Consider the following 144,179-nt stretch of genomic DNA (forward strand, 5'->3'; position numbering starts at 1 on the left):
AAAAATATTAGCTGTTTCTTCCCACCCTCCATCCTTCATCATTTATTTCATTATGATGCTTTGCTCCTCTATGTCATTTCAAAAATTACACTGCTCCAGGCTCATTGCTTCAGGGGGAGATCAGAATATCAGAAAACCTAGGGGTTAGGGTAAGAGAGGTGGAAAATGCTCTCTTCTGATTTCAAAAGTATAGGTCATTTTAGGAAAGGAATAAATTATTGGCATGCATAAAACATTTGGGAGAAAATGTAAATTAGAGGAATGGGTCCTCTTCTCTAACTGGAGAGAAGAAGGTGACTCCAAAGAAGTAATGTGGAAAAACACCTAAGTCCTGTTTGGCTGGACTAAATGTGAGAGGTTTGGGGATCTGAGAAGAGATGAAGTTGATATGTCCCTCTCTGAGAAGAGTTGTAGGGGGGCAACCAGAACCCAGAGAGTGGAAATAACTCTGTGGTGTCTTAGACAGTGAGGGTACAACATAGCCATTTCAGAGATTTTCATGTTCCCAAGAGCCACTGAACCAGAGAGATGGATGTGGGCAGGTACATGGGGGAGCTCTCAAACAACTAAGGACCCAGGAACAGTGGACCTCTGTGTATGTGTTAACACAGACAAATGACAGACATAAAGTGCCAGAGGCCCCACTTGACTCCAGACCCTTGGTAAGGTCCACACCGACCCTGAACTTGGATTTGATTCTGAGAAAAGGGGAAGATTTAACCATCGTGGTGACATGGAGACTTCAACTAGAACTTGTTAGCATCAGTAAAGTTACATTTCATGTACACTGTAGTTTGTGGATTGTGGAGATGACAGGCCTGACATAATGCAAAGTTTGGTACAGAAAAACGAGTAATAGCAGAAGTGGTTTGTACTTTATGGGGTATGAGACATGTAGAACCCTAGAGATTTCTTTTAACCTTAATTTAAGCAAGCAACAAAGAGCAATTTGAAAGAGAGAGATAGGAAACAGGAACCAAATTTATCACTACTATACTATATAGGTGACTTATATCTATATAATTGTCAGTTACCCTCTCACTCCTGAATGTGGGCCCCCTGAGGGCAGGGATTATGTCTATCTTGTTCACTATCGGATTCTCAGCACCTAGAAAACTGCCTAGCACAAAATAAGTCTTCAATAAATATTTGTACAATGAATGAATAAATCAGTAGGTCAGAGTTCTTAGCTGCAGAGAGTGGCATTCACTCCAACCATCTTGAAAGTGGCACAGAACCAAGCCTGAATGTTAGCGTGCTGGCAGCAGTGTGTTCTGGGACAACACAGTCAGAAAAACATGCCTCCTCCACCTACTGCTCTGACTCTGTAGGGCAATGAGATTTCAGCAACTTCCTCAGCTGCCTAATACTCTCCCTTCAAAGAGCTTATTAGGAAAACTAATTCACCTCCAGATGACTCGATTCACCTCCACCTCCAGGTGCCCTGTAGGGTGTCTCTGATTGACAGAAGCCAGGTCACACATCTGTACCCTGGCTTTAAGAAATTCTAGGACATGGAGTTTTAAGAAAAATATGTTTTACATTTTCCAGTTCCTACAGTTAGAGGGTTTGGAATGCATTTTGCCACATCCATGTCCTCATCCTGAGGTTTGTGGGTTGGTAAATCACTACCACCTGAGAGGTCCAAAGGTAAGTAGCATCCTAAACAGAGCTGAGTTGGCCAGGTGAGGGACAGTTCCAGAGAGCACACTGGAAGTGATTGAGAGGTGAAGGAGTAGTAGAAAATTGGGTTAAGAGTACTCAAAGAACACTAAGTAGTGATGGTGTGGTAGAGAATAGAAGTCTGAGAGCTGGGAGGTTGAACTTGAATGTTGATTTCCAAAATAAGAAAGACAGGCCTGGTGTGTTAAGTCTGAATCCCTGCTCTGTGTGTGTGTGTGTGTGTGTGTGTGTGTGCACACGCGCACGTGCATTACACACGCACGTGTGTAGGGGGCAGAGTATTAGTTCCTGCAAGCTTCAGGTACAGCACCTGTAGTGTGAGAGGGTGGGTGTTCTCGCATTTGCAACACCTTAATTTTTTGTCCTTAGTGGTTGTTCTGGTCTGAAAATTTCAGAGCATTGTTGCCTTTGTTTGTCATCCTACAAAGTTTCATATTGTTGCAATGTTTACATGCCTGTCATACTTCCCTACCAAGCCCGAAGCTCCCAGAGGCCAAGAGTTCTGTTCTGTCCACTTTTGTGGCCCACTCACATGCCCTCTACATGTGAGGGCTCAGGCCCCCCACAGAATAGAAAGATGGTCAGGGAATGTTCACCAATTTGGGTGATCAAGAGGAAAAGCTGGTAAGTGACAAGGAAGGTGGTCAGGGAGATGGGACACCAGGTATCCTAATTTGGCTTTGCTCCTGAAGTCCTCATGATCTCATGTAAGTAACTTAGATTCTTTGAGTATAATAGCCAAAATGGTAATGCATCTGCCTCACACCCAAGAGAGGAAGATAACAAAATAGGAGAGCTAATGGGTGTGAAAGGGCTTTGACAAATTGTAAAGTAACTCGAAGTCACTGTTCCCTGACGAGACATTTGTTGCTTAGTAGAAAATCCTTTCCCCAAATATCTTGAAAATGGACTTGGACGCCATCTGTTACTGATAATATTTATTGTATCTTGTCTTGAAGCAGAGATAAAGACTGACAGACACCACATATCTTTTGGAGGCTCTTCCACTTTAAGAATCTATCACAGGAAGAGCGGTGAAGGAAGTTATTATCTGTCCACTAAGCTATGCTTGCCCACTTTTGTGATGATAAACCATGCTCAGATTGTCCAGCCTCTGGGTAGTCAAGGCAGCACACAAACTAATCTAATAGATTTGGGTTCTTTTGAAAGGTCATGAACTTTCTGGAAGCCAAATTTCTCTTCATATCCCAAGATTATTTCATTTTCTCCAGCAACAAAATCCTCAAATCCTGAGTATATGAATTATCAACTCTTGTTTTGGGCAGTCCAAATAGTTTCTTAACACAGGCATGACTAGTTGTTATTATTTGTTGCATTATGAAGCAATGACAAGTATCTTACATATTGTGTAAGTTAAGATATATGGGTTGAGCTGCTCTAATGAAGAATTTGAATGATATTTCCCTAAAGAAGGAGGAAGTTCATTTTTCTTTTATGCATAATTATAGGGAATGGAGAAGAAATGGGGCAGTGTGAGAGTTAGGCTGCAATAATTATAAACTTCAACATTTCATGGCTTAACATAAAAGAAGTGTATCTCTTGCTTATGCAACAACCCGAGGCAAGTATTCCAATCATCAAGGTAGCTTTCCTCTTTTTAGATGTTCAGGGACTTGGCTTATGGAGGCTCTGCCAAGATCCTTAGGGTGTTGATCTCTTGGTCAGCCAGAAAGGAGAAGATGTAGAAAAGAGTACATAGGAGGTTTGTGGGTCAGGCCTGAAGAGGCAAATTTCACACCTGCTTGCACTGGGAAGAACTAGGTCACATGGTAACACCTAGCTGCAAGGAAGGTTAGGAAATGGAGTCTAGCTCTGTGTCCAAGAAGGGAAAAAGGGTTTTAGTGGACAGATAACCATCTCTGTCACAGATCAATTGGAAGCAGAGACACTGAGTGCGGACCAGCACTTACGAAAGTTAGACATTATTTCCTTAAGGTGTTTGAAAAATGAAATTCTAAGTGAGAACGATTAGGGAAATACTGTGCTCCATACTCCTTTTTGGAAAATCAGAAACATTCTGATGAATCCTTCAGTAAAGATACAAAGCATTTACTAAACATTCTTGACTTTGGGACCTCTAGATCTATGATGTGAATATAGGTTTAGGTATGATGTATACTAAGGCCTTGTGGAAGACACCTGGGAAACACTGACTGGGTGAAAGGGGACCCCAAGGTAAATTAATAATAAGTTAAGATAGAAGCTTTAAGTCTGTATAAAGGCATAAACCAAGACTTTGGAAAAAAGGAGATTCCAAATATGAGAGGGGAGAGCAAATAGTGGGATCTAGGCTGGACAGGAAGGAACAGAAGCCAAAGTGGAGGGAGCAGAAACACCAGCACTGTTTACTGGGGTGCACAGAAATCTACTCTTTTCCTATAATGAAGTGTGATATTGAAAGAAATAAAGGGGTTTGTGATGACTGAGGTGGTGAGATACAATTGGAGGTCTGAGAAGAACCTATCTAGAATGAAGTTGTGGAGAATCTCGTAAAGGACTGAACGTCTCCACTCCTCCAAAGAATAGGAAATAAATGGAAATTTCCTAAATATGTTTTAGAAATTAGCACACAATGAGATTTGTAAATGAGTAAATTCCTTTCTCTTGAACAGGTAAAGACAGTTGTAGAAGAAAGGACAGACTGCTCTGGCTCATGAATGTCAATGCTGTCTCTATCCCACCTGCTGGGAGCTCACACTGCTGGAGGGCTGATTAAGTCTCCTCCTGAGTCTCAGGATGGCAAATGGTAAATAGCAGGGTGGCACAATGAGCATGGTAGGGAGCTGGCCATTGAACCCCTCCCCTCTAGATCCATATCTGTTATACTAGCTGCATCATCATTCTACTGATTATTTTCTCTTTGCATCTTTAGATAGTCCCCAAAGATATTAAATGAGTCTTCTATTGCCTTTTCTCAATAGAATTTAACAGAATAAGGCTTTGTGATGTTCTACTAGAGTTCTGCCCCCACTTCTGCTGTTATGAAAATTCATATGCTGGACTCCTAACTCCCAATAACTCGGAATGTGATCTTTATTTGAAATAGGGTCTGTACAGAGATAATCAAGTTAAAATGAAGTCATTAGGGTGGGTCCTAATCCAATATGACTGGTGTCCTTAAAAAAGCCGGCGCAGTGGGGGGACTTAAAGACGGAAATGCACACAGGGAGAATGCATACAGGGAGAACATGAAGATGGCCATCTGCAAGCCAAGGAGAGATGCCTCAAACAGGTCCTTCCCTCACAGTCCTCAGAAAAAACTTGCCAACACCTTAATTTCCAACTTCTAGCTCCCGGACTTGTGAGATAATAAATTTCTGTTACTTAAGCCACCAGTCTGGGGTACTTTGTTACCCTTGAAAACTAATACCTGCCCACCACCATTCTGCCCCATCCCCCACCCAAAGCAGATTCAATCAACTTTCGAAGTGGTGTTCAGTTTGCTGTAAAAATGCCCGCAAGTGATGTATTGACATTATATCCATGGAGATGTTACTTAGTCAAAAACATTGCCAAAATCAGGATACAGTGCGCTGATGATTATTTCTTTAATTTATTTTAGAAAAGAAAATGAGGTTAATATGATCTAATTTGCATATATTTGTTTATTTTTGTGGGGGAGTTAATAGTGACCCCTAGAAATTCTCACAATCTTCTAAGTACTCTTGAAAGTACATTCCAGAAATATTCTAAGGATCAATTTGAAGTTTATCAGTCTACAATTGTCACAACCCACTTTTCATAAATTGCAACATTTGTATATCAGGAAATTGTGTTATCAGATCTAAATTCCTTTAGCATGGCTGGATGCTGTCATCCTATTGACTCTCCATTTATTTTTAAAGAATTTCAAACATACAAAATAGTTGCTAGAACATTACAATAAACTCTCCTATGTCTTCACCTCTTCACCTAGGTTCACCAATTATTAACTTTTCATTAGGAATATTTACTTTCTTTCTTTCTCTTGATATATATGTATATATTTATGTGTATGTATATATATTATATGTATATGTATATATATCCTAATGGATATAAAGATGTGTTATACATATATACAATTATTTTATTTTAATTTCATATATATTTTTTTCCGAATATTTTAGAATAAACTTTATTTATTATGATCCTTTACCACTAAACCTTCACTCATGTAATCCTAAGAACAAGAGTATTATTTTACGTATCCATCGTGTAATTATAAAAATCATGAACTTTAACATCAATAACAAAACTATTATCATACCTATAATCCATATTAAAACTTTGCTTAAGTCCTACTATTGTCCTTTATACAGTTTTCCCCAATCCGGTGTGGGCCTAATCAAGCATTGATCTCCTTTAATCTGGGACATTTTCCCAGCTTTCCTTTACCTTTCATGACCTTGATATTTTTGAAAATTTCAGGCCAATTATTTTGTAGAGTCGTTTAATTTGGGTCTGTCTCAAAGTATTCAGGTTATACACTTTGCCATACATAAGTTTAATTTTCAGACCATTCTCATTCCTGAGGAAGATTTAAAGAAAAGTTGTTGCATGTAGTGATTCTGCCTTCTGTTATGTCAGTTTGTACTACCTTTTCCTTACAATAGAATTTTCCTTCTTTGTTCCTCTTGCCAACATAGTTTTAAAAGTCTTTTTTGATGTCTTTTGCAATTTTTTCCTAGCCAATCCAAACAAGATCTTAATCTTGGTGACCTAATGCTGGAGGTAGAAAGTGGTTTGTAATAAGGTATCCCTGTCTGAATTTGAATCCTGGTTATGTTATACCCACTGTCTCTTCTTGGACAAGCTTTCCTAACATAACAGAACTCAGTTTCCAGGCATATAAAAATGGTGAAATTAAGCACTCACCTTGTAAGAGTATTGAGTAAGATAATATGCACAGTGACAAACACATAGTATGTATAAAGTGACATTTCTGATTCCCTTTTCCTTCCTTTTTCTGGCTTGAGGCCATGGCTTTGTGTCTATGCCTGGTGTAGTGGATGCCATGGGACACCACCTAAATCCCCCCTTCAGTATGGATATACATTCCACCAACTATTCCACCAACTGAGTGCCAGCTGTTGAGGTTCCATAACTCAGTTCTCTCCTGGAATTGCTCTGGGCCCAAAGAAGTTGACTTGCCCAAAGTTTCACCCTTCTCTGGAGACAGTTTGCATGCAATGACCAGTCATTGGGGGAGTACAAAGGCCCTCAATTTCTGATAATTCTGAAGGTTTATCCTAGACCCAGAGCCTCCCATGGTTACATGTTTTTCATCAGGTAATCTCTGACCTTAGATTTTATTTATATCACTCATTTTGGGAAAAAAGCTATATTGGAAAATATGTCCATGATAAAATTTCATTCAATACAGAAAAGTTCAAGGAAATGAGTAGAATTCACCCAAACTCCCAATATTTTTGTAAGCATCCTCCCATCCATCAAGTTGTATGTATGTGTATGAGTGTGAGCAGTATAATTTATACAAATGAGATTATGCACTACACACCATGCTGTAATTATGGCAAAGACTGCTGGTTCTTCAATATCCATCCTTTCCTCCCAAAGTAATATTATTTATGCACATGACTTCCTAGAATAAAGACAACTTCTTCCAGCCTTCCTTGCAGCTGGGTATAGTCATGTGACTTAGTCCTGGCCAATGGCATGTGAGAGGAAGTGGTGTGGGCAATCTCTGGGTTGGGTCCTCAGGAAAAAAGAGACATGTCTTCCTCTTGCCCATTTTCCCCTTCCCACTGATGACAGTACTGAAGTGCTTTCAGCAGAAAATTGCAGATCTTGTTAATTCTTGATTTATCAATATTAAAAGTTATATATTGACTTCATTTTGTTTTGGTTGTTCATTTGTTTTGGTAGTTGAGGTTTAGATCTCTCACACACTCTGTGAGTGTGGGCATCAAGAAGTTGCATTATGCTCAGGATAAATTTGAGATGTTTATGAGACCCCTAGGTGGAGGTTGCAAGGATGCCATTGCATATGTAAGCTTGATCCCACAGCGGAAAGGGCATTCTTTCCTTCTCTCATTTTAAGCTTAGAAAGCCCTACTCCGATCTTTGATTTCAAAAAATTTTATGAATAATTTTATTTTATTCTAAAATGTTTTGGTTTTAAATTTTTTAAAGTTTTTTGTTTATTTATTAACGTATTATACTAAAGGACAAAAATTAAGGAAAGACAAAACATTGTGAAGAAGGAAATAAAGATCATCCAGATATAATTATGGTTAAAGTTTTGATATCTTTCTAGGCAGCCTTAGTTACATTGATAATAAATACCGTATTTTTTTTGTGTGAGATTTGTATTTTCATTTTGTTTATTGTACTTTTTCATATAGAATATATAATTTGTTATATGACTAATTTTGTCAATCTTTCCTTTTGCAAGCCTCTGGGATTCACAAACTTAGAAAATATTTATAGAAGAAAATATTTACAAATATTTTATAAATGTATTATAAAATTATATGTATTACAGAAATATAAAAATGTTACAAAGATAATAAAAAAATTCTCCTGTTGTGCTTTCTAATGCTCTTTTGTCTTTACTTTTTACACTTAAAATTTAATCCAATTGGAATCATTATGGTAAAAAGAGAGTATCCATCTTTTTCCTAGAGGGTGCAGTAGTTTTTCTACCACCATTTATTAATAATTCATCTTTTTCCTACTCACTTGAAATGTCATGTATTCATAAACTAAACTCCCATGTTTAATTGGATCACTTTCTCGACCCCTTATTCACTCTCTTCATTTCAAATTTCTGCCAACATATGTATCATTACTACTCTATTCTCATGGTTATAGCTTCAGATTATGCATTGCTACCAGCAAGGGCAAATGCCTTTTATTACATTTTTAAAAATCCTCAGCTTTTCTTGACCATTTGTTCTCTACATTTTTCTTTTTTGAAAACATTATTTATTGAAAATTTTATGGAAGAGTAGTAAAGTATTCAAATTATACCAAAAATAACAACAGCAACAACAACAACAAAACTCTTATTGTTCTAGAAAACCATGTCATGTATTCATTTAGATAAATGATCACACTATTTCCTAAAAGGAATCATGCTTCTTTTTCTGTAACTCCCTTTAATGCTTTGACTATGTATAGTCAGTTTTTCATGTCAATAAACATAGATTATACCTTGTGATGCCTGCACATATAGAACACAGAGTGCACTAGAATTTGCTTAACCATATTTTACTAATGAACATTTCAGTCTTTTTTGATCTTTTTTTTGTAATTGTAAGTACTGTGATGAATATCTTTGTGTTTACAGCTTTTTGAACTTTTAATTTTCTTTTCTTCTGATAGAGTCTTAGAAATGAGATTTCTTGGGCAAAAGGTATGCATTCTTTATACTCAGAAGATTTTCCAGCACTATCTATGTCTTAGTGGGCACCAGCCTTGGCTGTCTTCTTCATTTGCATGATTATGTTAGGCAAGAATATTATACTGTTTTTATTTTAATATTTTATTGTTAATAAAGTTGAACTTCTTTTCACGTAATAATTGTCTCTATGTATTCTTTTATAATTTTTCTTGTACAGCTTGTTTACCCTTTTCCTTTTATAGTTTTTCTTTATTATTGGTTTCTTTGAGGTTTGAGATATAAATGATACTAAACATTAACTTTTTATTCCTGTAATACATTACAAACATTCCCTCTCATTCTCACCCTTTGTCTTTCAACTATTTGGAATCTTGTCGTTGTCTTTGTTTGGGTTTTGCAATATGGTCAGAAATGTCTTTCCCATCCAAGATTATTTAAAAATGCAACAATTTTTCTTCCAATATGCTTACAACTTTTTCTGTTTAAATCTTTAAATTTTAAACTGTTCAGAATTTATTTTGGTGTAAAGAGTGATCCAGCTGTATTTTGTTTTGTTTGTTTGTTTATTTGTTTGTTTTTGGGTTTTTTTTTTTTTTGGTTTTTTAGAGCCAGCTGTTTCAATCCCATTTATTGAACACTGGAGTATGCTGATCCGAATTTCTAACTTTCTCCTATACTAAATTTCCTCATTTAGTTCTGTTCATTTCTGCACTCTCTTTATTTTCCCTACTGGCTGTTTGTTTATCCTGTCTCAGAACATTCTACTTTAATTCCTATAGTTTTATGATATTGTTTAACTCATGCTAGAAGGTTTCTCTCCTTTTTCAAAATTTTCTTGACTAACGTGGAACATTCTCAAGAATTGACCACATACTGGGACACAGAAATAGCCTCAACAAATATAAGAGGGTTGAATCATACCAATCATATTCTCTGATCATAATGCTTTGAAACTAGAAATCAACTGCAAAAAGAGATCAGGAAGAACCAAAAATACATGGAGATTGAACAACATGCTACTAAACAATAACTGGGTCAGAGAATAGATAAAAGAAGCGATCAAGAGATACATAGAAACGAATTATAATGATAATATAACATATCAAAACATTTGGGACATGGAAAAAGTAGTCATAAGAGGAAAGTTCTTATCTTTACAGGCCTATCTCCAAAGACTTGAAAACCCATGTTCGAAAAAGATATTCACATACCAATGTTCATAGCAGCATTATTCACAGTGGCCAGGACATAGAAGCAACTGAAGTGTCCTATGATAGATGATTGGCTAAAGAAGCTGTGGCACATATATACAGTGGAATATTACTCAAACATAAGAAGAGATGAAATACTGCCGTTTGCAACAATATGGATGGACCCCGAGGTAATCATGCTAAGTGACATAAGCCAGACATAAAAAGTTGAAAATCACATGATATCACTTATATATGGAATATAAACCTACAAGCAAGTAATGAACAGGACAAACGAACAGAGACTCATGGACTGGGGGAATAGACTAGCGGTTACCAGAGGGTTGGGGTGCAGGAGGAGGGGGGAGGTAGACAGGGTAAAGGGGGTCAAATGTAGAGGGTAAGGGGAGGGGAAGTGAGTAAAGGGGATAAAATATATGGTAGTTGAAAGAAACTGGACTTTGGGTTGTAATCACACAATAGAATATATAGACGTCAAATTATAATGTACACCTGAAAATTATATAATTGTATTAATCAATGTAATCCCAATAAACTTAAAAACAATTTTTAAATATACTTGAAGAGAAATTTTCTACTCAAATGGCCAACCTTGTAATCAATTCTTTGTCCTCTTCTGTAGACATGCTTGCCACATAGGCTGAGGGGCAGGGTGACCTCGAGATCAACTGAAGACTCACCCTCTCCTATGCTTGTTCTGTCTAGATAACAGATGTATCCCCTTTGCTATTTCTGTCTAGATAACAGATAAATTACCTTTTCTTGTAAAGCTCTATAAAAGTAAGGTTACCACTGAGCTTGGGGTAATCTTCAGAGAGCTAGCTCTTCTGGGGCCACTGGTGTAATAAACCTGAGTTCTCCAATGCTACAAGTGGTGCTTGGTTTCTCGCTGGTCTGATTTTTCTGCAACATTTCTGGAGGCCTCAGCAAGATTCCAATCACACTGGCCCTTTGAGTCACCAGATCAGTGGCTCTAAGATGAACATGGTGCGTGCCACCTGATGGTATTCCAGGTTCTCCTTTGGACTGGCGCTCCAACTCTCCAGACAGCTGACTGGACTCAAAGGAAGGACTGACCAACTCAGCAGGAATGGCCACAGGATAAAGTAATGCCTTGGGGCTCAGCACCACAGTCAGGTCTCATCTTTGGATGGAAGAGGACATCGATCACCTCCTAAAGTCTTCAGTTAGAAGACACAGATCAGGGTCTTCCCAACAGGGGAAGACATCAGGGTCTTCCCAAAGGAGGGGAGGGGGGAAAAAAGTTAGGGCCTTCTAAAAGTGGGGAGGAAATATTTTAACCTCTGCTGTGTGAATTCGTGAGTGAACGAGAGGCCTGACGGGTTTGACTCGGTCAGGTACAAATTTGTGGCTCCACAGCCGGGCACCATAAGGTCCCCTAAAGGCTACTAAGTCTGAGTGGGCTCATCTGAGATTCTGTGGTGAGCAGCATTGGAGTAGTGTCTGGTTGTAAGTCACAAAATTGAGGCTGCTACGTCCAAGTGTCACTTAAGATCCTTCAGAACATGGCTAGATGAGCACCTGAGTGGTCTCCTATTTGGAGGAGGCACTTATCTTTGTTTATCTTTACACCACCAACACAGGGTGGGATACACAGAGAGGATAGACAATTGATTACTGATTGGGCTTAAGAATTGTCTATCTGAAACGGCCCTTTTGACATACAGGCTCTCTGTCAAATTATTTTCTTGAAATTTTCTTAATTTTTAAATTAATTTTATTGGGGTAACATTGGCTAATACAATTATATAATTTTCAGGTGTACATTGTAATTTGACATCTATATATTCTATTGTGTGATTACAGCCCAAAGTTCAGTTTCCTTCAACTACCATATATTTGATCCCCTTTACCCTGTCTACCTATCTCCTTCTTCTGCACCCCCTATACTCTGATAACCACTAGTCCATTGTCCATGTCCTTGAGTCTCTGGTTGTCCTATTCATTTGTTGCTTTTAGGTTTATATTCCACATATAAGTGATATCATGTGATTTTCAACTTTTTCTGTCTGGCTTATTTCACTTAGCATGATTATCTCGAGGTCCATCCATATTGTCGCAAATGGCAGTCTTTCATCTCTTCTTATGGCTGAGTAATATTCCATTGTATATATGTACCACAGCTTCTTTAGCTAATCATCTATCATAGGACACTTCGGTTGCTTCCATGTCCTGGCCGCTGTGAATAATGCCGCTATGAACGTCGGTGTGCAAATATCTTTTTCAGATATGGGTTTTCAAGACTTTGGGGGTAAATACTCAGTAGAGGGATTGCTGGATCATATGGTAGATCAATTCTTAGTTTTTGAGGAACCTCCATACTGTTTTCCATAGTGGCTGTACCAATTTGCAGTCCCACCAGCAGTGCAGGAGGGTTCCTTTTTCTCTGCATCCTAGAACAAATGTAATAACATTTGTTATTACTTGTCCTGTTGATTATGCTATTCTAACAGGTGTGAGATGGTATCTCTTTGTGGTTTTGATTTGCATTTCCCTAATAGCTAGCAATGTTGAGCATCTTCTCATACGTCTGTAGGCCATTGTTTGTCCTCTAGGGAGAAGTGTCTGTTCAGGTCCTCTGTCATTTTTCGATTGGATTGTTTGTGTTTTTGTTGTTGTTATTGAGTAGTATGAGTTCTTATCAGAGGGGTTGCTTGCAAATATATTTTCCCATGTGGATGGTTGTCTCTTTACCTTGCTGACAATTTTTTTTTGCTGAGCAGAAGCTTTATAGTTTGATGTAGTCCCATTGATTTATTTTAGCTTTTACTTCCCTTGCCTTTGAGGTCAAATTCATAAAATCCTCTTAAGTCCAAGGTTCTTGAGTTTCATTACTGTGTTTTCTTCTACGCATTTTATTGCTTCAAGTCTTATATTCAGGTCCTTAATGCATTTTGAGTTAATTTTGGTGTGTAGTGAGAGACAACAGTCTAGTTTCATTTACCTGCAAAGGTGGCCTTCCAGTTTCCCCAGCACCATTTATTGAAGAGGCTTTCCTTTCTCCACTGTATGTTTTTGGCCTTTTTGTCGAAAATTATTTGCCCACATAAATATGTGTTTACTTCTGGATGCTCAATTCTGTTCCACTGGTCAGTGTATCTGAGTGTGTCTGTTTTGCTGCCAGTCCATGCCGTTTTGATTATTGTCGCTTTGTAGTTTAATTTGAAGTCAGGGAGCATGATGCCTCTGGCCTCATTCACTTTTCTCAGGATGGCTTTGGCAATTTGTGGTCTTTTGTGCTTCCATACAAATCTGATGATTTTTTGTTCTATTTCTTTAAAAAGTGCGATGGGATTTGATGAGGATTGTATTAAATCTGCATAATGCTTTAGGTAATAAGGTCGTTTTAACTATGTTGATCCAATCCAAGAACATGGAATATCTTTCCATTCTTTGTATCTTCTTTGATTTCTTTTAATCTTGTAGTTTTCATTATATAGGTCCTTCACATGTTTTGTTAAATTTATTCCTAGGTATTTTATTCTTCTTGTTGCAATTGCAAAAGGATTTATTTTTCCACTTCTTTTTCTGACATTTCGTTATTAGAATTTTTGAACATTGATTTTGTATCTAGAAACTTTACTGTATTTGTTTATTGTTTCTAGCAGTGTTCTGTGGAGTCTTTAGGGTTTTCTATATAGGGAATCATGTCATCCGCAAATAGTGATAGTTTGACTTCTTCATTTTCTATTTGGATGCCTTTTATATCTTTCTCTTGTCTGATTGCACTCACTAGGACCTCCAATGTCATATTGAATAAGAGTGGCGATAGTGGACAGCCTTGCCTTGTTCCTGATCTTAGAGGGAAGGTTGTTAGTTTTTTTCCATTAAGTGTAATGTTGGCTGAGAGTTTGTCATATATGGCCTTTATTATGGTACTTTCCTTCTATACCGATTTTGTTAAGTGTTTTCGTCATAAACGGATGCTGTACTTTGTCAAAGACTTTTTCTGCATCTATTGATATGATCATATGATTCTCATTTTTTGATTTGTTTATATGGTGTATCACATTAATCAATTTGCATATTTGAACCATCCCTATGCCTCTGGGATGAAGCCCACTTGATCGTGGTGAGAATCTTTTTAATATGTTGCTGTATTTGGTTCACTAGTATCTTATTTAGGATTTTTGCCTCTGTTTTCATAAGAGATCTTGGCCTGTAGTTTTTTTGTGTGTGTTATCTTACCAGGTTTTGGTATCAGAGTAATATTGACCTCATAAACTGAGTTAGGAAGTTTTGACTCTTCTTTGTTTTTTTGGAAGAGTTTGAGGAGAAGAGGTATTAAATCTTCTTTGAATAATGGTAGAATTCACTGGTGAAGCTACCTGGTCCTGGACTTTTACTTTTGGGTAGGTTTTTGATGATTGTTTAAATTTCCATACTGTTAAATGGTCTATTTAGATTTTCCAGTTCTTCTTGATTTAGTCTAAGAAGGTTAAATTTTTCTAAGTACTGGTCCATTTCTTCTAGGTAATTAAATTTGGTGTTGTATAATCTTTCATAGTATTCTTGTGTGATCCTTTGTATTTCTGCAATGTCAGTCGTAATTTCCCCCTTTTCATTCCTGATTTTGTTTATTTGTGTCCTTTCTCTTTTTCTTTAGTGAGTTTAGCCAGGGAATTGTCAATTTTAGGGACACCATGATTTTAGACCAGCAAGATCCATTTTGGACTTTTGACCTCCAGAACTATAAGAGGTAAATTAGTGTAAGATTAAAAAAAAAAAAATGTGTTACCATCACCAAACACAAATTTCTCTTTGTTTTAAACTAGCTGACCTAATATTGCTACCTTATCTACATAGTACCTGAAGATTAATAAATAGAACTTCATTTAACTTAAAGTTGAAAAGACCTGTAGGCGGAGTTCTCATTCCCTACCACTCATTCTCAATTACTCCAAATAGGGAGATAGTACTTTCCACCTTCAACAGGAAGATGTTTTTCTGCTCTACTACTCGGGTAGGAAGGAAGAATGAGATCTTCTTTTCACCCAGCAACCACTCAGCCAATGAGAGACTGTTACGACTCAGCCAATGAGAAGCTACTGCATTTCCAACTCCCAATTTCCTCCAATGGACTCTGTTTACAACAGCCTCTCTGAACTCCCCCTGTCCTCTATTAAAGAATGGTCCTCTCCTTTGGACTTGTGAATGGTTTGGCATTAGACCATATGTCCTGAATTGCAAGTTGTCCCCAGAGTAAACCCATTTTGCTTGAAAAATAGCTATCTATCTATTTATTTAAGGCTAACAGTACACACTTTGTGACCAGAGGAAAATCTTCCCTCAAGAAAGTCATCTTTTTCCTTCCCTGCACCACCCCAAACATGAGTATAGCTAACCAGTCTTTTCTCAGGATTCCAGGAAACCTCCTACTTGAGGGCAAAGTCATGGAGCCTTTGGATCCCGAATAGAGTTGCCAGATGTAGCAAATGAAAATACAGAACCCAAAACAAACAAAAGACGTACAACCAGTTAAATGTGAATTGACCATATAATATCTAGAACATATACTAAAAAACTATTGGTTGTTTATCTGAAATTAACGTTTAACTGGGCATCGGTATTTTACCTGGCAACCCTATTTCTGGGCCAGATTCAATGATACTACATACAGGTTTTTGGTTGTTTTGTATTTTTTCAAGATTAAAAGATAGATTTGTCATTTTAAAAAGTCCAATTTCCGGATTATTTTTCTAAATGTGTTTTCGCTTTATCTGGCTGACTTTCAATCGTCCTGAAGACTCCGCAGGCACAGAACGGACTTCAAAGCTGGAGAGTCTCCATCTGTAACCAGAGCAGGAACGCTGCGTGCAGGCCCAGAGCGGTTCGCTGAGCCTCGGCGGCGCCGTGGTCCCCCACTGCCATATGCGCCAAGGACGAGCACCTGTCACCTCCCAGGAGCTGCCAGCGCTCTCCCTCCCCCATCCTCAGGGCGCGGCCCTGATCCCCTGCTCTCCCTGACCCATCTATTTATACCGCTGGGCTGCACAGGCCCATATTAGGCAGTGCTGATCAGTCAGACCCACCGCAGCCCTCCCGCGCTGCGCTCTCCCGACTCGAGAGCGTCCGGAGGGCCACTAGGCCGGGTCGCTGCGCCATTGAGGGCAGCCCCTGCACAGGGAGCCGGACCGTGCCTCAAGACTCCGTAAGTAACCGAGTGACAGGGGAAACGTGGGCGTCGAAAGCCTTGTCTTAGACCTAGGGCCAGGCCAAGGGAGAAGGGTCGCAGCTCGGAGTTGGAGGCAACCTCATCGTTTGCAAGTCCCTCTGAGCTTTCCTTGGTCCCCCTAGGGCTAGCTCCTGCTAGCGGAGCTCAGCTCCAGCAGTTGCCTTCTCCTAGAGACCATCTCTGCCCAGGCAGCACCCCCCACCCTGCTGTTTTCTGTCGCATTATTCAGTTTCGTAGACTTCACGGTGTTGACATTATCTGAACTAAATATTTGATCATTCGCCTCCCTCACTAGATTGTGAGCTCTAGAAAGGTAGGAACACTCCTTTTTCTGTTCCTGGTTGTCTTTCTAGAACCCTGAATAGTGCTCTGGCACTTTAAAAAGCTTCAATAAACATTGAGTGTATCCCTGGGCAACACTCTTAATTTTAAAGCCAGGAATATAATTGTCCTGCTTCCCACCCCCACCCCCTACGGCCACACACACAAACAGTTCTTAAGCAGAACTAATGAGCTATAATGCATATTAAAAATTCTTTGAAAAATATAAAACATGGTGAAATGCAAAACATTGTGAACTCAAAAGAAAGAAAAAAGAAGCCTGTCTTATTTAGCTTTATCATCCATATGCCTGACCGTTATTAAACACCTAGTGTGGGAATGATTATTACTAATAAATGAATCAGGCATTTGTCCATACTAGTGGGAGACTCAGAATGCATTTAGGATGATGTCGGTGTTCTGAGTCTTTTTCTACCACTGTCTGCACAAGATAGTGATGCTGAAACAAATTAGGGTATGGGGATATTATGGCAAAAACCAGGGTTCACAAACTTAAATGGCTGCAGGATAGCTAAAGGGGCAGAGGTGAGAAAAGCAACAGCATAAGAAGAATTATAAATGATAACTGATACTCAAGTCTCAAAAGGGAATAATGTGCACTATGGAATGGGAGGGTAGATATGCCATTTGAGAAGTGGCAACTGGGTACTCAGATTCTGCACACTGTTGTTGCTATGGGAATTAAGGGCCCACTGTTGCTATATCTTCCATTATTTTCAATAGATGCTGGAATGTTTCAATTTTGCTTGTTGAATTTACAAAAAATAAATAAAGTAAGAAAGAAGAAATAAATAAGTAAAGAAAGAAAGAAAGAAAGAAAGAAAGAAAGAAAGAAAGAAAGAAAGAAAAAAGAAAAGTCTGTGAGCAGCTAATTTGTTATCTCTGACTTCAGTTGTTCTCTAAGCATGGGAGCCAATTTCCTGAGAGCACGTGGAGTGAGAAATGAGTGTCACAAAGCATTAAGCTATGGGCAAGGAAATCAAGTTAATGATTCTGGGTGATTTATTTAACTGGGACAAAAGGATAGCAACTTGAAGAATCAAGCGCAACTTTTACATATATAAAAAATCTTCAAGATACTGGTTTATTAACATGTTTAAAAGGTTATCATGAACTTGTAATTTAAGACTAAGCAAAGCATTTATATAATTGCAGAAACCACATCGAGCAACTCTAATGTGCCAGGCATCATCACAGACAGATGTTAAGAATACAGAAGCGATTAAGATGTGAGCCCCCTACCTTCAATGTGCTCATCATTGAAAAGGGAAGCAGGCGTACACATAAATTGCAGCAACCACAGTGCAGCCACTTTGTCTAATGTACAAGCAAGAAGAATAGAGAGGGCTTCACTGAGGAAGTGATGTCTGAGCTGAATTTTGAAAAGCCAGTTACATTTTTTCAGGTGTAAAAGCATGTATGTATTGTTAGTGGTTCGATACTACCAAACTATTGAAAAATGGAAAGAAAGAAAGTCAGGAAATGGGACAGGAAAGGTTAGGAGGTGCCAGATTGTGAAGGGCCTCATAATGCCTGAATGAGGAATATTGTTGGTGAAAATAGTCTCAGGATAATTTTTTTAAATATGGGGTAGTGATTTTATATACATGATAGTCACAACTTACAGAGGGTTTTGTTTTAAAAATTGGTAATGGGACATGATTTTCCAATATCATGTTTACATTCTTTGTCTTGCCAACTGAAGTCTGTTGAAGGAGGTTTTAGACAGACCGGAATTTAGAACCCTGTCCAAGTCATTTCTCAGGTCTTCAGTTTTTTTCATCATGAAAATTGAAGGCTTTGCTGTTGATCAACTAACTCTATAATTTTATATTATAACCTACTCACCATGCTAAATATTTCTATGAGGGACAAATGCACACCAAATCAGGAAATCGTTAACCTCTTTTCCTACCAAAGCAGGGGTAAGAAAGAGTTGTTTTCACCCTTCCCACAAATTTTTGCTCATTCAGACTGAATAAGTAAATTGTAAGCTTTTGTATTTTCTAATCACATAAATTGGACTGCCTATACCTTGACAACTTTTATATAAATATTTTATATATATAAAATATATGTTATATATATTATATACATAAATAATATATATTATATATATAAATATATATTATATATGCATAGATATAATTTACAAAGTGTGTTAGATTTTCAAAAGGTATGTTACTCTAATGTTAATATAACTGTTTATTTTAAACTTAGTTTTTGCCATATTTAAGACATACAAAAAGGCATAAAGAATAATTATGTATTGGGTACCCATCGTACAGCTGGTGAAGTAAAACAATGAGTAAGCAGTTGAAACTTGTCACCCTTCTCCAATTGTCTTCCTCCTTCTCACCTCCTGAAGGCAACCATTATCCTGAATTTGGTATTTATAATTACCCATAATTTCTTTATATTCTACTACAGTTTTTTGTATCTTTAAAGAATATGTAATTTTTTAACTTTTTATTTCAATTTCAAATTCACAAAAAAAAGTATTCTAAGAATAGCACGAAAAACTCTCATATGCCCTTAACCAGATTCACCAATTGTTTATATTTACTTTGTCAGGATATATCATCTATAGTTACTCTATTAGAATATATACTATTGTTTTGCATAGTTGAAACAAGACATCAATAGTATGTGGCATCTAGTTTTCTACAACCTTTTTTTATACATTATTATGTTTGTGAAATTCACCCATGTTTATACATGTAGCTGTAGTTCATTGTGTTTTTATGCTGTGCACTATTATCTTGAGTGAATATATTACAGCCTTTTCTGTTAATGTAGGTTATTCCAATTTTTTGCTTTTCAAACAATGCTGCTATGAATTTAAACTACTTTTAACTTTGACAAAACATGGAGGCATAGCTATATGTCAATTGTTATTTAGAAAAAGAAGCAACTTTAAAGATAATGTAAAGATTATAAAATTAAACATTGTGAAAGCAAAACAGTGGCAGTTTAAGTAAATTAACATTTTTATGCCACATTAAAATTTAGAGCAGTCCATTTCTCAAAACTAAATATACTGGACATGAGTATAACTGCATTTTGGATTTGCAATGTAATTAGGCTTTATTCTTGTGATTTATATTTATCTTTGCTACTCATTTATTCTCCATTATTATGGGTACTATTAATATGAATGCACCAGTTCGGTCTTCTATAAATTGGAGCAGAGAATAACTTCCCATTGATATCATTGAGAACATTGATACAATTTTGTCTCTCTGATGAAAGGAGAATGCCTTCTATGCCCTCATTAAAGAAAAAGTTGCTGTCAGCTCTCTTTTATGAGCTGTGTTGGTACCCACAGCAGTTTGTATATGGACCCAAATATTGTTATTATTTGAAAATTATTTGTATAGATATCCTGCCTTAGCTTTACCAGGCAAATTTTACCAAGCAAATACATATTGCACATGCATGGCGTTATTTAATTTGCCCAACTATTCTTAAATAATTAAAACTAATCTTAATTGAGAAAAATGAAAGAGGCTAAGAAACGTGCTCATGTTGCTAGGTAGCAAAGTAAGGATTCACACCCAGGCCTCTTACCTCTGAGCTACACTGCACTATACCACTGTAAACTAACAAAAATTTTTGTTGGATGCTCAGTCTAACTACTTTATTTATATACATTATCTCCATTTTACAGATGAAGAAATCAAGGTTTAGAGAAAGGTTAAGTAATTTTGGGATTACAGCAATTAAGTGGCTAAACTGAGATTCAAACCTAGGACTAACTCACATCCAAGCCCCTACTTGCACTGCCAATCTTTTCTATGTACTTTATATGTACAAAAAACAATGCAAAGAGTGTTTTTAAAATGTGGTGGCTAATTTAATTGCTCAGATATTTTTCAGGATTTCCATAAGTATATACATTTGGTCTGTAAATCCATAGCAATTAGGGTAGCTTTCAGAAGTTGTATAAAAGGCAAGTGGAGGGAAGAATTACTTAAGATATATATATATATATATATATATATATATATACACATCTAAAAAAATCATAAATGTTTCCTCAGAATGTTTGAAACAGTTATTTCTTTTTTTAAAGTATCTTTTGTTGTTTTGGAGCCAGCATTTGGGACAGAGAAGCTGCATCCAAATAAAGTATTTATTCAAGAATTTTATTTATATTTGAGAAACTTGGAGATGATGGGATGATCTTTTAAAACAGGAATCTGACCATTCCCCTTCTGAAAATTCTTTAGCTGAATTTAAGCAGAGAAGTGGAGATTAGACACTCAGACAGGATATTGTCATACTCATAATCTAGAAAATGGATTTATTTATGAGTAGAGCAGGAGTTTTGACCTGCCTCCTTTTTTTTTTGTATATAGCCCATGAGCTAAGAATGAATTTTATAATTTTAAATAGCTTTTTTAAATGAAAAGAAGAAGAATATTTCATGACATGTGAAAATATATGACATTCAAGTTTCAATATCCATAAAACATTTTATTGGCATACAGCCATACTGTATTGTCTATGGCTGCTTTTGCATTACAGCAGCAGAGTTGGGTTGTTAGTACAGAGACCTTATGGCCTACGAAACCCTAGTTTGCTGACACTTGCACTAGAGGGAGTAGTTAAGTTTACAAACTTTAAAGTCAGATGAAACTGGATTCAAGACAGTTTTTGCACCTGTAAAATGATGTGGCCATTTAATGAGAAGTGGTAAATTTAGAAGAGTGACTTAGTGATTGTTGCTTTCTATCAAGAAGAAATCAAGATAGGTTAGAAGTTTCTATTTTTTTTTACTTGACAGTATAATAATAGAAAAATAAGAATACAACAGAAGTGAAATTTTATTTAAAAAATATAGTTTCAATCACCTTAGGTAACCTTTTCTAAATATTTTTGCATATGCCACATATAGTGGTAAGGACTCTTGAGTGCCAGCAAAAGCAATCTCAAGGTTTTATGCTTTTCAACTTAAAGTAACAACTGTCATCTATAGTTGATGTGTTTATATGTAAGGTAGCCTACATAATATGATTTGGACAAGTCATAATGTGTTGTAGGAGAGTTCAGAAATATAATGAAATGATCTCTTAGCTCATAATTGGATTCTCTTTGTAAAAATCTAAAACGAATGAGAGCTAAAAGCAAAGGTCCATTTTTAATCTGCAAACCCTTGCAAAGAAAGTCTTAAGCTTTTATTGAAATAAAACTGAGTTATTAATACCAGAAAATCTGGCAAGGAAGGTTTTATTCCTATTTCAAATATACAGATTCTCAGATTGGCTAGTTGGTGTTCCTTTTTATAGGTCTTAGAGTTGCCATTATATAATTATACATTCTTATCATGCTTAACACTTGTATTCTGAAAAGAACTTTAATTCAGCACTAAAAAAACTGTCATGTCTCACTAAGTAAGACACATGAGATTTCTAACTCTTTTTAAGATCAGAGATTTAGAAAATCTATAAACTTTATAACTTTTTTTTTGCTTTAACATTGTTGAAATTATTACCTTCCTTTCTATCTTAACTCCTAGTACTGACTTTTCTCCCATCAATGTGTATTCTTGTTGCATACAACTTACAGCCAAGTAAGAACTAGAAAGGGTGACAAAGACTTGAAGTCCACTCCTTACATTAAAGTTTCTGACTCTAGGAATGTTCTTCGTTAAATCAAAACAGCTAATTAACTTCCTCGAAACAGCCTGTTTTCATTCTAGGGAAGGTGAAGCTGAGACGTCTACCTTAAAGAGACTTTTAATCAGACTAGTGCTTTTTTAAAACAAGAAGTGATACAGTCTCTGCCACTGTGATATAGGGAACAAAGAAAAACTGAGTAAGGAAGGAGAAGAGAGAAATGGGATGATTTTTGTGCATTTTCTAAATTTAGAATGATTTAGTTGTAAGTTTCAAGATTTGTGAATTCTCAGATCAACAGACATTGGTCGTGTTTTCCAAAGCATCTGTTTTGAATTATTTGTCCCATAGCAAAGTTTTAGAAGAATTTTAGTGGACTTTTTTCCCCCAGCCATCCTACATGGCCCCTGTTGTGATTTTGTGAATTGGCCATTTTAACATTTGGGTACATTTTAGGAGGAGGTGAACATAATAACCCTCTAGGTGAGGTTGCATCTCCTCAGAACATTACCTAATGCTTCTGTATTCTCTACTTGCAGGGCAGCTGTATTTGTTAACTGGAAATGGAATTGCAGAATGTGCCCATCTTATCATTTCTCTCTCTATTTACCACTGGAGAGAGGACTTTCCAGCCCTTCTAGAAAAATCTCTTTCATTGATTAGGAAAATATTGTTAGTGGTTAAAATTTTACTCTTTATACAATTAACTTTCTTTTTAGATATAAAAAAGTAGTTATTTTAAACTACTCTGTTTAGAATGAGTAATATCTATTTATAAATACTTCTTAGAACTAATGTTGCATTTTAAATTTTAGAGAATTTTTTCTTAGAAGAAAACTGTTTCTTTTCTTTCTCTCAGGAAAATTCTAAGACATCTTTGTTGCTTTGTGAGTAATCAGACGTGCAAATAGCCCCTTGAGAATCAAGTTAAATCTAAAGAAGACTTATTTAGTCACATTGGAGAGTATATCATGGAATGCAAAGTTGAGGGAAAAGAAAAATACCAACACAGCTTGAATTTACTAAATAAAGTTAAGAACATGAAAGAATTAGCAGAAATGATTGATGTAGTACTCATAGCGGAAGGAGAGAAATTTCCTTGCCACAGACTGGTCCTGGCTGCTTTTAGCCCTTATTTCAAAGCTATGTTTACCTGCGGACTACTTGAATGTACTCAGAGGGAAATCATACTTTATGACATCACAGCAGAAAGTGTGTCAGTTATATTAAATTTCATGTACAATGCAGCTTTGGAGATCAATAATGCCAATGTACAGACTGTAGCTATGGCTGCCTATTTTATGCAGATAGAAGAAGTCTTTAGTGTGTGTCAGAAATATATGATGGACCATATGGATGCCTCCAACTGTGTAGGTATCTATTATTTTGCAAAGCAGATTGGAGCTGAAGATTTATCTGATCAGTCGAAGAAATATTTATATCAGCACTTTGCTGAAGCAAGCTTACATGAAGAAATACTAGAAATTGAAGTGCATCAATTTCTGACGCTTATTAAATCAGATGACCTTAACATATCCAGAGAGGAGAGTATTCTGGACTTAGTTCTGAGATGGGTAAATCGTGACCAAGAATTACGCAAAGAACATCTTGTTGAGCTTTTGAAACAAGTCAGACTGGAACTTATAAACCCTTCTTTTTTAAGACAAGCCCTAAAAAGGAACACAATGCTTCTATGTGATGCAAATTGCATTGACATAATTCAAAACACATTCAAAGCCTTCAAGACACCCCAACAACACCCTCTAAATCTTCGTTATGGCATGGAGACTACTAGTCTTTTGCTTTGTATTGGCAACAATTCTTCAGGAATTAGGTCAAGACGTAGGAACTATGGAGATGCCAGTTTTTGTTATGATCCTGCATCACAGAAGACCTACTTTATCTCGTCTCCCAAGTATGGAGAAGGTTTAGGAACTGTGTGTACTGGTGTTGTCATGGAAAACAATGCTGTAATTGTGGCTGGAGAAGCAAGTGCCTCCAAACTCTCTAGACAAGACAATAAGAATGTTGAAATCTATAGGTTTGTATCTAGCACTATATTTATAAATTTATTTTAATTATCTTGCTTTGACATTAGCAACAGTAAAAAAAAGTACTGCTGAGTGATGACATTTTAAATTGCACGTAGTCAAAATTATCCTGTAATTACACATTTTACATATATGTAAAATTCATAATGAAATCAACTACATTTTAGAATTATTTTTTATCTCACTTTAAGAACATGTAGTTGAATTTGCATAAGTTAAATGCATGTTGTGATTCCATTGTATATTTTCAGTTTTTCCTTATTTATCAGTTTGATAGGAGGTAATACCTAACTTTGTTTTTGAAGAGCTTGATATAGCTTTAACCAGAACAAACGTTTATTACCACTGACTCCTGTAAACAGAGTTTTTTGTTCCTACTTCAGAGTAATAAGTAATATTTTTCTCAAACAAAATTATTAATAATTACGTCAGTTTTCATTATCCTTAATTTGTGAATTTTTCCTAAGTCTTCAGTAGTATAAAATGTCTGTGACCTAAGTAAGAATGCTTCAATCTTAGAGAATAGTATATCATCTAGGTCTTGTATGTGCGGACACATACATTTGTTTACTATCTATTCAGCAAGTATTCAGTGAGTAATCAACTCTTAAATGTAACTGGGTAAGTAATAAATATATACACAAAATAGATACTGGATAATAAATCTCCCCTTAATAGCTTTTTCCTCTCAGTTCCCTCTTACCAGGGTTTGATAAGACTTTTCAGACAGAAAGTAATTCTTGACAGTGAAGTTGGGACGAAGAAAAAATTAAGAGGTCTACTATTTTTCTGTCAACTCATAGTGTTCCACTATCTGTTTCAAACTCTAAGCCTGTCCGTTTTTCACATTCATACTTTGGAGACATGTCTCATCTCCCCTAGTAGTGAGAGAGGAGGGAATGCAAAACCCTGGCTGAGTGACCTGGACCTATGCACATTGTGGCAGAGCATGCCACTGAGCAGCAGGAGTTGCTTTCTTCAGCATTATCAGGTATAGTGTACAGAGCCGGAATATCAATCCTTATAGGAAGAGGAGGCTTTGGCTTTCCCAGCATGAGTCTTATAGGTCCATGCTACTTGTTTTCTTTGCTCTTGGTTAGATGCCCTTCTTTCCATCTAAAAGCTTCTTGTTAGAAGTGCCTCAGGTTCTTTAAATAGTTCTTTTTCTTCCTCATCAAGATAGGCCACACAACTGCCATCGGAATTTATTTTTAATAAATGTCTAATCCTGTCAAAGTGTCTTTCTGTTTTGACCCTCAAACATCTTTCCTTTAGCTTCTTTTTAAGCCTGCTTCCCTTTCTTACAGCATATGTCTGACTATATACATTCTTATCTATCTTGAACTCAACCAGGTTCTCACCACCAATCAGCTCTTGTGGTTAGAATTAGGGTAAAAGTATCAGTTGCCCTCCTTGTTTCTTCTAATAATGAAATTGTCAACAAAGCAAATAATGAAATTATCAGAAGCATTGTTGTGGGCTTAAATGAGACTTCCAGCAGATGTCTGGATAGTTAAAATCTTATAGCATTACTAAAGGTCACTTTAGTGCCTGTTTTGTGATATGTGTGAGAAATCATCATCTTGCAGTATGTTTCTCCCATAGGATTTGTATCTTATCCCTTTTATTTTTTCCCAGATGCTCTTCAACTTGCCCCTACTCTAGTTCATAGATTTTTATGCAGATATATTTTTATGACTTAAAAGGGGAAATAAACTAGTACTCTAGTTGGTCATTTCTTTTCCAAAAGATATACATTTCTATCTCCTTTACTTATCTCCCGTACTTTGATATACAAACAGCTGAGGATATAAGTCTTTTTTTAAACTATCAGCCTCTGAGAACATTGAATGGTTTGTCACTATTATTTTCTTTTTTATGTCATGCCCATTTTTCTTAACAATAAATTTTATAGTTTTATCTGGACATCTTCTCTCCCCATTTTCGGTTCAAAATGTTAAAACAAAAGTTATATTATCAAGTTGCCCAGAAAACATGTATATCCCAACCTTCATGGGATATATTTCATTCTTGGCCTCTTTTCTTAAATCACATCTCAGAAAACCAAAACCCATTTTTTAGTTCTATGTGTATACTCATTAATTGGTTTTACTTCAATAGCCCACACCTATGGACCCCTAATCCTCCTTTCACTTCTAAAATCCAGTGATTAAAAATAGTAGTGAAAGTATCACCTGTGAGTCCAGAGACTCTGGTTTCCTACCCAGAATTACTTAGAAGACAGCTATCATGAGGTTTAATAAATTTTTGCATTCAGTTTGTGACAAGCCAGGCATGCCCTCTAGGAAAGTAGCATAATCTTCTAACTTTCCTGTCAAGCTTAAAGTAGAGAGTTATTCTCTGGAGAAGAATGTAAGAGTTGACCTAGAACAACTGGGAAAAACTCCTATAAATGTGATTAAGGGTCAAGTGTTTGATGCAAAAAAAGTAGTCTATACTTTAAAATTGTACTCACCATAGAACACATGCATATAATTTCTTCATTTCTTTCCAAACATAACAACTTTTTCCCCATATTTTCCTATTTTTTTTGTTTTGTTTTGTTTTTAGTTTTGAATTCCAGGTATATTTTCTGGATTTTTTTTTAAGGACATATCTAATATCACATATTTTATCTCACTGTCCCCACAATTCCTTTTGTCCTTAGACCGTATGTCTGAAGTCATGACTGGAAAAAATAGGCTTAACTACTATCAAGAGAAAAGACAAAGGATAGCCACAAACTCATACGCTTAGTGGCAATAAAATGCCATACACACACACAAATGTGCGCGCACGCGCACGTTTGCGTACACACACACACACACACACACACACACAAATAATCAGTTAATGTACTCCCAGAGGTACTGAAAGACCATAAATCCAGTGTCCCTGCCTCCCAAGATTCTTCTCAGTCCTATATAATTATTTATGGAAGAAATTACTGAAATTACCATATCTAAGAAATTAAAATAAATGTTAAATGTCCAGCAGACACTTGCAGGTGGGTTTTTATACACCTACAGCTTTTCCTGATGCTGTGCTAAGCCAGTTAGTTAGTACTACAAGAACAATCCTTAAAATTCTACACATCTTACATCATCCCATAAGAAGTCTCTGAATTGAGATATTTTCAAATTCTCTGGTCTATAACTGATTTCTTTAATGCAGTACTAAGGTGAAACTCCACAATAAGGCTTCTTTTTATTTTTCTTTATTTTTACTTATTATTCTCTTATGGTAAAATTACAAATGATTTTCTGGAAGACTTTCCTATTTGTTCTTTATTTTATTTCTCAGAATTAGGAAACGAAGGCTAGTCCTGGATAATCTACACTTTTTCAATATATTATTTTTCCTAAAACTCTACAGGTACGTGTGGTTGTTTCTATGCATATTGTATTTTCCTCAACAGTCATTGGAAAAATTCCCCAAAACCATAAACCTGTATCATTATCTTATATCGATGTTTTTTCCTCTCTAATTAGAAGAACCAAATCATGTGTTTTTGGTTGGAAAAAAACTTAATAAGTGTGTTTTTTGGGTAAATTGTTTTCATATTAACTCTAATCCTGGGTTCTCTCTCTCTGTTAATTTATAGGTATCATAACAGAGGAAACCAGTTTTGGGAAAAGTTATGTGCAACTGAATTTCGAGAGCTCTATGCTCTGGGCAGTGTCTATAATGACCTCTATGTTATAGGAGGACAGATGAAAATTAAAAACCAGTATCTTATTACAAACTGCGTTGATAAGTACTCTGTAGAACAAGACAATTGGAAAAGAGTGTCTCCTCTCCCACTGCAATTGGCGTGTCATGCTGTAGTGACAGTGAATAATAAGCTTTATGTGATTGGAGGCTGGACTCCTCAGGTCAAGAAATTTCTTATATAACTAATTGGCATGGCTATGTTGAGTCTGGCTGCTGTGTTGAAAAATGTTGTAGTTGTTGAATACTAAGAGTATGACTTACATTTTGGTAGAATACTTAAGTGTTAAACCAGTTTAGAAGAATGAATTTTAAAGTATGTTATTCATAGACATGACTTCATTTGGTATTCATGCTGTCTTCATAATCCTTCCTGTCATGCTAATTGTGAGAGATGCTTATGCTGAGGGATTATCTGTAGGCAGCACCTGAAGAGGCAGAGAAGCTGGTTTTCATCCCAGTACTGTCTGGTTAATAGCTGTGTGATACGAAGCAAGTGACTATAAGTCTTTTCCACATTGAAAATTCTTACGCTAAGTAGGAAACCAAATAGTCATCCTGTGCTGGTATAATCATTTCCAAAAAGTATATTGTGATTTTAAACACTTCATGTCTTTGCTGGGCATTAACATTGGAAAACCAGAATATTGTTTGTATTAAAGCCCAGAGAAATGATGGCAAGCCAGAATTGAAAAGTCAGTAGAATGTGACTACAGTGTGGTCCTTTATTTTCTCTTGGGTGTCCCTCCTAGTGCCTTAGAGCTCTCATAGTAGTATCACTCCACCTGCCTTTTGCACTGGCCAGCCAGTCTTTCTAAAGAAATTAATCTTACTAGCTCCTTGTTCACCCACATGACATAAAGTAAATTTATTTTTGCTTCCATGAATTCTTGTTCCTCCATATTTGCTTCATGATAAAACCGATGCTTTTGCATTCATCTCATTACCTTGGACTTCGCCATTTATAGCTTATTATACCTATTTCAAAAACTTAAACTTTGTATTTGATTCATTTAAAATTTTGTGCTACATATCAAAAAGAAGTACAGATTTAATCACAGATAGTAGCTGATACCTGATAAATTATTTGTAATTAAACTTTTTCAGAACTATCCATTATGTAGTTAATTTTGCATGAATAAGCTCCAAAGTCAATTTAGAAGCTTTACTTTTCTTTCACTAAAATAGACATTAAATACCTATGTTAGAAAGAAAATTAAAACAATAAAGGCAATATTTGTTAATTCATTATGTCTTTGAACAGATGGCACATACATATTTATTGCATAACAAAAGCTTTTGCTAGGCTGTATCTAATACAATATGTTAAATTGCAATGTAATATGAGGTTGTGACTGCAACCATAGTGATCATAACTCTTGATGCATTTAAAATAATTAAAATTAATTGCACACGATGTTCATTAGTATAGCAACTATTTCTGTGTTGAACACCTGCATCCAAAACAAAAAGCAAAAGACACTTAAAGCATTCTTAGGCTGAAGTTGTGAAAGTTCCTTACACTTTGTAGAAAAAAAATTACTTCACCTGAAATTTATGAGTACAAGAAGCCACATGTATCTGTGTAAGAATAAAGTCATTCAATTTATACCATCTCTAGTCATTAAATATGTATATATAAATAAAATTAAATTAAATAAATACATAAAATAACTGCAAATAATTTATATTATTCCATATATCTTAAAAATTGAATTCAGATCATTCTTATATAGGTAATAATTATGAGATTAAAAAAAACTTTAATTACTAGAACACTAAAATTTTTGTGATTTTGTTCCATTTGGATTAGAAAAATATTATAAAGAAAAATGACATATTTAAAATAGTTTCTCACAAATATTATTAAAATACACCACTATAAAGTTTGGCAAAATAAAATTATACTTTAAATACTGCTCATTTTTAAGGATTTGCAGTTGTTTCATTTTTGAAAGTGCTATATCGTCTTACTACTAAGATCACAGATTGTTTGCTATAACCCAATACCTTAGCCCCTTTATTATGGAATATAAATTTTTCTGATATTGATAGTGTACTTATAACCTCGAGTCATGGGATTTGTGTGTTCATGAGTTTGAGTCACTATAGTTAACCTCTATATCTATGGCCATTTGCTTTGATTAATTACATTCATGTACTCAAAGATCTTTAAATGGTATGTTGTTATATTGGCTGTCATATTTCATACAGATGGATCTTCCTGATGAAGAACCTGATCGATTAAGCAACAAACTGTTGCAGTATGACCCCAACCAAGATCAATGGACAGAGCGGGCACCCATGAAGTACTCTAAGTATCGATTCAGTACAGCTGTAGTCAACAGTGAGATTTATGTTTTGGGTAAGAAGCAGATTGCTAAAAGAGTATAACTACTTTTATTTTTCTCTGCAGTTTGCCTCAGTAAAAATGAAATAGTCTCCCTTCTTCTTGCATTGTAGTTCAAATGAATACATAACTAGCCAAACATTTTTTTTTTTTTTGGCTTTCTAGAGCACAGTCACATAAGGTTAAATGAAAGTCCATTGACTTTTTGAAAGCAAATTATTTTTATGGAATTTCAAGTCCTTTGGAATTCAAGAACAGTAATGATACATCCTTATATGTATGACTAAGTAAAATATTTTGAAATAGGAAAAAGCCTTTGGCCACCTTTAGTCAATGAAACGTGGGCTTTTGCAACCAACTGTGATTATCTGTGCCATTAGTGGAGAAAGCTACAATAGGTTAGACAATTCCACAGATCATGCCAATCCTCTTCATTTTGTCTCACCCACCTAATTTCTGTAGAGGTGTTATCAAGCAATTTGTATCTGAATGTGTTTTTTTCTTATTGCTTGAATATGTTAGTTTTTATACTAACCAGTAGGGGTTGGTGAAAGATGTTCATTTCCACTAAAGTGGGTAAAAACAATTCTAGAACATCAATATATTTCCCTTATCCTTCTTTGCTCTTTGTTTTTTCCTCTTTTTTAATTAAGTCCTTTGCTCTTCTAAGCACATTTCATTTTCCTGTCATCTCCTATCACCTTCCCTCCTTCCCTCTTATAAGTATAGGAAAGAACTAGACTGAGATAAGAAGGCTGACTGGACTGGTAAAATAACTATGCCAACTCTTTATTATGTCCTATCTGCACAGATGGCTAACTGGCAAAAGAATGGGGAAGAGAATGCGTAAAAAGATGTCAAAGAAAAACATGAAATATGAGATGAAAACAAATCAAGCATTTAGTTTTGTTTTTTGTTTATTCATTTATTTGTTTTTCTAAAGGGAAACTATTATTTCTTGGCTGCCTACACAGTATGAAGCAAAATAATTAATGTCCTCAAATATTAATACTCTTATAATTTTAATAATGAAAACATTATACAACATAATTTATGAGTATCTCAGTTGTGAAAACCACTTGTAATTATAATTTACTTCTTTGGATATATGTTACTTTGTTATAAATATATGCTCTGTCATAGGCCCAGAAGAGACAATATCTAAACCAGAATATATTGCCTAGGATAGATGTGTAACTTAAGGGGGTGAAGGCTCATCTACTAATTATATTAAAGTTAGAGGTAGTCAAAAGTGGGATAAAAGAGATGTATCAATTGAATTAAAGTGATATTTCCCCCTAATGTGGACCACAACTAGGCTAGATGTGAAATAAAAATGACAGTGTCTTTTTTTTTTTTTTTTTTGATAAATTATTTGAGGAAAGACACCCTTAGGAGCTTAAACTTCATGATATGAACAGATGTCCACTGAATGAGTGAAAGGAGGTAGATTTTAATGGAAGGACCTGCAAATTTTGGGTATGTGAAATAGAGAAAAGAGTATGCTCCAAGAAAGAAGGTAGTGGTGAAGGGTAGGGAAAAACAAATAGGGAGACTGGAATAAGCAGAGGTTTTGAGGTGAGAATAAAAGATGAAAAGAGAGTGAGTAAATGAGCCCGCCGGGGGCAGATAGTTTAAGAGACAGAGAGTTGTGTAGGTAAACTGGGAATCAGGTTATAAAGGCCTATGAATGAAGAATTAAGAGGATAATAGTAAACAATGAGAAACTACACAATAGCAATAAGATTGGTGAAGTAAGGATATAAAGAACCAATTAGAGATGAAAAGAATTCTAATGAATATAATTCTAATGATTGGCCAAGAAGAGTTTATTTGTTAGTGTGAAAGTTGGCACTTTGATAAATGTCAGTGTTTTGATCAAGAAGAAAAAGGTTAGAGGAAGCTGGAAGTGGAGAGATTAAGTAGAAAAGCTTTTGCAGTAGCTCAGAATATAGTTTCTGGATATTGAGAACTGAGGACCAGATTCATAATCATTCAAATGAATTTTACCATTTTGTAATATTCAATTCAAAAGAGTGAGCTTTCCCAACATTTGCTATTTAATTCCCAAATATATTTATAGGCTTTGAAGTGGAACAAAGTTCAGGTGTTTTAGTATTTTTTTGGTAGTTTTATCTGAGTCGAGCTAGCTATGGAAACTAGCAGCTTTATTTGCCAAAGGGGCTGACATGTTTGGGAGCAGAGGATGGGAAACCTACATTCAAATTAAACAGATTTAATTTTTCATTGTATATATAATTTGAGCAATTGGAATTTGGGCAAATGTCATATAGGACCCTAAAACCTTATCAGTTTTAATGATACACAGGTACTTGTTATTTTCTTGGCAAAAGTCTTGTCTGCTTTTGGGAATTTATAAGTGCTTCACTGTGATTGGGGTCATTGCCAGTATATATATATATATATATATATATATATATATATATATATATATATAAAATAAGCCCTCTCATTAATACCTGTAATAAATTTAATGCCTTACAAGCTCCTAGATAGTCTACAGACTACCCCTAAAAGAGGAGCCACTGAAATCTTCACAATGGAAGAAGTATGGTAAAGTGGGCGAGGTACCAGCTTAGGAGTTGAATAGATTTGGATTGAGATCCTGCCTTCACCATTTACTACTTCTATGTTCTTGGTCTAGTATACCTTTTTTGACTAATATTAATCAGAATGCCTACCCCTTAGGTTAAGATTAAATAAAATAATTTATATAAAATCCCTAAAATATAAGTGTTCAAATGTTGCTATAACTACTATTTATTGACCCCCTTTACAGACATTTTGCTGAATTCTTTGCTTAAAGAATTTCATTTAATGGTTATAAAAAGTTGACAAAATATTAACTCTCTTCTGATAGCTGACTAGATACCTGAACTGATCTTCCTACTGAAAATCTCCCCCTCTCCGCTGAAATGTTGAGTAAAACATATTTATAAATCTTCTGAAAAGCTTCTAAAATCTGTTATAGCAATAAGAACTTCACAAGCCAAATGCTAAGTGAAAACAGGAGACTTCCAACTATGGATACGTGTAAAGGTCCACAGCTTGTCCCCAAAAGACAACTATAAAACCAGATAAAACAACCATTTGAGATCTCTAAAAATCAACCAAGACAAACAATACATTGAGAAGAGTTTAACTTCTCAAAACTTTTAAATGTGAAGTAAAACTTTAGGCAGTTTATGGCATTCTTGCCTGAGACTCCCCTTATTCCCTACCCCAGTTGATTCAGCATGGTAGTTCTCAGGTAGTTAAGCTAGCTATGAAAACTAGCAGCTTTATTTGCCAGAGGGAACTGCCATGTTTGTAAGTGGAGGATGGACAACCCACATTCAAAGTGTCCAATGGAAAAGCTCCCGGCTTGAGCTTTTAGTCCCGGTTGGGACAGTAGCAGACAAGATAACTAGCCAGAAATTTAACAGGGATCTTCTAGGGAAGTGTTGGAAATAAGAGTCTTAGAAGGGCTTGATAAATTATTTGCACAATCCTGGAGACTAGGGAAGCCACACAAACATACAACTCCCAACAGAGTCCAAGCTCTTCACATGTTCTGGCTTACTGGAAGACTGAGCACATGTACAAAAGAGAACTGAGAGGCCCAGAAAGAAAGTAACTTGAGAACTATCTGAACTTTGAATGTACTCTCCAACCCACACACAGATCCACCATGACTAGCCACTAAGCTATGAAGTATAAGAGTTACCCCTAGGCTAAAAAATAAAATGAGAATTTTAAAAATGGAGCAAAGATAGCAGCCAACCACAGGGGAGGCATATTAAATCCAGTCAGATTATTTAAAAACAAATAGCAAAAACAATAAAGGCAGCAGAAAAATAAAACAAAAACCTTGGAATGGAAATTAGAATCACAAGTTGCTATAATATATCATTTTAAATGTCCAGTTAGTTACCAACACAAATTTACAACATAAAGAAAATGAAACAGGAAAAAGGAAAAGGAAACAGAAACAGGAAAGTGTAACCTGTACTTGGGGTGGAGGGGAAGGGCAGAACATTAAATAAAGTTGTCTCTGAGTATGCCCATATGTTGGATTTAGTAGGCATAAACTTTAAAGTAGCTATCAAATATATGTTCTAAGAATTAACAAAAACCATTTTTAAAGAATTTTTAAAGAATTAAAGGAAAATGTGATAGTGATTCCGCAATGGTAATAAAGAAATAGAAATTGTCTAAAAGAACCAAATGGAAATTCTAAACTTGTATAATAACCCTAATAAAAAATATACTAAATGAGCTCAAAAGCAGATTTGAGATGAGAGAAGAAAGAATGAATGGACTAGGAATAAATCAACAGAATTATATGATCTAAAGAAGAAAAATTAGCAGAGCCTGAGACATGGAATAACATCAAGCCTACTAAGATAGATATAATGGGAATCTCAAAAGGAGAAGAGAGAAAGCATCAGGAAAAAGTATTTTTGTTGTTGTTGTTTTTAATAAATAATGGTCAAAATCTTCTTACACTTGATGGGAAAACATTAATCTAGAGATCTAAGAAACTCATCAAACTTCGAGTTTGATAAAGTTGAAGATACTAACCTAAACACATCATAGACAAACTATTGAAAAACAAAAAATTTTAAAAGCAGCAAAAAAAAAAAGAAAAAAGATATATTGTATAGAGGGGAACAACAACATACTCAACAGGTGACTTAGTGAAACAATGGAGGGGAAAAAGGCCCTGGAATAATACATTCAAAGTGCACCAAGAAAAAAAAATTTAATCAAGAATTCTATGTCCATCGAAACTATCCTGCGAAAAAAATGATGGTAAACAAAACATTCCCAGATAAATTTGTGGCTAGCAGACTTACTAGAAATACTAAAGGAATTCTAAAAATATAAAAATCCTTCAGATTAAAAAGAAATGATATCAGACAGTAATTTGAATCCACAGGAAGAAATGAAAAGCGCTGGAAATAATAAATATGTAACATATATATTGGAATTTCTAGAGTAACTACTAAGAAAATTTAAAACAATTTAAAAATCAAAAGAATTACAATAATATACTTAAAAATGTTAAACAAATGAACAAAAAAAAGTGGTAAAGGAATTAACTGAGAAACATGGTAAAATGAGAAATGAGAAATGTCCCTGGATCTCTCCTCGTGAAATAACAATAAGTCGAACATCAAAAACTCAGTAAATAACACCTAACCTGCACACAAGCTCATCTGAGTGAGTGATCTGCACATAAGAGATTCCAAAGTTTAGAACCTCCAGAATCTGGAGGATAGATTGGGAGGAACGATGAAACTCCTGTGGCCAGAGCTTCCTGCAGGGGGAGAGGGAAAATGGCAGCCAGTTCCCTCAACAGCCCTGCCTGAGGGATCTGCAAGTTTCATTCAGCAGAGCCCAGGGATTAGGGCAGAAAACAGAGCGGGAACTAAATGTGGAGGGGCAACAGCTGTGTCTTAGCAGCACAGTGTGAACCCTGAGGCTGAGAAATGGAGACTAGCGGCAACCCCCACCCACCAACCCAGAGCTCGCCCTGTATCCACCCCATATCCTCCCAGACCTAGCGTCGTGGAACCCCAGGAGAATTTGAGCAAAACTCTACCGAAACAAAAATCCACTGTCAGTACCACTGACAGTGGCTGGGAGCAAGGGTAGCTTTCATGACTTGAATATCAGAAAAAAAGGCATTATTAGTCTCAAAGCAGAAATCCAAGAGGCTTGAATGCCACCTACTGGAAATCAAAAGAAATACACCTTATCAGCAGTCTATAAAGAGAGACCTCTATATCAGCAGTCCCCAACTTTTTGGCACCAGGGACCAGTGCTCCCATGAGAATCTAATGCCTGATGATTTGAGGTGGAGCCGAGGTGATGATGCTAGTGCTGGGAAGTAGCTGCAAATACAGATGAAACTTCACTCGCCTGCCCGCCGCTCACTTCCTGCTGTGTGGCCTAGTTCCTAATAAGCCACAGGAGTGGTACCAGTCTACGGCCTGACGGTTAAAGACCCCTGTTCTATGTAATAAATCTTTCTAGAAAAAAAAAAAAGGCAAGCAGAATACACCCTCATTAATGCCAAGGCAGAGAAATAGTCCATCAAACACCATGAATAACCAGGATGACAAGGCAGCTCAGAAAGAAAAAAAAAAATCTTCAGAAAATAAACTTAAAGACATAGAAATATGTGGTTTCAATGACAGAGAATTCAGAATTGCACTTCTGAAAAAAACTTAAGGTGATATAAAATAACTCGAATCAACAATTCCAGGAACTGAGAAAAAAACTGACCATCAGGATAAGTTTTTTAGCAAGGAGATTGAAACCCTAGAAAAGAACCAAATAGAACTTCTGGAGATGAAGAACACACTAAAAGAGATGAAGAGTGAAATAGCAAGCTTGGGAAATAGAGCCGACCAAACAGAGGAAAGAATGAGTGATATCAAAGACAGAACTCTAGAAATAATTCAGAAGGAAGACGAGATAGACTGAAGAATGAAAAAAAAAGAAAGAGAAATACAAGAAGTAGCTGACACCATCAGGAAAGACAACATAAGAATAATGAATATTCCAGAAGAAGAAGAAAAGAAGGGCTCAGAGAGCATATTCAGACAGATACTTGATGAGAATTTCCCAAATCTAAGGAATGAGTTGAAGTTTTGAATTCCAGAAGCTGACGGAACACCCAATTATTTCAACCCAAAAAGGCCTTCTTATTAAAAGATACATTATATTAAAATGAGAAAAAATTAATGACAAAGAAATAATTTTCGAGTCAGCTAGGGAAAAGAAGACTGTAACCTATAAAGGAAAACCTATTAGACTATCTTTGGACTTCTCAGCACAAACCTTACAAGCAAGAAAGGAGTGGAATCAAATATTCAAACAATTAAATGAAAGGAATTACCAGCCAAGAATAAGGTATCCAGCAATGTTCTCCTTTAAACATGAAGGAGAAATAAAGACCTTTAAAATCATGCAAAAGTTGAGGGCATTCTCTACTATGAGGCCTACGTTACAGAAATACTGAAAGGGGTCAGCATACCTGAAACAGAATGACAAAAAAATAACATAACTATGAGTAAGGTGATGAGCAGGCAGATAGTAGCAGAGTAGTGCAACTCTTATTAAGAACAGCACATTATAAGCTTAAATGATAAGGAGAGAATTGAATGTACAGCATGCGTGGGAACAATCTGAGACGACAATAACAGAAAAGGAGAGGAATCAAAGATCAAAATTCGCAAAGGGGAATGGAGATAAGGCACACACAGAAGAAAATGGACGACTGTATATATGTATAACTATTCTTTACATATTCTTAATGGTAACCACGTGCCAAAGAGCCAAAACAAGAAAGACCATCGGGGAAAACCCACAAAACCTCAAAATTAAAATAACAGACAAAAATGCAAGAACAAGGAAACAATGGAAACTCTGAACTATCAGAAAACCAAAAATAAAATGACTATAGGAAAGCCTCATATTTCAATAATCATCCTAAATGTAAATGGACTGAATTCACCAATAAAAAGGCTCAGAGTTACAGTTTGGATCAAAAAGAACCCAATCATATGCTGCCTTCAGGAGACACTTCTCAGTTCCAAAGACAAATATAGATTCAAAGTGAAAGGGTGGAAAATGATAATTCAAGCAAATGGCACCCAGAGAAAAGTGGGAGTAGCAGTACTAATATGGAATGTAATATACTTCAAGATAAAAAAGGTAAAGAAAGATATTGAGGGACACTTCATAATGATAAGGGGAATCATGCACCATGAAGACAACACTTATTAATATCTATACTCCTGATATATATAAAATATTTACTAACAGAACTAAAGGGAGAAACAGACCAAAACACTGTCATAGTAGGGGACCTAAACACCCCACTGTCACTTATGGACAGATCATTCACACAGAAAAGCAATAAGGAAATAACATTCTTAAATGACACATTAGACCAAATGGACAAAATTGACATTTATAGAGCCTTTCATTCCCAAACAGCTGCTTATGCATTCTTCTCGAGTGCACGTGGAAGATTCTCAAGGATTGACCACATGCTGGGTCACAAAATCAGCTTCAAAAAATATAAGAGGATTGAAATCATACCAACAATATTCTATGATCATAATACTTTGACGCTGGAGATCAACTGTAAAAAACAAAGTGGGAAGAACCACAAATACATGGAGATTAAACAACATGCTACTGAAGAATAATTGTTAGAGAAGAAATAAAAAGAGAGATCAAGAGATACATAGAAATGAATGAAAATGATAGTACAACATATCAAAACTTTTGTGGCACAGCAAAAGTGGTAATAAGAGGAAAGTTAATATCATTACAGGCCTATCTCATAAAACAAGAATGATCACAAATAAACAACTTAACACTTCATTTAAAAAAAAAACTAGAAAGATAAGAACAAATGAAACCTAAAATCAGCAGAAGAAAGGAAATAATCGAAATTAGAGCAGAAATAAATGAAATTGAGAACAAAAAGACAATAGAAAAAATAAACACACAAAAAAGCTGGTTCTTGGAGAAGGTTTCTAAAATTGGCAACGCCCTGGCTAGATTCACTAAAGAAAAAAGAGAAAGGAGACAAGTAACAAAGTTAGGGATGAGAAAGAAGTCACAACAGATGCCTCAGAAAGACAAAAGATCACATGAGAATATTATGAAAAAATATATAACACCAAATTTAATAATGTAGAAGAAATGGACAAGTTCTTAGAAAGATACAACCTTCATAGACTGAATCAAGAGGAACTGGAAAATCTAAATAAACTGATCAGCATTATGAAAATTAAAACAATCATCAAAAACCTACCAAAAAGTAAAAGTTCAGGACCAGATGTCTTCACCAGTGAATTCCATCAAACATTCAAAAAAAAAAATTAATGCCTATTTTTCTCAAATCTTCCAAAAAATCAAAGAGGAAGCAATACTTTGTAACTCATTGTTTGTGACCAGTATTACCTAATACCAAAACCTGGTAAAGATAACACAAAAAAAGAAAACTACAGACCGATATCTCTCATGAACACAGATGCAAAAATCCTAAATAAGATACTAGCGAACCGAATACAGCAACATATTAAAAAGATTATACACCATGACCAAGTCGGCTTCATCCCCAGAGGCATAGGGATGGTTTGACATATGCGAATCGATTAATGTGATACAATACATAAACAAATTAAAAAATAAAAATCATATGATCATATCAATAAATGCAGTAAAAGCCTTTGACAGGATACAGCGTCCATTTATGATCAAAACACTTAACACAATTGGTATAAGAAGGAAAGTATCTTAATATAATAAGGCCACATATGACAAACTCTTAGCTAACATTATACTCAATGGTGAAAACTAACAACCTTCCCTCTAAGATCAGGAATAAGGCAAGGCTGTCCACTATCACCACTCTTATTCAATATAACATTGGAGGTCCTTGAGAGTGCAATCAGGCAAGAGAAAGATATAAAAGGCATCCAAATAGAAAATGAAGAAGTCAAACTATCACTATTTGCAGATGACATGATTCTCTATATAGAAAACCCTAAAGACTCCACAAGAACACTACTGGAAACAATAAACATATACAGTAAAGTTTCTGGATACAAAATCAATGTTCAAAAATCGATAGCATTTCTATACTCTAGTAATGAATTGTCAGAAAAAGAAATGAAAAAAAATTCTTTTGCAATTGCAACAAAAAGAATAAAATATCTAAGAATAAACCTAACTAAACACGTGAAAGACCTATATAATGAAAATTGTAAGACCCTATTGAAAAAAAATGAATGAAAATACAAAGAAATGAAAATATATTCTGTGCCCTTGGATTGGAAGAATCAACACAGTTAAAATGATCTTATTACCTAAAGCATTATACAGATTTAATGCAATCCCCATCAAAATCCCATTGGCACTTTTTTAAAGAAATAGAGCAAAAAATTATCAGATTTGTATGGAAGCACCAAAGACCCCAAATCACCAAAACCATCCTGAGATAAAAAGAACAAGGCTGGAGGTATCACTCTGCCTGACTTCAGATTATACTACAAAGCAACAATAATCGAAACTGCAGGGTATTGGCAGTAAAAACAGACAAACAAACCAGTGAAACAAAATTGCGAATCCAGAAGTAAACCACCATTTATATGAGCAAATAATTTTCGACAAAAAAGCCAAAAACATACAGTGGAGAAAGGAAATCCTCTTCAATAAATAAAGCTGGAAAAAACTGGAAAGCTACCTGCAAAAGAATGAACTAGACTGTTGTCTATCAACACATATCAAAATTAACTTGAAATGGATTAAGGACCTGAATGTAAGACCTGAAACAATAAATTGCATAGAAAAAAACATAGATACTAAACTCATGGACCTTGGACTTAAAGAAGATTGTATGAATTTGACCTCAAAGACGAGAGAAGTAAAAGCAAAAATAAATGAATGGGACTACATCAAACTAAAAAGCATCTGCACAGCAAAAGAAATCATCAAGACAAAAATACCACCATCTGAATGGGAATATATATTTTCAAGCAATGCCTACAATAAGAACCTAATATCCAAAATATACAAAGAACTCATACAACTCAATATTGAAAAAAAAAATCCAATTTAAGAAATGGGCAGAGGATCTAAACACACACCTCCCAAGGAGACATACCAATGGCCAAGAAGTATATGTAAGGATGTTCAACTTCACTAGCTATTAGGGAAATTCAAATCAAAATCACGATGAGATACTATCTCACACCTGTTAGAATGGGTTTTATCAATAGGATAAGTAATAACATTCATTGAAGATGATATGAAGAATAAGGAACCCTCATATACTGCAATAGGACTGCAGATTGTTACAACCGCTATGGAATATGGTGTGGAGGTTTCTGAAAAAAACTAATAATTGATCTACCATATGATCCAGGAGTTCCTCTACTGGGTATTTACCCTAAATACTTAAAAACATTTATCCAGAAAGATATATGCACACTGATGTTCACAGCAACATTATTCATGGTGGCCAGGACATGGAAGCAACCAATGTGTCCTGCAATAGAAGATTGAATAAATAAGATGTGGTACATATATACAGCTATAAGAAGAGATGAAATATTGCCATTTGCAACAACATAGATGTGTTTTGAGATAATCATGCTAAGTGAAATAAGCCAGACAGAAAAAGTTGAAAACCACATTATATCACTTATATGTAGGATATAAATCTAAAAACAGCAAACAAATATGACAAACAAACAGACTCATGGATATTGACAGCGGACTAGTGATTAACAGAGGGAAGTGGGGGGGGGCGGAGAAATGGGCTAAAAAGGGTCAAATATGTGGTGACAGAAAGAAATCCAACTATGGCCGGTGAACACATAATGCAATATATATATATGACTTACTGTTCAGTTGTACACTCGAAATTTATTGGATTTTGTTTATCAATGTCACCATAATAAAAGCAATAATTATTATTTCTTTAAAAAGGCAGTAAAGGAAAAATAGAGGAACAAAGAAGATGTGAGACACAGAAAACAAATACCAAGATGGCAGATCTAAATCCAACCATATAAGAAAAATCACATTAAATAGTAATGGACCAAACACTTCTGTCTAAAGGCAGAGATTTTCAGACTGAATAAAAAAATAAAATAAGAGCAAGTGTAAGCTGTCCATAAGATACATACTTTATCATCAAATATATAAATACATTGTAAGTTTTACTATCATTTTATAGAAAAAGACATACGATGCAAATAGTAACTTTAAGAGAGTTGAAGGTACTGTATCATCATCAGACAAAATAGTTTTAAGACAAGTACTATTACTATAGACAAAGAGAAATTCCATAAGAATAAAGTGGTTAATACATCAGGAATATGTATGACTTATAAATGTATCACACTCAACAACAGAGCCCTAAAATATATGAGACAAAAACTGAAATGAGAAATCGAAAATCACCATTGGAGATTTCTATCCTTGTATCACTGATTAGAGAACAACCAGACAGAAAATCAGCAAAGTTAAAGACAGCACCATCAACCATTACATATATAAGAACAGCAAAATACGTTCTTTTCAAGTGCACTTGGAACATCCTCCAGGTTAAATTATATGCCTGGCTATAAAACAATAGATTTTTTTTAATTGAAATTATTAAATATGTATGTTTTATAAATGCTTTATTTTTGAAACATAATTCTTTTTGTATAATTTGTTTCATGTTTTTTTCCAAAAGAAAAAAATGGAAAGAACAAATTCTCAGTTTAAGTACCTTATTCAAACTTACAGTTATGAAGCGGCATAGCAATAATCAGAACTAGTCATCTGACAACAAAGCCTTACTTTCTACCACTGTGCTACTCCTTCCTTATAGCAAGTGTTACTGATTTTTATCCTGTCGTTTCACTAACACTGTTTCATTAGCCATCCTAAGTCATTAACAAGGGCTCTTAGAGAAACACCTAGTTCTGTCTTTACTTTGAGTCAGCAGAGAGTGGGGAGCAGTAACCCCACTGAGTTATATATTGGGTGGTGCTGGCCCTAAACTCTCTCTGTCTTCAAGATTTGGGCTTCAGGGTTTCAATATTTCCTTATCTCTGGCCAAAGGTCATAAACTAGACCCTCTCCATGGGGGCTGGCTTAGGGAAACTGGTTCACCACTAGGTAAGCATATAAATTCTGTGATTTTTTCCCCACAACTGGAAGAGTGATATGAAGCACAAACTTACATAGTCCAGCCAGGATCATGACATCTCATCTGGAAGTCCTGAATTAATGGAATCTGTAGAGCTTTGTCAATTGAGAAACAGAATGGATGGAAATTTGAAGCTAAAGTTCAAATTGTGTCTTGAAGAAATTCTCACTCTCATACAAATATCAAATTATCATGTCGTACATATGAAACTAACGTTATATATCAATATACCTAAATAAAAATAAATTTTAAAATGTTTAAAATAAACTTTAAAATAATTTTAAAATTCTCACTCTTTAGAGACTGAAGCAAGTGAAGTCTCTGCTTCTTTTTATTACCTGCATTTTTATCACTACACTTAATATGTAAACCACGTGATGGTGAGTTAGAGACAGAAAAGGGGTTGAAAATCATATTAGCTAAATTTGCCTTCTGACAATATAATAGCTTTTATAAATAAATAGTTTGCTAGGGCAATAGCTAAATTATGGCTTGGATGAAATGTTGATTTTTATTATCTGTGTTTCTTTGTTCCTTCTCAGCATAAGAATTTAAGAATTAGCTTTATAGTTTGATCATTGGGTTTAGATAAAAATGTAATGTGATTTCTGTTACTTTTGTAGTTTTTAAATTTGTTCATTATTATCTGAACTCAACACAGTAACATTTGAAATATGTATAAAAATTAAAATTACAAACCCCTTACCAGATATTTGGGTTGCGAATATTTTGTCCCATTCCATAGTCTGGCTTTCACTCTCAATTCCTTGCATGCAGAAGCTTTTAGTTTGATGTCATCTCATTTGTTTATTTGTTTATTTTGTTGCCTGTGCTTTTGGTGTCACGGCCCTGAAATCATTGCCAAGATCAATGTCACAAGGCCTCTCTCCTAAATGTTTTTCTAGGAGTTCTACAGTTTCAGGTCTTATATTTAACTCTTTAATCCATTTGGGGTTGATTTTTGTGTATTGTGTAAAAATAAGGATCAATTTTATTTTTCTGCTTGTGGGTACATATTGGCGAAAATGTGAAGAAATTAGAAACTTTGCATGCAATTAGTGGGAATGCAAACTTAGAAAAATCAATATGATTTACCAATCCCACTTCTGGGTATTTATTCAAAAATTTGGAACTAGGGTCTCAAAGAGATATTAGCACTCCCATGTTCATTGCAGCACTATTCACAATAGCCAAGATGAGGAAATAACCTAAGTGTCCATCAATAGATAAATGGATAAAGAAAATGTGCATATACATACAATGGAATACTATTCCACCTTAAAAAAGAAGGAAATTTTGTAATATGCAAGAACATGAATGAAACTTGAGGATATTATTCTAAGTGAAATAAGTCATTCATAGAAATACAAACACTGCATGATTCTACTTAACCAAGGTATCTAAAATTGTCAAATTTACAGAATCAAAAAGTGGAATAGTGGTTGTCAGGGATGGGGGGAGGTGAAAATGGGGAGTTACTAATCAAAAGGGCATAAGGTTTCAGTTAAGCAAGATGAATAAGTTACAGAGACCTACTGTGCAACATTGTCTCTACAGTCAACAATATTGTATTAAACACTTAAAATTTTGTTAAGAAGATAAATATCATGTTAGATGTTTTACTCCAATAAAATAAAAATTTTAAAAATTATAATTACAAAACATGCCATTGAGTTAAGAAAAATGTAAAGGGACAGGAAGAAATACACATGCTAGGGAAGTAGGAAGAAGGAGATAGCACAGACCCTGAGCTGATAGAGAAGAAGAAACATCAAGAGACTTATAAATGAAAACAGTTCTTAGGAGCTAGGTGACTGAAAACAAGCAAAGTTTGGACTCTCAGAATTGAGGAGAGAAATAATTCAATAGAAAGTAAACCTTTTTAAATAACAGGCAAAATTCAACTGAGTAACATTGGTGTCAGATAGATTAATAATATACATAGGAGAGCCAATTCATTTTTTTTTTATCATACTATAGTTCGAGTCAGCAAATCTTTTAGGAGCGTAGGACATGTCAGACCCCAGGCTGGGTGCTGAGGACTCAGAGATGAAAGATACACTCTACACTCAGAAGGAATTCATGGACTAGGACAAGATATAGACAGATCAAGTGTGTATATAGTTAAGTGCACATCTATGGGGACATAGTGGAGTGTCAACTAACTCACCCTACAGGTAGGAATTAGTCAAATGAAGAAAAAGGAGAAAGATTGCACCATGTACAATATAAGTCAAAGCATGGTAGAGAAAAATCAGATTGAGCTACTTTAATGTTTTCATGAGTGAACATTAATCTGTTTCTCAATTAAATATCAATTATTGATTACTATTAAAGGATTAGACCATCACTCAACACTTGAAATAAAAAAAACTTAAGTGCAGAAGTGGTTAGCTGGTCAGAGATATTCTTATTGAGCAAAGTTGACTGACAATCTTATATAGGATTGTGGGCAGGAGTTTGTTTTGGATTAGTGTTGTTACAAAGGTGAGAGTGGGTTGCTGTCCACATTAGATGTGTGGTTTGTGTTCATTATAGAGGCAGGAGTGGGTCAGCTTTCATAGAGAATCAGTGAAGTGAGAGACAGCTACTGATTTGGCTTCCTTTCAGAGTGTAATGGGTTCCTGAAGCAATGTGTCATTGATTAATCAGTTTGAAAACCGATTGTTACCATGGCTATAGAACAATTAGTCTTTTCCTAGGAGTGTTAAACTTTTATGTATTCTCAGTATCCTCTTTTAGTCTTCTATCAACCAAAGTATCAGGAGAGACCATCAGGGGTTATCCAGATGTTCTCAACTATTGTTGATTCTTCTAGAAACAAGATTTTATTCATGGGTCTGATTTTCAGTTTGTTGATCAGCATGAGCTCTTCCTGTTTTTATTGTTAAATCATTTGTTAGAACCTTCATTAGGACAGTGGTTATATAGATTTAAGACTCTGGATAAACAAATCAAGCTGTACAGTATACAACAAAGTATTACAAGAAGGGATTGGAGGTGATAATCTCAATTTTTCCAGGTCTGACCTTGGAAATAAGTTTCAACAATTCCCTGAGTCTTCCTTAACAGTCAGTTTACTTTTTCATTTTGCATAAATAGAAATTGTTCTACATCATCTATGGTGTTAATCTAGGTACAAAATGAAGTGTCAGCAATGGCACACACTCTCTGGTTAGCAACAGAAAAATTTAAGGTTATGGTAATTTCTGTAAGTTTTTGGGAAAAGGAATTTTAACTGATTGGTTACTAGTTTCCATATCAGCCAAAGTAAGGGACAAATTTTTGAGGATCACCTGAGATGAACAAGGCAGATTTTATCTTTCATCTCTGATTGTTATCCTCAGGAATCTGTTCTACCAGTGTTCATTTACACTGTTCAGGGTAGGTTTTATCCTTTCAGATCCTTTATATGAAGACATAGCCCTTGAGAGTACCAGGGAGTCTTACTTGACTAGTTTAACTAATAGACTGAAAGAATAACTGGCCCTGTTCCTGGATTGGCATCAAAGAACCTGATTCACACAAAGAACCTGAATCCAAGAGCTACATTAGAGTATGGTCAGCCATACTGGAGCTATAAATATTTAGGGCTCATGATAAAGTCACTATTATATTCCAAGAAAATTTTTATACCCCTCAATAAAAAGATATTTTTTAAAAATTTGGTATTGTATCATTATTGGCAATGTTAGTATAACGTAGTTTTACACCATACTTCAAATTGGTTGCACAAGCAATAGTTTGGGAGAGCCAAATTTTATAGTTAGGATGGTCATCGTTCCTTAATAAGCCAATAAAGAGAAAAAAAAACATGATCAAAAAGATAAAGAATAAAAGTATACAAAAAAGCGTGTGACAATGGTTTGAGCAGAATTTAGGCAGTAGTCTCGTTAGTCCAAGGATTTACCATGGACCAAATGCTTCTGAGAATTATCTGGAGAACCTCAGTTTAAGATTCCTAATGAGTGTGTGTCCAATTCTGTTTACCTTCTAAAGCTCTTTGAAAATGTTCAGCCCATGTTTGAGATCTTCTAAATCAACAGCTTTCCATTCCAATTAATTTTTTCCTGACACTTCTCTTTCAGGTTTAAATTCATTTACAAAAAGAGAAGACAAGGCTTACTTTACCTTAGCTATTGGGTGTACCCTGGAAAATTGTCTGAAAGTTTCCTAAAGTCTATTTTTAACTCTCCACTTGATTCTCCTTTATTTGTTTACAATTTTGAATCTTTGTGTAACTATTACTTATCGAGCACTATTTAGATAATTACATGGACAAGGCTCCTATCTACAAAAAGTTCATCATCTTACTTAACATGTTGTTAAATAAGTGGATAATCTGCCTTGACAGACTAAATTCTGAGTAGTGCACAAACTGTTTTCCTGGCAGTAGAAAATAAAAGATTCTATATAGTTACATTGTCCAAGTAATTTATGCCGGCACCTTTAAGTGCCCAAATCTGATAGCATTTTAACCAGGAAAAAATATTTTAAGTTATGACACTCTTCTCTGCCTCATGAAAAACTTCTTTGAAGGAAAATAATAATTGTCAAGTACTACTAAATGCTAGATGCTTTACATGTATTACCTCAAGTCTTATCCTACGAACGTAAGTTCCTCATTTACTTTTATCACTCAAATAGTGTGATTAAATCCAAGATTCAAACTTCAAATCTGTCCTATTTCAAAGTTAAGATAACTTAAACATAATCATTGCAAGCATCAAAAATTGTGTTCTTCCATATGTGAGTGCTATACAATTTCTGTTGAATTATATAGGACTACTTGCTGCCTAAAGGACTATTTGCTGCCTAATCTAGATGGCCCCAGTTGCTGGATTTTGATAGTTCTTCCTCTCCTTCCCACTGCTCAGTTACCATTTCTTCACTTCTCATTGTTGTCACCATATTGTACATGCAATATGATTGTACGTGCAGACAATTGTACATCCATAGAGATTATACACATAATTAGGCCATTAGGACTCCTATCTTTAACAATGTCTCATTTTTTCAGAATAAAATTCAAGGTCTCTGTTACAACACTGCTGCTCACTTTTATAAACTTTGTTCAGGGTTTACATTTGTATTCTGGGCAGTGGCTTGAAGTCTGGCTTCTCGTTAAATGAGGGGTTACTATATCAGGATAACAGAGTCCCAGGGACCTGAAAACCTAAGCATCTAACTACCGTGGAAAGAAGTTTAGTCATGAGGGATAATCTGGATCATTTGATTAATGACCTTTGCCTTTACCTTATTATACTTTTATAAATCTTTTGAGTTAATGCCACCTGTACAAAGATTTTCAAAGCATCTTATTTACCTCAAACAAGTCATGTGGAATAAAAGTCCTCCTGCAAAAAATCCTAAATCTACATCTTATTAACGCCATGTCATTTTGAGCAAGTTGCTTAACTTCTCTGAGTCTGTTTTCTTCATTTATAAAATGAGCTTGATAATAATAATAATGACATTACCATCTCATGCAGTTGTGAAGTTTAAGAGAGTACTATGTCAAACGAATATTGTGTCTGGCATGTAAGTAAGTGCTCAATAAATATTGTTATTATTACTTATAATAAGTACCAAGGGGCCCCATTATGCTTTAGTGCCCTAATAATGCTTGGCCCAATTCTTTCCTTAACTTAGTACCCTGGAGTATTACAGCTTCCCCCTTTACAGATCTTTGTAGTGGCCGCATGGCCCAATTGAAGAGCTACCCTTGTGCTAGGGTCAGTTTGCCCTCCCACATTTCGGGTCAGAGGACTGTTCTTTCTACTTTTTTAATTGCCTCTCATTGTAAATACACATCAACGACATACTGCCCATTCACACAGCCTGATTTTCTGTATAAAATAGGTATGCATTTTCATATAATGGACTCTAAAGATATTGTCCAAAATGTATTCTTCCCACAGGAATTAAACATTAAATATTAAATTACTAGACATTTTGGCTAACTCTGACCCTAGAGATTGAATATGAGTTGTACAGATTTTAGAATATTGGCCTCAATTAAAATCTGCGCTAAATTTTTGTGGAAATGTTTGTCTGAAAAGTGTGTTGTCACATTCCATGAAGAATTTGAATTTAGATGAAAATGGCTTCTGGAGTTATGGCAGACAAGCCAAGAGGCATATAAGTCTGATACTGGATAGTTTTCCTGGAAATCTATAAATTGCCTTCTTCACATAAAAATACAGAAAAGGACATGGCTAGATTGTAAGTGACTCCATTGTTCATGCACTTATTTATGTGTATTTTGTGAGCATTACAGCACCATAATTGGGTCTTCCATTGAATAACTTTCTGGAAACCTTAAAATAAATAGTCTACGTAAGCCGTATGGGTAAATGATACCCTTATTGAAAACTCAGGTATTTAAAACTGGCTGATTTTCATCCTGGCTTTTTTGTCTGAGGGCTTTCTTGGGAACATTACCATTTTTACTGAGAAGTGTGAAAGTAGTGGTGTTGTGTACTTAATGACAGAACCAACTGAAATCTGGGAAGAGATCAAATGGAATGGTGCTGTTTAAGGCTGTGCATTTCAACATGTTCTTTTTAATCTTTTGTCATTATTTTGTATTTGAAAGAGATAGTTAAGCTACTTTAATCTAGAATATATCATAATCTTCTAAAAAATGTTTTTTAAAAAGGCAGTCCAAAAATTTTAGGTTAATATATCTTATTGCTATGAGCAAGTGTTAACTCCTTATTTACAAGGTTTTACATCCTATCTTTACAAGTAATAAAGTAGGAAATGAATTAAATGCAGACTACTATTTGTAAGGTTTTGAGAAAGAATGGTCTGGATACCACCTCTTAGCTCTTGTTGAGTGTCCATATTATAAAATACTTTTTTAAATATGGTAAAAAGGGATTTTCTCTTTGAAAAAAGTTTGTGTGAGATAAATTAACAAGCATTTTACATCTCATACTATTATCTATTTTTTAACTAAATTATGCTTGCTTCTGCAATGACATGTCTATTCACAAATATACTTCGGATTTCCATAAAGTATTTCACAAACTGGCCCCAGTCTGCTTTTGTAGCCTGATCTCCTCCAAGCCACTTCCCTCCCAACCCCACAAAACCTAAATTTCAGCCCCAATAACTAAGGGCTACTTCTTGAACACATCTCCCTCCTCTTGTGCCTTTGTTTCTTCTCTTCCCTCTGCTTTTAATACTTTGTCCTCTGTTAAGCTAACTCCTACGTATCTTTCGAGGTCTAGTAAAAAAGCCATCTCTTCTTGGTGGTTCGTATGAGCCCTCATCAGAATTAATAGCACTGGTTCTCTGCAACATGCCACTCTACCTCTTGCCATTGCCCTTGTCACCCTATATTCAGACTATCTTGGGGAGGAGACCTGGCCTTATTCATGTCTGTGTCTCTTCTAAAAGACATCCTAGGGCTTGGATTATGTAATAAGTGCTTAGCAAATATCTGTTTGCTGATTTGACTTTTCTCATCTCTGTAGCCTGTCCTATTCTTCTGTCATGTAAAAAGCCACAAAAATAATTCAAGTTATAGATCTTGTGGAGAATTTTTTAAGTAAGGACTTTTCATTTCCCTGTCTGATGAGTCTTCCCACACAGCTAATGTCCCAAAGTATCAGCATCATTTTCTCCAGACTACTCTGTGCCTCACTGCTTACTTAATCAGCAGCACTGTGCAAGTTTAACTCTCAACTGGAATGTCATTGAGCATGAAGAAGGAAAAGTTACACAGAAGGTTCCAGTTGCTATAGTAAATATATACAAAGATTACTTTAGAGGTGAATTATTTTATATGATGACAGGATGAAGTTGCATTGTGGTGAGATTTTGCCTTCTTCTTTCTTTCCTTTGATAAAATTCTAAGAAAAAAATATTTCTCAAATTACTGAGATCATTTATTAAAATGGCAGATTCTTGGCCATTACCCTTGGCAATTTCTGAGTTGTAGGTCTGAAGTGAGACCTAAAAATCTGAATTGTAGGAAGCATTCAGGTATTTTCCATGTGAATAATTATAGCACCACACTTAGAGAAATAAAAATATTGTGAGGAAAGTGAAAAGGTAATATTATGTTAATGGAGGTATATGCTCAAAATATGTTACTTCATGTAGGCCTTGGGCTGGCTGTTAGAAAAGACAGAGAGAGGAATGGAACTATGTCTCTTCCACTGGACATCATTGCGTATTCAAATATTCTAGGAAGATGGTAATGATTATTTGATCAAAGTATCCTGACATTTCTAAATTATAAGACCAGACTGTCCAGTTCTGATCTAATTTCGGGAGTGTTCTGGGCTTAAATATTCATTTCTTAAATTCATGGTGAATAAGGAAAGAAATATGCTTTTACAATGGCCAAAGAAGTCAGATGGTATTCCTAGTGCCTTCTTTTTCTGGGACAAGACTTGGGTTTAGAGATTCAACATCTGAAGTAGCTTTGAACTTAAGTGAATGGCTCAGAATATTTTTTCTGTAAATATCCATGAAATATATTTCTAGTTAATCATATGATGATTATAACCTTGATTATCTGACACTCAATGAGGAAACCAGAAATACAGACCAAAGTTTATCTATGCCTCCCAAATAGTAACTTAGCTATGGTAATTTTTAAAATTGATATCCACAATGAAATTGTAGCAGTTCCACAATGAAGCTGTGACAATTAGTTAGAAATTGCACTTTTCTCAATCAATGTATAATTATAATGCTATATTATATGTGATTTTTAATTTGTCTTCGACTTCCCAATAGACCATGCCTATGGACAAACAACAACAACAACAACAACAACGACAACAACAAACCTCTTAAACTTTTTATTCTCTTAAACCTAGTACAAATATGAGTGGATATCCACAATATAGATTGCTTAAAATTAACTAGAAGTTTAAGTATTTTTGATTCTGAAATGAGTGTATGGAAGCTTCTTCAATGTGAAACCCCCTGTTGAGCAGTGATGATAATGTTATTGAAGATAGATGAGAAATATCTTAGGAGACTGTTGCCTCGGCCTCTGATTCAGTTGTGCATATTTGCAGAAAGGCATAATGGTATGCAGCCAAAGGATTATACAACTACACATTATATGCTTTGCTTTTATGAAAAAGAGGTATATTTCTAAAAGTCACACTAATAGCAAGGATTTGCTGAAGAAAGCAAATCTTTGGCATGTCTTCATGCAGACTAATGTATAGAACCATCTGTATATACACGGCATATTATGAGAATAGATCATGTTGTTACTCCTGAATCCTTAAGAAAATGTTAAATTATATTTGATATTTTCAATTTACTAAGGCAGAGAATAATGTAATCTATGTTTTAAACATCATAAAAGTTGAAACAAAAAATTTTGATGCTTTAAAGAGGAAAATATCAATGATCAAAAACTGCCATTTTGAGTAAAATATATCATCTTTAGTTTATCCTAATTCATATATGTGATCATTTTTTAATCATTCCCTTCCTCTACCAGTTCTTTGGTAAATATGGAAATAAGCACAAATTATCACTATAAATCATCTTGTTACTCACAAGATAAATATGCCAAAAACTAATTATGATCTTTTTCTTTAATAGTTACTCAAGCAAATGTTGTCAAGATTTTTTTAGAAGAAAGGCATTATGCTTGGCACCTGGGAGAATGTGACTCATACTTTGCCTTCAAGGCCTTATATTTTGTGTGCCTACATTTTTAAGTTGTGGAATATATTTGATTAATAGTCCTTGTGGGGCCACTTCACAGATGTGTTAGTAGAAAACTTGCCTGTGTCCTGTCAGGCCTAGCCCAAGTTAACAGAAGTTAATGATGCTTTAGGCAAACACATTTGGGGGAAAAGATGAGCCCAATAACATGCACACCAACAATTTCTCTCTGTATCTGTGCTGAGATTCCTATATCCTTAAGAAGGTGATATTTATAATTTGACAGAAAGTGAGTTTTTACCTCTTTGGATTCAGGGCTTGCCACATTCTAGAAAGCCAGTCATCACTTTTTATTTTGACCAAAAAAAAAAAAAAGTGTGGTAAAAAGACACTTGAGATGAAGGTGAGGAACTGATCTATTCATGTATTCAGTTAATTTTTTATTTCTTTACTATTTGTACTGTATTAAAAAAGTTGGGGATACAGATGTGATTAGACATTATTCATTATTTCATCATTATTACAACCTGATCTGATAGGGAGAGATATATAAAGATAAATAAAACAATATATTTTATAGGAATCTTGATTTCTGTTCAGAGGATAGTGGAAGCCCAAAGGGAGGAATGGCCAATTCTGTGTAGTGAGACATGAAAGATTTCTTGAGAAGGTGACTATGGAAATGAGCCTTGAAAGAGGAGTAGGAGTTTGTCAAGTTAAAGAGAAAAAGGAGGAGGAGAGTCCATTCTAGGTAAAGATCAGTCTAAGCAAAGACCTAGGAATAAATAGCTTCCCCTGTGGGGGGAACTTCAAGAAGCTAAGCATGCCTAGAGCAAATGGTGATGGAGAATGTGAGAGAAAGAAAGGAAAGACGAGGAATGTGAAGAATTAGGCAATGGCAGGATCATCAAAACGTCAAGTAAAGGGATAGATATGAGAAGTGATGAGATACAATCGACAGAAATGGAGGTGCTGAATCAAGGAGAATAGTGGTGACTCTGAGGCTGAGTCCTGTCACCTCTGACCTGTTGTGACATCCATAGATCATCTGGTAAATTTGCTTCTACCCACTGTTCCTAGGCTCACCTTTTGTTCTTTCCTCATGGGCTCAGCCTTCAGAACTGCTTAACTTGCAGGGCAAGCTGGTAAAGAGGAATGCAGAAGAAATAAAAAAAGATGGGCCAAGGTTTGGAAGAATTGACAGGATAAGGCCCAGACTTGACTTGCACATTGAAACCCACTGGATCAAGACATAAAGCCCAGGGGTTGTTCAGAATCAAATGGGACAGAAGTTTTTTAATTGTAGCTTATTTAGCACCCAGAGCTAAGTGCCAGAAGTTTCTATTCAACTGTCTACATTTCCACCTGAAATGTGTTTCCAATTCCAATGGAAATGTAGACACTTCAGATCCTTGATTTTTCCTCCAAAACCAAGCAGAATCAAGCTCTGACAAATGGAACTTGGTCTTTCCTTTTAGCTCTCTTATTCGATTTTCATGATAATCTGTTTTGAGGAGCAAACAGAATGCAGAAAGATAATTCTTTTCTTACTGGCAAGAAAAAAAAAACTGCAAAAGACAATAAAGCATTAGCAGGTGAAGAGAATGGCCTTAATAGAAGTGAGGACCACTAGCCCATGTTCTGGGGTCCCAAGACACATTATATATAGAGTGTTGGATTAGCAGTGCCTGGCGCAACTCAGAATTTTGTAAAAAGCAGGCGTGTAAGCCTACTTTCAACCCTGTCCTGAAGGATTGTTTCTTCTGAAAATACCAGAGAGTCCTGTATTAGACTAAGAAAAGGACAAGAGCTAGGTTCATGTTTTTTAGGGTCTTAGGGTTTAAATCCAGAACTCTAAAATGAGAGTAGAAAACATTAGAGAGCAGGGAATTGGAGTGAGAATGAAATTGTCACAGGCATTATATTAGTAGTGAATAGATTGCATTTGACATGCAGGTCAGAAAGTAGCTCAGCCACGCAGATATGCGAGCCAGCTTCGCTTCTAGAAGCTGGGAGAATGCAAAATTCTTTTCTAGCTTGTATGAGGTCAACCAACGTCTCCTACTTCTCTCAAATTTTAATGGCCAAATGAGTTACTCAAATTGCAGCGACTCAATTCTCCCCACCTTAAGGCTAAAAAGAAGGCTCAGCTTATTTCTGAAACTTTGGACCTTCTGATTGCCTCTATCCAACCTTGAAAGAAACTTTTAAGAGAGTTTTAACCATATGGTCAGCACGTCATCAGTCAGACATAGAAAATAATTAATTGAAAGTAAGTAAAAGTAAGATTTCAGCAACTTCAGTAAACATTGGTTTACTTATGCTAGAATATGAAGAAGAAAGAACTAACATTATTGAGTACTTATTACATGACAGCCATTTTGTTTACATGCAGTACATGAGAATAAACAAAAGACAATTCCTATAGTAACATTCGCAAATAGGTATACAGCAAACGTGAGTTCCTCTTTACCCTTCTCCACTTTTACATAGTCATCTAATAATTTAATATTTGCAATAATTTATGAAATTGATATTATTACCTTTAACTTACAGATGAGAACATTGAGGCTTAGAGAAATTATATTGACCAAAGTGGTCCAGCTAGTAAGTGGTGACACATTCATATGAACCAGGGTCCATCCGTTTCCAAAAGCTTATGTGCTTTTTCCATGACACATGAGAGCCTACGACATAAATATATTTGTTAAAGCTTGTTTCTAAAGCTTGTTAAGCAGTGCAAGTAACTTTGGAAGCTTGTCAGAATGATTACAGAATACCCCTCCTCTTTTTGGATCCAGCCCAGGGAAGAATAGAGTAAGCCTGCCTCCTGAAGGCAACCTTGAAGGCAGAAGAGCATTAGAGCCAGCACCATTGTAGTCAAGGCATTGTGGATGGCAAGCCCTTGGAAATGTCGGAGAAGTACCACTCCTCCTCTGTCCTTAGCCAGCTCCCTGCCAGGCTTTGTGTGGGGGAGAGTTTTTCTCCTGCAGCCCACGGAAGGGAAAGAGGCTGTAATAGCCAAACATAAGAAGAGTGGGTCTTCATCTTTGTAGAAATGAAAAAGAAGAGAGGAGGACATTGTTCTCTTCTATAATCCCCCCGCCCACACCCCACTGCTACACCAAAATACCCGCTAAGGTATATATTTTGCATTTGAAGTCCATTTGCATATGACTCAAAAAGATAATTTCTTTTCATTTTTTTGATTTTGTATAAAGAAAACTGGGCCTAGAGGTTCTGATAGCATATAAATTAAAGATATGAAAGTATGTCATTGAAATTCTAAAGATGTGCTGATCCTCTCATCAAAAGAGTTCTCTTGTGGTGCTGGTGCTGACTTATTAATAAAAGATTATGCTTTTATTTGATTATATATCTAATCAGGTTCACCTTCAGTTTAAGCTCATTAAGTCTGCTGTTAATAGTCTTGCTGAAAGTGTACTTGATTACGGAATTACATCCAAGTGAGACAGAGAATGTGTTCAGGCATTAATGGTCAGAAACAAAGACAGAGTGCCCTGTAAGTCCATGTTGCCCTCAAGTAGAGCGTGTGAACTGTCTGCCAATCAAATAGAAAGGGCAAATATTTAAAAGGTTCATTTTGTAGAGTAAAGGCTGACATAATTAAATACACTTAGTAACAGAGAAACAAAAATGACAAGCACTCTAGTTGTCAAAAAAACAAGGGTTTAATATCTATTCTTTATATGCATTCATTGGGGAAGCTTTTCTAATAGTCTTTTATGTTAAACTTCTGAATTACATTCAGGATGTTGGTTACTTGATATTCCCTGCCCTGACTGCCAGTAACTTGCATTTAATCAGTTTGCTTCCACTTCTAAAGTGGTTGTAATATAAACCAGCCTAATAATGCCTCTCCTGGGTCTTGCAGAGCAGATAACTAAATCATCTTGTTCTTACCTGATAGATGGTTGTCAAGTTTAACGGCTACAGATAAATTTTCTTCTTTAAGGTGGTCTTGCCCCACTTTTTGATGGACTAAGGAACTTCTAGCTACCACAATACCACATTGAAAGAGGGCCCATGAACAGCAGAGCTGTACAGCTAACCAAGGCCAGTGTGTTTCCCTTCTTGGAAACACTGCAGCTCAGACTTGGCACTGGAATGAGCTAAATTATTTATCCAGCCAGATAAGAGAGAAAGCAGCTAAGAGCTTCCTGAGTCTATAGCTTCAGTCCCTGGATTCATACTGAGACAGGAAACGGGCCAGGCTCCATCAGAAAAGAGAAAAAAGAAGACTTCCTCCCAAGTCCTCTTCCATCGCCCCTTATGAAATGCCATGAGAGGGTATGTGATTAATTTCTCAGTAATTGATAATTTCAGTAAATGCCATGAGATTAGAGCAATTCTTAGTTTTTGTTTTGATATTGTCATAAACAATATAGCAAAGCACCAGTCAGTACTCCACAAGTGCAAACTCTTCTAGGACCCTCTGTACAGGAAAAAATTGGTTTAGCATAAGGTCAGCACTTTAAAGTCTTTTTGATTGGTCATATAGATCACAGTCATCAGATGGGGTCTGCATGGAATGAGGTCACCAATGAGAGGAGTGTCTGCAGGTACAGGAGTGTCTCTTTCCAGGGAATTCACCTCTATCTCAGAAACAATCCTTCAGGTCAGGAAATATAGCCCTGACATTTAAAAACTTTGATTGTGGGACTTCTGAGGAGAGAACAAAAAGATTGCCTACAAACTTGTGTTTCTTATTGTAGTTAATTGGAAATTCTTACACAATTACTTTCCTCATGGAGGGCTATTACAGTCTCTGGACTTCTGAGTCTAATTTGTATCTCCTTTAAAGTATCTGTCATGATCTCCTCTATTTGTTTACATACATGGCTCTTCCACTCCATTAATTTCTTAATGACAAGAAACATGTCCTACTCTTTTTTTCCAAACTCCTAATCACTTAGCACATTGCTTTGCATATATTAGGTGTCAGTGAATATCTGTTGCATGGACAGTATCATCCAAAAGTGGAAGATGCACTAGGCATTTGGGTTTGGGGCCTTCCTCGGACCCCCAAACCTGAAATTTACCAAAGAATGGCACTTCCCTAGAGGGGAAAAATTCATGCAACTTAAGAAAAGAGGAAAAGATAGGTCTGCAGTGATGAGGAATGGAAAGGACACATCCTTAGCTAGCTAGATCAGTGGAATCATTTCTACTAATCAACAGGAAGGCAAATGTCAGAGTCAAGTTATCCTCACATTCAAACCTGGAGTTCTTATTCTAAAGGAGGTGCTCATGGTGTCAACTAGTGTTGGATGTTGTAGAATATAAAGCCTGTGGTGGTATCAACCTCATGCATAAGAACAAATAGATGGAACACTATGAATGAAAATAACATTAAATTTGGCTATGAAGTACATAATAGACATCATTATTGCTTAGAAATTATCTTAGAGTTAGCACCAGGCAAGAAAGAGAAAAGTCAAAGGCTTATAAACCTGTGATACAAAGCATAGCAGGAAGGAGGTTCTATCCACAATAAAGTTTCAGTTCTTGGTCATCTCATTTCTGTTTATCATCCTCTATAGGTGGAATTGGCTGCGTAGGTCAAGACAAGGGGCAAGTTCGAAAGTGCCTTGATGTGGTGGAAATATATAACTCTGATGGGGACTTTTGGAGAGAGGGTCCACCTATGCCAAGTCCCCTGCTCTCTCTTCGAACCAATTCTACCAATGCAGGAGCAGTGGATGGAAAGCTGTATGTCTGTGGGGGATTCCATGGAGCAGGTATTGATCAAATTTTAAATGTTTTGTAACCTCCTTTGGTTTGATTTGACTTCTATTAACTGACTCAGTCACCAAAGTTTAATCCTGAGAGCAGTGTGAGCACTGGCAAGAGTGTGGATTTTAGATAGAGTTCAATGACCTTGAGCAACTCACCAAATCTTTGAACTTGAGTTTCCATATCTATTAAATGGAGTTACTACCTCCAAAGGTATTGTAAAAATGAAACGAGATATTTTTCAGATAACCTAAGAAATTCAAATAGGAACTGGAGTATTAGATATTAAAAAATTGTTCATTTTGTTAGTTTATAATAATATTCGCATTGTACTTTTATATAAAAGAAGAGGCAAAAGGAAAAAATGTTCTTAATAATTAGAGATTATTTAGAAGTATTTATGAATGAAAATGATGTACTCTTTGAAATTTACTTCAATCTACTCTAGAAAATATTTTTTAAAAAGCAAATGGGGTGGGTGGGCTAAGAATGGATTTACAACATTGGTAAAATGTTGATGATTATTAAAGCTGGATACATGGAGTTCCTCAGAAAACTTTCTAAAGAGGATTTTAAAAACTGTTTTAATACCTATTACATGAAACATCACATAATTATGTGAAGGTAGTAATCTTTCTTAATAGCAAGAAATGTGGCATAGTAAGGAGATCTAACAGTACCTCCTTGTTCAAGTTTTGTGGGTAAAGAGAGACACAAGGAGTCAGGAGAGAGATCTCAGGTGCTGGACCCATCATCTACCAGAGCTCTCCTCCAGCTATGATCACATGCCTTCCTATCTATCCTCTGGCTTTTGGCTTTTTCTTAACTAGGAGAGAAGGGCAGAGAATACAAAAAGTAGCCTCAGGACCTCCAGAAGGATAAGTGGTAATCGATGTCTAAATTTCTAGAAGATATTCTGTTTTGTCTTGTCTCTTTATCTTAACTTTCTTTGTATGATATTGAGTTAGAGAATTGATATTCTCCAGTTTTTAAAATACGTCTAAATTTGTACTATGAGCCAACCTCTTTTCCTGATACTGTAATGGACTAATAATGCTTTCATTCAGAGGAAAAGGGATTTACTATATGAGCTCTCAAAGTTCACTTTTTAAAAATATTAAATGTATATTTAATTAAAAAATGAAGTCAGTCTACAATGGCCCTTTTACAAAAACCAGTTAATTTGACATTAATTTTTTAAACAAATTTATTTACTTAAATTAGTTTCAAGTATACAGTACATTGGTTAGACATCTACAATGTTCAAAAAGCGATCCCCCCATAGTCCATTTTAATTATTTGTTTCTAAAATGGTAGATTGTCTGGTCTCAGCTGAATGAAATCACTGAATGAAAGTTTTATGAAAAATAAAGTTTTATGAAAAATTGCATAATAGCATACCCATTATTAACTAGAGATCTTGGCATCAAACCTAGATACAGGAAGTGGATTTTCTCTCTTTGTGTTATACAACCTGCTCATATCATTCATTTATTCAGAAAACCACAGTCAAGAAATTAATCTTGAGGCAAGATGGCGAAGTAGATAAATGCTATTCTTTCTTCCTCCCATGACCACATTAAAATTACAACTAAATTATAGAGTAATCAACTTGGAGAACCATATGAAGACTAGCTGAACAGAAGTCTTATAACTAAGGGTGTAAAGAAGAAATCACATCAAGATCGGTAGGACAGCTGAACACATGGAAGGGGCTAGCCTCACAACATATGTCAGTTAAGAATCATGAAGGATATCTCAGCTGCAGAAGTCTGTGTGGAGGAGCGAGGAGTTCTAGCTCCACACTGAACTCCTCAGCTTGGAGCATCAGTGCCAAGGTGAGGATCCCCCACATTTGACTGTGAAAATCCAACAGCATTTCATTCATCAGTGTGTAATGAAGGGAAGCTGGAAATCCAGAAATCTGCTTAAGGGGCCTGTGTACAGATTCACATGCTCACAGGCACTCACCTTGGGCTCTGGGGAAAGACAGTGATTCAGGATGCACTAAAGACATATGGGGAAAGACTGAGTTGTGTGGCTTAAGAGTGAGAACTGAAGGGACACCACTATCCCTGTATGGGACCCTCTTCCACATGGCCTACAGATGGGCACCATCTTTTCTGTGTTGATCCCTCTCCTCACACAGCCAAATCTGAAACTGCATTGACCTGGTGAACTCCACTCACTCCACCCTAGTAACTCCCTGGGACCTGGGCCTTTTGCTGAACTACCTCAAACCTAGTACTAGTGGCAGCCACCCTAGGTTCACAGCGTGGCCTCTCCAGGTCCAGCATAGGCAATGACCAATGGTGGAAAGCTTTGCATCTTCTACCAGGTAGCTCCGAGCCAATCAAAGGCAGCAGCTGAACTTGGCTTGCATGGGACCCTCTCCCAGGGGCCTCCAGAACCAAAACGCCCAAAGATCAGCTTCATACCACAACAAAGGACTACCTGATTAATTCCAGAAGTGGCACACCCAAAGGATGGTCTCAACAGACACACAGGCTTGCTGGAGTGAATCCCACTCAGTGGGGTCAGCCCCATACAGCAGCTTACACACTGTGGACGTGCTCGCAACTAGTCAGCCTTGGAGCCAATCCCACCCACTAATGGGCCAACAACAATCAAAGCTCAACTACAACAGGAGGGTACACATAAATCACATAAGGGACACTCCAGGAACACCTATGCAGGTGATCAGGGAGACTGTACCACTGAACCACACAGGGTACCTACTATATAAGGCCACCCAGCCAGGCTGAGAGAAGTAGAAAATTTACCTAATGCATAGGAATAAACACAGAAATACAGCCAAAATGAGGCAACAACAACAAAAAATATGTCTCAAATGAAATAACTAACGAAAACTAAAATAGAAAAAAAAAACTAAATGAAATGGAGACAAGAAACCTACCAGAGTTCAAAACACTGTTTATAAGGATGCAGAATGAACTTAAGGGAAGAATAGATGATTTCACCAAGAATAGATGATCTTACAAAGAAATAGTAAGCATCAAAAAGGACATAGAAACTAAAAAAAAATGAGTCAGAAATAAAGACTACAGTAACTGAAATAAAGAATACATTAGAAGGAATCAACAGCAGATTACATGAAGCAGAGATCTGAATCAGCAATTTGGAAGACAAGATAGCAGAAAACACCCAAACAGAATGGCAAAAGAAAAAAGAATTTTTTAAAATGAAGATAGTTTAAAGAGCCTCTGGGATAACATCAAGCATACCAACATTTGCATCATAGGTACCAGAAAGGGAAGAGAGAGAGAGCAAGAAATTTAAAACCTAATAGAAGAAATAATAATGGAAAATTTCTCTAACCTGGTGAAGGAAATAGACATACAAGCACAGGAAGTGCTGAAAGTCCCAAATAAGATGAACCCAAACAGTCCCACAACAAGACACATTATAATTAAAGTGCCAAGGGTTAAAGACAAAGAGAATCCTAAAAGCAGCAAGAGAAAGGCAGCTAGTTACTTGCAAGGGAGCTCTCATAAGACTGTCAGTTGATTTCTCAACAGAAACTTTGCAGGCCAGAGGGGTTGGCATGAAATACTCAAAGTGATGAAAAGCAGGGACCTACAATCAAAACCACTCTACTCAGCAAGGTTATCAATTAAAATTGAAGGTGAGATAAAAAGTTTCCCCAACAGGAAAAAGCTAAAGGAGTTCATCATCACCAAGCCAGTGTTACAAGAAATGTTAAAGGGACTTCTTTAAGAAGAAAAAAAAAGGAAAAGAGATTAAAAATGTGAATAATAAAATGGCAATAACCACACACCTAGCAACAATTACTTTAAATGTAAATGGGTTAAATATACATTCTTTTCGAGAGCACATTGAATATTTTCCAAGATAGACCACATGTTAGGCCACAAAACAAATCTCAATAAATTTAAGAATATTGAAATTATATCAAATGTCTTCTCTAACCACAATGGTATGAAACTAGAAATCAATTTACAAGAAAAAAACTGAAAAACACACAAACACATGGAAGCTAAATAGCATACTACTAAGCAATGAATGGGTTAACAATTATATCAAGAAAGAAATCAAAAGATACCTTGAGACAAATGAAAATGAAACACGATGATGTAAAATTTATTGGACATGGCAAAAGCAGTTCTAAGAAGGATAACCATAGCAATACAGGCCTACTTCAAAAAACAAGAAAAACCCCAAATAAACAATCTGACCTAACTCTTAAAATAACTAGAAAAAGAACACCAAACAAAGCCCAAAGTGAGAAGGAAGAAACTAATAAAGATCAGAATGGAAATAAACAAAATAGAGTCTTAAAAAAATATGAAAGATCAATAAAACCAAGAGCTGGTTCCATGAAAAGACAAACAAAATTGATAAATCTTTAAACAGACTCATGAAAGAGAGAGGACCCAATTAAATAAAACCAGAAATGAAAGAGAAGTAACAGACACCACAGAAATACAAAGGATTATAAGAAAATACTATGAACAATTAATGCCAACAAATTGGAAAATATGAAAGAAATGGATAAATTCCTAGAAACATACAATCTTCCAAGACTGAATCAAGAAACAACAGAAAATCTGAACAGACTAATTACTACTAATAAAATCAAATCAATAATCAAAAACTACCTACAAACAGAAAGCCTGGAGCAGATGGCTTCACAGGTGAATTTTACCAAACATTCAAAAAAGAATTTACACTTTTCTTTCTCAGACTATTCCAAAAAATGCAAGAGGAGAGAATGCTCCCGAGCTTATTTTAGGAGGCCATCATTACCCTGATTCCAAAACCAGACAAACACATTACAAAAATAAAATAAAATTATAGACCAATGTCCTTGATAAATATAGATGCAAAAATCCTCAATAGAATATTAGCAAATGAAATTCAGCAATACAGTAAAAAAATATAACACCATGACCATGTGGAATTTATTCCTGGGATATAAGTCTGGTTCAATATCTGCAAATCGATGTAATACACCACATAAACAAATTAAAACATAAAAATCGTATGGTCATATCAATAGATTCAGAATAAGCATGTGACAAAATCCAACATTTATTTATGATAAAAATTCTCAGCAAAGTAGAAACAGAGGGAATATGCCTCAACATAATAAATGCCATATGTGACAAACCTACAGCTACATTATACTCAGTGGGGAAAAGCTAAAAACATTTTACTTAAGATCAGGAACAAGACAAGGATGTTTACTTTCAGCACGTCTATTCAACATAGTTTTAGAAGTCCCAACTACAGCAATCAGACAAGAAAAATAATTAAAAGGCATCCAAATTGGAAATGAAGAAGTTAAACTGTCATTATTTGAGGATGGTGTGATACTTGTAGAGAGACCACTAAAGAGCCCACCTAAAGCTATTAAAACTGATAAACGAATTCAGTAAAGTAGCAGGATACAAAATTAATATTCAGATATTGGTTGCATTTTTATACTCAATAATAAACTATTGGAAAGAGATATTAAAAATAAATTTAACCAAGAAAGTAAAAGACCTATACTTGGAAAATTATAAGACATTGAAGAAATTAATTGAAGAAGATACAAATAAATGGAAACATATACCATGCTCATGGATAGGCTAGGAATAATTAACACTGTTAATGTCCACATTACCCAAAGCAATTATAGATTCAATGCCATCCCTATCAACATACCAATGGCGTTTTTCACAGAACTAGAAGAAATAATCCTAAAATTTAAATGGAACCACAGAAGACCCTGAAGAGCCAAAGCAACCTTGAGAAAGAACAGAGTTGGAGATATCATACTACCAGAAATTGAACTATACTACAAGCCTATAGTAATTAAAACAACATGGGACTGGCATGAAAACAGGTACATGGATCAATGGGACAGAATATAGAGCTCAGTAATAAACCCACATCTATTTGGTCATTTAATCTATGACAAAAGAGGCAAGAATATACAATAGGGTAAAGATAGCCTATTTAATAAATAATATTGGGAAAACTGAACAGATATATGCAAAAAAAAAATAGAACTGGACCACCTTCTTACACCATGTACAAGAATAAACTCAACATGAACTAAAGACTTAAATGTAAGACCCAAAACCATAAAACACCTAGAAGAAAACATAGGCAATAAACACTCTAACATTGCTCTTAGTAATATTTTTTTTCTGATATATCTCCTTGAGCAAAGGAAACACAAGAAAAATAAACTAATGGGACTATATCAAACTAAAAGTTTTTTCACTGCAAAGGAAACCATTCACACACACACACAAAAAGACAACTCGAATGGGAGAAGATATTTACCAATGGTACATCCTATAAGAAGTTAATATTTAAAATTTATAAATAACTTATTCAATTTAACACCAAAAAAATCAATTAAAAATGGGCAGAGGACCTGAGTAGACATTTCTTCAAAGAGGAATATAGATGACCAATAGACATATGAAAAGATATTCAGTGTTACCAATCATCAGAGAAATACAAATCAAAACCACAATGAGATATCACCTCACACCTGTTAGAATGACTATCATCAATAAATCAAAAAAAGAACAAGTGTTGATGAGGGTGTGGAGAAAAGGCAACCCGTGTGCATTGTTGATGTAATTATAATTTGGTACAGGAGTTTGAAGAACATGGCAGAATGAGAGACATTCCCCAGATCTCTCCCTTTGAAACAACAATAAGCTGAACATCTAAAACTCAAAAAAAAAAAAAAAAAAAACACCCAATCTGCACACCAGCACATCTGAGCATGGGATCTGTGAATAAGAGCTACCACAGGTCAGAACTCCAGGTGTCGGGTAGTGAACTGGGAGAAACTAAGAAGCTGCCTCTTGCAGCCAGATCTCCCTGTAGGAGAAAAGAGAAAGAGAAGGTGCAGCAAGTTCCCCGAACAGCCCTGCCTGGGAGAGCTGTGAGATCCACATAGCTAGCGATAGGGTGCAGCCATCAGGGCAGAAAGCAGAGAAGTAAGATAGCAGAGAAACAACAGTTATTTTTTAACAGCTGTGGTTGTAAAACCCAAGATGAGCCACAGTCCCCATCCCCCAATTCAGAGGAGCCATCCCCCCATATCCTCTGAGAAAAAACACCGCAGAGGCCTAGAGGAATCTGAGCAACACTATCAAAGCTGTTGCTAACACTGACAAAGACTGAGACTGAGAGTAGCAAGCATGATTAAACATCTTTGATGAAAAAAAAAGGCAATGTTAAGGCTTTATACAAAGCAGGGATCCAAGAGAAAAATGCCTTCTTTGCAACAGGCTAAAGAGAGACCTTTATGCAATAAATCTTCTTTCTGGGAAAAAGAGCAGAATACATTTCCATTAATGACCAGGTGGAGAAATAGTTTATTAAATACCATGAACAACCGAAGTGACAAGGCATCTCAGAAAGAAAGAGAAAAATATCCAGAAAATAAGCTTACAGACATAGAAATATGCAACTTCAAGATGATACTTCTGAAAAAACTCAGTGAGATCCGAAAAGACTCATATCAACAAATTCGGAAATTAAAAAAAAAAAAAAAAAACAAGATGAGCAGAATGAGTTCTTTAGCAAGGAGATTGAAACCCTTAAAAAGAACAGAATAGAACTACTGTATATTGAAAACACATTGCAAGAGTTAAAAAATGAAATAGCAAGCTTGGGAAATAGATTTGACCAAATAGAAGAAAGGATCGGTGATATCAAACACAGAAATCTAGAAATGAATCAGAATGAAGAAGAGAGAAACTAAAGAAAAAAAAATAATGAAAGAGAAATACAAGAACTATCTGCTATCATCAAAAGAGGAAACATAAGAATAATGGGCATTATCGAAGGGAAGGAAAAGGAGGAGAAATTAAAAAGCATTTTCAGACAAATAGTTGATGGGAATTTCCCAAATCTAAAGAATGAGCTGGAGCTTGGAATTCAAGAAATCAATAGAATACCCACATATCTCAACCTCGAAAGGCCTTCACCAAGACATTGTATTCAAATTATCAAAAATCAACAACAAAGACAACATTCTCAGGGCAGCCAGGGAGAAGAAAATCATAACGTAAAAAGGAAAACCCATTAGATAGATTATCGTCAGACTTCTCAGCACAAAGCTTACAAGCCAGAAAGGAGTGGAATCAAAAATTCAAACTATTAAGTAAAAGTAAATACCAGCCAAGAATAATGTATCCAGCAAAGCTCTCCTTTATATATGAAGGAGAAATAAAGACCTTTCCAGACACACAAAAATTGAGGAAATTCTCCACTACGAGGCCCGCACTACAGAAAATACAGAAAAGGGTCAGCTCACCTAAAACAAAATGACAAAAATATATACATAATTAGGAGTAAGGTGACTATCAGGCAAATAGAAGCAGAGGAGTGCAATCTTTACTAAGAACAGGGCAATATAACTGTAAACAATAAGAAGAGATAGACTACAGCAAGATAGTAATGAATGTTCAGCCTACATGGGGACAAAATGAGACAACAATGACTGAAAAGGGAAAGATTCAAAGATCTAAATTTGCAAAGGGGGATGGAGATAAGCATGCATAGAAGAAAATGGACGACTGCATATATGTATAAGTATATACGTATGTATGTATGTATGTATGCATGTATTTATAATATATATACACATGTATGTGTGTGTGTGTATATGTATCCTTTACATATTCTTAATGTTAACCATATGCCAAAGATTCAGAGCTGAAGTATATAACATAAAACAAGAAGGACCAAAGGGAAAATCCACAAAAATCAACCAAAATTAAAACAAACAAACAAACACAAGGACAAGGAAGCAATGGAAATGCCAAGCTACCAGAAAGTGAAAGATAAAATGACTACAAGAAGACCTCATATTTCAATAATCACCCTAAATGTAAATAGACTGAAGTCACCAAGAAAAAGGCACAGAGTTGCAGAATGGATTGAAAAACAGAACCCAACCATATGCTGCCTCCAGGAGACACATCTCAGCTCCAAAGACAAATACAGACTCAAAGTGAAAGGGCAAAAAATGATAATCCAAACAAATTGCACTCAGAGGAAAGCAAGAGTAGTGGTACTAATATCAGATGAAATAGACATCAAAATAAAAAAGGTAAAGAAAGATACTGAGGGACACTTCATAATGATAAAGGAAATCATGCACCATGAAGATGTAACATTTATTAATATATATGCTCCAATCAGGGAGCCCTGAAATATGTAAAGCAATTACTAACAGAACTAAAGGGAGAAGCAGACCGAAACAATATCATAGTAGGGGACCCAAGCACCTCAATGTCAGATATGGAGAGATCATCTACCTAGAAAACCAATAAGGAAATAATATGCTTAAATGATACATTAGACCAACTAGACATAATTGACATTTACAGAGCCTTTCAGCCCAAAAAAGCTGCTTATACATTCTTCTCTAGTGCACATGGAACATTCTCAAAGATTGACTACATACTGGGACACAGAAGTAGCCTCAACAAATGTAAGAGGGTTGAAATCACACTAACCATATTCTTTGATCATAATGCTTTGAAGCTGGAGATCAACTGTAAAAAAGAAAGCAGAAAGAACCACAAATACATGGAGATTAAACAACATGCTACTGAAGGATAACTGGGTCAGAGAAGGAATAAAAGGAGAGATCAAGAGATACATAGAAATGAATGATAATGATAGTACAACAGACCAAAACTTTTGGGACATGGCAAAAGCGGTCATAGGAGGACAGTTCCTATCACTACAGGCCGACCTCCAAAAAGGAGAACAAGCCCAAATAAATGACCTACCGCTTCATCTTAAAAAAGTAGAAAAGGAAGAACAAATGAAGCCTAAAGTCAGCAGAAGATGAATCAAAATTAGAGTAGGAAGAAATGAAATTGAAAACAACAACAACAACAACAACAAAAAACAATAAAAATATAAATGCAACAAAGAGCTGGTTCTTTGAGAAGGTTTATAAAATTGACAAACCCCTGGCTAGCCTCACTAAAGAAAAAAGAGAAAGGACACAAATAAACAAAATCAGAGATGAAAGAGGAAAAATTACCACAGACACTGCAGAAATACAAAGGATCATGCAAGAATACTATGAAAAAGTATATAATACCAAATTTAATAACCTAGAAGAAATGGACCAGTACTTAGAAAATTACAACCTTCCTAGACTGAAACAAGAAGAACTGAAAAATCTAAATAGATGTTCATAGCAGTATTATTCACAGTGACCAGGATGTGGAAGCAACTGAAGTGTCCTATAATAGACGATTGGATAAAGAAGCTGTGGTACATATATACAATGGAATATTACTCAGCCACAAGAAGAGATGTAATACAGCCATTTGCGACAACATGAATGGACCTTGAGATAATCATGCTAAGTGAAATAAGCCAGACAGAAGAAGTTGAAAATCACATGATATCACTTATATAGGGGATATAAACCTAAAAGCAACAAATGAACAGGACAAACAGAGATTCATGGACATAAACTATAGACTAGTGGTTACCAGAGGGTAGGAGTTAGGTTAGAAAGGGATAGGTAGATGGAGTAAAGGGGGTCAAATATGTGGTGACAGAAAGAAATCTAACTATGGAAGGTGAACACACAGTATAAATATATATGTGCCTTACTGTTAAGGTGTACAACTGAAACTTATTGGATTGTGTTAACCAATGTCATCAATCAATCAATCAGTACAGCCATTCTGGAAAACGGTATGGTTTTTCTCAAAAACAGTATGAAGGATGCAGCAATTTCAATTCTAGGGTTTATCTGAAGAAATCCAAAACAGTAATTCGAAAAGGCATATGTATCCTTAAATGCACTGTAGCATTATTTATAAAAGCCAAGATATGGAAGTACCCTAAGCGCCTATTGATAGACAAATGAATAAAGAAGACGTGGTATATATATATATATATATATATATATATATATATATATATATATATATATACACATACATTTACATATATACACACACACACACATAATTAAATATTACTCAGCCATAGAAAAAGTGAAATCTTGCCATTTGTGACAACATAGATGGACCTAGATGGTATTATGCTAAACAAAATAAGTCAGACAGAGAAAGACAAATACTATATGATTTCACTTATATGTGGAATCTAAGAAAACAAAATAAATGAACAAACAAAATAGAAACAAACTCAGATGGTTGCCAGAAGGGAGGGAGTTTGGAGGATTGGCTTAAAAGGGGAAGGGATTAAGATATACAAATTGCCAGTTATAAAAACAATCACAGGGATGTAAAGTAAAGTATAGCATAGGGAACATGATTATAATATTGTGATAACTTGTATGGTAACAAATGGGTACTAGACTTGTCCTGGTGATCATAACATAAAGTTATATAAATGTCTAATCACTATGTCATACACTTGAAACTAATGTAATATCTTTGTCAACTATAATTGAAACTATACATGTTTAAAGGATGAATTTTATGGTATATAGATTATCTCTCAAATAAGCTCAGACAATGCTCTTAGCTGCATAGAATGTAGCTATTATCCTTAGAGCAATAGCCAATTCTAGGTTTGGAACACAGAAACTGCAAGGTTAGTTTAGGATATCTTGCTGTACTAGAAAGCAAGTGAGCTGTTAAAGGCTTAAGGGAGATGTACCAAAAGACAGAAAAGCCATGAATTAGGGGGATCGTTTTATAAACTATGTAAATGTCTAACTAATGTACTGTGTACATAAAACTAATTAAATTAAAATTTAAAAAATATATTACAATAATATCTAGATTATATGAGACATATAAAAAAAAGAGACATAAAAGCCAGCCTAAAAGGGCAATTGATGGACAAATTTGGAATAATTTAAATATCAAAAATCATAATTGACTATAGTTGATTGAAACACATTGAATAAAAAGCCATATAATAAATGTGGAGGGTTGATGCAATCATCATTTTGTAACCTCTAATAGAGTAATTGGTTCAGGCAAAATCATTGAATGGTGCTAAAAGCATTAGTTGAAAGGTTTAGGAAGAATGGGATGTTCACATGGCATCGAAATATTACCCAATATTAATCACAATATTAATACCAATTATGAGAAAAAAATATATTCTTTTAGATTGACAAAATTGGATGGTTGCCATTCTAACCAAAAAATCATCATTAACAAGGGATCATTTTATAGTATTTTCTTGCCCCTCTCATGGCCAAAATGCTTAAGTAACTTATGTCTAATCAAGCCTCTCAACTTCCAGTTTATAGGAAATACAGGGGAGAGTAACAAGTTAAATGACCCTATAAGGAAATAGATAAATTCGAAATGTAGGACATTCAACAAGAAAACTTGGAACCCTCGTGCACTGCTAGTGGATTGCAAACTGAAGCAGCCACTATGGAAAAGAGTATAGAGTTTCCTGAAAAAATTAGAAATAGAATTACCTTATTGACTCAGCAATTCTACTTCTGGGTATTTATTTGAAGAAATCCAGAACACTAATTTGAAAAGATATATGCACCCCTATGTTCATTGCAGGATTATTTATAATACCCAAAATATGGAAGCAACCTAAGTGCCCATTGATAGACTATTGAATAAAGAAGTGGTATATATATATATACAGTAGAATATGACTCAGCCATAAAAAAAAATAAATAAATCTTACAATTTGTGACAAGGTGGATAGACCTAGAGGGTATTATGCTAAGTGAAACAAGTCAAACAGAGAAAGTCAAATACCATATGATCTCACTTATATGTGGAATCTAAAGGAAAAAAAATGAATGAACAAACAAAACAGACATAGGCTCATAGATACAGAAAACAAACTGATGGTTACCAGTGGGAAGGAGGGTTGGGGTGATGGGTGAAAAAGGTGAAGGTATTAAGAAGTACAAATTAGCAATTAGAAAATAATCATTGGGTTGTAAAGTACAGTCTAGTGAATATAATCAATAATATGGAAATAACTATGTATTATGCCAGGTGGGTACTAATCAGGGGGTCCCCTCTTAAATTATGTAAATGTCTAACCACTATGCTGTACATCCAAAAATAATATAAAATAATATTGAATGTCAACTATAATTGAAAAATTTTTAATTAAAAAAAAAAACAAAGATACTGGCCCAGACCCTTTAAAATGCCCCTCCTTTAATGTCATGGGGGCGGAGGGAAAGCCAAGATGAGCACTATCCTAAATAAGAAGAGACCATATAAAAACAAAACAAAACAAAACCCAGATATAATGTGCAAGCACTTTATTGAATTTTGATTTGAAAAGACCAGCTATGTAAGACAGTTGAGAACAGCTGGGGAAATTAGAATATCAACAGGCTATTATTTAATGTTATGGAATTAATGTTGTTTTTTCTTAGGTGTGATAATGGTATGTAATTATGTAAAGGAATGTCTTTATTCTTAGAAGAAATACGCTGAGTTTTTAGGGGTAAAGTGTCATGTCTGCAACTAATTTTTAAGGGTTTCAGAAAAATGTATGTGTGTATGTGTGTATACATGGGGCGACAGTAAAGCAAATATGGAAAAATGTTAACTATTATTGAATCTAGATAGAGAACCAACTTGTCTTTCAAATTTCTCAAAATGAAAAGCTGAGAAAGGAACAAAGCTTTGATGGCTACTAGCTATGGTGGCCACTATTAATTTCTGTTTTACCCTAGAACTATTAACTATAGAGACAAATATAGTATGGTTGATATTTTCTGTTTTATCTTTGTATTTTGGTCCTCCTGGAGAAATTTTATTGAAGTAGTGATAACCTGAAAGAAAGTTGTTGCTTTTATTTTCAAGCTTATATATACCATATAGTCATACTCTATATGTCATATATACCACTGTTTTAAAAAATAATGGAGACTATTTCTAGAATAATCACAGATGCAATAAAACTGAAATCTAAAATCATGCTTAGTAGGAAGTAGGGGGGTAACTTTATCAGAAAACCTAAGCTAGGAAAAACCTCCAGAATTTAGCTCAGCTTCCTAGTCACCAAGACAGAGAAGGAAAAATGATGGATTCTAAAGCTCTTGTGAGAATCTGCTACAACTGTCTGCTTCTACTGCATCTCATCCTAATTCTGCCTTAATCTTTTCTTTCTCTTCTATCTGTGTTCTTCTCAATACCTTCCATGATACAGTGCAATTGATAGTCATCAATTGTACTCTGTTCTGTCATGCTGGTCCTACAGCACTGCTCTCTCTAGACAATAGAGAAATAGACTGTGAATCAGTTCATATGTCGGCAGCAGGAAGGTGATATCATCCAACTGATAGGACCTCCTGTCCCTGGATGGTGAGAGGCTAAAATGCCATCCTGACTGCTAAGAGACTAGCTTGCTGTTTCACACTATTGGACCTGTTATTTCTCCTCCACACCATTTGGATTAATTTCCCAATTAAATTTTCAATAAGCGAAAGTAATCATCTAGCTTAGATTGAACTCCCCCAGAAGCAGACAGTGAAACAAGGATTTAAGCGCAAATAGTTTTTGGAGGCACTAAGAAGGGAGAAAAGAATGAAAGAGGAAAGGGAAGGAGCCATAAGAGAACATTAACTGGCAGATTACCACTGTGGGCCACTGGGGCTCAATCCTGTTGGAAAACTCCAGGAGACAGTGTGGAACACACCTCAGAGCTGTTCCTTCCCAGAGGGTGAGTAATCTGAGGTACTTATCCTCAAACTAACTTCTTGGTGTTTGAGCTAACGCCTGAGCTGAGAAAAAAATCCTCAGGCAAAGAGTGGAGGGTAGATGTAGTCAGCATGTCCTGGAACAAAGAGGGGAGATGGCTGACAGCCACGTCAGTGATAGTACTGGCCGTCTCTCCTTGCCACTTAACTACCCTCTTTTTAAAAAGAAAGGTTTATTACTTTTAAGTAAAAGACATGTCTGAACAGATTCAGCTTGAGGTGGTTTTAGCCACCTGCCATTGTCTCATCTTGCAACAGCTTCTTCCCACCAAGTAATCACAGGTTTTGCATTCTTTTTTCTAAAATAAATCTAAGAATAAGAATGCAGCTTCCATGTTCTGTTCTAAACCGACATACAGATCTATGTTTTATAAGTTTTTTTTGAAAGAGTGACATTGCTTTGTAAACCTGAAATACAATTTTCTCTTCAATCACTAGCAGGCTAGGAAAAGCTGAAAAAGTTTGCTATTGGCTGGTCTTTAGGTAGCAGAAAATGCCTGTGATTGGTTTCTGCTAGTTGACTGACATACAGTGGCCATGAGAGAACAGAATTTAGGGAACTCTGTTGTTGTTGTATTTTTAAACTTATTTGGAAATAATTTCAAACTTACACAAAATTGCAAAGAAAAATAGTATAATGAATACACAGATTCACCTATTGTTAACATTTACCTTGTTTACTTTACATTGGCTCAATCACTCAATCTATCTGGCTATATGTATGTATGCATTCATACATATAGACAAATACATAATTTTGTTCTGACCATATTCAAGTAAGTTGCATGCATCATGTCCTTTCCCCCTAAGTATTTGAGTGTGTAGAATAAAACTATTCTCTTACATAACCACAGTGTAACTAGCAATTTTAGGAATTTTAACATTGATCTCATATTTTTATATATTCTACTGTTAGCATTTTAATTTTGTCAATTGACCTAATAATGTCCTTTATAGCATTTTTTCCCTCTCCATTCCAGTCTAGGATCAGGCATTGAATTTTGTTGGCATGTCTCTTTAGCTTCTTTAAATCTGGAATATTTCTACATACATTTTTTTGCCTCTTATAACATTGACATTTTAAAATAATACAATATTCTCCTTAATAGTTCCTTTTTTTAAAACTAAAATATCCCTCTTTTGAGGCTTATCTGAATGTTCCTCGTGATTAAATTCAGCCTATGCATTCCTGGATGGAATATTACATAACTGCTATGTTCTTTTCAGGGCATCCAGTCTAGAGGCAAATCAAGTCCAACTGCCCTTCATTGGCAATGTCAGTTTTATTTACCTGGTCAAGATATTGTCTAATTTCACCCTTGTACAGTTACTATTTTTCCCTTGCAACTAATAAGCAGAGTATGAAGAGATCCTTTCAAACCATGCATTTTACTCTTTTCACTTAACAATATCTCCCAGTAATCATTCCATATCAGGTAATAAAGTCTCTCTTGTCCACTTTTACAGCTGTATAGTGTTCTATTGTGAGTATGTATCATGGGAACTCTGTTCTTTATTTTTTTCCTAAGGCAACTCCCTAGCATCTCTTAGGCCAAAAAAACTAGAGCCATCTCCCTGATTTTAATAACAGACTGGAATACTGGATTGCAGTCAAGATGGAGTAAGCACCTTTCACTCTGTCTCTTCCACTGAATGCAAATAAAAACCTTGGACAGAATGCATGGAGAACTCTGAAAAGTAAATAATAGTGGGGAGATTGAGGAAGGAAACCAAAACTTAAAGTACTGTCACCAAATCAATGATAAGTTTCCCTTTTTTTCCTTCAATATCTTCTGGCCTGGACTCAAAGGCAGCCTGAACCTAGAACTTTACAAGTATGGACAGAAAGAGCTCTAAGAGAAGCCCTCTACTTCTGTTTCAAGGAGCAAGAAAGAGGACCCCATGGATCAAAAGAGAATAGGGGAATTTTTTTCTTTTCTTTTTTTCATTCTCATACCCTAAACCCCAGGAATCCCAGGTGGCTGACATAGCAGCAGCTGGGCTGGCCCTTCTCTCCTGACCAGGGGAACTTTGGCCCCGAGAGTGAGGAAAATCCCACTGTCCTCTTAGCCCTGAAAGCATCCACATTCATGGGAAGTATGCAGCAGAGCAGGGAATCCAAAGCCCCAACTTTTTGGCCAGAGGACTAGGAAAAAGAGTAAAGGAATTCTTAGAATCAAAAGAGTGTCAGGATGATTGCAGATAAGAGCAAGCTCAAGAAATTGATCCCATCAGGTTTGGCATGAACTCTTGGACTCTTCCCTGAGTTTCACGTAGGTGATTTAGCCCTAAACAGTATACCACAGTCTTTGGAAACAGATCTGAAAAGTAAACCAGTGCTCAGTCCCAACCTGGTCACTCTGCGATGTATACATGGAACTGATCAAATAGCACTGCAAAGCCTTTGAAAACTGAACAGACATTGGAAACACAGCCTACAGAAGGTAGGTAGGAACTCAGGGCCTACCCAACTGGGTCAGTTTTTGCTTTGAAAAAAGCAACATTTTCCATAGGATTTAAACAAGACCCAGAATCACATGATATTTAGAACACCTACTATATAATTCAAAAGCACATACCAAAAACCAAGAAAATGGCAACATCTTACAAGGGATAAGACAAGACGATCAACAGATACCAACACTGAGATAGCACAGACTTCGAAATAACTAGTCATATACTTTAAAGCTGTTGTTACAATGGTGCTCCAAAAAGAGTGACCACTTTTGAAAGACATGTAAAGATAGAAAATCTCAATAGAGATATAGAAGTTATTTTTTAAAAAGAACTACATGGAAATTTTAGAACTGAAAAATATAATTCCTGGATAGGTTCAATGGCACAATGGAGATGACAGGAAAGAGTGAGCGCACTTGAAGACAGACAAATAAAAATCATCCAATCTAAATACCAAAGAGAAAAAGATTGAAGAAAATCAACAGAGACTCAGGAATTTCTGGGATAATACTAAAAGGTCTAATATTTGTGTCGTTAGATCGCAGAAGGAAAGGAGAAGGAGTGTGAATTAAAACAAAAAAAGTATTTGAAAAAATAATGGCTGTAAACTTGCCAAATTTAGCAAAGACATAAACTTATAAATTCGAGAAACTCAGCAAACTAAAAACAGGATAAACTTGAAAAAAACAACAACCCGTACTCAGACACATCATAATCAAACTTCTAAAAACTGAAGATAAAAAATCTTGAAGATGAAAGAGAAAAAAATGCAAGAAAAATTAGTAGAATGACTGTGGGTTTCTCAAACCATTGAGGCCAGAAGGCAATGAGCAAAACTTTGAAGCTCTGAAAAAAATAAGAAGAGCTGTCTGAAATTACATATCCAGCAAAAATATCCTTCAGAAGTTAGGGCAAAATTAAGATAAGATTCTCAGATGGAGAAAAACTAAAAGAATTTATTGCCAGCAGACATGTTCTTAAAAAAAATGAAAAACAAATGATACCATAGAGAAACTTGAAACTTCAAGAATCGAGGAAGAGAAACGGTAATGATAAATACCTGGATAAATATAATGGTCTATTTTTCTCCTCTTCAGTTCTTTAGAATACATATGATAGTTGACAGCAAAATTTTTAACCATATCTGATAGTGTTTTCAGTGTATGTTAATATTTACAAAGAGTGCCATCTCCCTTGTGATGAAGAGGGTTACAACATAAAGGGTGAGGAACTACATGATGGTAAGGTAGGTTCCTACATTCCACTTGAAATGATAAAGTATTAATTCAGTGTAATCTGTTAACAGTTAAGTATATATATTGTAATCCTTAGGACAACTACTGAAAAAAAAATACAACAAATTAAAAATGATAAATTAAAAATGAATATTAAATATTAAAACAATCCAAAAAAAGGAAAAAATGAAAAAGGAACAAAAATAAAAGAAATAATAAAATAAATCCAAACATATAAATATTTACATTAACTATAATGGTCTTTATCAGATAATTTCATCTCATGCACCTGCCACTTGTGCTTAGAAAAAGTTTAATCTCATTTTTTTGAAAGAAGTCCTTCTGGTAAGGAAAATAAAATAAAATTAAAAAAAATTTTCTTGAAAGAACCATCACATCCTATTTTAACTCTTACATGTAACTTTAAGCATAAAACATATTCTATATTTCTTATACATAAACCCAGCATACTCAGTAGAAGTTCATTTGCAATCTGTTACATGGGATGCCAATTATTCCTTGACAAAAGTGATTTTATATAGCTATTCCTTCAACTTGGTGAAAAATATATAGTCTTTGATTAACTAATTGAATTTACAGACAAAGAAAGTGGTATGTGCCATATTATTTTATAATTATGCTGATATACTACATATACTATAAAGAACTTTTGCTCTCACCTTCCACTTCGTTGGCACATAGGCAACTATACATACCCAGCCATTCATTTGGTTTTTTTTTTGCCCATTTCCATGGACTATGGGCCCCCTCTGCTAGTTGAGGCCGTCAGCTACTGGTTATGCCTATTTGTGTCATTCATGACCTTCTTTCTGCTTGAGTCAGCGGCAGCTAAATTACCACTTTCACTGACTAGTGGCTCCTTCACCACTAGGGAGGCCAGGTAATACCCCTTACCTGAGGACAAGTCAACTTAGCCTGTGATCAGTTACTTATTTTATGATGTGTTAATTATTCACATACCATTCATTCAAAATAAAATGGAATCCGAGATGTTTTATAGAGATGCATACAACAAGTAAAATAGAGATTAAAATAAATCAGGAAATTAAAATAAATGAAGAGACAATAAAGACAAAAGTAAATAAATAAAAGCGACCAAGATGGGGTAAAGTTGCCCAAAGCTCTTAAGCACTGGCTACAGATGGACCGCCAATTCATCTTTGATCTCACTAGAGTCTAGAGCAATAAAACATGCCCTGTTATAGATTTGCAGTGACCTCAAGAGAAGAACAAACCACTGCTTGGAAGGTGCACATCTTTTAAAAATGGGAGAAAATTCTCCCCAAACTTCCTTTAGGGTAGTGAGAAGTATCCTCAATACTACTCCCACAATAAATAAAATGGCAAGTTGGCATTTCACCATAGAGCAAGTCAGAAAAAATAGTTCTATAAGAATAATAAAAAAAAAAAACTAAGTTTTCAGTTTTTTGATTGAATTCAGGGATAAGATCTAAAGTGGTGCTTCTCAAAGTTTTTCATTGAAGTCCCTCCAACAACAGAGAGCACCCTCTAAAACACAGTGTCTACCACCCTCGTGGAAGTTCTCTGACATTGTATCACTTACCTTAAAAACCATGCAGGGGGCGCACAAAAAAAAACATGAAATTTTTATTTACTTCATATAAGATGTGTTTTAGATTGCTCACTATCGGAAGTGGCAGGACGCGGGGAGAGTTTCTCGACTCCTTTAATGAGTAAGATGCTATTGTATTGTGTGTCTATTTTTGGAAAATTAACTGAATTGAAAAGAGCTGACATTGAGTTCAACCTCACTTTTTTCCTTGTAAGTATGATAATATTTCAAGAATCCAAAGTCATGTAAGTAGGTAGAAATGCCAACCATTGTTTTCCTGTTTTATGAGTTCTGTGGGGTAGAAACCTAGAACACCCAGAATGCCCCAGAATGCACTGCTGTCAGGCAAGAGCTTTGACCAGTGCTGGTTCTTCCTGAGAGTTCAAGTTTCCAGCCACATAAGGGTCTGTGATATAGTACACTGTCTCTCTCACAGTCAAGAAAGTTTGCTGACTATACTCTTTACTTCTTGGTGAGTATAGCTAATAATACAGTATTATATATTTGAAATTTGCTGAAGGAGTGGATCTTAAGTGGTCTCACCATGCATACATACAAAAAGGTAACTATGTGAGATGATATCTACGTTAACTAGTTTGATTGTGGTAGTCATTTCACAAAATGTATACATATGTTAGATCATCACATTATATGCCTTACATGTATATAATTTTTATTTGTCAGTTAATTATACCTCAATGAAGCTGGAAAAAATGAATATTAACTTTCATACTTAATTTTGCATTTGTAATTTTGTAATATTTTCCTTAAAAAGGGCCACCAAAATTGTAGAAACTTGAGGTTCCACTGGACTTATCCACTCCTGGTCTCATCACCAAGCTATGGAAATTGAGCACAAGTTTTGAGAATCACAAATCTGGGTACATATTCTGGTTCTGTCACTACTGAATGTATGCCTAATAGGTAGGTCATTTAACCTAAGTTCTTCCTATTCTGTAAAACAGGGACAGTAATAGTACCTGCCTCACAGGGTTGTTATGAAGATAATTGCTTCAAAAGCAGCTAGCACACAGTCAACACAGTGCACATAGTACACGGTAAACATACAATAAATATTAGCTATTACATTTTTTGGTGTTTTGAGAGTGAAAGTTCTTTCAGAAAATGCAGGTGAGAAAAGCCATTTTCAGACAAGCAAAAGCTGAGTTTGTCATAAGAAGACCTCCTCTATAGTATATACTTCAAGTATAAGGAAAATTATTCTAGATGAAAAGTCTAAGATGAAGAGCAGTGAAAAGATAAATATGTGTATTATTCTAAATGAGCATTTACTATATAAAACATAAATGTCTTTCAGAGTTAACAAATATATATAATTAAAATGCACAATGACAATAGCCAATAAATTGAGAGAGAAATAAATATAATTAAACTATTCTAAGGCTCTCCAAGAGGAGGGTCAAAGTATTGATTATCTTTAGGTCTTGATCAGTTGAGTATACATGTTTTAATTTCTAAGATAACCGCCAAAAGAACAGAAACAGGATTTATAAATTTTGAATCAGTGGAGGGAAACAAATGGAATGATAAAAAAAAAATCAATCCAAAAGCCAGCATTAATGGAAAGAAGAAAGAACAAGTGAGACAAGGACAATCCATAAATGGGGTGAATTTAAACCAAAATATATCAATAATTGCATTAAATGTATATAGACTAACTGCTCCAGTTAAAAGATAAAGATTATCAGAATGTTTTTAATTATATTTTTTACTATTTATATTAGTAAAAAAAAATTCTAGTACAATTTATTCTACTAGAGTCACTCATAACAAATTTATAAATGATGTTTTATATTTATTTAATAACAAACTCAAATGTGTACACTAAAAATGGACAGAACTAAAAAGAGAGAAACAAACTTATAATCTTAGTGAGATGTTTTAACACAGCTCTCTCAGTAACTGACAGAATCAGCCCACAAAAATCAGTGAATATGTAGAAGAGCTGAATAACATGATCTAATTAACATATATGGAAAACTGCACCCAACACCTAAAAATACAAATCCTTTACAAGCATACATTGGCCATTTTCAAATATTTACTTTTGTATCCCAGTACTGATACTTTTATATACATTATCTCCTCTAATGATAATACATTGTGAAGTAGACATCTGGGCTGGAAATCTTTCATTTGCCCCTCCAGGCTCACCCTCTCCCCTTCTCTATCATGCTCTGTGTCCTGTGAAGCTAACCTATATGGGCTGCATTCGCTGCTCCTTTCCCTATGGCTTCTGAAGGCAAGATTAGAAATTGTTGGGTGAAGGAGGGTAGCATCAGTGTATTTATTCTCCCCACCCCCTCCCTGTGGGTTTGCCAAGGATGGCTGCATTTATCTTCCCCTACCAAGTCTCCTGCCAGGCAGCACCCTTGAGACAGCTGTCTCTCCAAGTTCCAGTATCTATTCTCCTCCTGCTGCCTTTCATGGAGTAATGGCCTTGCTGTTCTTAGTCCTAGGGTGTTGTGCCATCTCTTGTGGATCTTCTTAAACACTTCCCACACCTTTCCAACAGTCCCTTTGCTAAACTGTCTTCAAATTACTCGGTTAGAGTGCTCCATCTGTTTTGTGTGAGGACCCTGGCTGTGTATTAGCATCCCTGTCTGTATTTAAGGAAACATAAGCTCAGGGAGCTCAATGACTTGCACAGGTCACATGATTCCACCCACATCTCCTCTCATGGGTGTAGAAATAGAATAGTTTTATCTCTTGCCCACATCATTAATAAATAATTAGTGTAACACTGGAACATTCTTTCAGCTATGTCTTGGATAAATTTTGAATGTGAGTTGTAACACGACTTTTCTTAGTTTCTTAAATTCACCAACACTGTGTCTTCCATTTAAAGTCTCCTTATTCAGTTGTCTGTTAATTTTTGCTGCATATTTCTTTTATAAAAAGTTGTTTAATACAGTAATTATGACCTCTGAATTTAATAACCCCATAATATTTTGTTTTACCACTTTGCTGTTTTTCAGATCGCCATGAAGTTATCTCCAAAGAAATATTGGAGCTGGACCCATGGGAAAACCAGTGGAATGTTGTAGCCATCAATGTCCTCATGCATGACAGCTATGATGTCTGCCTGGTGGCCAGGATGAACCCCCGAGACCTCATCCCCCCACCTTCAGACTTGATGGAAGAAGGCAAAGAGCACTGAGGTCAGCATTGCTGTAGGAACTCCTGTCGTGTCTGCAAAGGAGGCATTAGGAATGGAGAGAGCCCATGGGTATCCGTCAGTCACCCATACATGTGCTTTGTGTGCATAGTAGCCTGTGTGCAAAGTAGAGTGTGCTGGGCACTTTGAGGGGGAGTATACAGAGCCCACCCTCAAAGACCTCCACTCAGTTAGAGTGGATAAGACATGGCAAGGCTGAATGCGGTGATAACACATGTGGAATACAGGGTAAATGCCACAAGAGTACAGGGGATGGAGGAATCTCACACTGCTGGGGACTCAAGGACAACATTGCCAAGAAACAAGCCTTCTATCAGAGTCTTGGATGATGAGAAAGAAGCAGTCCCATAGGTGTAATTGATGGTGAGATCACAAAAATAACTGAGTCATGGCCAGAGGTGGGCCGGCTTTGCTATAAAGGCTAGAAAAGTTGGTTAGAGCTAAATGTCCAACACATGGGAGAATAAGAACTTTGGACCTAGTCTCTGAGCAAAGGAGTTATCTCTAAAGAGTGATGAGAAAGGAAGATTTATCTTGGTGCTATATTCTGGCTTCGGTCTTGTAGACTGTCTATTCATATGTAGAATACTCCTCTGTTGCAGCAACATTGCCCAAAACAGGACAGCAGTGGACTACAAGTTCATAACAGCCCAGGCACTCAAGCTTGACCATGGTGAGCAGTCATTCCACCCTGGGCCAGGTCTGTGTCAGCGAAGGAGATGCAGAGTTCCGTAGCCATGGCCCACTCTGGGTTTGGTACACAAGCTGCACTTGGCCAGCTCTCAGACACATATGGCCTTCTACAAGCTGGCCTTGGCTGAACACAGCTTGCCTATGCCACCCAACCCAGGCACAGGCCAGGCTCTGGAGTGAAAGAGAAAGGAAGCACACCATTGGTGGCCAGCTGCCCTCTTGGTTGCAGCCTTCGCAATATCTTCTCCAAGGTTGGAAGGAGCCTCCTGCTTCATCCCACATTTGAGTATAATCAGAAAACAGCCTCTCTCAAAAATATATTTTAAGGGTGACATTTAAACAGCACCTAGGAAATCTATTTCTTTCACTTACCAGCTATACTTCTGGAAGCACAGTGGATTTAAAGAATGCATTTTGTAACTGTTATTCAACAACTTCTCAAGAAATTCACCTATATAAGGCCCTCTTTTAAACAGGAGTGGTCAGTAAATTCCTTAGAACTTTACCAGAGAGAGACAATCGTAGATTGAGATAGCTCTTTGAGATAGTGCTATGTGGTTCTGGTGACCACTAGCCCATGTTCCCAGGTTCCAGCTGCTAATCCAAGTAGGAGAAACAGATCCATAGAAACAAGCCAGTTGGATACGTGCTTTTGTCACTATGAAGGGGGCCCAGTTAAACCCAAGGTAAATTGTCCCCTACTAGACTAGACAGGGAAGGGGCCACATCTGTCTCTTTGCAGTTGTACCTAAGAGCCTACCAAGGTACCTGGTATATGGATGGGTCTTCAGGTGGCCAGCATAGAGTAGCATTTCTCAATCCAAGGGTTTAGTCTCTGAGTATGTCCAGGGACCTGAGTTAAAATGAGTTAATTTTTCTCTCTGGTGGAGGGTCCTAATTTTGTGGGCTCCTTTTCTTGCTGCAAAGGCAGAACAGTTCCTCTGAGCAGGCTGTGCTGGCTTGTAGTGTCTGTGGTTGAGAAGAACTGCCACAGATCTCTATTTCTCTGACTACGTCTTAACAGAATCCCCATACCTATTCCACCTACTTTAACATACTAGAAACTACTACATTTCCCTGGATCAAGGAGGCTTTGTGGGCATGTCATAACACATTTCTAGGTGCATTGGTTTCAGAGCAAGCCTCTAGTCCTAGATCTGCTACTTAGAGAGCTGTGTGATTTTGGGCAAGGTAACCTTTCTAAAGCCTTATTTTCCTCACATACAGAATGGGAAGAAAAAAATGTAAAGGGAGGTTCTGGTCAAGATGATGGAGAAGGTAAAAGTTGTGCTCATTTCTTCCCATAACCACATCTAAATTATAGAACAATCAACCTGGAGAACCATCTAAAGACTAGCTGAACAGAAGTCTTACAATTAAGGATATAAAGAAAAAAACACATCAAGAGCAGCAGAAACATGAAACCCACTAGTCCCATACTCATGTGTGGCAGTTGAGAATTGAGAAAGATATCACAGCTTCAGAGGTCCCCCCTTTGAGAAGTGAGGGATGCCAGCCCTGTGACAGGCTAGTATGCTGTGGTAGTGGTCAATCCTCAGAGTTAAGCCTGAGGATCAGTCCCACACACTGACATGCCAACAGTAAGCAAGTTTCGACTACAACAGGAGGGCACACACAACCCACATAAAGGACACTCCTGGAGCAACCTGGCTCAAGTGATCAGTGAGACTGTACCACTGAGCTCCACAGAACACCTATTATATAAGGTCATCCTGCCAAGACTAGGAGATGTAGCATATCTACCTAATACAAAGAAACAAACACAGAGAAACAGCCAAAATGAGGAGACAAAAAACAGTCCCAAATGAAGGAACAAGAGAATACTCCAAAAAAAGAACTAAGCAAAATGAAAGCAAACAACCTACCATATACAAAGTTCAAAACACTGGTTATAAGGATGCTCAATGAACTTAGTGAGAACTTCAACTGAGAGACAGCATAAAAAAAGGACAGAAAAACCATAAATAAGAACCAGTCCAAAATGAAGAATAAAATAATGGAAATAAAGAAGGAATCAAAATCAAATTAGGTGAAGCAGAAGATAGAATCAGCAATTTGGAAGATAAGGTAACAGAAAACAATCAAAACAGCAAAAAGAAAAAATAATTTTTTAAAAAAAGGATAGTTTAAGGTACCTCTGGGACAACATCAAGCATAACAAAATTCACGTCAGAGGAGTACCAGAAGGAGAAGAGAGAGAGAGAGAGCAAGGGATTGAAAACCTATTTGAAGAAATAATGACAGAATGGGAAGAAAAATACTTTATAGTGTTGGCGTGAGGATTGAGTAAGAAAATGCTGACCAAAGTACCTGTACAAAACTAAAAGAGTAAGTATTACTATTATCATTATTATTGTACTCAGCATTTCCGAAATCATGGTGCCCAGAACAATGCTTGAGTGGAATCTCTTGGGATTTTAGGGAGAGATGTGCATATGATTGGTGATAGTTCTTAAGACCTAGCCACTTGGCTCCTCCAGTTGGTGTGCTGGAACAAGTAATGTTTGGTTTACTGTTTAAGCTCTGGGTGTTTCTTTTCTAACTTTCATATTTGTTATTCAAAATTAAATATTTCTGCCTTCCTGTTGTTAGATATTGAGCTTCAAAATAATATTTTTCTATCAGTCATTTTTTCACTTTAATTGATCACTGTCCCAGTATCACACAGAGGATTCTTCAACTTTTTGCTAGTTCTTCTCTTTGTGAAACAGGATTTTGAAACTGAGCTATGAAACACGAGAGAGAAGTGATTTGAATGCTGAGGCTGATAGGAGACTGCAGCTGTCAAACATACTCCAGTTCAATTTGTGTTCAAGAAAGCATCATTATTCTCACTGATTGACTTTAAAATGAGCAAATGCTTTGAATTTAAACTTATAAAATAAAATTCTAGTAATAAAAGATCACTTTCATTTGTTTTCATGTTGCAATCCAATGTCAATTTCATTTGTATAATGGGCTCCCAGTGCCCAGGAAGTGCAGAACATCACCAGAGTGAGGGGGATGACCAGCCAGGAAATCATCAAGAGCAAGGCCCAGAGGCCAGGATGTATGAGACAGGTGAAGAAGGTGGTCCCATTGCAGATGTTTGAAGCACAGGTGGATGGCAGGAAAAGGAGATGAAGCCAATCACAGAAGACCTCAGGTACCACACCAAGGAGTTGGTCTTTACACTTCAGCAACATGGCTTCAGGCAAGGAAGTCCTTTAAGGACATATTTACACAGCCTGTGTTGATGAGCAGGGTGAGAGCAGACATTGGCAGATGGGCAGGAGGCCTTACAGAAGCCCAGGTCGCAGAAGCTGAATTAGTAGCAGTGGGAACCAGTGCAAGTCCAGTGCAACTGGAAATAGAGGATGTCAGCAGTGTGCTGGCCAATTCAGAGGGAGATGCCAGGAGTTTAACCACAAGAGAACAGCCACCCAACCAAAGCAAAAGACCAGAAAATATTTCAAGGGATTCTGCCCCTTCCACCTTAAAATGTTCCTTAAAGAGAACCACCCAGATGGCTCCAGTTGTTCACCCTGGGTCTGACTGGAAGAGGTATTGGAGTGTAGAATCAAGTCACCCCACTTCTTTGCCCACCACAGTTGGATGTCCCCCCATAGCCATTCCCCTATGCTTGTATACAGCAGCTGGGTCCCTGTCCCAGCTGATCGGTAAACCCTACCTTAAATGAACCAGTTGTAGCAATACTCTTCCTTTTCCCGTGGTTAGTTTAACATGGCCATATGCCACAATCCTGCTCAAAGAGACATAGGGGAAAATTTATAAAGTGGCTTTGGGAAAGGTTTTCTCATTCTTTTAAAAGAGGTATAGAGGAAGACATGGGCTTTTTTTCTGCTGAGTCTTTTCAAGTCTGCATGTCCCCTAGAACCACAGTAACTGTCCTGCAGGGATGACAGACTAGACAGAGACTGCTGCAGTTGACCTAAAGAGGGAAATAGAACAGGGAGATGGAAAGAACCAGGTTCAGGATTCATGACTGAGTCACTGAATAAAAAAGCCATAAGACTTCTTGGTAGATGCTAATTGTTGCAATAAATGTCTTAGTATGCAGGCTACCCTTAGTTATCACAGCCCAGGAGTTCCTAATTGATAGCCCTACCTTCCCTTACCAAAGCCACTTTCTCTTGGATGACATTGATACCCCTGCCAAAAAAGGAAGACCCAAATGGTCCTGATTCCTGGGATGTCTGGTAACAAGTTCTGCACGCTCAGCAAGCATTGATGATTTATAATCCCGAGTCACTTCTTAGCTATTTCTCAGGTATTTTCCTCTCACAACTTAAATATTTTCATTTACAACAAATCTCACCCAACAGTTGTAAATAACATCATATTGGCATACAGTCATGCTCATCACTTATGGATTATCTGTGATGCTTTCACATAGTAACAGAAGAGCTGAGAGGCTGCAATAGAGACCTCTGGCTAACAAAGCCTAGAATATTTATTATCCAGCCTTTTACAAGAAAAGTTTGCCAACTTCTGGTGTAGTCTTTCACATTTTTTGAAGAAAAATACTGAGCTAAGGGAACATATAAATTATAAAGAAATATATATGTGTATTTTTATGTTTACATACCTAACATGGTTCTAATCCATTCTTCTTTTACTCAACAATATATCTAAAGCAGCAACACAGTATTCCATTATAGATGTAGCATAATTTCTTAAACAAATCACCAAGAGATTGGCATTTTGATTGATTCCTCCAGCTGTTATTTGAAGGGGAGACATATGATCTCTCACTATATTGATCTGGGCTCTGGCACCAAGTTCCAAGGTGGTGGGTGTTTAGAATGTGAAAGCTTTGGGAGCACTAGACAAAGATGAAGAAACCTACCTGCTGTGGCAGACATGACCCTAAGCCACTTAGAGGTATTTGGGTTTATTGAGAGACATTACAGATCACAGCCAAGTTAAGAAACAGACCAGTTCATGCAAAGGCTGGTCAAGGTTTTGCAGAGTTTAGAAACCCTGGGACGGGGAAGGCAGCTGGCACTTAGGGGAGAACTGGACAGTGCATGCATAGACACAGCATCCATGGGAGGCCAAGGCCATCCTGCAGCATTGAGAAACTCAGCAGTAGATGATAGCCATTGGAATGGAGCACAGGAAAAATACACAGGTCAGAAAGAGCAGCCAAAGCTTCAAGTTCCAGCCAAATATGAGGGTTTTCACCAGCAAAGGCATGATTTAAGGCCCAGCAGCCCCGCTGAAAGCTTGTTTCTCTGCCTGACTTTCTTCTGTTGCTATGTGGGTCTTTAGAGAGACATTTCAAAAGGAAGTATGCCAGTATTGGATCCGCCACCCTCTGATGGGATGCACCCCAAGAGGGGAGACAAGGGAGAGGGCAGGGGCAGAAAATGTTCCCTGTGGCATACATCTGACAGCCCCTGGCTCCAGTCAAAAGCCACACTCTTCCCGTTTCTCTATCTCTACTCAACACATATGGCTGCTCAGCCCTGAACTAGGGACTACCAAGAAATCCAGAATAAAGCAAGAAGTCCCTTACCATTGATCAGACAGAAGACATACTTGAGGAAGATTGCAAAGCATCAATCAGTTGGTCAGCATGTTCTGAGCACTTCTTCTGAACCAGGCACTTCACTGGGCAGAGACACGATGAAAAAAGCCAGGCTCTCGACAAGTTCACTTTCTGGAGAAGAAGAGAGATTTGCAAATACAATGACTTGACATCTTGTCAGGGGTTAGAGTCTTATCCACATCAGACAAAAATGTGGTATAGTTCATGTTATCCCTGCATTAGTTTTCTATTGTTGCTAAAACAAACTATCACACATTTAGTGGCTTAATTACAACCACAAATTTATTATCTTACACTTCTGCAGTTTGGAAATCTGAAATGGATCTCCATGAGCTAAAATCAGAGTGTCTGCATGACTGCACTCCTTTTGAGACTCTGGGGAAGAATTTATGTCCTTGCCTTTTTCATTCTTTGGAGGTTTCTGGCATTTCTGGATTTGTGGCCCCTTCCTGCATCTTCAAAGTCAACAATCATATTGCCTTGTCATGCTCCTATCATCGCATCTTCATTAAGACTCCCTTTCCAACTTTTAAGAAGTCTGTACTTACACTGAACCCACCTAGATGTTCAAGATATTCTTCTTATCTTAAGGTCAGCTGATTAGCAACCTAATTCCCCTATGCCATGAAACTTTATATAGTTATCTCTCGATATCCACAAGGGATTGGTTCCAGGACCCTCCATCATATCCAACTCTGAAGATGCTTAGTCTCTTATATAAAATGGCACAGTATTTGCATATAACCTACAGACATCCTCCCTTTTGCTTTAAATCATCTTTAAATCACTTGCAATACTTAATAGACTGTAAATGCTGTATAAATAGTTGTTATACTGTATTGCTTAGGGAATAAGAACAGAAAAATATCTGGAGAGAGTTTGGAGAAATATGACTAAGTGAGAGACATTCCAAGACCTCTCCATTTGAAACAACAATAAGCTGAACAACTAAAACTCAACACCAAACACCCAACTGTTCACCAGCATGTCTGAGCATGGGATTTGTGCGTAAGAGCTACCATAGATCAGACCCTGGGTGTCAGTGGTGTACTGAGAGAAACAAAGAAGCTGACTCTTGCAGCCTGAGCTTCCTGTAGGAGGAGGGAGAGGGGAGAAGGTGCAGCAAGTTCCCTGAACAACCCTGCCTGGGAGAGTTATGAGTTCCACATGGCCAGCAGCAAGACCCAGTCATTAGGGCAGAAAGCAGAGAAGTGGGATGGCAGAGAAACAATAGTTGAATTTATCAGCTGCGGTTGCAAAACCAAGGCTGAGCCACAGCCCCTATCCCTCACCCAGAAGGCCCCACCCCCATATCCTCTGAGACCAAACACCACAGAGCCCCAGGAGAATCTGAGCAAACACTAACAAAACTGTTACTAACACTGACAGGGACTAAGACTGAGGGCAGCAAGCATGATTAAACAACTACAAGGGGGAAAAAAGACATTATTAAAGCTTCATATAAAGCAAGAATCCATGAAGCTTAGATGTCACCTACTGGAAAACAAAAAAAAACTGCTTCTTCTTTCTGGAATAAAAGCAGAATACACCACCATTAATGCCAAGGGGAGAAATCATCCATTAAACACCATGAAACACCAAGGTGACATGGCATCTCAAAAAAAAAAAAAAAGAGAGAAAGATATCCAGAAAATAAGCTTACAGACATAGAAATACGTGACTTAATGAAAGAGAATTCAGGAAGGTACATCTGAAAAAAGTTGGTGAGATCTGAAAAGAGTCATATCAACAATTTAAAGAATCGAAAAACAACTAGATGAGTAGGATGAGTTATTTAGCAAGGAGATTGGAACCTTCAAAAAGAACAGAATAAAACTCTGAAAATTAAAAACACACACTGAAAGAGTAAAAAAAAATGAAATAGCAAGCTTGAGAAATAGAGTGGACCAAATGGAAGAAAAGATCAGTGATATTGAGCACAGAAATATAGAAAGAAATTAGAAGAAAAAAGAAAGAAACCAAAGAATAAAAAATAATGAAAGAAAAATATAGGAACTAGCTGATGCTATCAGGAGAGGAAACATAAGAATAATGTGCATTATTGAAGGGGAGGAAAAGGAGCAAGGACTAGAAAGCATTTTCAGACAAATAGTTGACGAGAAATTCCCAAATCTAAAGAATGAGCTGGAGCTTGAAATTCAAGAAGTCAACAGAACATCCAATTATCTCAACCCAAAAAGTCCTTCACCAAGACAAATTGTATTAAAATTATCAGAAATCAGTTACAAAGAATTAACCTATAAAGAAAAACTCATTAGATTATCATGAGACTTCTCCACACACTTTCCAAGCCAGAAAGTAGAATCAAAAATTCAAACTATTAAGTAAAAGTAAATACCAGCCAAGAATAATGTATCCAGCAAAGCTCTCCTTTATATATGAAGGAGAAATAAAGACCTTTCCAGACACACAAAAATTGAGGAAATTCTCCACTACGAGGCCCGCACTACAGAAAATACAGAAAAGGGTCAGCTCACCTAAAACAAAATGACAAAAATATATACATAATTAGGAGTAAGGTGACTATCAGGCAAATAGAAGCAGAGGAGTGCAATCTTTACTAAGAACAGGGCAATATAACTGTAAACAATAAGAAGAGATAGACTACAGCAAGATAGTAATGAATGTTCAGCCTACATGGGGACAAAATGAGACAACAATGACTGAAAAGGGAAGGATTCAAAGATCTAAATTTGCAAAGGGGGATGGAGATAAGCATGCATAGAAGAAAATGGACGACTGCATATATGTATAAGTATATACGTATGTATGTATGTATGTATGCATGTATTTATAATATATATACACATGTATGTGTGTGTGTGTATATGTATCCTTTACATATTCTTAATGTTAACCATATGCCAAAGATTCAGAGCTGAAGTATATAACATAAAACAAGAAGGACCAAAGGGAAAACCCACAAAAATCAACCAAAATTAAAACAAACAAACAAACAAACATACAAACACAAGGACAAGGAAGCAATGGAAATGCCGAGCTACCAGAAAGTGAAAGATAAAATGACTACAAGAAGACCTCATATTTCAATAATCACCCTAAATGTAAATAGACTGAAGTCACCAAGAAAAAGGCACAGAGTTGCAGAATGGATTGAAAAACAGAACCCAACCATATGCTGCCTCCAGGAGACACATCTCAGCTCCAAAGACAAATACAGACTCAAAGTGAAAGGGCAAAAAATGATAATCCAAACAAATTGCACTCAGAGGAAAGCAAGAGTAGTGGTACTAATATCAGATGAAATAGACATCAAAATAAAAAAGGTAAAGAAAGATACTGAGGGACACTTCATAATGATAAAGGAAATCATGCACCATGAAGATGTAACATTTATTAATATATATGCTCCAATCAGGGAGCCCTGAAATATGTAAAGCAATTACTAACAGAACTAAAGGGAGAAGCAGACCGAAACAATATCATAGTAGGGGACCCAAGCACCTCAATGTCAGATATGGAGAGATCATCTACCTAGAAAACCAATAAGGAAATAATATGCTTAAATGATACATTAGACCAACTAGACATAATTGACATTTACAGAGCCTTTCAGCCCAAAAAAGCTGCTTATACATTCTTCTCTAGTGCACATGGAACATTCTCAAAGATTGACTACATACTGGGACACAGAAGTAGCCTCGACAAATATAAGAGGGTTGAAATCACACTAACCATATTCTTTGATCATAATGCTTTGAAGCTGGAGATCAACTGTAAAAAAGAAAGCAGAAAGAACCACAAATACATGGAGTTTAAACATCATGCTACTGAAGGATAACTGGGTCAGAGAAGGAATAAAAGGAGAGATCAAGAGATACATAGAAATGAATGATAATGATAGTACAACAGACCAAAACTTTTGGGACATGGCAAAAGCGGTCATAGGAGGACAGTTCCTATCACTACAGGCCGACCTCCAAAAAGGAGAACAAGCCCAAATAAATGACCTACCGCTTCATCTTAAAAAAGTAGAAAAGGAAGAACAAATGAAGCCTAAAGTCAGCAGAAGGAAAGAAATAATCAAAATTAGAGTAGAAAGAAATGAAATTGAAAACAACAACAACAAAAAACAATAAAAATATAAATGCAACAAAGAGCTGGTTCTTTGAGAAGGTTTATAAAAATTGACAAACCCCTGGCTAGCCTCACTAAAGAAAAAAGAGAAAGGACACAAATAAACAAAATCAGAGATGAAAGAGGAAAAATTACCACAGACACTGCAGAAATACAAAGGATCATGCAAGAATACTATGAAAAAGTATATAATACCAAATTTAATAACTTAGAAAAAATGGACCAGTACCTAGAAAAATACAATCTTCCTAGATAGAATTAAGAAGAACTGGAAAATCTAAATAGATCAATCAGCAATAAGGAAATTGAAGCAATCATCAAAAATCTACCAAAATGTAAAAGTCCAGTACTAGAGGGCTTCACCAGTGAATTCTACCAAACAGTCAAACCCCTGGTTAGACTCACTAAAGAAAAAAAGGAAAGGACACAAATAAGTGAAATCAGAGATGAAAGATGGAAAATTATGACAAACACTGAACAAAATTGTGATAGAAGTTATCTTAACATAATAAAAGCCACAGATGACAAATCCCCAGTCAACATTATACTTAATGGTGAAAAACTAACAACTTTCCCTCTAAGATCGGGAACAAGACAAGGCTGTCCACTATCACCATTCTTGTTCAGTATAACATGGAGGTCCTAGAGAGTGCAATCAGGCAAGAGAAAGATATAAAAGGCATCCAAATAGGAAAGGAAGAAGTCAAACTGTCACTACTTCAGATGACATGATTCTCTATATAGAAAACCCTAAATATTCTACAAGAACGCTACTAGAAACGATAAGCAAATACAGTAAAGTTTCTGGATACAAAATTAACATTCGAAAATCCATCATATTCCTATACTCTAATAATGAAGTGTAAGAAAAAGATGTGGAAAAAATAATTCTTTTTGCAATTACAGCAAAAAAAAATAAAAGACCTAGGAATAAATTTAACAAACATGTGAAGGACCTATATAATGAAAACTATAAGACTCTATTAAAAGAAATTGAAAAAGATACAAAGAAATGGAAAGATATTCCATGTTCTTGGATTGGAAGAATCAACATAGTTAAAATGACCATAAAGCATTATACAGTTTAGTGCAATCCCCATCAAAATCTCATCACCATTTTTTGAAGAAATAAAACAAAACATCATCAGATTTGTAGGGAAGTACATAAGACCCCGAACTGCCAAAGCCATCCTGAGAAAAAAGAATGAGGCTGGAGGCATCACTCTGTCTGACTTCAAATTATACTACAAAGCAACAGTAATCATAATGGCATGGTATTGGCAAAAAAAAAAAAAAAAAAAAAAAAAAAAAAAACAGACACAGAGGCCAGTGAAACAGAATCAAGAATCCAGAAGTAAAAACATATTCATATGGGCAAATAATCTTTGACAAAAAAGCCAAAAACATACAGTGGAGAATGACAGCCTCTTCAAACATGGTGCTGGGAAAACTGGAAGGCCACCTGGAAAAGAATGAAACTAGAATATTGTCTATCACCACATACCAAAATTAACTCAAAATGGACTAAGGACCTGAATATAAGACCTAAAATAATAAAATGCAAAGAAGAAAACATAGGAATGAAACTCAAAGACTTTGGACTTAATGAGGATTTTATGAATTTGACCTCATAGGCAAGGGAAGTAAAAGCTAAAATAAAAGAATGGGACTACATCAAACTAAAAAGCTTCTGCTCAGCAAAAGAAATTGTCAACAAGGTAAAGAGACAACCATCTGAACAGGAAAATATATTTGCAAGCAAACCTCTGATAAGGGCTTAAGATTAAAAATATACAAATAATTCATACAACTCAACAACAACAACAACAAAATGATTCAACCAAAAAATGGGCAGAAGACCTGAACAGGCACTTCTCCCAAGAAGTCATAAAAATGGCCAATAAACATATGAATAGATCCTCATCATTGCTAGTTATTAGGGAAATGCAAATCAAAACCACAATGAGATACCATCTCATATTTGTCTGTTAGAATAGCTGCTATCAACAGAATAAATAATAACAAATGTTGGAGAGGATGTGGAGGAAAAGGAACTCTCATATACTGCTGGTGGGACTACAAATTGGTACAGCCACTCTGGAAAACAGTATGGAGGTTCCTCAAAATACTAAGAATTGATTTACCATATGATCCAGCAATCCCTCTACTAGGTATTTATCCCCAAAGACTTGAAAGCCCATATCTGAAAAGATATTCACACACCGATGTTCATAGCAGCATTATTCACAGTGGCCTGGACATAGAAGCAAGTAGAGTGTCCTATGATAGATGATTGGCTAAAGAAGCTGGGGTACATATAAATTATGGATTACTACTCAGCCATAAGAAGATATGTAGCACAGCCATTTGTGGCAACATGGATGGACCTTGATATAATCATGCTAAGCCAAATAAACCAGACTGAAAAAGTTGAAAATCACTTATATGTAGAATATAAACCTAAAAGCAACAAATGAACAGGACAAACAAAAAGAGACTCATGGACTTGGAGAATAGATTAGTGTTTACCAGAGGGTAGAGGAAGAGGGGGAAGGAATAAGTTAGATGGAGTGAAAGGAGTCAAATATATGGTGACAGAAAGAAATCTAACTATGGAAGGGGATCACGCAATGCAATATATATATGCCTTACTGTTAAATTGTACACCTGAACTTACTGGATTTCATTAACCAATGTCACCATAAATACTAGATAGATAGATAGATAGATAGATAGATAGATAGATAGATAGATAGATAGATATTAAAAATAAAGTGTGACTCTTGTAGGGAAAAAAAAAGACAGTAGAGAGAGAAAAGAAAGACACCTTGAGAATCAGTTCAGGAGATTCAATGGCCAGCATGTAGGAGCTCCAAAGGAGAGAACAGAGAGAGTGTGGGAAAGAAATAACTCAAGAAATGACACATTTCCCAGGAGTCACCTAATTAAAAGCATGTCCTGCACAACAAATGAACAATGGCCTACTGGGAAATATCGGAACTTCTGGGGTAAAGTGAAGACCCTAAGGGATATGGGTGGGTGGCGCAGGTTACAGTTAAAGAGATGAGAATTAGAGTTTACCAGGGCTCTTAGAAGCCAACACTCCTGCTAGAGATCAGTGGGAAAATGTATTTTAAATCCAGTGAGAAATTCCTTTTCAATCTATATTCCTATTCCCAGACTTACTATTCATCAGCAAGAGAGTAGAATAATGACATTTATAGACAGGTAAACATTAGAAACATTTTGTTCTGGTTGTCTGTTGTGTAACAAACTATATTCAAACTTAACAACAACCTTTTAACCACATCTCGCGACTTCGTGGGCAAGGGAAACTGGCATGCCTCAGTTGAATAGTCTGCGTGGTATTCAGGCCCAGTATCACTCAAAAGCCTGGAACTGTAGATAGATGGCTAGAAGGCTGGGCTCAACTGAGATCCCATGGTATCTCCAGCATTGGCAGCCTCAGAGCTCCAAAGTAAATGTTCTAGCAAGCAACACAGCATGGTCATGCATGACCTTCCCTTAGAACTCACATAACTTCACTTCCACCATACTGTATTAGGTGAAGCCCAGTCTTCCCAGATTCCAGGGGAGGGGCATGAACCACTTCTCAATGAGAAGCATGCTAAAGAAGGTGCAGTTGCATTTTACATCTGCCACATTCACTTTCAACGTACTTCATTAGAAACTTCTAGGATGTGCTCAAGCAAAGTGAGAGCATAAACCAAAGAAAAGGAAGACACAAGACCCAGAAAAGTGGCTCCTACTAACAGATTCATGATTAGGCCCCAGGCAACTTGGTATGGGCCCAGAGAGCATCCACTCTAGGAGAGAGAAAGAGAAAGGATTCCAGGAGGGAGTTCCAGGACAGAAACAACAATAGAGACCAAAGGAGCTATTTAAGCAATAAAATATGAGGAAAGAATTAAGAATATGAATGGAGAACATTATGCAAGTGACAACATCAGGTAATTACTACCATAGTAAAGAAACCAAAATACAGTGTAAATGAATAGAAACTTAATTACAGAAGTCAAAGGAAAAGGAAGAGTGTGATTAATTAGTCATGAAGTGACTTATTGATCAGACGCCTTATTTCCAGTGGTACAAATTATCAAGTTGGGCTGGGCTGTTCACTCCAAAAGCCTGAGTCTGACCTCCTTAATCCTTTCTCGCAGCTTTGTTCCCTGTACCATCAGGCTAGTTCATGTCAAATTTGGTCTGGAGTAGAGGAGGTGTCCCCATCTGTCTTGGGGTCCCAGGACTGACTTTTGCTAGGAAACCCAATGATCTTTACTTAGATTGGAAGCCTCCTCTCATTTGCAGCTATAGCCAGGAGGCCTGGAACTGACCTGATCCCAGAACCACTTTTTCCACAGTTTCAAACCCAGCTAGAAGAGGTAAGTTCCTCCTGTTATTCACCAGCATTCATCGCCTCCTCTGGCACCTGGCTGGTGCTGGCACCCAAGGAAAGTGCTCAGGATCCACCTCAGAACATCCATGCCTTTGATAAACTAGGCCCTTCATCCACCCTGTGACAGAGGATCTAAAAGTGCAGAACTGGTGCTCTCACACATTCAAGTACAAATTGGCAAAATCTTTAGAGGACAACTTGGTGGTGTAATACATTTTAAATGTCCATGATTGTTGTCCAGTAGCTTTTCTTATTTCTGTGAATGCATCCTACAGACACCCATACGTACATAAAGGCACCATCAAAATGTCCCAGCAAAGGCTGGTGATGATCCCAGTGCCCATCAATGAATGATCTCATATCTATATTGTGAATACTGCAAAGCCATTAAAAGAATGAGACTGACAGATAGAGCTGACTCTAGGATAGATAAGCTGTTAGGTAAACAGGATGAGCAAGTGTCTGTACAAGAAACCACCATTTGTGTTAAAAGGCAGGAGATGGATGTACAGATAAGCTTTTATGTCCTGCATAGACTGTTCTGGAATAATACACAAGAAACAAGAGAACTGGGGACTACAGATGGGGAAAAAAGATGATTTACTTTTCAGTGTATATCCATTTGAACAGTTTGTAATTTTTGCATGTGCATGAAAGCTTGTTTTAGTAACAATATTCTTTTAATCAACAAGGGCACAGAGGAGAGTTTCACAGAGGAGGGGTTGAGGGATTGGGAAGGTGACAGTGGCCCAACCATCCTGGCAGTTTGAGAAAAAGGCAAGAAAGCATGAAAGGGCTTAGTAGTCTGGCCAAGTACAATAAGGCTGGGGCATAAAGGGTAAGGAGGAATATGAAGCCGGAAGGCAAGTTAGGGCCAGGCTGTGATAGCCTTGAATACCAAGCCATGGAGTTTGGATTTGGTCTGGTAGACAACAATGAGTGGGCAGAAGCTGATAAACAGCTCAGAAAGATGACTCATAGTAATGCAGGAGGATGGTGAGAAAAGAGGGGTCTTACTTGAGGCAAGGAAGGTTTGTCCCAATGAGGCAAGAGGAAGTGATAAGATCTCAATTAAGATGGTGAACATGGAGATGGAGAGGAGGGTTTAGATCAAAAAACAACTCTAAGTATTGACGAAGTGTGAGAAAGAGGTGAGATCAGAGATGACTGGTAGAACCATTAACTGAGAGTGGCTACACCTGGACTGTGGGGAGAGAGGAGACAGGGTGAAAAGGAGAGAGAGAGAAAGCTAAAGGAGAGAGGGAAAGGGGAAAGGGAAGGGAAGGAGAGACAGAGAAAGAGAGAGAGAGAGGAAGAGAGGGAGGAAGGGAGACATAAAAGGACGAGAAGGGAGGGATACACACTGAGGTTCAATCAGTTGGCCACGTTTTTTGCTTTTTAAAGTGACAGGATGAAAAAGGATATTTTCCCCTTCCAAAAGAACTTCGTCCCATAGATTATGGGCTTACTCTATCTAAAGATTTGGAGTGAGAGGTTCAACTTTAGAGAAAACTGATGTCAACACAATGTGTGGTTAAGAATGTCAGCCATTAAGCAGACAGCCTGGGTTCAAACTCAACTCAGGGACTCGAAGAAATATTTGCACACCCATGTTCATATTTCATAGCTCTGTGGCCCTGAGCAACTGTCTTAACCTCTCTGAGCCTCAGTTTACTCATAATAATAGTATCTACCTCATAGGATACTTGTTAATACATGTAAAGAGCTTAGAATAATACGTAGCACATGGTAAGTACTCAATTAAAATATAGCTTTATTATTATTAATAATTGATATTATGATTAATCCCACTTCAACTACAACAAGAAGAAGTGGCATGCCCCATTACTTTAAGTCCCTGAAGCTCTCCCTGCCCTTTCTCCTGTCCTCCATCCCTTGGAGAAACCAGAGACTTTGTGACCCATATATTCTAACCTCCCAACTATGGTCCCTAGCTGAGATATCATAGCACCCCACCCTTGTCTTCCCCTCTAAGCCTTTTCCTTTTGGCAATGACTCTATATATAGACTGATAGTTGATTGAATATAAAGTGAAGTGAGAGAAGAATGTAAAAGATGGATGGACAGGTTAACAGATTAATGTATGATAGACAGATGTATAAATGGTAAGAACATGGTAAGAGAATAGATGGATGGAAGGATAAACAATTGGGTGGATGAAATGATGGAAAGATAAAAATGAGGATAGAAGGATGGAAGAATGGAGGATAGATGGTTGGATGGATGGATGGATGGATGGATGGATGGATGGATGACAGGCTTATGGACTGATATGTGGATATATGAATAGATGACAGACCCAGGGTAACATCTCTGAGCTCAGAATTTCTCATTCTGCCAAGAGATGAGTTTATCCTCCCTTACTGTCAATGTTTCTTACTGATCACAAACTGAGCACTGCTGGCAAATGGCAAGAGGCCAAGCCAGAGCTCCTTAGCAAAGGAGATCCAGGGGAAGTTTCCTGAGCACCTGCTCCACACAGGGCCTGGTGCTGAACTGCCCTGACTGTCCATTCAGATGCTTGGTCCTCACCACAGAACCTGCTCCTGGTGCTTAGCCAGTGCTCACTCAGACAGTTGTTTTAAAATCTTTGTGTAAAAAGTCTGAAGTCTGCATTTGTTCAGGGATGTTTTTGGAGATCTCTTTTTCTTTGAATGGGACATATTTTCATGTTTCTTTGTATACATATGATATTTTGTTAAAAATGTGGATCATATAAAATAGCCACCTCTCTCAGTCTTTGCATGCTGTCTTCAAGCTGGGAAGGACTTCGCTAATTAGTGCAGCATGAAGACTTAAGATTTTCTCAGGCCTTTTCTAGGCATTTGTCTTCCTTGGGCCTGTGTGTGTGTTTTTAACACATGGGCCCAATTCTACTGTATACATGGCTGCTTTAAAGTGTACTAATTTTTAAAATATTTTTGTTCAATTACAGTTTACATACAATATTGTATTAGTTTCAGGTATACAACATAGTGATTAGACATTTATGTAACTTATAAAGTGATCACACCAATAAATCTAGGACCTATCTGACATTGTACATAGTTATTAGAATATTATTGACTATATTTCTTGTGCTACTTTCCATCCCATGACTATTTTGTAACTATCAACTTATGCTTCTTAATCCTTTCCACTTTTCTCCCTATCTCTCAACCCCAGTCCCATCTGACAACCATTAAAATGTTCTCTGTATTTATGAGTTTTTTTCTGTTTGTTTGTTTTGTTCTTTAGATTCCACATGTAAGTGAAATCATATGGCAATTGTCTTTCTCTGTCGAAATTACTCCACTCAGTACTGCCTTCTAGGTCCATCCATGTTTCTTCAGATGGAAAGATTTTATTCTTTTTTTTATGGCTGAGTAATATCCTGTTGTATATATGTACCATCTCTTCTTTATCCATTCATCCATTGATGGATACTCAGGTTGCCTCCATATCCTGACTATTATAAATAATGCTGCAATGAACATATGGATTCACATGTACCTTTGAGGTGATATTTTGGGTTTCTCCAGATAAATATCCAGACATGGGATTACTGGGTCTTTCTTTGTCTCTCGTTATAGCCTTTGTTTTAAAGTCTATTTGTCTGGTATAAATATTGCTACCTGAACTTTGTTTGTTTGTTTGTTTCCATTTTCGTGAAACATCTTTCAACATCTCTTTACTTTCAGTCTGTGTGTGTCTTTCAATCTGAAGTGAGTCTCTTGTAGGCAGCATAAGGGTCTCGCTTTCTAATCTATTCAACCATTCTACCTTTTTATTGGAGCACCTAATCCATGTACATTCAAAGTAATTGTTGATAGATATGTACTAATTGTGTTTTTCTTATTCATATTTTTGATACATATTTTCTTCTTAAAGAAGTCCTTCCAACATTTACTGTAATACTGGCTTTTTCTTGTATGGGAAGCTCTTTATCTGTCCTTTGATTCTAAATGATAGCTTTGCCCGGTAGAGTAATCTTGGTTGTAGGTCCTTGCTTTGCATCACGTTGAACATTTCCTGCCAATTCCTTCTGGCCAACGAAGCTTGTTGAAAAATCAACTGACAGTCTTATGGGTGATCCCTTGTAGGTAACTAATTGCCTTTCTCTTGATGCTTTTAAGAGTCTCACTTTATCTTTAACTTTTGGCATTTTAATTATAATATACCTTGGTGCGAGCCTCTTTGGATTTATCTTGTTTGAGACTCTCTGCACTTTCTGAGCTTATGTCTATTTCCTTCATTCAATTAGAAAAGTTTTCCATCATTATTTCTTCAAATATATTTTAAAATTTTTTGTTCTCTCCTCCTTCTGATATCCTTATGATGTGAATGTTGTTATGCTTGATGTCCCAGAGGCTCCTTAAACTAGCTTCATTTTTTTGGATTCTTTTTTCTTGTTGCTGTTCTCATTGGGTGTTTTCTGCTACCTTACTTTCCAAATCATTGATTTGATCCTCTGCTTTATCTAATCTACTATTGATTCTCCCTAAGGTATTCCTCATGGCAGTTATTGGAATCTTCATTTCCGACTGGTTCTTTTTGAAGTTGTCTATCTCCATTTTTATGTTTTCTATCTCTTTGTTAAAGTTCTCACTGAGTTCATCTACTCTTCCCCTAAGTTCATTGAGCATCCTTATAACCAGTGTTTTGAACTTTACAGCTGGTAGATTGCTTGTCTCCACTTTGCTTAGTACTTTTTCTGGAGCTTCGTCGAACATTGAAAGCCTGACTGTTACCTTTTGAAAGGCCTGCTTACAAGGTTAGCCTCGGCTGGCACCTGGGAACTTGGATTTCAGGAAAGTTCCCACTCCCCTGATGAGTGACTCATTGTGCCTAAATTGTTTATACAATCAGCTTTATGCTGAATACCTTTTCCTCTTGGAGTCTGGAGTTTTGCTATATGCCAGTCAGAAGGTGACTACGTGACCAATCTCCAATAAAAAATGGTGGCTGCTGAGTCTCTAATGAATTTTTCTGGTTGACAACATTTTACTCATGTAGCCACAACTTGTTACTGGGAAAATTAAGTGTGTCTTGTGTGACTTCACTGGGACAGGATTCTTGAAAGCTTGTTTCCACTGGGCTTCTCTCGATGTGACTTTTCTCTTTGATTTTACTTTGTATGATTTTACCATACTAAATACAGTTATAAATATGACTGACTATACGCTAAGTTTAGTGAGTCCCTTCAGCAAATCTTCAAACCTGGGGATGTCTTGGGGACCTCCCAACACAGGAGAAATGAGAAAAGATGGCAGCCTGCCCATCTCAGGGAGAGACCTTAGCTTTGAATTGGGAGCTGTAGTGAGAAGGAATCCTGGATTCTTGGCTGCCCCACCTGGAGTAGGGTGTCTGTCACACAGAACTGAAAGGGTAAAGAGAGAGAGTGGTTCATGATTCAAATGCCATAGTTTTGGTAAGTTTTCTTGAATAAATGTTTCTTCCTTTGCTGGATACCCTTAGGACAATTTACAAAGACTTTACAGGACCTTTTATATAATTTTCACCAGTTATGCTTGTTCAGTGGATCTACAGAGCTCCTCACACTTCCACTTCAGAAGCGAAATTCCAAACATTTAAAAAATAATTTTAAATATTTTAAATGGAATTATTACATATAAAAATGTAAAGAATAATATAACACACACCCATTTTTGATAAGGTAAACATTTGGCCACATTAGTCATATTAGTAAGCCTATGCAAACCCATTTGTCTCTCTCCCTTCCCTGAAGTAAGCATTCCCCTGAAGTTGATTTGAATCCTTCTCTTCCATGTTTTTTCACATTTATTGCATATATGTTATGAACATATATACTGTGCATATGTGTATATATCAAAAAACAGAGTATTTTTATGAATATTATTTTTAAATGTCATATACATCTTCTCAGACCTTACATATGCATTTGTAATGTGATATTTTTATTCAACATTACATTTTTGAGATTTATCCATGTTAACCCATGCAGATCCATGTAGGTCTAATTTATCCATTTTAACTACCATAAAGTATTCCAGTCATACCAAATATATTCATCCATTTGGTTACCAATGGTTATTTAATTTATTTCTTATTTACTGCCATTCCCAGCAAGGCCACTGATCACCCTCAAACTGACCTCTTGGTCCATAGGCTCAAGTGCTTCTCCAGAGAAAATACTCAGGAAAGAACTACTGAGTCTCAGGGTATCAGCCTCTCAGGCTTTACCATGTATTTCCAGATTGAGTTCAGAGTTGCTATATCAAAAGTTTCAGCTTCGAAAGTAGAGCATATACTGAGCTCCTTCTAGGTGACAAGTGCTTTCTTAAGGCTGGCTCTCGGAGTACTTTCTTTAAAGTTCTAGGCAGCAAAGCCAAGCGTCCAGAACTAATCAATCATCTAAAATTGTAAAGGGGCTCAGATCCTAGAAGAAGTGGCAGCAATAGTCTTCACTACATGTGTGGAACCAGATACACATTCCTCCAAGAAATCTTACAAACATCCTTCGAATAGCATTCCCTACAGTTCATAGCTAATGGATATAAGGACCAGGAGGAGCCATTGTCAACAGAGCCCAGCCAATAACTGGACACACCCCTTAAATACAACCCTGAGGAGAAAGGGAGAGAATATGAATCCAAATTAGCCAAGTTCACCTGAAAAGGACCCGATTACGTAATATTTTCCATTTGAATATGGCTGATCAAAAACAGTTACTTCTGCCTCCTACCAACAGTTCTATTTCTAGGAATATTTTTTAAGAGTGTATATCTACCAAGAGACATGTACAATATGTTCATATCACTCTTTATAATAACCAAAAACCAGAATCTACTAAAATGTCCATCAACAGCAGAGTGGATAACTGTGACACATCATAACAATGGAATACTATTCTGCTGTAAAAAGGGAGTGAACTGCTGAATCATGCAACATGGATGAATCTCAAATGCATTATCTTGAGTAGAAGAAGCCAGCGTCAAAAGGTTACATACTATATGGTTTCATTTATATGATATTCTGGAAAAGATAAAACTGGAGGGATTGGAAAGCAAATCTATGAGCACCAGGAACAGAGAGTGGGGAAGGGCTTAACCACAAAGGAGCACAGGATGATGGAACTCTTCCATATCTTGATTGTGGTGGTGGTTGCATGATTGTATGCATGTGTCAAAATTTGCAGAACTATACATAAAAAAAATGTAAAATTTAATGTATGTAAATTATGTATTCGTTTTATAAAAAGAAAAAATATTCATGGCAGAGAATAGAAGTGTGAACTGACCAAGAAAACATAGGTGGACGTTCTGGGCAGTGCTGGGGCTATCTGAGGTTGGATGGATTTATGGTGGATTCAGTCTACCCAGTAACCTTCAGCTCCATGGGCCAGCAGGGAGAAAGAAAGCAGATGGCTAGATTCACCCATAGTTGAGATTATGCTTTGAACAGAGGGGTGTGGGGGAACATATTGAAAAATGATCTCTACAATAAATTTAGTTAACATCTGTCACCATACATAGTTACAATTTTTTTCTGATGGTGAAAAATTTAAGATCTACTCTCTTGGATATCAGTTCATTAGTTCTTGTTTATTGAACCGATGGATCAGGGAGGGAAGTGAAGAGAAAGGAGAGCACCAACAAGGGAAAGTAAGACCTGGAAATCTCAATGAGATGTTGGATCAGCCATCTTAGGAGTAGTCAGACAAACTCCTGTGGGCTTTTGGGACCTCTAAAGAACTAATTCTAAATTCTGGGATGCTCTGAGATAATTATAAAATAAATGTGCTCCATGGATTTGCCAAGGTACACACATAATAGAAGCAGATGGTGTAAAGAAACTGGTCCCAACTTGGGGACAGGGGAAGGCTGCATGTAGGTGGTAACACTTGTGCTATGCTTCAAGGGATGAGAATTTGAATGAGCAGTGGTGAGGCTATGGTATGTGGAAGAGGAGGAGGAGGAGGAGGAGGAGGAGGAGGAGGAGGAGGAGGAGGAGGAGGATGCATCCCAGACAGATGGAGGAGTGTGAGAAAGACTCACAGGCAGGAGAGTATACGGTGCAATGAGAGAAGGGCAGAGCAGAGTGAGAGCACAGGCTGGGGAGATAGTTCTAATCTATTTGTAGAGAACTAAGTGTATGAATGCCAAGATGATTTGGCTTCCATGCAATGCTGTAGGATTGTTAGTTAGTTCACAATATTCATTCTCCCTTTCTTCCATAATAATGGAATATTATGGAATATTGTGGATTTTAGCTGAATATGTGACTATCTGAAATAAATTGATTAAAAATATCTCCAAACTGGACACAACCCAAATGTCCATCAACTATGGAATGGATAAATAAAGTGTGGTAGAATACTACAGAACATTAAAAAAGAGCAAATTATTGTTACATGCAACACCATGGATGAATCTCACAGACATAAGGTTGAGTGAAGGCAGCCAGACACAAAAAATCTCATGCTGAATGTTTCAATATATTCAAGTTCCAAAATAAGCAAAAGTCAACTATAGCAACAAAGATCAGAATAGTGGTTAATTAGGGTAGGTCTCAAAACTGAGAGCTGCACAGGGGAGCCTGCTGAGGCACTTAAGCTCTCTCTGCCATGGTCCTGATTGTGGTTACTGGGGTATAGACATATGTACACATTTGTCAAGCTGTGTACTGAAACATTGCATACTTTATTCAGTGTAAACTATACATGTTCCAGGCTTCCTTGCAGCTATAATAGACTACATTCTGGCTTAGGAGACATACATGGAAATTGTATGCACAATATCTAGAAAGGGTCTTTAAAGGAAAGAAGTGTGATCTTTTTCCTTTCTTCCTTCCTTCTAGCTACAATATACATATATGGCTGGCACTTGAACAACTAAATTGGACTATAAAGTGCCACACTGGCAGAGCAATAAGATAGTAAGAGCCTGGGTGTCTGAACCATAGAGCAGGTAGCAGCCCTAGAATGGCTACTTCCAGACTTTGTGAAAGTGAAAAAAAAATGAAATTTTATCATGTCTAAGTTGCTTTATTTGCAGTTTTCTGTAATAAGCAGCCAAACCTGATCATAACTAAATACAGACACCGTCAAAGGCAATTGAGCAACAGAAAGAAGAGCTTTCAAAGTGTCTGAAGGGCAGGCTGCATAGGGCCAGCTGGAAGAGAAGAAGGGAAGTTACTGAGCAATGCACTTGCGCTGGCAGGGAACCAATGTGCAAACAAGGGCAGTGACAGTGGGGGGTGGGACCAGAAGACATTGAGGAGGTTGGTATTGGATGTGGACATAACAACAGAGAAGTGAACCTGGAAATAGGATAGTGATGATTCCATTAAAGAAAGTAGGAAACAGGACAAGGAGATTTGCAAAGCAAAATAATGACCTTGATTTTCCTTTCGTGCTCATATCTTAATTTTCTGATTTCTTTTTAGACCTACACTAATTTCCATCCGGCTCCTGCTAGTAAAGTACCACTTTTAACAAAACTTAGGGGGGTAATTTGGGAGGCATAGAAGGGAGCTGTTAATTATCCACCATGCCCAGCTGCTAAGCACTCTACACCAGGGGTCCCCAATCCTCGGGCCCTGGAGCAATACCGGTCTGTGACCTGTTAGGAACCAGGCTGCACAGCAGGAGGTGAGCAGCAGGCAAGCGAGCAAAACTTCTGTGTCTGTAGCCGCTCCCCAGCGCTAGCATCACCACCTCAGCTCTACCTCAGATCATCAGGCATTAGATTCTCATAGGAGCACCAGTCCCTGGTGCCAAAAATGATGGAGACTGCTACTGTACATACTTGAGCTCACTGAATTCTCACAGCCTTGTAATGAGGGAGATGCTAGTCTATCATTCCCACTTCATAATTCAGGAGATCACCGCTCAGAGGTTAAGCTACCTGCCTATGGAGCCAGAGTTCATCAGAGACCTGGAATTGAAGTTGGGCCTTCTGACTTCAAAACCTGAGCACCCAATCCCAACAACATTAGACTCCTCATTAGATTGTCTCTCTGTAACTTTGTCTCAACCCCTACCTTTAAGAGGACAGCCATGGAAGCAGCAAGGAACCCTGACCTCAGATCCAATGTGCAAACAAGGGCAGTGACAGTGGGGGGTGGGACCAGAAGACCGGTATTGCTCCCAGTTTTGTCACTAATTAACAATGTAGCTTATTATGACTGTGTCAGTTGGGTCCCCCAGGATTTCAGATACTGAAGCAGAGTTAGGAGTATGCAAAGGTTTGTTGGGAGTAACACCAGGGATTGGGGGTAGAGAGCTGGGGGTATCTCAGTCCCCATGCAGACCCAGCAGAGGAGCCCCATGTTAGGCAGAAATCACAGGCCCTCAAACCATAATCTTCCCAGTGACTGGCTAGGGCTACCTCCGGAAACCATGACCTTGGCTCAGAAGCTTAGGCAGCCTTGAAGGAGTTCATAGCTGAAGGCTATCAGATAACTCACTCCTCAAAAGGGATCTGAGCACATACCTCTTTGTCTGTGCTCTCATAAACTGGCATCATCTCTACTCAGCACAACTCAGGCAAGCTGGGAATCTCTGACTGCCCCTTACGGTGAGGGAACCAAGGTCTCAGTGGTTGACTAACTCCAAAGTTCTCACCCCAAAACTTGGCCTTAAAAACTATTTGGAATAACTAAAAGGTGAATATACCACCAGTGCCCATTAACAGGTGAATAGATAAACACATGTGGCATATACATATAATGGAACATTATTCAGCCTTAAAAAAGAGGAAATTCACATGCTACAACATGAATGAAACTTAAGGACATTATGTAAATTAAATAAGCCAGTCACAAAAGGATAAATACTATATGACTTCACCTTAGAGAGAGAAAGAATAGAAGTCACCAGGGGCTGGGGGAGGGAGAAGGGGAGTTGAAGTTTAAAGGGAACAGAGTTTCAGTTTAGGAAGATGAAAAAGTTCTGGAGATGGATGTGTTGATGGTCACACAACAACGTACTTGACACCACTGAACTGTAAACTTAAAAATGGTTAAAATGATACATTTTATGTGTATTTTACCACAATTAAAAAAAATAAAAAGCAATTTTGCCTCCTCTCAGGGTTATTGCGAAGGCTAAATTAAAGGAGATAATGAACCTTAAGATACCTGGCCAGTGGGTCTGACAGAGTGCAGGCCTCCCCCAGCTAACATGCACTTGCTCTATTCTACAGATCAGAGTACTAAAGGGAGAAGGAAGGAGTGGCCCCTTAGTGAGAGGCAGAGCTGAGACTGAGCCATGATTTGTGACCCATGTTGGGAACCCACTCATCAGGCCAGGTTAGACCTCAGGGATGGCTTTGGGCAGCAGCTGCGTCACCCAAGTGACCACGCACAGCCAGCAAGCATTTCCACCAGCACTTGATGTGGCTTCTAGCATCCTTGCCACGTCTGAGTAGCCCTTGTGAGCATCATCAAGCATAGCATCCGGGAGCTAGGCTAAGCCAGCTCACCACACAGTCTCACTCAGTTCATGAAGCCCATGAACTTGCAAACATTTTCAAACTCCTGAAAGAGCAATTTCCTATGGTTGCCCATAATACTGACTCTCTAAGGGTGGAATGTCCCCATTGGCACAACACCAGTTCTCTCATATGGCCAACCCCAAGGCAGCAGCATGGGTGTATGGAGAAGGGCTAGAAATGTGACATGGAGGTCAGATTTGGAACAATGTTAACATGTTTGTCTTTTCTTTTTGCCTTTCTGAGCCCATGGCCATCTTCTGGGAAGGGCTATTTGGGAAGAGAATAGGACCCTGGTTACCTTCAGAATGAGTGAAGTACAGTGGTCCCAAGTTGGTGGTGCCCCTCCAATCCCTACAACTCCTAGCAGCTTTGGTATATCAGTCCTTCATTCATATAGTTACTCATTCAGCGCACATTGCCCTCACACCAGGTCCTTTACTAGAAGCTAGTCCAAAAGAGAGGCAAGATTACCCCAATTTTTCAGAGTTGATAGGAGAGAGCAAGGATATCTCACGTTAAGGAGCAGACAGACAGGAGGCCTCAGCCTCTTGGTGCCTTAGAGCTCATCTCCCCTGAAAATTCAGTCCTTACCCACAGAGTCCAGCAGAATGGTAGCAATTTCTCTACTCTGAGAGGCCAGTGAAAGCACTGCCACAGAAGATGTTAGGGAGAAAGTAGGCCTCCTAGAGAAGAAATGTGGGGCTCCTGTGAAAGTGCTTATTAAGAGATCTGTTCTCAATTTTAGTTATGTCGACTTATCTCTGGAGGTCGTTACGCTTGGTACACGTTCAGAGCAGCCTTGCTGCCCCATGGAGGTAAATGGAGAATGTCAGGTAATTCTGTGATGGCCCCAGGAGACATTTTCATAATGATGTGCTCAGCTGTTAGGGATTAGGCTGCAATCTGCTGTAGGGATAGAAAACTTTTCCTTCCTTCTCTTCTAAGTTCTTTGGCTGGTCTAATAATCAAATTGACATAAAGCAGTTTAACAGGAGAAAAAAACAAATTTAATTTTGTACATATAGGAACCCCATAAAATATGAGACTCAAAAAAAAAAAAAAGACCAAAGCAGGAAGCTTTTCTACCTTTTAGACATAGAGACAATAAATTTGTGAAGAGTTGAAAAGACAAGGAAGTTTGAACTTGGAGTAATAAATTAGTGAAGAAGTAACGAGGCTTATTCATACAGCCTTCTCAGCCCCAAATTCCCCATCTCTGGTGATAAATATGCCTTCTACTCTCCTGGTACAGGGAGATTTATCACATGGGAGATTTATCTCTTGCTTTTAGGGGGCAAAGAAGAGTCAGTGTGTCCTCCATGCAGTGGCCGTTTCTTAAGTAACTTTAATTCAAAATAATCAATATGCCAAAATGTCCTATTTTGGGGTGGCATATTCTTTCCCCTCCCACTACTAACAATGAATAGGATCTGTGCTAGAATCAGTTAGGAAAAACATTGTCATGTCAAGCAAGTGACACTCACCATCCTGTAGAAAACCATAGCCCACATGTACCAGAAGGATGCCACGTGGGAGGGTGGGGAATATTCTAGAAGATCCCGAAACTTTCCTTGCATGCAAAGTCAGTCTGGATCAGAAGGTACATATGCATGGCCCTCTTTCGACCAAGCTGACCACTTGGGCCTTTTGTGTTTAAAATGACATCTGCCTGATGTCGTTTGTTAAGAGTCAGAGTAGATACAGTGGCAACACATGTCAAGAACTTTCAAGATGTCCATTGCTTTTTGCCTACCCAGAAACTCCACTTTTGGAATTATATCCTGAGGAAATAATAAGATTTTAGGCAACAGTTTAGTTGTTATGATATTCATCCCAGTGTGATTTATAATAGAAAAAAAGAAATGATGAGTAATCTAAACCCACAACTTTAAGGAAGTTGTTATGTAAACCATGGTGCCTCCCCAGATATACATCCCCTGGATATAATATTAAAACGAAGTTTATGACGGGAGGGGAAGGGACATGGCAAGAGGAAAATAATACATTAAGTACTGAAAATACTTAGAATACTTACTTAAATATTAAAATATTTGAAAATTAAAAATGACAGGATGTTTTATAAAAGCGATATACAAACAATATGTGGTCAAAGCTGTATTAAAAGTAGTAAGGATCAAAGACAGAAAAAACTGAAAGGCATTACAGTCTCTCCAGGTGAGGTATTACAGAAAATTTGCAATCACTCATTCATAGTTTTATGTATCTTCTAATATTCTTTAATGCCCTGAATTATTTTATAATCAAAAAAATTAATCATTTTTTCCAGAGACTCCTGAGGATATTTGCCTTCCTGAAGAGGTGGGTCCAGCTCTAGTTGATGTCTCATTACTCCTTCCATGTATTCAGGCCCCTAATAACTAGGCTGTGGATGGCTGACCAAGACTTTGAAAGGTAAAAAGTAATGTGACCACAAGGGAACACTTTTTCAATGTTGCTTGCTACCAAAAATTCTGTCTAAACGTGCGATGTGGTTAAATTTACCACGTCGCTCATGAACCAACTCAGCTCGATTGCGAAAGACACAAAGAAATGTACAAACCCTAAGCACACGGTTGGATGAATTTCTGTAACATGCACACGCCCACTACCCAGCACGAAGGCAAGAATTGGAACATGACCGACACCTCCCAAAATGCCCAGGACCTCTCCCAGCCACTGTCTCACCCCCTCCAAGAGTAATTGCTATCCAGAATATCTAACACCACAGATTAGCTTTATCTGTTCTCGAAATCTATATGAATGGCATCGTATGTATGTGCTCTTTGATTCTGGCTTCTTTAATTCAACATCATGTTTGCAGCAGACCGTTTTTTCCAAAGAATGTCAAAACAGCACTTTCTACTCCAGTGGTCTTCTTGAAGCAACCACTAACCCACTGAGAAGTGGATTCCATTCCCCTGCCTTAAATCCTAGTGGATTCGTGACTCATTTAGAACCAGGGGAAAGCAGCAGGGGTGATGCTGCATGACTTCTGAAGCTAAAAGACAATGCTTTGTTGGCTGAAATTCTTGTTTTCAGAGCTTTGCACCTCCCTGTCAGAAATCTTACTATCCCAAGGCTGCTATGCTGAGAAGAAGCCTAGGCCACATGGGAAGACCAGGTATATTTCTGCTCTGTTCCACAGCCCCAGCTGAGCAGTACCAGCTGACAGCCAGCATCAAACATCAGGCCTGTAAGTGAAAAGGAATTTCAATGACTCCAGCCCCTACTGTCAAGTCATCTCCAGCTAAGATTACCAAACTTAGAAAAAAACAAACAAAAGAAAATGCAAAACATTCGGTTAGATTTGAATTTCAGATACAATGAACATTTTTCAATATAAGTATGTCTCATGATTATTTGTTATTTATTTGAAATTTGACTTTAACCAAGTATCCTGTATTTTTTGTGGCAACTCAGCTTCCAGCTACCAAATTTTTCCAGCTGATGCCTCAGACACCAAACAGAGACAAGTCATTCCCACTGTGACCTGCCCAAATTCCCTGAATCATGTGCATAATAAAATAGTTGTTTTAAAATGCTGTTTTGAGGCAACTTGTTATGCAGCAAAAGTAACCAGATTAGTGAAGCATTCATACTGTCACATGTAATTATAGTTCATTCATTCTCATTATTACATGGTATTTCCTGTGTGAATATATCACAATATATTTTTCCATTCTACAATTGGTAAGTACACAGACAGTTGCTAGATTAGGGCAGTTATGAAGGGTAGTATGGAAATTTTTGTATCTGTCTTTAGGTGGACATATGTAATCATTTCTCTTAGGAATAGTCCTAGGAATGGAGTCACTGTGTCAGAGGATAAGTGTATCTTTAGCCTAAGTTAAGCTGTTTTCCAAAATGGTTGCACCATTCACAATCCCATCAATAATGTACCAGCTCCTGTTGCTCCATAACTTTACCACTACTTGCTATTATCAGTCTTTTTCATTAGCTTTTCTGGTGTGTGAGTAGTGATAAGGCAGCTTTTTAAAAATAGCTCCATGACATGTCAAAGGTCACAAGGAATCCTCTTAAAGGAGATTCTATTGACCAAAGGTTGGGATAATTTGAGCATCAAAAAGGAGGAAAGCAAAAATATCTAACTTGCTACTACTGGGGGTAACTGTTGCATATCAACTTATTATGAAAATTATTAAAGGGGTATAATCAAGCATGACTCATTGCTTCCCTGTACAAACAGTAATTCCAGGTTACCAAGTAACCCTAGTTAACGTAAGAAAGCTCTCTTTTACAGAAGAATTCCACTTATAAATGTAGAAACAATGAGAGAAGTTTAAAATCACTATTGAAATAATTGATTTGGTCAACAATCATCTATGAATGACTATCACAAAGTGATAGTCACAGGCTGCCAAAGTCTTGCATCACTGGGAAAAATGAACAAAGGAAAGATGTACCTTACAAGGAAGGGCTCAAGCTGTCACTACGTGGACCCACTGGTCAAACTTATTAACAGCAAAACAATCAGACATTCTGTGCTTCCTGTTATGATGCAGGATGAAGTACCTAGCACCACCTATGCATTACTCTTGCCAAAAATGTTTTAACTACATATAATACGCCTGTTAAGTAGTTATGTAGTCAGGAGCAACAGGAGTGAAAGTCCAGCTCTGTAACCATAGAAACCTTCCTTAAGGGTCTCCCAGAAACACCCATTTTATGGTTATAAATTACTCCTACATCCTAAGGCACAAATGAGGGAGGCATTTGTGTGTCCTAAACTGAGAACTGCAGGACGGGACTGCTGCATATAGCTGGAGCTCTATCAATAGCAGACACCTCCCCAAGCAGCCACAAGTGTGTCTTACTACCTCCTCCCCAGACTCAGCCCTGGGCGGATCAGAAGCACCAGCTTTCCACTCTGCACAGGCCTCAGTGCTCCAGGAGATGCCAGGAGAATCAAGGCTCAAGACACCTGCCCTGTCCTCTGCCAGGGGAAAGCCATTAGCTGCCGGCCTGCTGAGAGGCCAGCATCCACTGTCACACAATGACCTCCTCGGGTTCCCTAATTATGGTCGCCCTGTCCTCTGCCACTTAGGAGCTCCTAAACTCATCTATACATTTTGTGACTGGCACATTCGAGTAGTCACCCTCCCAGTCAAGGAAAAGGAATTATATCAGACCGCTGTGACAGGGCTCTTATGATTTTGCTCCCATGTGGACTTGAAAAAGAGATCAAGTCACCAAAAAGCAAGCAAGCAAGTAAACAAACAAACAAATGCTAACTCAGAGGCTCAGACATGAGACCATTGTGGGTCAGAGCCAAAGGGAAATAGGGGGAGAAAGACATGCCCCAGCCTAGTCTGGCATTCTCGTGACGACAGATTTCTGGACACACTGGAATGTTGTTTAGATTCAATGGGATCCTTTTCCATATAGTCAGCCACTTCTCTCAGGACAGGAGGCTCTCTCTGGTCCTGATCTGGATGCTGGGCTGAGCAGGCTGTGGGCCACCCAGTGGTTGTATGGACGCAGCGCATGAAGCTCTGTCCTAATGGCTCTGGGCTCTGGTGTTTGCAGGTGGAGAGTAGCTAATGGGGGGCGGGGGCTTTCTTTTCCTTACTTTGACTGTTTTGAAATTCAGATTCTTGATTGTAACACCGAGGGATTCAAAGGCGATGTTGGTTTCAGGGGCACACTGCCAGGCCGCAACAGTTCTGTACGAAATGTTCACTGAGAGGGGTCCAGTGATTATTTGTCACACATAAAATGATAATAATGTGACACCCAGACACAATCAAATGATGACAGATGTGTCTGGGGAACATGTCTGACACACTCACACACTCTACCAGACATTGATACCCCCAAAAGTCTCTTGAGGCACACATGCTTCTTTGCACTCCCACGAAAGTGCACACGCAATGTGCCCACATTATTAACCACAAGTGAAACTGTAAACTGATACTCATAGAAATGTTTACCCAGGTACACACGAGGGCACTCACATATTTCCATCTGCCTGGATATCATACAACCACATCTCTGTCTCACACAGAGAGACACAAATATACAGTCACACACACACACACACACACACACACACACACACACACACACACACACACACACACACACACACACACACACACACACACACACACACACACACACACACACACACTGTAAACTCCCAGCCAAAAATCTATTTGAACTAGTTCTTTAGAGATTGAGAGACATGGCACCACACCCACAGCCGGCTGGGAAAGTGAAGCATTTCTGGCTGTGCCTGTTTGACACAGACACATGAACACATGAAGACCTCAGACATCAAGGAGGCTTCCCACCTGGGCTCTCAATGACTCCAGAGGCCTTTCTCTTCTGTGCCCCTCATACCTAGGCCTAGCTTGGTCTCCTCAGCCCTCTGACTCCCTGGCCTCAGGAGGAAAGAAACTGTGCCCGGCAGCATGACTGGCAGAGGGAATGTGGGGTCTGCCCTTCTGAGGTGCTGGCCAGCCCTAATAAAATATTAGCTGACCCTCTGTCCCCAAGACCCTGTCCTTTGCTGCACCAGCCTGGCTGGGAAGTGAGCTTCACAGAAGCAAAGGTCCCAGGGACAGGGAGCTTGCTGGTGGTCCAAAGCCTTTTTCTGTGGATAGAGACTTTTCTGGGTGAGGGAGAATGGGCTATTTGTGTTGGATCAGGTAGGTGAGGATCATGGCTGTAGAGAGGGGGTAAGGACACTGGTCAAATGGGAGAAGGGAGGGTGGCAGAATTGGCAGCGAGGGAATACAGAAATGTGGAGGAGACTGGAGGCTGAAGAAGGTGAAAGGGTCCTGGGAGTGGAGTTGTAACTGAGAGTGGAAGGAACATGGAATGGGGTGTCTGGAAAAAGAGAGGGGCTGCTGTGTCACGGGAAGACACAGCAGAGGAAAGAAAGAGGGAGAGCCCCCTCCATGCCTGGCCCTAATAAATTTGATGGGCAACATCTGTGATTAATTAACAGCTCATTCCGCCTCCAAAGGAGCATTGATTGGGCAACTCACCTGTGCTAATCATGGGCCCAGAGAAACTGAACCCCTGTCCAGTCACTCCTTCCCGCCTAAGTCCAGATCTCCAGGGGTGTGCGGGAGGCAGGAAAAAGTGGCTGGTGTTCACTTCCCGATCAGTCAAGAGGCCTGGGGCTAAAGCATGAATATTGGTGACCTGGATACTCAAGGCAGGGGTGAGACTAGCAGCAACCCTGCCCGCTGCCTCGCAGACCTTTAGAGGTTTACACAGGTGCTAGTTCTCCAGGTGGTGGAAGGGAGGTGACTCCCAGACTTCCCAATTCCAGGCCCTTTCCATGCCTGCCACCCATGGCATTGAACATAACAAGGCCATCTCTTATCCTGGTCCTTCTCCAAGATGTGCTTACTTCATCTGAACCTCCATCTTGGTGGGTGGATGGTGATAAAAGCCTCATCCGGGCCATGGGCAGTGACTTTTTTTCACTGTGAGTGTGCCATTTATGTGTCCTGTATGAAATGGCAGGTCAGGACTCCCGCGTACAGCTTGGTCTCTATCAATAGTAAACCCCTCCTGGAGCAGCTACGAGTGCGTCTCACCACTTCCTCCCCAGCCTCAGCCCAGGGCGGACCAAAGGGACCATCTTTCCACTCTCCATAGGTCTCAGTGCTCCTAGTAACCCTAGGGGAACGAAAGATCAGGATACCTGTCCTGTCCTCTACCAGGTGGTCAGGCATTAGCTGCCCACCACTGGGAGGCCAGCCTCCATTGCCATGCATTGACCTCCTTGGCCTCCCTATTCAAAATCGCATCTGCATTCTATTGGCCCAAATACCATAAGTTTTCCCCTAGGGCCAGTGGCCTGTCCAGCCACCAGTGTTTAGGCTGGAGACAAGAGGGCACCCGACAGCCCCAGGAATTTCGGAACTGCGTCCTACCTGGAACTCAGGCCTCTGCCACTTAAGAGCTTCTAAACTCAGCCATACATTCTGTGACTGGCCCTTTTGAGCAGTCCCCCTCCCTGTCAAGGGAAGGGAACTGTGTCAGACTGTAACAGACAGAGCCCTTATGATTTCACTCCCATTGAAAAGAAATTTTCCACTCAAATGGTGATCCTTGTAATCAGCTCTTTGTTTTGCTTCTGTAGACATGCTTGCTGTATAGGCTGAAGGGCAGAGTGATCTCAAAATCAACCGAAGACTCACCCTCTCCTTTGCTTGTTCTGTTTGGATAACAGATGTATTGCCTTTACTTGTTAAGCCTTATAAAAGCTCAGGGCCCAGATCTTTAGAGTGCTAGCTCGTCTGGGTCTGCTGGGATAATAAACCTGAGTTCTCCACTTTTTCAAATGGTGCTTGGTTTCTTGCAGGTCTTGTTGCACAACATCTCTGCAACATTTCTGACGGTCACTGCGAGATTCCAACCACGCCGGCCCTTTGAGCTGCCAGACCGTTGGCTCAGCCAGGCTGGGGCAGAGGGGCTCTGAGAAGAACGAGGAGGCATGCCACCTGGTGGTATTCCAGGTTCTCTTTCAGACCGGCAACCCGACTTCCTGGATGGCTGAGTCACTGACTGGACTCATAGGATGGATGGACCAACTCACCAGGAATGGCCACAGGATAAGATAAGGCCCCGGGGCTCAACCCCCTAGTCAGATCCCATCTCTGGATGGAAGAGGAGCTTAATCACCTCCTAGTCTTCAGTTAGAAGAGACAGGTCAGGGTCTTCCCAGCAGGGGAAGATATCAGGGTCTTTCCAAGGGGGAGAAGACATCAGGGTCTTCCAAGGGGTGGAACACATCAGGGTTTCCGAGTGGGGGAAGACATCATGTGATTTTCAACTTTTTCTGTCTAGCTTATTTCACTTAGCATGATCATCTCAAGGTCCATTCATGTTGTCGCAAATGGCTGTATTTTAATAGGGTCTTGTAGTTTTCATTATAAAGGTCCTTCACAGGTTTCATTAAATTTATTCCTAGGTATTTTATTCTTTTTGTTGCAATTGTAAAAGGAATTATTTTTTCCACTTCTTTTCCTGACAATTCATTACTAGAGTATAGAAATGCTATCGATTTTTGAACATTGATTTTGTATCCAGAAACTTTACTGTATATGTTTATTGTTTCCAGTAGTGTTCTTGTGGAGTCTTTAGGGTTTTCTATATAGAGAATCATGTCATCTGCAAATAGTGATAGTTTGACTTCTTCATTTTCTATTTGGATGCCTTTTATATGTTTCTCTTGCCTGATTGCACTCTCAAGGACCTCCAATGTTATATTGAATAAGAGTGGTGATAGTGGACAGCCTTGCCTTGTTCCTGATCTAGAGGGAAGATTTTTAGTTTTTCAATTTCAACATTAATTATAATGTTAGCCAAAGATTTGTCATATTTGGCCTTATTATATTAAGGTACTTTCTTTCTGTACTGATTTTGTTAATTGTTTCGATTATAAATGAATGCTGTATCTTGTCAAAGGCTTTTTCTGCATCTATTGATATGATCATACGTGTCTTATTTTTTAATTTGTTTATGCGGTTATCACATTAGTTGATTTGCTTATGTTGAACCATCTCTGTGCCTCTGGGATGAACCCCACTTGATCATGCTGTATAATCTTTTTTTTAATATGTTGCTGTATTTGGTTCGCTAGTATCTTATTTAGGATTTTTGCATCTGTGTTCATGAGAGATATTGCTCTGTAATTTGTGTGTGTGTGTGTGTGTGTGTGTGTGTTATCTTTATCCGGTTTTGGTATCAGAGTAATATTGGCCTCATAAAATGAATTGGGAAGTATTGACTCCTCTTTAATTTTTTAAAAGAGTTTGAGGAGATTAGGTGTTAAATATTCTTTGATTGTTTGGTAGAATTCACTGGTGAAGCCATCTGGTCCTGGACTTTTACTTTTTGGTGGGTTTGTGATGATTGTTTCAATTTCCATACTGCTGCTAGATCTATTTAGATTTTCAAGTTCTTCTTGATTCAGTCTAAGAAAGTTATATTTTTCTAAGTACTTGTCCATTTCTTCTAGGTTATTAAGTTTGATATTATATACTTTTAATAGTATTCTTGTGTGATCCTTTGTATTTCTGAGATATCAGTAGTAATTCTCCCTCTTTCATCCCTGATTTTGTTTATTTGTGTCCTCTGTCTTTTTCTTTAGTGAGTCTACCCAGGGATTTGTCAATTTTATGAACCTTCTCAAAGAAACAGCTCTTTTTTTTTAGCAGGAGTTTTTAATAGTTCCGATCTGCCCAGCTCCCCTGTTAGGATAGGTTATTTTAACTAATTAGGACTGACATTATAACTTGGGTGTAGAACCCCTCGCCCCAGTCTTTTAATACATTGACCAACAAGTTAATCAAGTGGCTTGGTATAATGGCTGCCTGGGCAAGCTAGGATTGCTGCATCAGTAAAAATTCAGCTTCTATGCTCTTTCACCAAGACCAAGACTTATTAGCTGCCCCGATGATAGGAGCACCTTCCCAGAGATTTCTGTAATCAGGAATTTTCTCCCCCTTCACCCTTGGACTCCGAGAAGTAAATGAGTTCTCTCAGGACACCATCTATTTCAATGCTGCCTGAGAAAACTAGCACCCCAGGGAAGTTATATGTAATATGGTGGTTCGGTTAAAATTCTAATTATGATGAAAAGAAAAATGTTTTAAAGTATGGGGATTTATTTTGAAGAAAATTGAAAGAAAGATGTTTGTCTTAAAGTTGGTTATTTCTGAAAGAGTGGGAAGAGGCAAACTGAAGGAATGAGGCAAGTGGTAGAAGGTTTGTGAAGAGAAATCCTAAGACAAATTTTATGTGACTAAGCTAAACAAGATTGGAATTTTAAATGTTTTAATATGTCTGAGACTATTGGTCTGTTACTGATGTTATGGAAAAATTTTCTGAGTAGAAAACAAGGATTCAGTGCTTAATCAAAATAATTTCTGTGTTTTATGTTGCCTTAACCCGTTTTATGAGACTATTAGAGAATATATTAACATTGGCCCAAAGTCTGAGGGCCAAACACTATGCATTTCAAAACTTGGTCTGTGCCTAATATTCAAAGAAATCTCTAAAAATTGAGGCATAGATCCAAACCCCACAGGCTGCCATGGTGCCAGAGAGGTCTTTAAAGTGTCCGATGAGAACAGGGCAGAGAAGGAAGCAGAGTCTACCTATTCTGTCCTGACTCATTCCATGGGCTAACTGTACAATGGCACTCCCACGTGTAGGTCCATTGTCACTTATCTGGGAGGAGAAGCAACTTTAGGCCAAAGGTTTTTTTTTTATTCTTTAAGTGTATCTTTTTTTCCTTGTCTAGGGACTGAGGCTGCACTTCAGCAGGAAACACAAGGCCCTGCCCTGATTAAGGCAGAAAGGGAAAGAGGTCCATGAAACCCCAGCAGGCACGGACTATGACCCTTCTCAGCAGGAAGCAGATACAGAAGAAGAGACCTCCCATCCCTCAACATTAGTACTACTAATAAAGAGGGTCATGGCTCTTAGAAAAGTTAGGCAGGAAAATTAGTTAGGGGGGTTCCAGGTCTGCCTGCAAAGACACTGAGGTCATCCTATCCAAGAAGGAGTACAACCTAATCCACCAACAATTAAATGAGTCATGGGGGTCCTGGTCCAGAATATGGAGTTGGGGATTCTGGCTTCTCTTACCTGCAAGTCCTCGCCTCATGCTCTTTATAGCTCTCTTATTTGGTCCTTGTATCCTGAACTGTCTTGTCAGGTTTGTCTGCTCATGCCTAGAGTCCATAAAATTACAGATGGTTGTGACATCTAGACCACCCTTATACCAGCTCCTAGGCCAAGAAGATCAGGAGGTTGATGCCCTATAAGAATTTAAAGGACATCGAAAGTGGGGAATGAAGAGGAATTTTCCACTCAAATAGCTAACCTTGTAATCAGTGCTCTGTTCTGCTTCTGTAGACATGCTTGTTTTATAGGCCAAAGGGCAAAGTGATCTTGTAATCAACCGAATATTTACTCTCCCCTATGCTTGTTCTGTTTGGATAACAGATGTATTGCCTTTGCTTGTTAAGCCCTATAAAAGCTTGGGGCCCAGATCTTTAGAGCGCTAGCTCTTTGGCGACCACTGGCATAATAAACCTGAGTTCTCCAATTCTCTGAGTAGTGCTTGGTTTCTCCTCAGACTTGTTTCGCAACATCTCCGCAACACCATGTGGACTTGAAAAGCAGAGCAAGACACCAACAAGTAAGCAAACAAACATACAAATGCCAACACAGAGCCTCAGACATGACACCAGTTTGGGTCAGAACCTAAGGACAATAGGGTATGAACAACATGTATGTAAAGGGGTTCAGCCTTTGGGAGAAAGTGACACACCAGGCAGTGGGTACTGAGCATCCCACACAGGTGACTGATGTTGGAGTAGAAGGCAGTGGATAAGGTTGTTAACCCATGTATTCCCACTTGGCTTGATTGTGTCAAATGGACAGACCGTGGCAGGTTTGGAGGTGCCAAACACTAGTCTGGTATTCTCGCGACAACAGATTTCTGGACACACTGAAATGTTGTTTGGATTCAATGAGATTGTATTCCATCCTGTCACAGAGCTGCCTTGCTAAGACTATCATGGTCATCTGAGTGACATTTAAAATGGAATGGCAGTCCTGGTGCCCCAGTATTTTCTGGAACAATGTCCATCAATTTCCTTCTTTGTTTTGAGAATGAAAAGGACTCCATAAGAATGTGTTTGACTCTTTCTGAGAAGTCGGCTTCTCGAGAGCCAGAAGAGGGATACTGTAATCCATTCTGGAACAGGGGAGTGAGAAACAGGGAAATGAAAAGAAGGTTGTGACGCTGCTGACAGAGGGGCCCCCGTCCCCTTTCTCAATAGCTTTCCCAAGGTTCGAACTTGGAGAGCAACAAACAACCTTGTTTAGAACAAAGGGTGCTTGGGAGCCATTTGTTCTGTTGGCCTCAAAGTAAAGAAAGTCTCCCAGGGACCCTGGCAGATGCCAACTTTTCCATATTCCTGTCCTGTCCAGGTGATTCCCTCTGTCTGAAACTCTATTGTCATGACTCTCTGGAAACAATCCAAATTCCTTAAGGCACAGTACAGAATGCAAGGCATTCCCCAATGCAAAACCTATGAAATGGATCATTGGGTCAATTCTTTTCAGACATCCAATGAGAAGGGGTGTGGGGGAGGGAGAAAGGTGCCAAAGAATCAGTTGGTGGCTGCTGCATGCTCCAAAGACTCTAGGCCTAATGCTGACTTGTCTGGAATCCTCAAAAGTTAAGGCTGGCCATTGGAAACGTGGGTCACCTCACATACTCTTTTTAATGGTCACCAGAAACTCCGTGGGTGAAGCAAAAAATGAAAGTATAAAATTCAAGGTAACCTTGAAGTGAATGAAAGGTTCTTGACTCATTACTGAAGAAAACATTTGAGAGATACCACAGCCAGGCCACCTCTTCAGCCATCTGGGCCCTGAGCCAAGCTGTGGCCTCAGGTGAACTGGGCTTCCACTGGCCCTCGATATCAGGTGTGTCAGCCACCTGCTCAGGACAGGAGGCTTTCTCTGATCCTGACCTGATGCTGGGCTTACAAGGCTGTGGGACACCCGATGGTTGTAGGGAGGCAGCACATGAAGCTCCATCGTAATGGCTCTGAGCTTGGGTGTGTGTAGGTGGGGGGATATTATTCAATGGATTTCTTTTTCTTACTTTGACTCTTGAAATTCAGATTCTTGATTGAAGCACAGAGAGATTCAAAGGTGATGTTGGTAGAGGTACACTGCCCGGCTGCGACAGTTCCATACAAAGTGTTCGCCGCCAGGCATCCAGCAATCATCTGTCACCTAGAAAGTGATCATAATGTGACAGAGAATTCTACACTTTTGGACACCCAGCCGTCACATCCAGGCCCAACCAAATGTTGACAGATGTCTCTGGGGAACATCTTTGACAGACTCACACACTCTATCAGACACTGTCACCAGGACCCAGTTTCTGGCTGCCCCAGCTTCACTGGGCAGTGGACTTGACAACAGCCAAGGTTGCTAGAGCGGGACGCTTTCTGGTAATCCAAAGCCCAGCTGTGGATAAACAGACTGTCCAGGGTGAGGTTGGGAGAGGGAGAGAATGCGCAGCTCAAGTTGGATCAGGTGGGTGAGAATTATGGCTGTGGATAGGGGTTAAGGACACTAATCAAATAGGAGAAGGAAAGAAGGTAGAATAGGCAGCAAGGGAGTATGGAAGCATGGAGGAGGCTGGGAATGGGCTGCCTAGAGGCCAAAGAAAGTTGAAGCCTTCTGGGAATGGACATGAAAGCTTAAAGTTGAAGGAAAATGGAATGGGGCATCTTCAAAAAGAGTGGGCCTGCTGGTAATGGGAAGACACAGCACAACAAAGAAGGAGGAGAGAGCTCCTGTCTGGCACCAATCAATTCGGTGGGCAAAACTTTTGATTAATTGACAGCTCATCTTGCCTCCAAGAAATATTGATTGGACAACTCACTTGTGCCAATCACGGGGCCCTGAGAAACCGCTTCTTGCCCAGAGCTACTCTCTGTGGGTTCCGAGAGCCCTGGGCCTGCTGGGGAACCATTTGCAGAAGAGCCAAGCCAGAACAGAGAAAGAGACAGAGAAGAAGCTCCAGGGGGTAGCGGGAGGCCAAAAAAAGTGACTTGTGTTAACTTTCTGATCAGTCAAGAAGCCTGCGGAGAGAGTACGAATATTGGTGATCCAGATGCTAAAGTCATGGATGACACAGGCAGCACCCCTGCCCTCTGCCCTGCAGACCTTTAGGGTTTTCTCAGGTGCTGGTTCTCTGGGTGGGGATGGTGCGCTGACTCCCAGACCTCCCAATTCCAGGCCCTTTCCAGACCTGCCTCCCAGAACGTTCGACATAACAAAGCCAGCTCTTGTCCTGGTCCTTCTCTGAGATGTGGTTACTTCATCCCTACTGTCATCTGATGGTTTGATGCTGATAACAGCCCAGATGGGGCTGTGGGTAGCAGCCTCATTTCACTGTGAGAGTGCCATTTGTGCGTCCTGAACTGAAAACGGCAGGTCAGGATTTACTTGTACCACAGGTGGTCTATCGATAGCAGATCCGTCCCGGAACGGCCACAAGTGTGTCTTACCACCTGCTCCCCAGCCTCACTCCAGGGTAAACCAGGGCAACCAGCTTTCCATTCTCCACTTCATTGCTCCTGGAGACCCCAGGAGAAACAAAGTTCAGGACGCCTGCTATGTCCTCTGTCAGGTGGTCCGCCATTAGCTACCAGAGTAATGGGAGGCCAGCTTCCACTGCCAGCCATTGACTCCTTGGCTTCCCTAATCATGGTCGCATCTGCAGTCTATTGGCCCAAATGCCATAAGCTGTCCACTTTAGGACAGCGACCATTCTAGACATTACCGAATAACCCTCGGAATTTCGGATCCCATTTTGCCTGGAACACAGGCCTCTACCACTTAGGAACTCCTAAACTCACCCATTCATTTTGTATCTGTCCCTTTCAAGCAGTCCACCTCCCAGCCAAGGGAAGGAAACTACGTCAGACCTCAAAAGACAGGACCTTTATGATTTTGCTCCTATGCGGGAGTTTACATTGTCCCTCTGTGTGTGTGTGTCTGTGTGTGTGAGACAGAGATGTGTTTGTGTGATATCCAGGTAGGTGGAAATATGTGAAGTCTCTTGTTGTGCCTGGGAGAACATTTCTATGAGTGTTAGTGTACTGTTTCACTGTGTTTAATATTGTGGACACGTTGTGCATGCATTTTCGTGGTAGTTTAAGACAGCACGTGTGCCTCAAAAGACTTATGAGGGTATCAATATCTGGTAGAGTGTGTGAGTGTTCAAAGATATTCCCTAGAGACATCTGTCAACATTTGGTTGGGCCTGGGTGTGAAGGCCGGGTGTCCAAAAGGAGGAAAATTCTCTTAGTCTCATTTTCTGGGTGAAGGATGATCGCTGGACCCCTGGCAACAAACACTTTGTATGGAACTATAATAGCCAGGCAGCGTGACCCTGTAACTACCATCACCTATGAATCGGTTTGTGATTCAATTGAGAATCTGAATTTCAAAAGAGTCTAAGTAAGTAAATGGAATCTACCCAATAAAATACCTCCACCCCACACAATGAGCCCAGAACCATTAGGACTGAGCTTCCTGCTCTGCCTCCCTACAACCACTGAGTGGCCCGCAGCCTGCTCAGCCCAGCACCCAGGTCAGGACCAGAGAGTAGGTGGCTGGCACACCCAATATCAGGGGCCAGGGGAAGCCTACTCCACCTGAGGCCGCACCTCAGCCTCGGGCCAAGATGGCTGAGGAGGGGCCCTGGCTGAGGTGTCTCTCAGATGTTTTCCTCAGTAGTAAGTTGAGAACCTTTCATTTGCTCCAAGGTTACCTCAGACTTCATCCTTTCCTTTTTTGCTTTAAGCATGGAATTTCTGGTGACCGTGAAAGAGGGTATGCGAGGTGACCTGCATTTCCACCGGCCGGCCTTAACTTTCGAGGATTCCAGACAAGCCAGCAGTGGGCCCAGAGCCTTTGCAGCCCCAACAGACACTAGCTGATTCTCTGGCACCTTTTGCCCTCCTCCACCCCCCTTCTCATTGGATGTCTGAAAAGAACTGACCCAACAATCCATTTCGGAGAGTTTGCCTCGGGGAACGCTTCACAACCTATACTTTTCCTTAAGTATCCAGATTGTTTCTGAGGAGCCATGATGATAAAGTTTCAGACAGAGGGAATTACCTGGACAGGGCAGGAATATGAAAATTTGGCATCTGCCTAGAATTCTGGGAGACCTTCTTTAGCCCAAGGCCAACAGAACAAATGGCTCCCAAGATCCCTTTATTCTAAACAAGATTGTTCATTGTTCTCCAAGGAGGAACCTTGGGAAAGCTATTGAGAAAGAGCCTAGAGTGTCCTTATGTTTGCAGTGTCACAGCCTTTTCATTTCCCATTTCTCACTCTCCTGTTCCAGAATGGATTGCCCCATCCCTCTTCCTACTCTCGAGGAGCCGGCTTCTCAGGAAGAGTCGAACACATATCCTTTTGGAGTCCTTTTTGTTTTCAAAACACTGGAGGAAGGTGACGGACATGGTCTCAGGAAACACTGAGGAACCAGGACTGCCGCTCTGTTTCAAAAGGCACTCAGATGACTCCAATAGTCTTTGCTAGGTGGCTCTGTGATAGGATGAATAACAATCCCATGGAATTTAAACAACTTTTGAGTGTGTCCAGAAATCTGTCATCATGAGAATGCCAGATTAGGGCTTGACACCTCCAATACTGCTGCAGTCTGTCCTTTTGACACCATGAAACCTAGCGGGGATACGTGGCTTAACAGCCTTGTCCACATGTCAGGGGCATTGCCTTCTACTCTAATATCAGTCCCCTCGTTGGGTGCTCAGCACCCGCTTCCTGGTGTGTCACCATCTCCCCAAACCTGAGCCCCTTTACACACATGTTGTTCCTCCCCAACTGCCCTTAGGCTCTTACCCACACCGATCTCATGTCTGAGGCTCAGAGTTGCCGTTTGTTTGTTTGCTTGCTTGTTTGCTTGCTTGCTTGTCCATCTCTTGCTCTTCTTTTCAAGTCTACTTAGGAGCAAAATCATAAGGGCCTCGTCCCTTGCAGTCTGACATAGTTCCCTTCCCTTGACTGAGAAGGGGACTGCTCAAAAGAACCAGGCGCAGAATGTATGGGCAAGTTCAGGAGTTCCTAAGTGGCAGAGGCCTGAGTCCCAGACAGAACGCAGCTCCAATTCCCAGAGCTGTTTGGCGACCTCTCTTCTCCAGCCTGAACACAGGTGGTGGACTGACCACTGTCCCAAAGGGAACAGCTTATGGTATTTGAGTCGATAGAATGCATATGCAACTATGATTAGGGAGCCCAAGGAGGTCAATGTGTGTCAATGGAGGCTGACCTCCCAGCAGGCCGGCAGCTAATGGCTGACCCCTTGGCAGAGGACAGGGCAGGCATCCTGATCCTAGGTTATCTGGGGTCTCCAAGAGCACTGAGGCTAGTGAACAGAGGAAAGCCGGTCCCTATTGTCCACCTTGAGCTAAGGCTGGGGAGGGGTGGTGAGACATACTTGTGGCTGCTCCAGGAGTCTCCTATTGATAGGGCCCTAGCTGTACTTGGCAGTCCTGACCTGACATTTTCAGTTCAGGACACACAACTGGCATACTCACGGTGAAATGAGGCCACTGCCCAAGGCCCGGTCGAGGCTGTTATCATCACCCTCTCACCAGCACAGCAGTAGAGATGAAGTCACCACATCTCAGAGAAGGCCCAGGACAAGAGCTGGCTGGCTTTGTTACGTCAAATGCCCTGGGCACCAGGTCTGGAAAGGGCCTGGAATTGGGAGGTCTGGAAGTCACCACTCTTCCCTCACCTGGAGAACCAGCCATAGTGTAAACCCATAAAGGCCTATGGGTGCTGCCAGTCACACCTCTGCTTTGAGCGTCTGGGTCACTGATATTCATGCTCTTGCCCCAGGTCTTTTGACTGATTGAGAAGTGAACAGGAGCCACTTTATTCTGCCTCCCGCCCCCCAGCCCCCCATAGCTTCTTCTCTGTCCCTTTCTCTGTCTTCGCTTGGCAAACTGGTCCCCACTAGGCCCAGGACCCTTGGAAACCCAGAGGAGAGCTCTGGGCCTAGGCAAAAAGGGACGACTGGACAGGGTTAAGTTTCTTCAGGCCCCGTGATTGGCATAGGTGAGTTTTCCAATCAATGCTCCTTGGAGACAGGATGAGCTGTCAATTAATCATAGCTATTGCCCATCAAATTGATTAGTGCTAGGCAAGGAGTAGGCTCTCTCCTCCTCTTTTCCTCCTCCGTGTTTTCCCATGACACAGCAGCTCCACTCTTTTTCCAGACACTCCATTCCATGTTCCTTTCATTCTCAGCTCTCAAGTCCACTCCTAGTTCCCTTCCTCCTTCTTTGACCTTCTGGCAGCCCATTCCCAGCCTCCTCCATGTTTCCATACTCCCTAGCTGCCAATTCTATCACCTCGTTCTCTCATTTGACCAGCGTCCTTACCCCGTCTCCACAGCCATGATCCTCCCATACCTGATTCAATACAAGCAGCCCACTCTCCCCCTCTCTGACCCTCACCCTGGACAGTCTGTTTGTCCACAGCAGGGCTTTGGACCACTAGCAATTGCACTGCTCCCATGACCTTAGCCGCTATCAAGCCCACTGTCTAGCCAGGCTGGGGCAGCCAAGGACTGGGTCCTGGGGGCCTAGGATTGGGTCATATTTTATTAGGCCTGGCAAGTACCTCAAAAGGTGAGACCACACATCCCCTCCACCAGCCATGCTGCCAGGCACAATCTTTGCTCCTGAAGCCAGGAAGTCAGAGGGCTGAGGAGACTGGGCTATGCCCAGGCATGCAGGGCAGAGAAGAAAAAGGCCTCTGGAGGCCTTGAGAGCCCAAATGGGATGGCTCCTTTACATAGGAGTTGTTGTTTGTTCATGTGTTTGTATCAAACAAGCACAGCCATGGCTTGCTTCATTTTCCTAGCAGGCTGTTGGTGTGTTGGACCTGTTGCATGTCCTTCAATCTCTAAAGAACTGAGTTCCAACAGTTTTCTGGCTGGAAGTTTACAGTGTCCCTCTGTGTGTGAGTATGTGTTTGTATGTGTATGCGTGTGTGTGTGTGTGTGTGTCTATGTGTGTGTGCCTGTGTGTCTGTGTATGAGAGACAGAGATGTGGTTGTGTGATATCCAGGTTGGTAAAAATCTGTGAGTGCCCTCATGTGAGGGCCTGGGTGTATATTTCTATGAGTGCCAGCATACAGTTTCACTTGTGTTTAGTAATGTGAGCACATTATACATGCACTTTCATGGGAGTGCAAAACAGCATGTGTGCTTCAAGAGACTTTTGAAGGTATCCATGTCTGGTAGAGTGTGTGAGTGTGTCAAAGATGTTTCCCAGAGATATCTGTCAACATTTGGTTGGTCCTGGGTATAAAGGCTACATGTCCAATCAGAGGAGAATCCTCTCAGTCACATTATGATTGTTTTTGGGTGACAGATGATCTCTGGACCCCTGGCGGCAAACTCTTTGTATGGAACTAAAGAGGAAATTTGAGGAATTTCATTAAGAACTAATCAGCCATTTGTTCTTTTCCTGTAAATATGCTTGCTGCATGCAGAAGATCACTTACAGAGATCACTTTCACTTTGCTCATACTGTCTAAGTAAAAAATATAACTGTACCCCTAGCAGCTCCCACCTCATGTAGTACTTTGTACCTTAGCAGCTCCGGCTTCCTATAACAATTTGTAACCATCAGTAACCCTTAGCAACTCCCACCCTTCCACCAATGTTACTGCTTGCAACCATAGAAACTCCCACCATTCGTAATGGTCTGAGTTCAAACTGACCAATCAGCTTGTGTAAAAATCCTGTATATAAGGAATGTTGCAACTGTGCTCTTGGCTCAGATCTTTAGTATGCTAGCTTCTCTGGGACCACACGTAATAAAACTGAGTTCTCCTTCTCTCTGAGTTACTGTTTGTTTGTGTTTTTTTTTTTTGCTGGATTGACTTTGGAGCTTTACTACATTTTTGGAGGCCCCAGCGAGATTCCAACCACACTAGCCCCTTGAGCTGCTGGACCATTGACTCAGCCGTCCCAAGGTAAAGGAATTCTGAGACAACTGAAGAGGTGCACCACCTGAGTATTTCAGGTTCTCTTTTGGATTGGTGCCTCTGACTCCCAGGATGGCTGAGCCCCCAACCGGACTCATAAGAGGGAAAGACCAACTCGCCAGAAATGGCCATAGGAGGAGGAGAAGGAGGAAAAGGTACCAATGTAGGATCCCGGGATTAGCCCCATTCAGGTCCCATCTGTCGACGGAAGGGGTGTAGGAACACCTCCTAGTCTTCAGTAAGAAGACAATGGTTAGGGAACCTAACGAATATTCCAGGTTCATCAGAGTCTCCAAAAGCAGGGGCAGAGACTAGGTCTCCCCAGTGGGGGAGATGTCAGGTTAAATAGGAGGCCTTCCATAAAGGGGGAGGCACCATTTAGCCTGATATATGAGAGAGTTTCCTCAGCAGAGAAATGTCAGGTTGAGGCAGGCCCCCACTGACTGAGTATACCAGTGGGGAGGAGTAATGTTTTAACCTGATGTGTGTATGAGTGAGTGAAAGAGCAGCTTGGCCAGTATGATTGGTCAGGTATGAGTCTGTAGCTCCACGGCTGGACACCCTTAAGGTTACCTGAAGGCCACAGAGTTTGTGTGGGCTCATTCTGCAGTTCCGTGGTGAACAGCATCAGTCCAGGGTGGTATCAGACTATTGTTTGATTGCAAGTCACAAAGCTGAGTCCACTACAGCTAAGCATCACCTATGTTTCCTGTGAGGAGACATGGCCAGATGAGCACCTGAATGGTCTCTGTGAAGGGGGCATCCACCCTTGTTTATCTTTGCATCACTGTTGCAGGGAGGAATGAGTTTAGTCAACACTAAGAAAAGGGAGGTGCTCCATCACCCTCTGGAGGGCAACCAAGTTCCCTCCACAAGTTAAGGGAAGGTGGGAGGTTGTACGAAAGAGAGTGAGTGCTAAGTTATTGATACGTGTCCATGCTATGAAGCGAGAGTTGAGCCCCAATCCGCAGTTCCGTGGTGATCTTCATATGACTTACAGCGACCTCACTGGATCTCTGTGAGGAGTCTACTCTAGTGATCCAGGTCAGGGGTTTATACTGACCCACCAATGCCAAGAGGCATCTGAAATCCCCATGAGGGGAGTAGCCAGAGATGGGTCAAGCAAGTAGCATCCCCTCCAAACTTTCCCTGACCCTACCCCCATTCCTTCATGTGGTGCAATTGTTGTCTATCATGGGAGGCACAGGAAGTACCTCTGATCTGTATAAAAGGAAAAGAAGGGTTGGAGCCAGAAGGAAAAAAAGGAAAGTGTTTTTGGTAACAGAAGGAATAAGATCTGGAGACTTATTTTGAAGGAAATTGAAGGAAAGGTATTCGCCTCAGAGTTGGTTATTTCTGAATAAGTGAAAAGAGGCAAACTTAAGAAATAAAGAAAGTGTGAAAGAAGGTTTGTGGAAGTAGTAGAAGGTTTGTGAAGGGAAATCCTGAGAGGAATTTTATAAGAGGAAAGTGTGGGAAAAGATTTGTGAAAGAGATGTTGAGGAGAAATTTTGTGTAACTAAGCAAAACAAGATTGGAATTTAAATGTTGAAAGTAAACTAATATAAAATAAAAGTTGTGTTTTAATGTCTCTTAGACTATTGGTCTGCCACTAATGTTATACAAAGGTTTTCTGAGTAGAAAAACCAGGATTCTGTATGTCATCAAAATAATTTCAGTGTTTTATGCTGCTTTAACCAGTTTTCTGGGATTTTAGAGAATATACTAATGCTGACCTCTGTGCCCAATTTTCAAAGGAAGCTCCCTGCAAATATGGAGGGAGTTTCCATTAAGCCAACTGTCTTAGATTCCATTTTAAGGAAATACAATTGGAAAATTTTAAGGAAAATTTTTCAGAGAATTACAGGGTCAAGCTGATCCCAGGAAAGCTTTGTACTCTTTGTGAGCTTGAATGGCCCACCTTTGGGGTAGGTTGGCCCTCGGAAGGAACCCTAGACCTACACACAGTGAGGGCAGTGTACCAGGTAGTGACAGGGATCCCTGGATATCGAGACCAGTGGTTGTACATAAACACATGGTTGCAGATCGCTACCATAGTTCTCCCTTGGGTCCTGTTCAGTACATAGAGGCAGGGACAGAGTGAGGTATCTGTGGCCAACCAACTCAAGAAAAGAACAAGAAAGTTTCAGCAAAATTAATCTACCAAGGGGACCCTGAGGAAGAACCTAACTTCCTACTGCCGTACATCACAGCAGTTTTGTCATTCCCCGCACAGCTACTTTACTCACAATTGCCAGACAGGCCCTTACAAACAGTGCCTTTGCCGCCCCAACCTGCCTCACAGCTCCAGCCTGGCACTGTGTCCTCTGCCAGGTTCAAGTTCAACTCCTCAGATCACTGAGGAGATCATATATCTGCCTGATATATGACTTGCCAGGAGGCACAGCCCCAGCTCCGGGGCCAGCTCCATAGCATGTGCCTAGTCCATGACTCCTCCACCTACCCTGGCGACTATGTGCTGTCCGTGTCTAGGAATTCGTGGGTCTCCCACTACAACATCAACTCACTGCCAACCACTGTTTTAAGATCAGGGGCCTAGAATTTGGCCACTTGCTGTCCTTGCTGGAGTTTTATAAGATTCACTACCTGAACACTGCCACCCTGATAGAACCCTCATCCAGATATCCAAGCCCATCAGAATATGTGTAGAGTCTCTATGATTTTCCCAGAAAGGATTACGAAAGGTCTAAATTAGCCACCTCACAGTTGTCACCCAATAAACTTATTCAAGAACCCAATGATGTACTAAATATAGTTAAAGAACAAAAAGAGGCCATAACAATCCTTAGGGCACAGATGAAGGTTTACTGTTCAGATTTTCTTGCAGAACGAGCAGCAAAAGAAAAGATCCATGAAAAAAAAGAAACAACTGGCATTGCCACTGACAATTTTGCAGAAGACAAAAATATCTCTGAAAGTGGAGACAGGCAGTCTTTGATAAAAAGGAAGAGCCATCATGGAACGAGAGCCAGTGACCCAGACCAACAGGCCATACCGCAAGAGGTAAAAGCTGGGACTAGGAAAACTGCAAACTTGATAAGAACAGCAAAGACACAGCAGAGGCCAGAGGAGTTGCTCACAGAGTTCTATGAGAGATTATGTGAGACATTCCAGGTGTATACCTCTTTTGACCCCAGAGTATAAGAGAATCAGCACATGGTCAACGGCATTTGTGGCTCAATCCTTTACTAACATCTGCCGCAAGCTTCAAAAATTAGAGAGCTTTGCTGAGATGAACAACACCCAGCTATTAGAAGTTGCAAACAAGGTGTTTGAGAAACACAACCAGGAGACACAAAAGTTAATTGACAAATGAATGAAGCACAAGGTATCCTGTTAACAGCTGCATTGGGGAACCCAGATCCAGAGCAACAGACTGCAGCTCCTTCACAGAAGTGAGAGGAACCAGAAAGAGTCCATCACTTCACTGCACCCAATGTGCCTACTGCAAAGAAACTGGCCATTGGAAAAACAAATGCCCTGGTCATAGAGGAATGCCTGAAAAGCCAAAAGAATTTCATTCAACCTCGTAAAGGAAAACATCAGCCTGAGCCGGTCATCCAAGAGCTCAATGGCCAGGCCAAGGAATAATCAGACTAGGAATAATCAGGATCCCTGATCCTAGACCCCCAGCAGCCTACAGTCACAATGAAAGTAGGAGAGCCATTCAATGACTTTTACAGTGGACACTCAATACTATGGCCAAACATCAAGAAAAGAGTCTGAGTTTCTAGGGACAGCTGGGTTCTCTGAGATTTCCAAGCCAGTATGTAAGGCCACAGCTCTAAATGTAAAGATTCCCCATGCTGTAACTGCATTAATGAATAAACAAGAACATAAGTGGCTGACCAATGCCAGAATAACTTGTTATCAGGGGCTGCTTTGCGTCCAAGTATCGTTCACAGAAGAGAGTAGCTTCAACCATGAAGGACAATGCAAAGCCAGTTATGTGATATAACAACTGCTGATGAGGGAATCAGAGCTGAGGCCCTGCCACAGGGCTGGTCATCATGGTGGGCTGAACTATGGACCTTCATCCAGACACTACAGCAGGCTGAAGGGAAACGGGCCAATATCTACACCGACTCAAGGTATGCCTCTACTACCTTGCACATATACGAGGCTATTTACGAAAAGGTGAGGAGGTTGCTGGTGGCAAAAGTAAAAGGAAATCAAGATCAAAGGAGAAAACCTCCAACTGTTAGAGGCAGTCTGGAAGCCTTCAAGGTGGCAGGCATTCACTGCAGGGGCCACTGATACTAGCTTGTGTTGGTCTACACCTGTTCTGGATGGGTTGAAGCCTTTCTTACATGCACTGAGTGGGCACAAGAAGGAGCTAATGCCTTACTGAGGGAAATTGTTCCAAGATACAGACTACCTAACCCTCTCTATAGGATCAGACAATGGACCTGCTTTTGTATCTGAGATAGTCCAGACCTTGTCCAAAACTCTAGGAATCAAAGGAAAGTTCCACATGAACTACAGGCCACAGAATTTAGGGAAAGTTGAATGCATGAACCAGACCCTTAAAACTATTCTAGTTAAACTTTGTCAGGAAAATCAAATTATCTTAGATTGATTTGCTGCCTTTTCAAAATCCAATGCAGAAAACCTCTCGCAGTAGTAAGGAAGTTAAAAGAAGACCTTCATTTAATGGCTGACCTATAGGTGTCCCAATACCTTCACAACTTAGGGAAGATCCCCCACAGCACCACTTGGGAAACTTTAGAAAGAGCCCCTATCCCTTTAGAGAATTGGGTCCACCCCTTTCAGCCAGAAAATGAAATATGGGTTAAAGACTGGAAAAAGGAGCTGCTCCAGCTGAGCTGGACAGGCCCTTACACTGTTATATTAGCAACTCCCACTGCTATTAAAGTTGCAAGTATCACCCTGTGGATCCACCACACCCACGTAAAGAGAGCAGCACCTTTGGAAAGCTGGAAGGCTTGGATTGCAGAGCCTCTTTCTGATCAACCACTCCGAGTCATGTTCCAGAAGCAGCAGAAATCCACCTGAGATCATCAGCCCTGCGCTGGCCACCTCAGGAGCTGGCCAGTCTACTCATGGTAGAAGTTTGAGTATCGACCATCACCACAGTAGGTTGAAACTGGCACAGACAGATTCCACCACCCTTGTAAATAGGAAGACAACATGCCCTGCTCCGGCCACAAGCCTGAAGCTGGCTGGTCTATGCATGGCCAAAGCCAGAGGAATTTCATTGTGGGGCTCCTTATAATTGGACACTAGAGAGGGAAGGAAACAAGGGCAGAGGGCTGTGAGCTATGTATTCATGTCACCAAAGGAGGTAATTTTCTATAGTTATTATGAATGTCAGGGAACCAAGAAAGGGACCTCTACCTACAACCAGACTCAATATTCAATATGCAACCCAGGAAGTAATCAACTTTATGTATGTTACAACCAGAATAACCCTCCTACTGAAATAGTTTTAGAAATAAGTGTAGTTCTGAGGGACCACAGGGGAGGAGGGACAGATGGACCCATGTTGGCCCAGACTAAAGTGAAAGAAAATCCTCATCAGATAATCCTAAAGTTTGATGCTTGTGCTACTATGAGTCAGGGCCAAAGGGAGGAAGGGAGATCCTGAGGATCTCTCAGCTGGAAAGACGGTTACAGAACAATAAAAAAAAAGTGTGTGTGTGTGTGTGTGTGTGTCCCCACAGTTTCTCATGTGGAAGAAGTTGTGCCTATTTGTCATGTGTCCTATGGGCTACTTGGGAGAAAAACCACCAACAAGAAAGAGGTGTATTTAAGAAAAGGGGTAGCATATCAAGCTGCACCACACATACGTGCAATCCATTAGAGTTAATTATAACCAACTCTTTGAACCCCTGTTGGAGTTCCAGAGAAGTACTAACACTTGGCATTGATGGGATGGGTCTAAATGCCTATGTTCATATTCGTATTCGTATTCAAGTTCAAGTACTAGCCCATTCAGCCCAAATCTATCAGATTTATAAGTCCTTCTACAAGGAAGTAACTGAACCCCTACCCCCCACCACTACACTCAATCAAAAACTTATTTCTCAGAATGGCTGAAGGAATAGCTCACTCCCTGAATGTCACTTCCTGCTATGTATGTGGGGGAACTCTAGTGGGAGATAGATGGCCATGGGAAGCTACTGAATTGGTCCCCACTAAGGCAATGCCAGATATAATGGCCCCACATACCTCAAACAACGGTCAATGGATTTTAGAACATGCTATTATAGGAATACTGCCTGGCCAGAGGTGGGGGAAATCTCAAACACTCATTCAGAGACTTAATTTGCTCAGGCCAACAATATTATAATGCCACCTCCGGATGAAGCGTGTGGTGGGGAAACAGAAAAGAGAGAAATCTGTTGGCCAGATCTCCAGAGCTAACTAAAGCCTAGCATAACGCAGGCGGGGCCTGAAACTGGACAGCCCCTCATGAGCACTACTGGATTTGTGGAAGCGCAAACTATGTATGCCTCCCTACAAATTGGGAAGGAAGCTATGTAATTGGCATAATAAAACTATCCTTTTTCCTCCTACTTATGAAAACAGAGGAACAACTTGATCACCTGTTCCCACAACCCCTGCAAAGGGTAAAAAGAGAACTACAAATAGGGGACTGGGAGGATGATGAGTGGCCCCTAGAATGAATAGTCCAATACTATGGGCCTGCCACTTGGGCAAAAGATGGATCTTGGTGATATCATACCCCCATTTACATGTTAAACCGAATTATCCAACTGCTGGCAGTCTTAGAAATCATTACTAACGAGACTGGGAGAGCCCTGACTCTCCTTGCACATCAACAGACTCAGATGAAAAATGACATCTACCAGAACAGGTTGGCACTAGGTTATTAGCAACAGAAGGAGGCATGTGTGGGAAATTTAATCTCACTAACTGTTGTATACAGATCAATGACCAGGGACAGGCAGTTGAGGATCTTGTTAAGCAGATGATAAAACTGGCACATGTGCCCATGCAAGTATGGCATGGATGGAACCCTGATAGCCTCTTTGGAGGTTGGTTCTCTACCTTCAGAGGCTTTAAAACCTTAGTTAGAGTAGTACTCCTCAGTAGCTACCTCATTCTGCCTTACCTGTTGCCTCTTGTTGTCTGGTCAATTACCTCCCTCATAGAAGCTATAGTAGGGAGAAAGACTGCATCAAAATCCTTATGCAGTGGAATTACCGGTCCCTGGACCAGGGAGAACAAGAGGGAGATTAAAAAGGTGATGCCCTGTAAAATTAAAACGGGCATCAAATTGGAGGAATGAAAAAGAAATTTAAGGAATTTTCATTAAGAACTAATCAGTATTTGTTCTGCTTCTGTAAACATGCTCGCTGCATGCAAGAGCTCGCTTGCAGATCTCACTTGCATGTTGCTCAACCTGTCTAAGTAACAAACATAACTCTACTCTTAGCAGCTCCCACTGCTTGTAGCACTTTGTACCTTAGCAGTTCATGTTCCCTGTAACAATTTGTAACCATCAGTAATACTTAGCAAATCCTGCCCTTCCACCAATGTTACTACTTGCAACCAAAGGAACTCTTGTTGTTTGTAACGGTCTGATTTCAAACTGACCGATCAGCTTGTGTAAAAATCCTGTATATAAGGAAGTTGCAACAGAGCTCTTGGCCCAGATCTTCAAAGCGCTGGCTCCTCTGGGACCACTTGTAATAAACCTGAGTTTTTCTCTCCAAGTTACTCCTTGGTTTTCACTGGACTATTTGGAAGCTTTTCCACAAGAGAACTATAGCGGCCGAGCGGCATGCCCTTGAAACCAACATCACCTTTGAATCTTTCCATGCTTCAGTCGGGAATCTAAATTTCAAAAGAGTCAAAGTAAGGAAAAAAATCCACCCATAAGCTCTCCTACACCCCCATACACTAGAGCCCAGAACCATTAGGAAAGAGCTTCACGCGCTGCCTCCCTACAACCACTGGGTGGCAGGCATCCTGCTCGGCCCAGCATCCAGTTCAGAACCAGAGAGAGCCTCCTGTCCTGAGAAGGTGGCTGACACAACCCGTATCCAGGACCCATGGAATTCTGGTCCACCTGAGAACACAGCTTGTCCTAGAGACAAGATGGCTGAGGAGGGGACCGGGCTGTGGCATCTCTCAGATGTTTTCTTCAGTAGTGAGTCTAGAACATTTCATTTGCTCCAGGGATACGTCAGACTTCATCCTTTCTTTTTTGTTTCACACATGTTATTTCTGGTGACTGTAAATAAGGGTATACAAGTTTACCCATGTTTCCATTAGCCAGCCTTAACTTTTGAGGATTCTAGACAAGTCAGCAGTGGGCCCAGAGACTTCGTAGCATCTAGCAGCCAAGAACTGATTTGCTCACATCTTACTCCCTCTCGCACATCTCTTCTCATTGGGTTTCTGAAAAGAATGGACCCAGTGATCCATTTCGGACGGTTTGCATTGATCACTGCCTCACATCCCGTACTTTCTCCTAAGGAATCCGGATTGTTTCCAGGGAGCTATGACCATAGAGTTTCAGACAGAGGAAATCACCTAGACAGGACGTGAATATGAAAAAGTTGGTATCTGCCTGGGCCCCCGGGAGACGTTCTTTAGCCTGAGGTCAACCGAACATATGGCTCCCAAGTAACCTTTGTTCTAAACAAGGTTGTTCATTGTTCACCAATGTTGAACCTTGTGAAAGCTCTTGAGAAAGGGGCCAGGGTGCCCCTCTGTCAGCAGCATCACAGCCTTCTTTTCATTTCCCTGTTGCTCACTCCCCTTTTCCAGAATGGAATACCCTGCCCCTCTTACGGCTCTCAATGAGCCGACTTCTAAAGAAGAGTCGAACATATCCTTTTAGAATCCTTCTTGTTTACAAGACAAAGAGGAAGGCGAAGGACACAGTCTCAGGAAACACTGAGGCACCGGGACTGACGCTTCGTTTCAAACCCTACTCAGGTGACTCCAATAGTCTTTGACAGCCAGATCAGTGACAGGGTGGAAACAATCGCAGTGAATCTAAACAGTGTTCCAATGTGTCCAGAAATCTGTTGTCACGAGAATGCCAGACTTGGCTTTGGCGCCTCCAAACCTACGGCGGTCTATTTGACACAATGAAATTGAGCGGGGATAGGTGGCTTAACACTCTCAGCCACATGTCAAGGGCACTGCCATCTACTCCAACATTGGTCACAAGCGTGAGGTACTCAGCACATACTGCCTATTGTGCACGGTCTTCCAAAGGCTGAGCCACTTTACACACGTCTTCTCCCCCTACTGCTCTTAAACTCTGACCCACACCGGTCTCATGTCTGAGGCTCTGAGTTGGCTTTGTTTGTTTGCTTGCTTGCTTGTCAATGTTTTGTTCTCTTTTTCAAGTCCACATGGGAGCAAAAACATAAGCGCCCTGTCCCTTGTTGTCTGGCATAGTTCCCTTCCCTTGATGGAGTGTGAAACTGCTTGAAAGGGCCAGTCACAAAATGTATGGGCAAGTTTAGGAGCTTCTAAGTGGCAGAGGACTGAATTTCTGGCGGAACGTAGCTCCAAAATTCTCAGCGCTGTCTGGTGACCTCTCGTCTCCGGCCTAAACACTGGCAGCTGAACCAGCCACTGGCCCAAAGTGGACCAGCTTATGGCATTTGGGCCAATAGAATGGAGATGCATCCATGATTAGAGAGCCCAAGGAGATCAATGTGTGGCAGTGGACGCTGGCCTTCCCACAGGCTGGCAGCTAATGGCTGACCCCCTGGCAGAGGATAGGGCCAACGTCCTGTGCCTTGGTTCTCCTGCAGTCTCCAGGACCACTGAGACCTGTGGAGATTGGAAACCTGGTCCCTCTGGTCCGCCCTGGGGTGAGGCTGGGGAGAAGGTGGTGAGACACACTTGCAGCCACTCTGGGAGGGGTCTGCTATTAATAGAGCCCCAGCCAGATGCGGCAGTCCTGACCTGCTGTTTTCAGTTCAGGACACACAAATGGCACACTCAGTGAAATGAGGCCATGGTTGAGGCTCTTATCACAACTCACTCATTGGCATGGCCATAGGGATGAAGAAACCAAGTATCAGAGAAGGACTAGGATAAGAGCTGCCCTTGTTATGTGAAATGCCCTGGGCACCAGGCCCAGAAAGGCCTGGATTTGGGAAGTCTGGGAGTCACTGTCCTGCCCCCACCCAGAGAACCATCCCGTCCATAAACCCCTAATGGTCTGCGGGGCAGTGGGCAGGGGTGTTGCCAGTCTCACACCAGCCTTAAGCATCCAGGCAACTGATATTCATGCTCTAGCCCCAGGCCTCTTGACTGATCAGTAAATGAACACAGCCACTTTTTCTTGCCTCTTGTGTCCCCTAGAGCTTCCTCTCTGTCCCTTTCACTGTCCTCACTTGGCTCTTCTGCAAACTGTTCCCTGCCAGGCCCATGGCACTTGGAAACACTGGAGGAGAGCTCTGGGCCTAGGTGGGAAGGAGCAAATGGACAGGGGTTCAGCTTCTTCGACCCAGTGCTTGGCACAGGTGAGTTGCCTAATCAACACTCCTTGGCAGGGGGATGAACTGTCAATTGATCAAAGCTGTTGCCCATCAAGTTGATTAAGGCCAGGCAGGGACGGGGACTCTCCTTCTCCTTTCCTCCACTGTGTCTTCCCATAAAACAGCAGCCCCACTATTTTTCCAGACACCCCATTCCATTTTCCTTCCACTCAGCTCTCAAGTCCTCTCCCAGGACCCTTCCACGTTCCTTGGCCTCCAAGAAGCCCATTCCCAGCCTCCTCCATGTTTCTGTACTTCCTTACTGTCAATTTGACCACCTTACCTTCTCCTATTTGACCAGCATCCTTACCCCCTCTCCACAGCCATGATCCCCACCTACCTGATCCAACCCAAGTGGCCCATTCTCCCCATCCCCCACCCTCACCCTAGACAGACTGTTTGTCCACAGAAAGACTTTGAACCACCAGTAAGCGCACTGCACCTGGGACCTTGGCTGTTGTCAATCCCACTGCCCAGCCAGGTTTGGGCAGCCAGGGACTGGGTCCTGGGGGCAGAAGGTTGGGTCATATTTTATTAGGTCTGGCCAGCACCTCAGAAGGCGAGAACCGACGTCCCATCTGCCAGCCAGGCTGCCATGCACAGTCCCTTTCCTCCTGAGGCCAGGAAGTGAGAGGGCTGAGGAGACTGAGCTAGGCCCAGACAAGGGGTGCAGAAGAGAAAGACCTCTAAAGACTCTGAGAGCCCAGCTGGGAAGCCTTCTGGATGTCAGGGGCCTTTGTGTGTTCATGTATCTGTATCAACCAGGCGCAGCCACGGCTTGCTCATTTTCCCAGCAGAGTATGGGTGTGGTGACCTGTTGCATGTCCCTCAGTCTCTAAAGAACTGATTTCAAATAAGTTTCTGGCTGGGAGTTTACAATATCTGTGTGTGTGTGTGTGTGTGTGTGTGTGTGTGTGTGTCTATATCTCTGTCTCTGTATGTGTGTGTGAGAGACAGAGATGTGGTTGTGTGATATCCAGACAAGTGAGTGCTCTCATGTGTGCCTGAGTAAACATTTCTAGGAGTGTCGGCATACGGTTTCACTTGCGTTTTATAATGTGGACGCATTGTGCATGCAGTTTCATGAGAGTGCAAAGGAGCATGAGTGCCTAAGAGACTTTGGGGGGTATCAATGTATTGTAGACTGTGTGAGTGTGTCAAAGATGTTCCCCAGAGACATCTGTCAATATTCGGTTGGGCCTAGGTGTGAAGGCCACGTGTCCAATAGGAGGAGACTCCTCTCAGTCACATGATGCTCATTTTCTGGATGACACAATCACTGGACCCCTGGCACCGAACACTTTATATAGAACTGTCAAAGCCGTTGGTGTGCCCCTGGAACTAATATCACCTTTAAATCTGTCATGCTTCAATCGAGAATCTGAATTTTAAAAGAGTCAAAATAAGGAAAGAAATCCACCAAGTAAGATTCCCCACCCCCATACAGCCGAGCCCAGAACTATTAGGAGGAAGCTTCAATGCGCTGCCTCCCTACAACCACCAGGTGGTCAGCAGCTTGCTCAGCCCAGCATCCAGTTCGGGACAAGAGAGAGCCTCCTGTCCTCAGGAGGTGGCTGACACAACCAGTATCGAGGGCCGGTAGAGGCCCAGTCCACCTAAGGACACAACTCGGTCCAGGGACCAGATGACTGAGGAGGGAGCCTGGCTGTGGCATCTCTCAGATGTTTACTGCTGTAGAGAGTTGAAAACCTATCATATGCTCGAAGGTTACCTCGGATTTCATCCTTTGCTTTTTTGCTTTATGCATGGAATTTCTGAGACCGTGAAAAAGGGTATGCTAGGTGGCATGCCTTTCCAGTAGCCGGCCTTAAATTATGAGGATTCCAGACAAGTCTGCAGTGGGCTCAGAGTGTTTATAACACCCAGTAGCCACCACCTGATTCTCTGTCACCTTTCTCCCTTCCCCACACCCCTTCTCATTGGATGTCTGAAAAGAACAGACCCAATGATCCATTAAGAAGGGTTTGTCTCAGGGAATGCTTCGCATATTGTACTGTTCCTTAAGGAATCTGAATTGTTTCCAGGGAGCCATGAAATAGAGTTTTAGACAGAGGGAATCACCTGGACAGGGTAGGAATATGAAATAGTTGGCATTGCCCAGGTCCCTGGGAGACCTTCTTTAGCCCAAGGCCAACAGAACAAATGGCTCCCAAGTACCCTTTGTTCTAAACAAGGTTGTTCATTGTTCTCCGAGGTTGAACCTTGTGGAAGCTCTTGAGAAAGGGGCCAGGATGTCCCTCTGTCAGCAGCATCACAGACTTTTTTCATTTCCCTCTTTATCTCTCCCCTTACTCAGAATGGATTACCCTGTCCCTCTTCCGGCTCTCGAGGACGAACTTCTCAATAAGAGTCGAACACATCCTTTTGGAATCCTTCTCATTTTCAAAACACAGGAGTAAGCTGACGGACACGGTCTCAGGAAACACTGAGGCACTGGCCCCACTACTCCATTTCAAACCACATTCAGGTGACTCTAACAGTATTTGCTAGCGACTCTGTAACAGGGTAGAAAACAATCCCTTCGAATCTAAACAATGTTCCAGTGTGTCCAGAAATCTGTCATCATGAGAATGCAAGACTCAGCTTTGGCGCCTCCAAACCTGCAGCGGACTGTCCTTTTGAAACAATGAAACCTAGCAGAATAAGGGCTTTTACACCCTCACCCACATGTCAGGAGTGCTGCCTTCTATTCCAACATTGTTGACCTGCATGGGGTGTTCAGCACCCACTGCCTGGTGTGTCACCATCTCTCATAGGCTGAGCCCCTTTAAGCACGTCGTTCTCCCCTTCTGCCCTTATGCTCTGACCTATACCAGACTCATGTCTGAGGCCCTGAGTTAGCTTTTTGCTCGCTTGCTTGCATTTTTGCTTATCACTGTCTTGCTCTTCTTTACCAGTTCACGTAGGAGCAAAATCATAAGAGCCCTGTCCCTTGCAGTCTAACATAGTTCCCTGCCTTTGACAGGATGTGGGACTGCTCAAAAGGGCCAGTCACAAAATGTATGGGCAAGTTTAGGAGCTCCTAAGTGGCAGAGGCCTGAGTTCGAGGTGTAACATAGCTTCGAAATTTCCATGGCTGTCAGTCTACCTCTCATCTCAGGACTAGACACCTGCAGCTGAACCTGCCACTGGATCAAAGGTGACCAGCTTATGGCATTTGAGACAATAAGATGTAGATGTGACCATGATTAGGGAGGCCAAGGAAGTCACTCTATGACAGTGGAGGCTGGCCTCCAAGAAAGTCAGTAGCTAATGGCTGTCTCCCTGGCAGAGGACAGGGCAGGCGTCCTGAGCCTTGGTTCTCCTGGAGTATCCAGGAGCACTGAGACCTGTGGAGAGTGGAAAGATGGTCCCTCTGGTCCGCCCTGGGGTGAGGCTGGGGAGGAGGTGGTGAGACACACTCGTGGCCACTCTGGGAAGGGTCTGCTATTGATAGAGCCCCAGCTGGACACGGCAGCCCTGACCTGCTGCTTTCAGTTCAGGACACACAAATGACAGTCTCACAGCGAAATGAGGCCGCAGGTCTAGGCTCTTATCACCCTACCTACCAGTATGGCTGTAGGGATGAAGTAACCACATATCAGAGAAGGCCCAGTACTAGAGCTGGTCTTGTTACGTCGAACACCCTGGGCGCCAGACTTGAAAAAAGTCTGGAATTGGGAGGTCTGGCTGTCACTGCACTTCTGCCACCTGGAGAACCAGTACCTGCGTAAACCCCTAAAGGGCTGCAGGACAGAAGGCAGGGGTGCTGCCTGGCTCACCCCTTACTTGAGCATCCAAGTCACCGATATTCATGCTCTCACCTCAGGCCTCTCGACTGATTGAGAAGTGAACACGAGCCACTTTTCCTGCCTCCTGCACACCCCTGGAGCTTCTTCTCTGTCTCTTTCTCTGTCCTCACTTGGTTCTTCTGCAATTTTGTCTCCAACAGGCCCAGGGCACCTGGCAAGTCCGGAAGGGAATTCTGGGCCTGGGTGGGAGAGGGCAACTGGACCAGGGTTCAGGCTTTTCCAGGCCCCATGATTGGCACAGGCTAGTTGCCCAATCAATGCTACTTGGAGGCGGGACAAGCTGTCAATTCATCACAGCTGTTGCCCAACGAATTGATTAGGACCAGGCAGGGAGCAGGCTCTCTCCTCCTTTTTTCTTCCTCTGTGTCATCCCATGAGACAGTAGTTCCACTCTTTTTCCGGATGCCCCATTCCATTTTCAGTCCACTCTAAACTTTCTAGTCCACTCCCAGGACGCGTCCACCATCTTCAGCCTCCAGGCAGCCCATTCCCAGCCTCCTTCATGTTTCTATCCTCCCTTGCTGCCAATTCTACCATCCTCCATTCTCCCATTTAACCAACGTCCTTACCCCCTCTCCACAGCTATGATCCTCACCTACTAGACCCAACACAAGCGGCCCATTCTCCCCCTTCCCGACCCTCACCCTGGACAGTCTGTTTGTCCACAGGAGGGCTTTGGCCCACCAGCAAGTACACTGCTCCTAGCCCCTTGGTTGCTGCCATGCCCAATGCCCAGTCATGCTGGGGCAGCCAGGCATAGTGTTCTGGAGGCAGAGGGTTAGCTAATATTTTATTAGGCCTAGCCAGCACCTCAGAAGGCGAGAACTGATGTCCCATTTGCCAGCGAGGCTGCCATGCACAGTCCCTTTCCTTCTGAGGCCAGGAAGCCAGAAGGCTGAGGAGACTGAGCTAGGCCCAGGTGTGCTGGGGACAAAAGTAAAAGGCCTCTGGAGGCCTTGAGAGCTCAGCTGGGAAGCTTCCTAGACATTAGGGCCTTCATGTGTTCATGTGTCTGTATCAGAAATGCACAGCCACGTCTTGCCTCATCATCCCAGCCGCCTGTGGGT

The 144,179-nt window shown here is 39.0% G+C and overlaps 1 protein-coding gene across 6 annotated transcripts; it reads left to right on the forward strand.

The window, feature by feature from the left end:
• Positions 1–16,088: 16,088 nt before the first annotated feature.
• Positions 16,089–117,008, forward strand: KBTBD12 (kelch repeat and BTB domain containing 12). 6 transcript variants are annotated; one of them, XR_001594108.2, is made up of 8 exons: positions 16,089–16,435; positions 23,282–24,463; positions 28,078–28,348; positions 30,399–30,549; positions 58,486–58,683; positions 81,674–81,856; positions 110,445–110,569; positions 116,502–117,008. XR_001594108.2 is itself a non-coding variant. In XM_016121946.2 (7 exons), the coding sequence occupies exons 2-6, from the start codon at positions 23,394–23,396 to the stop codon at positions 81,853–81,855; spliced, it is 1,872 nt and encodes a 623-aa protein (XP_015977432.1). In that variant the 5' UTR covers positions 16,089–16,435; positions 23,282–23,393; the 3' UTR covers position 81,856; positions 116,502–117,006. The 6 variants fall into 6 exon arrangements, 4 of the variants coding, with proteins under 4 accessions (XP_015977432.1, XP_015977433.1, XP_015977431.1 ...); XR_001594109.2 differs by lacking the exons at positions 110,445–110,569; positions 116,502–117,008 and adding an exon at positions 79,450–79,598 and having other exon boundaries at positions 81,674–81,780; XM_016121946.2 differs by lacking the exon at positions 110,445–110,569 and having other exon boundaries at positions 116,502–117,006.
• Positions 117,009–144,179: the final 27,171 nt, after the last annotated feature.

This window comes from Rousettus aegyptiacus, unplaced genomic scaffold, assembly GCF_014176215.1.
Source record: "Rousettus aegyptiacus isolate mRouAeg1 unplaced genomic scaffold, mRouAeg1.p scaffold_m13_p_12, whole genome shotgun sequence".
In the NCBI taxonomy this organism is placed as follows: domain Eukaryota; kingdom Metazoa; phylum Chordata; class Mammalia; order Chiroptera; family Pteropodidae; genus Rousettus; species Rousettus aegyptiacus.

Coding starts and splice junctions, on each gene's coding strand:
- KBTBD12 (XM_016121946.2), top strand. CDS start 23,394: ATGGAATGCAAAGTTGAGGGAAAAGAAAAATACCAACACAGCTTGAAT. Junction 24,464..28,077: donor AAGAATGTTGAAATCTATAG/GTTTGTATCTAG, acceptor GTTAATTTATAG/GTATCATAACAGAGGAAACC. Junction 58,684..81,673: donor TGGGGGATTCCATGGAGCAG/GTATTGATCAAA, acceptor GCTGTTTTTCAG/ATCGCCATGAAGTTATCTCC.